This window comes from Carcharhinus amblyrhynchos, chromosome 21, assembly GCF_965287045.1.
Source record: "Carcharhinus amblyrhynchos chromosome 21, sCarAmb.v2.hapA, whole genome shotgun sequence".
Lineage (NCBI taxonomy): Eukaryota > Metazoa > Chordata > Chondrichthyes > Carcharhiniformes > Carcharhinidae > Carcharhinus > Carcharhinus amblyrhynchos.
In genome coordinates, this window is record NC_137344.1 from 16,727,262 (window position 1) to 16,871,440 (window position 144,179).

The window sequence follows — 144,179 nt, forward strand, 5'->3', positions numbered from 1 at the left end:
GACAGATAGCACAGTAAACGGCAAAGCAGTATGGTTAGCTCTTGAGTTTGCACAAAGAAAGATCTTTTGAAGTTCATCTGGCTCACATTACAACTGTTTCAAACAATTAGAGAAGCAAAATTTTAAACCATGTGATATAACTGGTATTTACATGTTAATAGAAGTCTTCCTGTATGGCATTAATACACTAATGAGTGTGAGTTTGGTTAAAAAACATTGAAGAAAAAACAAAGTTTAGGACTTAACTATTTGCGTACTAAACTTTGGCCAGGTGGTGTGAACAGTTCAAATGAGCTGGCTTTTTTTGTATGTTAAATAACTGAGGCAGCATTGTATGTCACTAAGCTTCTGTTACCCATAGAGGCTAGAATAATTAAACCTGTATGTCTGTACACCCTGCTTTTATCTTTCAAATTCCCTGGAACGCCTGATATTCAGGGAGCCTAAATGTACTTCATAGAAAATTCTACAGACAGATCCTAATGGGTTCAGGAGCATCAGAGATTCTGGGAAGAATACAAGTTCCACAAAAATCCAGCCCTGACAACAATGATCCAATCAAATCAAATTCTCATCTCACAATGCATTCAGGAATAATTTGTATTCATGTGTAAGATTTAATTCTTACACCAGCCAGTGAGATTTACAGCCAATTAATTCTTTCGGAAATAGATTCACTGCACTTACATGGGAAGTCATAGCAGCTAATCTGTACACAGCAATGTTCCAGAAGCATCAATGAGATCGATGCCCAGTTAACTTGTGTTGGTTGAAGGGTGAATGCTGGCCAACTACACTGCAAGAACTTTCTACTCTTCTTCCCAAACAAAATGGTCCAGAGGTGCTGAACATTCAATGGAATAAATGAATAGGGCTTTAGTTTAACAGCAAATGCTACATACAGCAGTTCCAACGGTGTAGCCTATTTAAAATACAGCAGTGAAGTATACACTTCCTACATGAAGTCCTGGAGTGGGGCCTCAACCTGTGGCTTCCTGCATCAGATATGAGAGTGCTATGACTAAACCAAGCTATGTAGAGCGTTAATACATGGGAAGTATAAACTTTTTTTTTGTTATGACAGAAACCGTGGGCGGAATTTTCCCATCCCACCCGTCACTGAAATTGTAGCGGGCAGGTCAGGACCATACAAAGGTCCATTGACCTCGGGCAGGATTTTCCCATCTTGGGGCGACTATGATTCAAACTTGATTTTAATTTGACTCGCAAAGTTTGTAGGGCTGTGTTTTTCATGGATGCAAAATCAGAAAAACAAATCCATCCACATCATTGAGAGACCTGAGATTCCTAGTTTGGGTCACGGTCTGTGTGGAGTTGCACGTTCTTCCCGTGTCTGCGTGGGTTTCCTCCGGGCGCTCTGGTTTCCTCCCACATTCTGAAAAATATGCTGGTTAGGCGCATTGACCGTAAAAGGAGCCAAAAAGGACTATGGCCACGAGGGGAATTTCACAATAATTTCAAGGCAGTGTTAATGTAAGCTTAATAAATAACTTTAAACTTCAAACTTTAATTTTCAAAATGAGGCAATGAAAGTAACAGACATTGGGTTGTGCTTTGCTGAATTAAACCTCAATGGATAGATATCCTGATGGTAATCTTCATGCAAAATGCTCCCTCACAGTCTACAGTACACATTACTACAACTCTTGTAATCCCCAAGTCATAATTTAAAAGAAAGATTTCTTTGACCTGACCTTGGTCACTGGGTGCAGAAGCGGTATCTTGTCATTAGTATGCATTACACATTGTGCTAATGAGTCTTCATTTGTTCTCAAGCCTGATCTACCCCATAAATTTCTGAAGGAAAGAACGTAGAACAAAGAGGCCACTGGAACTGCAGCCAGCATTCAACTAACGACATTGACTTTTTCCGCAGTCACGTTAGTGCAAAGTTTTCACCTTCCATCTGTTTTAAAGGGACAGTCCAACTTTATTAATATCCATTTACTTTGAATGCCAGAAGCTGTTTGCCATTTTGAAAATATGCGCACGTAATGCAAGATCTTTCTTTCCTTCTATGCAAAGGTGATTCAATGGAATATGAAAGTTTAAAGCTCATTTATTAGTGTCTCAAGGAGGCTTACATTGACACTTTGATGAAGTTACTGTGAAAATCCACAGGCTGTCACATTCCTACGCTTGTCTAGGTACACTGACAGAGAATTTAGCATGGCCAATGCAACTAACCAATACATCTTTTGGAATATGGGAGGAAACTGGAGCACCCAGAGTAAACCATGTAGAAACGGGGAGAACGTGCAGATAGTGACCCAAGCCAGCAATTGAACCTGGGTCCTTGGCATTGTGAGGCAGCTGTGCTAACCACTGTGCTGCCCATGTATATGTTAAGTTCGAAGAATGCACTCAAAATCTGCAGTGCTTTTTAATATTCTTAAAATGACTTTTCCCAAATATTATTGCATCCTCTACACATCATAATGTCATGCTGATTTGTAAATATTCTCAACAGATCACATCCTCCCCCCAAAAAAACTTATTTTATATCTAAAAATGCAAAGCTAAGACATGGACAGCATGTAAATTGAGAGACAGGACAACATATGTCTCTCCATGTCCTCACTACTGAGTTACAAAGCCACTTAGTGAAGGCCCTAGGGTAGATTATCTTATCTTTCTTGGCTTTGCAGCCACAGTTGCTGCATGTCCAAGAAAGACCACAGAATGATGAGAAAAGTTGGGAAGAAAACTGCAAAGAAAATGTATACATCATTCCATCTGACACTTGTTCTGTCTCTTGATTGGTCATTGAATATTCTTTATACTTTCATTTCAGTGCTGGTGCATTCAGATAACATGTCATCCTTACTCGGCTGACAGCTCTGGTAAAGCAGCCGAATGCTAACTTTGCCAAATTATTCTCACTAATTCTCACTGTTCGCCTGAGAGGGCCAAACAGTCATGACTCTGAAATGCCTCAAAGGCATTAAATACTTAAAGTATTGAACTGAGAGAAACAATAGAGAATCTGAGATAAGAGAAACCCACCTCAAGTATGACACACACTTAATTCTATATTGAATATATTTCCACCGTTTTGCCTTAATGGGGAAAGATGGCTCTTCTGGCCTCTGGCCCTTAATGCATAGCGAGAAAGAATGTACGAAGCTTAGTAACCACCATGGGAAGAATAAAAATTGGATTATAATATTTTATTACATTTCTCTTCCTATTATAGTTGTGCATACCTGCACCACCCTTCGTCAGATAGAAGAATTGGTAAACAGATGAAAATCTTCGCTACCAGGTATAATGGTCCCACCATATGTGTCATAACAATTTCCAAAGCAAAATTATAAAATGCCAATATTTTCATGGAAGATCTTTTCCACAAAATTTACATAAAACTGTCAAAGATGACTGCATCAAAGTTGCCACCAAAGAAATATCAGACCAGCATTTCATTTACGAAATGACTTGATTGTCAGATGATTTCCTGTTAGACTAGTGTCCTCAGAGCCAATGCCGTGTCCCAAATCCAAAACAAATAGTTTATGCATCTGGCATCAGCATATGATTTATAAATATTCTAATCATAACTCTATGCTATGTTATTTATATATTTTTTCTTATCATGAATGAGTGTCTTCTTTTTCCCTGCTGTTGCAAAGACCTTTATTCATTTTCTTTTTCATTCATGGGATGTGGATGTCATTGGCTGGGCCTGCATTTATTGCCCATCCCTAATTGCCCTCCATTTCACAGGGCATTTAAGAATCAATCACATCACTATGAATCTGGAGTTGTATATAGGCCAGGCTAGAACAGGATGGCAAGGGAAAAAAAACAGGCAGGTTTTTACAACAATCGACAATGGTCATTAGGCCGTTTAATTCCAGATTAATATTGAATTCAAATTTCATCATCTACCATGGTGGGATTTGAACGTGGCTCCCCAGAGCATTACCTCAAGTCTCTGGATTACTGATCTGGTGACAATATCACTACACCATTGTCTCCCCGGCATGTGCCAGGGGTCGCGATGCTGAGGTATAGCTACATGGACAGTAGTGAGAAAGGATCTTGGTTCAAAAAATCAGGAAGTAGAATAAATATGGGTGAAGATTAGGAATAAGCAGGATCAGAAAATGCTGACTGGGATTGCTTAGAGGCCCCTTAACGTTAGTTGTACCTTTGGACAGAGCATTAAACAAGGAATAATTGAAGTATTTATCAAAGATAATGCAGTAATTGTGTGAGCCTTTAATTTTCAGATAGGCTGGATCAATTAAATTGGCAAATATGGTTTGGAAATGCGACTGTAGAATAGCTTGTTAGTTTCCTGGAACAACACATTGTGGAACTGAAGAAGAATAATGCTATTTTTGGAATGGCATTGCGCTATGAGGCAGGTGAATTAGAAATCTCAAAATAAATGATTCCCTGGGAAAACCAGTGATTGCAATACAATTGAATTTCATATTAAGTTTGAAAGCAATGTACTCCAGCCCCAATCAATTCTAAATTCTAAATATAGGGGGAACAATATGGCGGGAAAGCCCACATATGATAGTAAAATTTATTAAAATGTATTGAAATGAGGGTTCCGCCCAGTTACATCACTGGTGAGGGAGCGGGGAAATTTTGGAAAATGAGATTCCCCCCAGTGAGAATCTCGTTTTCTGATTCTGGTGAGATTTTGCACAGGCACTGCCATTTCAGGGGCAAATTCCCACCGGTGTGTGCGCAACTTTAGTCTCCACATTCAAGAATATACTTGTTTTGGAGGTGGTGCAGCACAGGTTCACTTGCCTGGTCCCTGGGTTGAGAAGTTTGTTCGATCGTGACAGTCTGCAAATTGGGCCTCTGGAGTTTAGAAGAATGAGAGGCAATCTCATTAAAACATACAGGCTCCTGAAAGGGATTATCGGGTCGACACTGAGAGATTGTTTCCCCTGCTTGGGGAATCTGGTCTCAGGATAAGTACGCCAATTAATTAGCACTGAGATGAGGAGAAATTTCTTCAGTCAAAGAGTTGTGAATCTTTGGAATTCTCTACCCAGGAGTGTTGTGGGTGCTCCATCATTGAATATATTTAAGGCAGAGATAAACAGATTTTTGGTCTCTTGGGAATTAAGGGATATGAGGAGTATACAGGAAAGTGGAGTTAAGGCTGATAATCAATCATGATCACATTGAATGGTGGAGCAGGCCTGAGGGGCCATATGGTCTACTCTTGCTCCTATTTATTATGTTACGTTCCTTTGGGCACCAGTGACCTCCAGGTATCTCACCATGCTTCACACCAGCCCAACCCGCTGCCATAATGTGCTACGGGGAGGATAACTGAGGGCCAAATGGGACTATCATCTCTCATACAATCATAGAATCGTTACAGTGCAGAAGAAGGCCATTTAACCCATCGAGCCTGCACTAGCAACAATTCCACCCAGCCCCCCCCTCATAATCCCACATATTTACCCCACTAATCCCCCGGACACGTGGCCAATCAACTTAGCCCACACATCTTTAGAGTGTGGGAGGAAACCCAAGCAGACAGAGGGAGAATGTGTAACACAGACAGTCACCTGGGTCTGGAATCGAACCTGGGTCCCTGGCACTGTGAGGCAGCAGTGCTAACCATTGTGCCACAATGCCTCTCACTCAGGAGGCAATCCCACTCTCTGGAGCTGCTGGCCAACTTGATTGGGCAGCAAATCCATCAATCTCAGTAGCACCAAGAGCACCTCAGTAGCAGCCAGTGACGCCCATGTCCCACAAATCAATACAAAAAATGTTCTCTCACTGAGGTCATTCAATTCAAGACAGACCTAGTCTGAGTGTCTCCGCCATTCAATGGAATGAGTCATCAAGATTATTTCTAACTAAAAGTGTACAGGTAGCGACATAAGGAAAAAAAGATTTTTTTCCATGGTTTGCACATGGTTTCAGCAGATCACTGACTATTGTTTGGTGCCTCTTAAAAAGGACGAGCCTGGTTCCTATGGTCCATTTTTACATGAAATAGTGCTTCCAGATTTAAATATGTGGACTTTTTTAATAACTCTTTCCTACTGTTATTTTGGCAAGTTAATATAGCAAATATCAAAGGCAATTATCAGTTGCAAGCAGTGTCAGCATTTACACTCCAATCACTGTGCAAGTGAGAATAACATTAATACTGTGCGACTAACTCTGCAGTGTTCCAAACAGTATGAGGTTTTATTGAAGAGTTTGTGTTCAGCACGTAACCATTCAATGGAAAGCATTAGCCCCTCAAAACATTGTAAAAGCTCCCCAAAACTCTCGAATATGCATTCCTATAAATCACCGTTACAAATTACACCTTCTATTTTCACAAAATGCTATTTACGAGCTTTGAAAATGGCAACTGTCCTTGCTGTAGCAGTTGTCCATGTTTTTGCAATCATTCCTGATTACTATCGTAAAAAACGTACTGGGAACTTTGTGAGAAGGTTGCGGTGCAGACTGGAACAGATTAAAAGCTGAAATTGTTGTTGTTTTTATCATTCAATGCAGTCGACAAAAGCACATGAAAGAACACCACTGTAAAATTGGCTTCCGGGTTCTTTGTCTGCTTGTCCATAGCCAATTCACTTGGAGTTTATCCAAGTTAAAAACTCAGAAAACACTTCCAAGTTGCAGTAGCCCTTTTGTTTGGGTTTTCTACTTCAGCTGTGTTTCAGACTCGTAGGAAATTATTAGCGGGTGCTCACAAGAAAGAAAGGACCTTAAAATACAAAACGCATTTCAAAAAGAAACTCACAGGAACCAACTTTTGTGCCTTGAGCTCACACGGAAAATCCATAAACTATTTGTCATCACCACCAGAAAATGCACAAAGTGATCATCTTCCCTCTGCTCCCATTCTGTTGTCTTCCCCCCGCGGTACAGTTCCACAGGCACTGGCTGCCCTCCAGTACGAGGCCCGAATAGCCATTCTTCATGTGTCAGCCCAGACAATCAGTGGCAACAAGGTATCTGACAATGGGAACTAGCACAGCTGAGCCCAGTTCTGTTTTGACCTGGCATCTAAACATACTTTCAGCAGGATAATGATCAGGCGTGGGAATACAGGCTGATCGTTTTGCTATCCAGCCCCTATCTAAAGGGACTGAGGGTTGCTGCGACACTCTTTTCACTGAGGTTCGCCAATGTAGTATCAACAAGAAACGCGGCTGGAGAAATTTGTCTGCTGACTTACTATGATTTTGCGCAGCCAGTCTGCACCATGGACTGCTACCTACTTCGTCTATTCAGCATTCTGGCACCTCCCCCATCCCTCTCCACCCCACTCCCCCTTCAATCCCCAACATGCCAGAAGGAAGCTGATGAAATTTAAATTGAATTAATAAAATACTAAACCTGGAATTGTAAGCAAGTCCATTGTGACCATGAACCATCATCGATTATTGTAAAAACCTGTGGTTCGCTACCACCTCTTAGAATTATACAGTTCAGAAGGAGGCCATTTGGCCCATCGAGTCTGCACCAGCCACAATCCCATCCAGGACCTCTCCCCATAACTCCATGCATTTACCCTAGTTAGTCCCCCTGACACTAAGGGACAATTTAGCGTGGCCAATCTACCTAAGCCACATATTTTTGGACTGTGGGAGGAAACCGGAGCACCCAGAGGAAATCCATGCAGATACAGGGAGAATGTGCAAACTCCACACGGACAGTGACCCAAGCTGGGAATCGAACTCAGGTTCCTGGCACTGTGAGCCAGCAGTGCTCACCACTGTGCCACCGTGCCACCCTTCTTGAGGTAGAGAATCTGCCATCCTAGTCCAGTGAGTCCAGATCAACAGCAATGTAGCTGATCTTCTCGTCCGTCTAAAATGGCCTCATAAGTGACTCAGTTCAAGGGCGATTTGGGATGAGTGATAAATGTTGACCTTGCCAGTGACTCCCACACCCCATGAAAGAATATATGCTTAAAAATGTACAAATGCAAATTTGAACCCATAAGCTTACTGTGCAATCCTTCAGGAGGTGGAGATGTCGGCATTGAACTGGGATAAACACAGTAAGAAGTCTCACAACACCAGGTTAAAGCCCAACAGGTCCACTTACCTGATGAAGGAGCAGCGTACTGAATGGTGGTGGCAAGTGATACAAAATAAACCTGTTGGACTTTAACCTGGTGTTGTGAGACTTCTCACTATCTCGCTATCAATAAGCCATGATCTTACTAAATGGCGGGGCAGGCTCGAAGGGCTAGCTGGCCTACTCCTGCTCCTATTCCTTATGTTCTTATCTTCAAGAAGCCACAACAGTGTTCCTTCAGCCTCCTGTTTGTTGCAGATGGCTGGCTTGTTGGACAGCTCAGTCCCCTTTAAGATTGACACGAGGGGATGAACATCATATCCTGATTGCTGTGCTACTGCACGATTCCACACAGTTCAAAGGGAACTTTGGGCCAGGTGACTACTGAGTGTTAAATCATGAAGGAATTCTTTTTCCAAACATTGAACCATCTCAGTCTGATGGTATAACAGGTTGGATTTCCTGGCCTTTTCCACCAGTGTGATCTTCCAATCCAGCCGACGGTGAGGCACCCCCCCCTCCAACCACCCAGCCCCCCTCCCCCACCACCACCCTTCCCTGCCATGAGTTCCCTATCAGTGGAGGGTGCAAACAACAGGAAAACCTGTTGACAGTGGCGGGACAAGAGGATCCCATCGCTGGCTAATGGCGGGTCACCTCCACTGCTGAAAAATACTCTGGGCTCACGGAAAGTCCTGCACAATCTCTCCAAACACATTTTATGTGGTTTTCAAACATTAGTGCACTCAAGAATGCATTATGACCAAATTCTCTCGATAAAATGCTATCCTCTACAATGTGACCACCATTTCAATTGAAAAAATACATCATTAGCTTATTTGTCCTCTGACCCACAAGAAAACTCTCAAAAACAATAACTAGCCATCTTACTTAAACAAGGACAAGAGCAGCAGATATATGGGAACATCACCATCTGCAAGTTCCCCTCCAAGCCACTCACCAACCTGACTTGGAAATACATCACCGTAGTCACTGAGTCAACATCCTGGAATTCCCTCCCCAATGGCATTGTGGATCAACCCACAGCACGTGGACTGCAGTGATTCAAGAAGGCAGCTCATCACCACCTTCTCCAGAGAATCTAGGGATGGACAATAAATGCTGACCAGCCAGCGATGCCCATGTCCCGCAAAGGAATAAAAAATATGGCGTTAGATTGGAGCCATCAGACTCCAAAGCCTCACTGAATGCAAGCAGCAGAATTCATCATGGTGTAAGGTCAGGATGGGTTCTAACCCCATGCAATAGATTCAAGTTAATTTATTAGTGTCACAAGAAGGCTTACATTAACACTGCAATGAAGTTACTATGAAAATCCCCTAGTCACCACACTCCAGCACCTGTTCGAGTACACTGAGGGAGAATTTAGCATGGCCAATGCACTTAACCTGCGCATCTTTCAGATTGTGGGAGGAAACCAGAGCACCCAAAGGAAACCCATGATGACACAGGGAGAACATGCAGACTCTGCACAGACAGTAACCCAAGTTGGGAATCGTACCTGGGTCTCTGGCACTGTGAGGCAGCAATGCTAACCACTGTGCCATCATGCTGCCTCATCAGATGTAGGGGTTAAAATTGGGCCCCGTGAAGCTCAATGTCAAACACATTCTCAAATGAATACAGATCTGTGGGGAAATGGTCATCATATGAAACATAAGCAGCAACTTTCCTTAGGATGGAATAGTCCTGGGGAATTACGGTTTCACCACACATTCACAGCAACAAAGGGAAAAAGTTGTGCATCCCAGTAGGATTAAGCCTAGTGGCCTCAGAATGAATGATTTTTGTCACTGGCTTAACGAGTACAAGAAACTTCTCGTTTCTGCTAACCCTCAGTGATATGAAACGCAATCCACAATGACATGTTAAAAAAAAAAGTCTCGATGTGGATATTTCGACCAGAAGGGTACCTGACCTGAGGAAAACTCGAGTTCTAACTGCCGCATTTTAATCAGAAGCCCTGGTAATGATTTCTTTGTGCTAGTTTAAATGAAATGACAAGCATGACCTCATTCTGAGGTTGTCTACGACAATTCTATTCTAGGTGAGAGTTTTATTAAAATGTGATGAATACATGCTGAGATATCTGTGTAGCAGACCATAAAATATCCATTTTGGCAGCTTTATGTGTTCACCTTTTATCCCGAATTATACTAATATTACGGCAAATCCATCTCGTAAAACACCCTAAATATAGGAGTTATTTAAGATCACAAAGGATATTGTTGAATATTTAAACCTTCCTTACTCAATTCATTAGTTAATGTCTAGATTGCAAACGCTGATTAATTGACAACCTATTTTGTGATTTTATTTCTTCAGGCAATTAACCGTAAACAACCCAAATAGGGTTAGGTTTCCACAGAACTGTGAACTTCCTACAGTTTCTTCTATGCGGCCAATAAATCAAACTAATAGGCATTGTAAATGGTTGCACGCCTAGTTTGTTTTCAAAGAATTCCCATAGGGTAGAAAGGTTAAAATGTAATTTGGATTGAGAACATATATAAAAATAGGTGTGTGTGTGTGTGTGTGTGTTTGAGCAGTTGCATGAACAAAATAACTTAAAATATCATACTTAAAATAGCGAAATACAAGAGCAGGACTTGGCGTTTAAAATGATTGGTTAACCCCAGGTTTGGTCGAGGAATTTTTACGCTTTATTTTGCCATCTGTTCAGGGAAGATTTTGTCTGGGTGCTGTTTGCAGTGAAGACTGATGTAAATCCATTCCTCATGAATGCCCGGACAATCCTACTCACAGAGGAAGCCTCTACCCTGGCGGAACTGAGCTCTTAAGTTGGCAGTTTTTCGTCAGGCCTCAAAGAGTCGCAGCATGGAAGTGAGACATTCCAAGTCATGAAGAGGAAAAACTGACACTCGCCTTACTCACCGCCGTGTGGACCTCGGGTCAGCCAATCACAGAGTGGAACTGGTGATTCCTGCAGCCAAAACCAAGTTGCCTTCCTGACTGGAAGATGACTGTGCTGGTGTGTGGCCAGCAGAGACTAAAAATGGAAAGCACATTTACAAGCTTGAAACTTGAAATCTGTTCTGACAGTTACACAATCAGTGGAACATATGGAAAAGGCGGTGCATTCCAATTGGTTTCAACCTGTTGCATATTCCTGATACTGTCTGTTCCTGCTCCCCCCCCTCCCTCCCAATGGAATGGTACAGTGGTTAGCACAGCTGCCTCACAGCGCCAGGGGCCTGGGTTCGATTCCTGGATGGGGTCACTGTCTATGTGGAGTCTGTTTGCTCTCCGTACGTCTGCATGGGTTTCCTCTGGGTGCTCTAGTTTGCTCCCACCGTCAGAGAGATGTGCTGGTCAAGTGCATTTGCTATGCTGAATTCCCCCTCAGTGTATCCAAACAGACGCCAGATTGTGGCGACTAGGGTTTTCATAGTAACTTCGTAGAATCCCCACATTGCAGAAGGAGACCATTCAACCCATCGTGTCTGCACCGACCACTATCCCACCCAGGCCTTATTCCTGTAACCCCACAACTTGTTTGCAGTGTTACTGGAAGCCTACTTGTGATACTAATAGATAAACTTTCAACTTAAACCCTACCAGCATAGATGTAGTGCAAGGATAACATATTTCCCAGATAGTTTGATGTCCAGCTCTGAAGTCGCTGCGAATAATTTGAATTGAAGAGAAACAGTGTTGTCTTATGGTTGACCTCAATGTCTTATCATTTATCCAAATGCAAAACATCTTTTGGCAGACAAAGTCCTCTTTGAAAAGTGTTTAACCAGGATTAGCAATCTTCACGTTAACCAAACAAAAGCATTTCTGCAAAGTAAATTTAAATCTACTGTTGTTCATGCTGGTGGGGGAGATGAAATTCATTGATAAGAGTTTCATGCCAGCTTTGTGATCTCACTGAGACGGCCCCAGAAACAAAGGTGTTCATTTCCTACCACCAGATAATGTGTGTCTCTCCCAGTCAGCGTCACCAGCAGCTCAGAACAACCTGTCAGTCTCCGGCTGTGTAGGTTGTTGCACAATTATTGCGCAAGTTTGTTTTTTTTTGTGCGCACAAAAAAGGCGATTTGTATCTAGTCGAATAATGAATGACCCGGGTGCCTAGGGATGTTTTTGGTGTCATCACCAAAGCATCCTGCTGCCTGTAACACCCAACACAACGTACACGTGGCACTTCCCTGACATCATCATGCTACTGACTTTTGAGTGTTGACTGTTCATCTGTGTGTACGTGATAACCGACATGTGATGAGGCACATCCTCACAAGGATCTTGGATCCGTACCTTAAATTCACCGAAACCTCTCCAAAACAGAAAGACAGGAATGAATCAGCTGTCACTTTCTGATTTAATTTTATTAATGGGTTGAATAATTGACTAATTGACCTAAGAGGGGTCAAATATTCAGCCTCAATAAATTTCTATTCATGACAGCACTGCATGTCACAAACAAGCTGTGACACCAAAAAGCACAGCTTCCATTCAGTTCAACGTCACCCTAAAAGTTGGTGCTAAGAATATGACCAGCAACAACTTGTTTCATTCGCGGCTTTGGCCAAAGTGAAGTTTTAGATTCATGATCACAGTCATTACTAACTTGCTTCTGATTCACGTGAAAATCACCTGTTTGTATACCAGTTTTATTCAACAGCAGAAAAAAATTTCCACCCTTAGTTTAAAGACTATTTAGAAAAATGGAGGATACCTGTAATAGTGCAGCTGGTCTCATATGAATCTGCTGCCTTTAATCTAGTCATTATGAAAGAATGAACTGAATCACGGCACTGGAGGTTGTGAGATGCACTCAGTTTGCACCTTTCTGCCTAACTCAAACTTGCAACATCAAGTTACAAGTGGGATGTCAAAGAGGTTTACAGCATGGAAACAGGCCCTTTGGCCCAACTTGTCCATGCCGCTCAATTTTTACCACTAAGCTAGTCCCAATTGCCTGCATTTGGCCCATATCCCACTATGTCATAGTAGAACCTTCCAGAACTAAATAATGTAAGCACCTTTAGATACTTCCATGAGTGGGGAAAATCAGGAAGGAAAAGCATTTCTGACCAGTGTTCTTATTTCCCCATTTTACTCGTCTTAATTTGAAAGTATACAAGACAAGTTGAGAACAATATTCTTTTCCCCATTTTACTGGTGTTCCACTTTAAAGTATACAAGACAAGGATTCTGAATTCCCTATTTACTGTCTTTTTTTCCCTTCTGGGAGGGGAGTAAATTCAGCTTCCACCCAAAAGAGAGGTGGCATAGCTGTCCCAGGCACCCAAAGTTGCTGTTGGATGGCTCGAACTATTTTGAGGTTTGGGGGCTCATTACAGCAGCATTGGTGGGCTGTGGGTGGCAAATGCTACGACATCCAACTGCAGTGGAGTTGGCAGATGAGCTTTGTGGCTTCTCAGCACACTGAGCCTGTAGTGGAGCCCTTCACGGGTTTATGCGGGGTGTGCGAGGGCGTCGAGCTGAGGCTAGCAGCGGGTCACAATCTTTTTGTTGGGCCGGGTGGAGCCCCAAATAAATCTTCCTCAATAAAGTTGGAGCCAGGTTCTCACGTGGACTACCATCCTTCCATCTGTACCTGAAAATTTCAAAAAAAAGTCCCACAATCGGCACAGAAGCTGATTTGTATATTTAAGCAGCTTTTAACAGCAACAGAGTGAACTGCTGTCCCTTACACAGGTTGAATGTTACATCAGGCAGATCTTGGATCTCAATGGGCTAAGAAATGAACAGCCAGCGGTTGAAAATTGTCCCCACATTTTATTTATTTCTTTAACCATAAAACTTGTGCTGTATCATACTGCTATTGTTGGATCCTTTCAATGCTGCTCCAAAATATCATAATATTGAGATTCACAGGAGCATTGCCAGGAACTTTAAATTGATTCTGGAACTGGCAAATGTCTAAACTGGGCCCAATGTTGTGGATTTCTTTTTAAAAGAATCTAAATTTTGGCCCAGTTGTTTCCACTGAAATGGTGTTGCCTACTGGGAGCGGGATATTCTGCCAATTGACTTCACTTTATGTGTGGTGCCATCTTGGTAGCAATGCTGGAAAATTCTAAGCTCATTCCATCTTCTGGGCTTTTCATCACTGGAGCCAAAAGGGTGTAACACGTGCGGTAGATTCCAAATAAAAGCTGACAACTTACTCATGTTTGGTACTGATGACTCATTTCCGTATCAAGTCCCTTTATATGTCTACCAGAAACTGGAAAAGGCCACAACAAATAAAGGCCTGGCCTTCGAGAGAGGAAATACTATTTTGGTGAAGCAGGAGTCGATGCTCATTTCTTTAATTTATCATTGATCTAATGTTTCAGACAGGTCCCCATTATATTTGGGTCACACACTGTAGGGTGTAGGAAAGACCACAAGGTAGGCCTGGAGTGTTGAACAAGAGGCCACTTTATTCAAAGTGCGCACAGCTTCACGATCCGTCCTGGAACTCACCCTACAACCTACACCTTGATTGGAGCTAGGCTCCCCCACCCCAGAGTCACCTGACCCACTTTCTTAAAGGGGCAGCACACATCCTCACCTGCATATCACTGTTAGCATTTCCATGACCTACATCTTTCCATATCCTCATTTCGTGCCTCTTAACCAAACTTCGCACAGTTTCTGACTCAAAGTGGCCAGGTGCAGAAAACACACATTTCAGATGGGGGGGCAATGGCCTAGTGGCATCATCCCTCAATTATCAATCCAGAAATGTAGCCAGGGTTCAAATCCTGCCACAGCAAATGGTGGAATTGGAATTCAATAAAAATATCTGGAATTAAGAATCTACTAAGATCATGAAACCATTCTTGATTGTCGGAAAAACCCATCTGGTTCACTGATATCCTTTAAGGAAGGAAATCTGCTGTTCTTACTTGGTCTGGCCTACATTGTGACTTCAGAGCCACAGCAATGTGGTTGACTTTCAATACTCTTGGGCATCTAGAGATGGGCAATAAATGCTGGCCAGCCAGTGATGCCCATGTCCCACAAATGAATTTAAAAAAATTGATTTTCTTGCAGTAAATACTCAAGGCCCATCCCAAAATCATATTTTATACAGGTTATTTATTTTTTGTACGGATTATTTATCTTTTAGCCGTAAAAAATTGTGCTATATCATACTGTCAATGTTGGATCATTTCAATGATATTCCAAAATATCATAATATTGAGATTCAAAGGAGCATTGCCAGGAACTTTAAATTGATTCTGGAACTGGCAAATGTTTAAACTGGGTCCAATGTTGTGGATTTTTTTTTATGGTGAACAGGCCTGACCAGTTTAATATTCATGATGTTTAAGGATTGTAGATTGGCTGCTTTTGATTACTTGCTGCTCTCTCATTAGAAATGCTTGTTGCCTGTAAGAGGGATCCATTTTTGTCTGTGATTGTGGGATGGACCTTGTAAGATTGGCATCCATTTCTTGGAAATGCAGAAAGATTTAGCCTCGCTGCCTCTCCCAAAGATTTAATTTGTGGGAAGTGGTATTTGATGACTACCTGAGTGTCAGTGAGTCTGAATAATAGTGAGGCAGAATGTGCAGAGGTCCCAAGAATATTTTTTTCCATTTTTTTCCCCAATTATGATAGCTGACTACAAAACCAGATCAAAAGGAAATGTCTTCCAAAACATTAACGTGTCGGTGCCAGGACTCTCATCTCTGTCAGAGGACAGAGAAATGAGTGTGTATTGCAGGCTGACACTTTCGTGCAGTGTTGCACTGTCAGAAGGGTTATCTTTTGGATGAGATGTGGCTGCCCTTGTGGTTGTAACAAGTTGTACTCATCAACAAAGACCAAGTGTGATCTCCTGGTGTCCTGGACATTAGGCATCTCTTGACCAACAACACCACTGAAACAGAAATGAAATCAGAAAATGCTAGAAATACTGAGCAGGTCTGGCAGCATCCGTAGAGAGAGAAAAGGAGGGTGAGATTCTTCGGTTGCGCTGGCCTGAAACCTGAAGATTCCCGCCAGACTTCAGTGGACCTTTATATGGTCCATCCCCTGCCCACTAGAATTTCAGTGGCAGGCAGGATGAGAGAATTCCAGCCATAGTGTTTTAACATTTTTGGAGAAGAATCATACAGACTTGAAATGTTCACTCCGTTTCTTTCTCCACAGATACTGGAAGATCTGTTCCATACTTCCGCCTGATTTTATTTCATATTTCCAGCATCCGCAGCATTATGCTTTTATTAGCAGTTCAGATCTGTGACCTTCCATCAGAAATGTTAATTCTGTTTCTCTGCCCACAGATGCAAAACCTGGTGAATCTTTCCAGCATTTTTTGTTTTTAATTCATATTTCTAGTCCCTGAGTGTTTTGCTGTGGTGTTGCCACTCAAAAGCTTGGCTGGGACTTTTTACACCAATATCTTCTTGAGTGGGTTTGGTGACTGGAGTGGAAAATCCTGCAAGAGGCCCAGATCTTGTTTTACATGATTGTCTCCACCCACCTCCCCCCCCAGCCCTCCCACCCTCTCCCCCGCCTCCCCCCGCCCCCCCAACCAGGAATGTAACAGGAATCCTAACGTTAAATGTCAGGAACTGCATGATCATAAATTTGAATGTAATTATCAGATCTCTACATCTGCTAATCCCTCCTCTATCATATTATCCATTCATGCCGACTTGAATTACAATTGGTGGACAGAGCCGTTGGAGAAATTCGAGTGAGTACGTTGCTCAGGGGGAAAGAGGGTCATGCCCAAGCTGTACCCAGACACTTCCCCTGGCACTACCCAGGCACAGGCTCTGTTGCAGTGCCAGAGGCAGTGCCAGGAGGTCTGAGGGTGGGGCGGGTGGAACAGTGCCAGTGAGGGGTTTTACGGGGGTGGTGTATGTGTGTTCTATTTTCACTTGCATATTTCAGGGTGACCTTTAGAAATGGTACCCCGATCTTTAAATATCAAGTTGCCAGTGGAGTGGGCTCTGCCAGGGTTGTGTTGTGGGACCCATCTCTACAATTTTTCTTGGCTCAGTCCCAAACAATACAGCAGAGAAAGCCACCATTTGAGCCAATGGCTTCAATGCCACTTTTCCCACTGGATGCTACAATCTTCAAAAGAGAAAAGTCTGTCCTTTATGTTTGTGTAAATTTGACTTCCACGTATCTTACATTCCAACACTTCAAAATCATTTCATTGACTATGAAGCACCTTAAGACATCTTAAAGTCATGAAAGACTGTATGAAAATGCAAGTTCCATCCTTCCTTTCCCTTTAACATGATTAATTGTACCAACTCAACTAAAATAGCCCATTCCTTTATTGAATAGTTTTTAAGCTTTCAGAAGCGCTTCTATCAGCCCGCTGTATGTTGGCTTGAACGGTGTAAATGGTGAATTGCCTGTTTATTTTCTCATCCATCCCAAGACCTCACACAATCTACAGCTCTTCCATCACATCCTGTGAATACCCATGATTCACCAGGACAAATATTCAGGTTATAAGTCATAATGGAAAGATATCTGACTCATACTTGCCAATGGCACAAATATGGTGCCCTATTATAACATCTAGGATACATTTTAGGTTGGCCACATGACAGCTGCCAATACCCTCTTGTAGTTCAGGACATGCATCCATGTGGTTATGCTAGGCAGCCACATCACTTGATTCAATGGGAAAGATGGATGAAAGTGCTGAATGCATTAGTCGCCCATCTGATACATTTCTTAGAAGCTGCTATTGCATTGCCAGCTGGGAAGGAACCACAGGAATAACAGCTGAGGGAGGTGCTGATCTCGACAACCACTAGGAATGACATTCCCTGTATTATAAATTGGCCCTGGATGCAGACAGAAAAGCTGGGCAAATGGCTCAGGGCTAATCCAGGGAAAATGCAGAAACACACCTGTGCCAAAGTTTGCAATGGCATGAGTTATCCAATTAATTCCACTCCCCTGATTGTTACCATAGCCTTGTTATGTTTTCTGCCCTTCAAACATTACTTGAATTCTCTATTATTGAATCTGCTTCAACCACTCTTTTGGACAGTTCATTCCTGATGACAATCACTCACACAACAATAAAGCTGCATTGTAGCACAGTGATTAGCACTGCTGCCTCACTGCGCCAGGGACCCAGGTTCGATTCCCATATTGGGTCACTGCAGAGTCTGCACATTCTCCCTGTGTCTACATGGGTTTCCTCTGGGTGTTCTAGACCTGCTGGTTAGGTGCATTGGTCATGCTGAATCCTCCGTCAGTGTACCAGAACAGGCACCAGAGTGTAGTGACTGAAGGATTTTCACGGTAACTTTGGTGCAGTGTTAATGTAAGTCTACTTGTGACACTAATAAATAAACTTTAAAAACTTGTTTGCTGCTTTCCCTGGCATGCATTTTAATGAATCACAATGACTGTGAAATATTTCATTTGATATACTTTCAAAAAAATAGTTAAAATGGTCCTCTAACATTTCTCAGACAAACAACAAGAATAAAAATTTCTAATGAGTAACGCTGTACAAGAAAGGTTCCCCGAATATAAATTGATGTAAATATAAATGAATATAAATGTTGTTGATGGTGATTACGGCCACAATTTAATGCACCCAGACAACTGATGATTATCCTAACACATTCCTGGCTTGATTGTGCTAAGCGCTGGACAGCTCAGGAAGTGAATGTACCAAGTCTCTGCCCTGGCTTTGTAACCTGAGTGAGAGGACCAACCTGGTAAAGCTTCTGGTTAATGGTGAACCCCAGGATGTTGATGATGGGGGACTTGATGATGATGGTATGGTGGAAGGTTAAGGAAAAACAGTTGGCTTTTTTTGCTGAAGGTTGCCACTGCCTGGTACCCAAATAGTCCAAGTGTTAGCTGACACTTGTTAATACCAGTATCTCCAGATGCATGTGAATAAATGACAATTAATTGTATAAGTGAGAAATTTAAAGAGTTTAATCATTTACTATGCAACCCCCCCGCCATAGGTTTTCACCGTACGGACATATGCTCCTCATGAAAACAAAACCCTTGCACATTTCTAATGAGTTGGGGGGGCTGTTGGCAGCAGGGGGAGGTGGGGAGGGGGGTGGGGTGGAAGTAGTTGGGGATGCAGTAGGCCTGTGCTTTGATTACAGTCATCAAACATCTTCACACGCAGTTCATGCACAAACTTTTGTCACTGCAACATCTTAGTAGAGCCAACTAGACCCTATAGACCCTATCAATAGGTTCACAGTACCCACGGTGATTCTTTTGCAGTATTCAGACAAATTGCTGAAGAATCATAGAATCCTTACAGTACAGAAGGAGGCCATTTAGCCCATCAAGTCTGTACCAACCACAATCCCACCCAACCCTTATTCCCATAACCCTCTTTACCCTACCACTAGGGTCAATTTAGTATGGCCTTTCCATCTAACCATCACATATTTGGACATTGGGAGGAAACCCACGCAGACAAGGGGAGAATGTGCATTCCCTGTATTATAAGTTGGCCCTAGATGCAGACAGAAAAGCTGGGCAAATGGCTCAGGGCTAATCCAGGGAAGATGCAGAAACACACCTGTGCACTCCACACAGTTACATGAGTACAGAGTCAAACCCAGGTCCCTGGCACTGTGAGGCAGCAGTGCTAACCACTGTGCCACCGTGCCACTCCTAAGGACACATACGTTTTTTTCATTTGCTACAATAGTGGCAGAAGGATATGAATTGTTCATCTGGAGGTGGGTCTCCACCTTCTTATGACTCACCCATCTAATCCTGCGCTGTTGGAAGACATGTAAGTAGTACCCTCGTAAACTGCCAAAAAATCTCGGCAGACTTTAATTAATCGCGATGGAAAAGAAAACCACACTGAAGTGATTTACGGCTAACAACTGGCAACTGCATTTTGACTAAAAACTCCAGAGCTACATGTTGCAAATCATTTCTAGACAGGTCTGGGCAATTGTCATTGATTTCATTTCATCACACCCCGCCTTAGGGAGAGCATAAAAGGACGGGTAGAGACAGAATTCAAAACTGCTTAGGAAAGAGCAGGAGAACGAAAGGCAGGGGAAATAGCAAGAACTTTCACCTGCATTAGTAATGTTTCTGGCAAAAATATTTAAATATCTCTTAAATGTATTAATGCTATCGTCAGTGGCATTACCACACCTTACTTTTTTGTGTGACCAGGAGAATGAGAAGCTAAATGTCTAACTTAATCGAGAAGCATTAGCCCTTTTCAATGGCAATTGTAACGAATATGATTGAGCAGTCTGTAAGGAAGGATTTTAGATACATTTTCAGCCCATTTGTTTCAGGCCAGCCTTTCAAACACTTGATTCCAACTACAACTTCCAACAAATATAAACTAACGAAGACTGGCAAAAAAGACAGCATTCCCCCATGCGGGGCAAAATCCAGAAAAGAAATTGCATCCAGCGTGAAGATTAATGTGCTGTGAATTGGGAATGATGTGAGTTGCGTACATGATTTTCAGGTTGATTGCAAGGAGTACATTTTTCTTGTGCAGGAATATAGTTACAAGATCCCTGTCCAAATTTTACTTGAAGAGTGGTCCTTGACCTGAAATGTTAGCTCTGTTTCTCTCTCTCCACAGGTGCTGCCGGACCTGCTGCGTCTTTCCAGCAATTCCTGCTTTTATTTCAGATTTCCAGCGTTTTGCTTTTGTTTATGAGCCGAGGTGTACAGATACACCAGAATGATAAGACAGTGTGCTTGCCAGTGACTCACACTTCCTAGCGGTGATAGATTTACAGTAAATCAAACTGCATTCGGAGGACGAGTACTGAAAGGGCAATCCCTGTAGTCCCATTACTGGCTAGTCTCTGGCTCCAGTAACCCTCCGGCCTGCTTCTGGGAGGCCACCTCCTATGATGATGAGCTGGCAGCCTCCACACGTGACCAGGGTGGTGGGCTGTGTGGGGGGGATGGGGGCGGGGGGCACGGTGAGCTCTGTTGGCAGGAAAATGCCAGTCACAACATTGCCTTTAGGCCGAGCCACAAATGCCCTAACTGGCTGCCAGCCTCCTTGGAATGAGCCACTAACGCTGGTGCCCACCTGCCCTGCAAATTCCCACAAGTGGAGGAACGGGTCGGGGGAGCTGCACTGGTGGTTCTTCCCCCGCATTCTTCTGCCCCCCCGTCCCATCTGCAACCACGGGCAGAATTCCCCCAAAACATTTCTAAGTTTTGCCCTCACCTCCCCCCCAATCCCCCAGCGGGAAAACTGATGAGATTCCCGCTGGGTGCTTTAGTGCAGTTCAAGTTGGCAACTCACCGATATTTTCAGAGGCCGGAATTCTCCGGCCATCCACGACCCGCTTCTGCTGCCAGCAAGAACTGAGAATGTAGCACTCGATCAAACCTCCATTCACTGCAGCGGGACAGGAGAATCCCTGCCGGCGCTAACTGCTTCTCCCCCACAATTCTCAAAATCTGGTGCAATTTACACATGAGCAGGCAAGGCCAGAGAATCATGCACCACACAGTGGGACAGGCAGTATTCAACACATTAGTCACTCTTGTTGTTTCATGAACATTTTCAGTAGGTTCTCCTTTGCTTTTAGATTTCCCACATTGACAGGGTGTTTCACTTTCGTATTGAGGGAGGCCTGATGGATCATGCCTGATGGCATTCAGCTCCGACTCTCACCAGCTTTTACAGATGCACCATAGAAAGCATTCTTTCTGGTTGTACCACAGCTTGGTATGACTCCTGCTCTCTCACAAAGTCGTGAATGTAGCCCAATCCATCACACAACCAGCCTCCCATCCATTGACTCTGTCTACATTTCCCATTGCCTTGGAAAAGCAGCCAGCATAATTAAGGATCCCACGCACCCCAAACATTCTCTTTCCCGCCTTATTCCGTTGGGAAAAACGTACAAATGTCTGAGGTCACGTACCAACCAACTCAAGAACAGCTTCTCCCCTGCTGCCATCAGATTTTTGAATGGACTCACCTCACACTAAATTGATCTTTCCCTACACCCTAGCTATGACTATAACACTATGTTATGCGCTCTTTCTCTATGAACGGTATGCTTTGTCTGTATAGCCTGCAAGAAATAATACTTTTCACTGTATACAAATACATGTGACAATAATAAATCAAATCATAATCAGTCATTGACTGGATTGGATTTGTCTTGCATTTTGTGGATGGGTCACACATGGACACTTTTTCATTTTGCTGGGAAAATGCCAGAGTTGGAGATGCACTGAAACGGCTTGGCTGGGAGCAAGATGAGTTCTGGAACACAAGTCTTCATTACCACAGCTGGGATGTTGTTGAGCTTGTATATAGGCTTTGGATATCATGTGCAATGAATTGAATTGGCTGAAAACTGGCTTCTGAGATGCTGGAGACATCAGGAGGAGTACAGTATGTGTCAATTACTGAGTATTTCTGGCAGAAAGTGATTTCAAAGAGTTTAGATTAGTCTTTTGCACACGTACTGGGCTCCCACATCACTGAGAGTGGGGATATTCGTGGAGCCTTCTTCTTCTATTCATTACTTAATAATCCACAATCATTCATAATCACATGAAAGCAAGTTATCTCCAATTGCAATGGGACCTTGATCAATTCGGCCAGTGGGTTGATGAATGGCAGATGGAGTTTAATTTAGACAAATGCAAGGTGATGCATTTTGGTAGATTGAACCAGGACAGGACTTACTCAGTTAATGGTAGGGCATTGGGAAGAGTTACAGAACAATGAGATCTAGGGTACATGTTCATAGCTCCTTGAAAGTGGAGTCACAGGTGGACAGAGTGGTGAAGAAGGCATTCTGAATGCTTGGTTTCATTGGTCAGAACATTGAATACAGGACTTGGGACGTCTTGTCGAAGTTGTACAAGACAGTAGTAAGGTAAACTTGGAATACCGTGTGCAGTTCTGGTCACCCTATTATAGAAAGGATATTATTAAACTAGGAAGAGTGCAAGAAAAGATTTACCAGGATTTGATGGTTTGAGGTTTAAGGAGAGGCTGGATAATCTAGGATCTTTTTTCTCTGGAGTGTAGGAGGTTGAAGGGTGACCTTATAGGGGTTTATAAAATAATGCAGGGCATAGATCAGCTAGATAGTCAATATCTTTTCCCAAAGTTAGTGGAGTTTGAAACTAAAGGGCTTAGGTTTAAGAGAGGAGAGAGATACAAAAATGTCCAGCGGGGCAATTTTCTCATACAGAGGGTGGTAAGTGTCTAGAACAAGCTGCCAGAGGTAGTAGTAGAGGCAGGTACAATGTTGTTTTTTAAAAAGCATTTAGATAGTTACATGGGTAAGATGGGTATAGAGGGATATGGGCCAAATGCAGGCAATTGGGATTAGATTAGGGTTTTAAAAAAAGGGCAGCATGGACAAGTTGGGCCGAAGGGCCTGTTACAATGCTGTAAACCTCTATAACTCTATGACTCTATGTGGTAGGACTGCAGAGCTTTAATCTAATCCACAGTTATGGAGTCTTTTGGCTCTACATCATTTGCTTGGCATACAATCTTGTGTTGTAGCTTCACCAGGTCGGAACTTCATTTTTAGACATTCCTCATTTTGCTCTTGGCACACTCACCCTCCACTCCTCATTGAAATAGTTTAGTTTAATTTATTTATTAGTGTCATAAGTAGGCTTACATTAACACTGCAATGAGGTTACTGTGAAAATCCCCCGTCGCCACATTCCAGCACCTGTTCGGGTACACTGAGGGAGAATTTAGCATGGCCAATGCACCTTACCAGCATGCCTTTCGAATAGGGTTGGGCCCTTGCTTTTATGGTTATGATCGAGTAAAAAAATTGCTGGACCTTGAGGTGTTGCTAATGTCCCACAGCATACGCATTTCTAGTTTTCAGATCTGTTCAGATCTGTCCTGAACATATCTCATTTATCACAGTGTTAGTGCCATACATCACAATGGAGGGTTCCCTCTGTTATGACACAGAAGTTAATCCCCTTTACCTCACTTCATAATCTGGTAAAGTGTTTGGGAAGGTGTTAACTATTCCATATTAATGTTTAGAGGTTCATTAATGTAAAAATCTGACACTCGCTTGAAGTGAATAATTAACAAATTATTTTATTTTAAACCAAACAGGAACTTTAAACCAGTAACATTTTAATTAAAAGAAAGTTCGATTGAAATGCTGTTCCAAAGAAACACAAGGAAAATTCATTACCAAAACAATAATAATAGAATTTTAGTCACTCTCAAAGAAAATATAGACCAGGTCTGATAACTTTTGGAAGTTTTGGAGTTCTTTTGTTGATGTCGACTGTCTGTAAGCGCTATCGATTTGGTCCTTTTTGCTGGTTAGAGGATGAGTTATCTTAAGACCTATCTGAGGCAGACAGAGTTAAGGACTAACTGCTCCAGTTGATCTAACTGCCCATTCCTGCCTTTAGCTGCTTCAGTTAAGCTGGCCCTGGGCACCTGACTCTAGAGATGTTCTGAACTGGCAGGGAACTGATCTTGTTCTGGTTGAACACCTGGCTCAACTTCTGGCTCAATTGAATTCAAGGCAGTTGAGTTGCCCTTTGATAATCTTTATGACTTATCCACATTCCTATAGTTGGATTGGCCTGAGGATGCCAACAACAGCAAATTCAAATCTGACAGTTTCCCTTCAGCTGAGTGTTTTCTTTAAATTCATAGGCTGTTAGCTGAGTGTCTTCTTCTGAACTCATAGGCTAACAAATGCAAAAACCTGCAGAGCCAGTTACCAAGGTAACCCAATTGTCTGGTCCTCGAAACAAATGGTGCAACTTAGAGTCTGTGTGTACTCTGCATTTTAAACATCTCAGCATTGAACAAGATCAGCTTTTAAAGGGACAGACATGAAACCACCTTTTAAAGGGACCACACATTGTTGTTTCCCCTCCAGTATTTTACATTCTTTGCAGACATTCTGTACATCTTTATAAACTCAACTTCAGAACACAACACTATGCCTCCACACAGACTGTCCAATGGTCATTTCAATGAACGCTGGGTTAGATGGATGCATCAGTGACAGGAGACTGGTGAGGATGAGTTCAAGTATGTATTTCTGTTCAATTTCTCACCGCTTGCCAAAAGTCTGGATTGGAAGCTTTGTCTTCCAGGAATGGTCATCTCGGTCAGTAGTGACGCCATGAGGCCAAACATGGTGGAGTACATTCTGTGCCTTGCTACTCAGTGCACCTTCCAAGGGGTGTTCAACATGGAACAGTACTGATCTATAAGGTAAGGGAGAGCAGTAGCTGATGATTGTTATGTATTTACTTAGCAAAGTATGTTGCAAGGAGAATCACAAAGTAGGCCTCATGCCTCGTAACTTAAACACTGTGAAACTCTTTATTACAGGTGTGCACTGTCCCACAGTCAGATCCTAGACTGCTTAACCAGGTTCCGCACTGGGAGGAGATAACCCCACCTCAGGTATCACATGATTCACTCTCTTAAAGGGGCAATATATATTCCAAACCCCCAACATACCTATCCCAGTAATTAGCAAGACGTTAATTTGATACAATGCCATGAAACATCTGGAGTGGGACAACAGCATCATCTGCAAAGTCAGGAATGCACAATTGCTCCTTTTGCCTTCTCATGATTATTTGGCTAAAAAATGGAATGCTTACTTTTCACTGCTGACAACAGGGCCCATTGCAGAAGCTGAGGAGATTTCTCAGCCTGCCTTGGCAAGTTTCCCCGCAGTGGATGCAGCAAGCCATCCATTGACTTTGGTGGGATTGGAAGTCAGTGGGCATTCTTTGAATGGAAGAAAGTGACACCTCACCATCCTCAAAATTAAGGCCTGGTGTCTCAGTCCTGGGAACTAAGACTCATTGTTGGGAACCAAGAGAGAACTTTTATCCTACAACTGGTGTCAACTTCAGAATGCCATTGATCTTAGACATCTGCACCTGATACACTGGATCACATGGTTAGTAAAAATCAGGAAGTTGGGTGTCACTACACACAAGTTGAAACATCTTGCCTGCTTTTCCTTCACTGATTTAGCGTAAAAAACAGGTGGCCTAGATGTAATCTGCTAATCTCCCAATTTCCTGATATTCACTGCACGTTGATAATGCAGTGCATTTATGCAAGTAGATCGCCGCTTGGATGTAAAAAAAAAGTAAAGTTTTGATCGTCCAGCAATGGACCCGCCAATTTAACATGGACAGGACATCACGGAAAATAGAATCATAGAATCCCTACAGTGCAGATTAAGGCAATTCAGAATAAAGTGATTCTGCACTGGCTCTGAACAGAGTACCCCACCTAGGCCCTCCCTTCTGCCCAATCCCTGTAACCCCACACAATTATCCTGCTGATCTCCCTAAACTATACATCTTTGGACATTAAGGAGCAATTCAACATGGCCAGAGCATTTAACCTGCACATCTTTGGACTGTGGGAGGAAACCAGAGCACCCAGAGGAAACCCAAGCATACATGGGGACAGTGTGCAGACTCCACACAAAGAGTGATCCAGAATTGAACCTGGGTCCCTGGTGCTGTGAGACAGCAGCGCTAACCACTATGCTGCCCTAAAAAGTGAACAATTCGGCCAAAAGCTTACTGTACTTGCTGTCTAAATATCTCCTATTGTGGCAATGGGTTGTTTATCAGCACTAAGTGCTGCTTTTAAGATAGAGATCCATTTCTTAAATGTATGCAAGGTAACTAACTAGTCCTAATTTACTGTGCTGCTTAGTCCCTAAGATTGGAGATACCTGACAAAGCTATCTATTTGGACCGTATCATGCGTAGCCTTTGACAAGCTGCAATTTGCATGTGCTGTTTGCTACTGACTGCAAAGGTGTCTATTACAGCAAACAGTAGGAATTACTGGACCATGAACCGAAGATATGAAAGTATGTAAGAATTTTCCAAGTCTGTTAATCTAACTCACGTATGGGCAGCTTCGAATGGATTATATTTACTGCAGGAGAATGTTTAGCTGTGGTCACCATTTATTTGCAGTGGATTCCAAAGTATTTAAAAAACAAGTAACTGCACGAAATGAACACAGCTCATCGTAAAGTTGTTATTGTTCCCCAAAGTCTTCTTCATTAATTATTTACAACCTTGCTTTAGAATCAGCGAAGCGCCGACATGTTTTAAGACCGAAAAAAGAGACAGGCTTCAGTGAAAAAAAAGCAACTTTTCACATTGCCTGAGGTAAGATTTGCAAGAATGTAGACCATAATACTTCATCTCATATTCCCTAAAGCTCTTGTCGCCCAGTTGTTGACATGACGACGTTTATATAAGCTTGTCCTCCCTATGAACTGCGGTCTTGAACTTCACAAAGAAGCTCATCTCTTTCTGGGACAGGTAATTGTTATGAGGACAACTGCTGTTTTGTTCAGGTGAAAAATGATCTCTTTGGCTACAGGAAGTTTTTTTTTGAAAAGAGGAATTAAAACCACAAAAAAAAGCCCTCAAGGAAAAATAAGACGGCACCTCCACGTCTGAGTGTTAATGTCAACCTAGTGAAAGATTCTAGGGCGATAGCATTCCGGCTTGTTCCGCAGAAAAAACCTATTCAGAAGTCAAGGTGATCTTTCCCCATGGTTCAGTTAGTGAACATACCTTCTTAGCTGGGAGCTGAGTGATACAGAGCAGAGAGGTTTCAGATTCATTGCTGATTATGTGCTGAACTCACTGATCAGTCATGGTAGCAGTATTCATGCTAAAATTAGCCAAGGCATCAAACGTGTGAGAATGGGTGCTTAAAATATGAAAGAGATAAGTTTGTGCTCCTGGCCAGGGGCCCCGTGATTCTTGCAGATTATTCGATTTAGCCTGTAAGACATGGAGGGCTGTCACGCATATACACAGAACATCGCAGGGACATGTCAGAGTCATAGGACAGAATTTTCCTATCCTGCCCACCACGGGAATTGTAGCAGGCGGAGGGGAACGGGGATGGTGGACAAAGCAAAAGTCCATTGACCTCGTACAGGACTTTTGTGTCTTGGGTGACAGCAGCCAGAAAACCCGCCTGTAGAGTCATGGAGCAGTACAACACGAAAACAGGCCCTTCAACCAACTGGTCCATGCCAACCATGGTGCTTTCTCAGCTAGTCCCAATTGTCTGTGTTTGGCCTATATCTCTCTAACCCTTTCCCATCCATGTAATTATTCAAATACTTCTTTAATGTGGCTACTGAACCTGCCTCAACCACTTTCTCCGGCAGCTCATTCCATATATGCATCACACTCTATGTGAAAAAGTTGTCCCTCGGGTCTCCTTTAAATCTTTACCCTCTCACCTTAAGCTTATGCCCTGTCATTGTCAAATCCCCTTCCCTGGGAAAAATACTATGTGTGTTCATCCTATCTATGCCCCTCATGATTTTATAGACTTCAATAAGGTCACCCCTCATTCTCCTAAGTTCCAAGGAATAAAGACCTAGCCTGGCTAACCTCTCCCTATAACTCAGGCCCACTAGTCCTGGCAATATCCTCATAAATCTTCTTTGCACTCTTCCAGTTTATCAATGTTGACAAAACAGTGCAGAACAGATGAACATGCAGAGATATCCCATTGATGAGCTCACAACGATGTACCTCAGTTTGATGGGTCTAACTTAAAGGAGCTTACACAAACCTGATTCTATCGTCAGCTCCGCGGATTACTGAAGTGTAGTCTGCAAAGTCCTCTATTCAGCCCTCTACTTGAAATCTCCACCAAATTCTGACAAAGACACGGCAAACCTAGAATTAAAACAAAATACACATTATCGTTTGCATATCAATAATTATAGCATAAAGGTGAATTGGTTAATGCCAAACTTTAACTGTTGTTTAATTGGCAAAACATAAAAATAATTAAGATATGAAAATGAATGAAATGTGACTGTTTGGCTTCAACAAATACCAAATCATGTTGAGCCAGTAATGATTAGTGAATTCTTATGGATTAATCAGAGAGTATCATATACTTTTTGATTTGATTTGATTTATTATTGTCACAAGTATTAATACACAGTGAAACAGTATTGTTTTTTGCACACTATACAGGCAAAGTATACTGTTCATAGAGGAGGAAAGGCGAGAGTGCAGAATGTAGTGGTCCAGTCATAGCTAGGGTGTAGAGAAAGATCAATTTAGTGCGAGGTGGGGTCCATCCAAAAATCTGATGGCAGCAGGGGAGAAACTGTTCTTGAGTCGGTTAGAACATGATCTCAGACTTTTGTATCCTTTTCCCGATGGAAGAAGGTGGAAGAGAGAATGTCTGGGTTGCATGGGGTCCTTGATTACGCAGCTGAGTGGGAAGTATAAACAGAGTCAGTGGACGGGAGGTTGTTTTGCTTGATGGACTGGGCTTCATTCACAACACTTTGTAGTTTCTTGCTTCTTCCCTGCTGTCATCAGAATTTTGAATGGACCTATCATATATTAATTTGATTTTTCTAGACCCTAGCTATGACTGTATTACTACATCCTGCACCCTTTCCTTTCCTTCTCTCTTATGTACTCTATGTACGGTATGCTTTGTTTGTATAATACACAAGAAACAATACTTTTCACTGTATCCAATGCATGTGACGATAATAAATCAAATCAAATAAAAAAGAAAGTGATATTTTCTGTGGTCTTGGACAGAGCAGGAGTCATACCAAGCTGTGATACACCCAGAAAGGATGCTTTCTATGGTGCACCTTGGCTTTGACTTTTAATTTACAGTATGGAGTGGTTGAGTTGTGACCTCAGATTTTTATTTCCTTTGTGACTACGTCATTTGCCTTATAACTAGACCTTGCTTGAACTTTCCAAACTGAATCTTAGCACTGTCATTTCAAACCACACACAGAAAAGAAAATCTGCTGATTATCCATTCTGATGAGTTAAGATCTGTATAAACATGCTGATCTTTTTGGTATATGTGAGTTATTTTGTCTTCCTGTCAGAGAAGATAGTCTGTATTTTTTTGCAGAAATGTTCAGCATAGCCTATTGATTATCCACTTGTACAGCCACATTCCCTTCATTGAGAGACTGAGATGAAGGGCGTCATCAAGATTGAAAAAACTAAAAAGATGAGATACGGAATAAAGGATTAGCTAATCACACCATGCTTTGGTTTTAAAAACCTGAAGATAGGAGGGAAGTAAGAAATTCTATGGCTTTAATGTCCACAGTAGAACTTAGTTGAGGGTAGGGGACTGGAATAATGTGAAGAGCATGTATTCCTCTGCTTGGAACTTGTGCCAAGAATCACCAGAATATATATTTTATTTTACCATGAAAATTCAACATTTTCTGAAGAAGCATGACCCCAAGATATACCATCAATGTTCTGTCTTCAACATTTGTATTTCTCTCTTCAAACTTCCACATTGTTCTACAAAGAGGAGAGTGGCAGGAGATGGCAGAATAGTAAAATAGGAGGGATTATTATTTAAAAGGCGAAAAGCTGTAGCATGCTACGGTGCAGAGGGACCTGGGGGTCCTTGTGCATGAGTCACAAAAACCCAATCTGCAGATGCAGCAGGTGATCAAGAAGACGAATGGAATGCTGGCCTTTATAGCGAGGGGGATAGAATATAAAAGCAGAGAGGTCTTGCTGCAACTGTACAGGGTACTGGTGAGGCTGCAGCTGGAGTACTGTGTGCAGTTTTGGTGGCCGCACTTGCAGAAGGATATATTGGCCTTGGAGGGAGTGCAGAGAAGGTTCACTAGGCTGATACCGGAGATGAGGGGGTTGGACTATGAAGAGAGACTAAATAGACTAGGTCTGTACTCGTTGGAGTTTAGAAGGATGAGGGGAGATCTTATAGAGACATATAAGATAATGAAAGAGATGGATAGGGTAGAGGTAGAGAGATTCTTCCCACTTAGAAAGGATAGCAGGACTAGAGGGCACAGCCTCAAGATAAGGGGTGGGAGGGTGCAGTTTAGATCAGAGTTGAGGAGGAACTTCTTCAATCAAAGGGTGGTGAATCTCTGGAATTCTTTGCCCGTTGAAGTGGTGGAGGCTACCTCGCTAAATATATTTAAGTCACGGGTAGATAGGTTTTTGATAGACAAGGGAATTAAGGGTTATGGGAAGAAAGCAGGAAAGTGGAACTGATCCACTTCAGACCAGCCATGATCTTATCGAATGGTGGGACAGGCTCGAAGGGCTAGATGGCCTACTCCTGCTCCTATTTCTTATGTTCTTATGTTCAAGGAGAACCTGGGAATGGCACTTGGGAATGGAGGTTTATAAAATTGTCAACCTTAACTGTGGGATGGGGAAAGAACATGCCATCCTTAACTGGGAGAGTGGGGGAGAGTGGGAGGGTGGGGGGTGTGGGGCGTAGATTATGAGCGCGAACTGCAGAGAGACAATGGATGCCATTTCAACTGGAATGCAAAGAGGGCAAACTTGCAGCGGAAGAAGAATAGTGTCAACTTGAATAGAGTGATGGACAAAACGAGTTAAACGGAGAGAAGAGTATGAGTTTGAATTGAAAAGGCAGAGGAAGAATGCTAACTTGACTGATCAGTGTAAGAATGCTGGGTTAAATGAAAAAGTGGTCCGAGACAGAAAACAGCATCATGTAGGATGAACTAAGAGGGTTTAGGGCAGGGTGAGGGGGAGTGTCTATGTGAAGGGATGGGAATTGGATGAAGTATGTGTTAAATCTGGAGGCATTAAAATACATAAATTGTCAGCTGGGGAATGGGGCTGATAGAGAAAGTTCCTTTTTTTTATTTATTCATGAGACATGTGCTTTGCTGGCTGGCTAGCATTTACTGCCCATCCTTAGTTGCCTGAGGACAATTGAGAGCCAACCACATTGCTGTAGCTCTAGACTCATGTAGACCAGACCAGGTAAGGCTGGCAGATTTCCTTCCCTAAAGGGACATTAGCGAACCAAATGGGTTTTTCTGACAATTGGCATTAGTTTCATGGTCATCAGTAGATTCTTAATTCCACATTTTTTTTTAAATTCAAATTCCGCCATCTACTGTGGCAGGATTCAAACCCAGGTCCCTAGAATATAAGTTGAGTTTCTGGGTCAATAGCCCAGCAATAATACCACTAGGTCATCACCTCCCCTTACCGGTGAGTTTATTCTTCAAGGAAGTTGAAAATTCAAATGTCACTGCATTTTCAGGTTTTGTTTTAGATTAAAAATCTGTCAAACACATAAAAATGACTCAAAATGCAATGTTTCAATGTATAAAATCAAAACTGTCCAGAGTAGCACCTGGGCCACTTGGAAATGCACCAGTTTGGTGATTGCAACATTGATATTTCTCCCTTCAGGCTTTGAATCACAATTATATTTTGCACCCGCTACAAGTGAAGGAATGTTTATAACTACTGTCCAGCTCGAGTTACAAGACTGTGTAACTATTTGTTTTCACATGCCACCGGGTTATAATCCGGGTTGCCCTTGAGTGGTCAGCTTCTGGGGAGCTGTTTCAGTCATTTCTTTTTGATGCTTTCAGCTCATCTTTGCTGGTTTTCCAGGGTGCCGTGTGTGCATAACTTTCAAGACGAGGAGTGATTTAGGAATTAACAGCAAGCTTATCATTTGGACCACTGATTAATAATTAGAGTGGGCTATTTTCAATCCCCATGTTGCACAGTAAAGTCTTTACAAATCTTCTCAAATGCTTTTCATTGTCTTGGCTCCCTAATGCGAATCTCTTTATATTTACCAGTCACAATTCATCTCCAGACCATTCCAGACAAGTGATATTTGATACAAGCATAGAATTCCAGTACACTAAAAGACTTCCCATTCATCTCTTTTGTTTCGGATTTGTGATCCAAGCGTAGCTCTGGAGGACAAAATGCTCATCCAAGCACAAAATGATTCCCAACTGTCCAGTTTTCCATGCTCAGATCACTAAATACACTCAGCATGTCGCCAGATCTCACTTAGACACAATGGAATATTTTCCAAGTTTGTTCATTTTGTGCAAACTGTATGTTTCTGTTCTGCCTTTCCTGTCTTTCTTTAAATAAATCCAAAATGCCAAATGATCGAATTAAAAGGAAAAGTTAACCACAGTTAGCTGCACATTTCTTTGTTTGAAGAACTTTTGGGTCTGTTAACGTGAGTTAATGTTGGAATGCTATTCCATTTGAGGCAACACTAAGCATTTTCAATTCAGAAACTTTAAATATGTGTCAGATACAAGGTAAAACCTATTGTGGTCCAAATATCCATCTTTCATTCCCACACCGTCCTCTGCCACTTAATGCCAAATTGCTCTTTTTAAAATTGAACATCCTCCAAACCTGTGTTTTTATTTCCAACTGCAATTAAGCTACTACCTCATACATGGAAAGCCAACAGCATAAAGGAGAAAAAAAAATCTTACACTGGACTGGGATAAGCAAATCACATCCGTCAATTTCTGTCAAACAGGCAACTACATAGATAAAGGCTACGCATGCAAGAAGTGCGATTTATGTTTCACAAGTTGGCTGCAAGTGAGAAATTTTAATCCCCACCTCCTCCCATCATCAGGCAGGAATGGGGTGTCAGTTTGGTTCAGTTGGCTGGATGACTGGTTCATGACGCAGAGTGATGCCAACTGCCTGTGTTCAATTCCCATACCAGCTGAGGTTATTCATGAAGATCCCGCCTTCTCAGCCTTACCCCTCGCCTAAGGTGTGATGATCCTCAGGTTAAATCACCACCAATCACCTCTCCCCCTCAAAGGGAAGAGTAGCTTATGGTCATCTGGGACTAAAGCGACTTTGCCTTTCTTTTTTAAACCGAGCATGATCTTTCCTCTCCTCCCTCAGGAAATTTCCAAAATTCCACCAAAATGAAGATCTGCATGTAGTGCACCCTGGAAGTGGTCGAGTCAGGCAGAGATCACACTGCCTGGATATAGTGTACCTCCCAACAATCTCAGGTGTCATCTCAATTCAGTTTTGCCTGGCATGTATTCCCTGCCACCGTGCTGCCCAATTCCCAAATGTGACAAAGGCTGAGAAACAGATGAAGTTCACATTTAGTCTTTACTACAACTTTTGCTGCCATTTACTTTTAAGCTGACAAATCGCTTTGGATGAGAACTTTGAGCCAGCTACTGGACCTTTAAAAAATGTATCAGTGCTGTTTTGTCTGTAGAACATAGAACATAGAACATAGAACATAGAACATTACAGCGCAGAACAGGCCCTTCGGCCCACGATGTTGCGCCGACCAGTTACAAAAACAATGACCCACTAGCCTATACCAATCCCTTTTCGTCCATAACCTATCCAGAGATCTCTTAAACGCCCCCAAACTAGACGCATTTACAACTGCAGCAGGCAGGGCATTCCAATCCCTCACCACCCGCTGGGTAAAGAACCTACCCCTGACATCCGTCCTGTAGCTACCCCCCCTTAAAAGCCATCTCTGCTGTTGCTGCAGCAGAATAATTGATCTTAATTGATATAATGTTTCTTTTATCTGGAGTAATACAGGATGGTTGGTTTAATGTTTTCCCCTAGGATTTTACAGAGTGGGATTTGATTAGGTTGCTTGGCAAGTAAGGTCATGTGACTGAATGGAGCTAAGCTTACACAAAAAAAATCAAATCAGTTGCTGTCTGAATCTGAAAAGAGCAGAAATAATTCTGTGTGTCTCTGAAGTCTGGAGACTGGAATCTGCCAGAAACCTTATCTGAAAGCCTTCTTGATGGTATATCCTTTTCTGGAAATTGTTGCATAGAAGTCAGAAGGCGGATATCATTCTGTGTCTGTCCAGGGGTGTTAAAAAGCTAGAAATCTAGCATCCATGTAACATATCTGCCTTTGATGCTAACTGGTTCTCAAGAAGGGATTTAAATCTATGGGGATATTGCTTAAACTGGAACATTCAAGATGGATGGTTGTTAAGAATTATACCTTGTTGTGTTTAAGTATTTTAATTGGTAAAAGTTATGCAAGTTCTTTTTGTTATATTCTAACTGCGTTCTCAAATAAAGTTTGTTCTAATAAAAGCTTCCTAGTGGTTTAATAGAATCACACATGGAGCGAGTGGCCTTATTCTGCTCCTATGTCTTATGATCTTATGAAACACTTAATGCTCAGCCATATGCCAAAATCAAAAGGAAAAATTAGGTTTGAGGATAACTTCATAACAAACCTTGGAGTTTCTGATCTGGTCCTTTACACTTGCAACAACCACATTAAGATTAACTAACAGGGCAAGGCCAAGATGCAATGGCAGCTTAATATAGCTACAGAAATGGCCCCGTATCCCTAAATTGCTTGCAGTCACCAGCTTTGTGTTTACATTCTATCATTCTCAGCGCAGATTTTTCCGGGAATTAGAAGTCATAATTTAGAAACATAAACTTGTCAAAGGCTGTGTGAACTTGATCATATTGTGCATTGTCTCTTTAAATTACCAAACAAAAGGTGTAACCACTTGGCTCTCAGCAGATAATTCAATAAGCAAATTAGCCAGAAGGGAGTCACTTAATCCTGGGAAACGCCTTTATCATGTTGCTAAGGGAGTGTGACCAATCAGAGGTTTAAGGAAATAGTTCAATGTACACTACGTTCCTTAAGGAAGATTAAACTTTGATAAAGTTACCCATTGCCTGTCAGTCTGGGTTTATTCTATAAAGTACACATAACTCCTAAAGTTCCAGGTTTGAAAAGTGGCACCGTGGTTAGCACTGCTACCTCATAATGCCAGGGAACCGGGTTCAATTCTCGGTTTGGGTCACTGTCTGTGCGGAGTTTTCACATTTTCCCCATGTCTGCATGGGTTTCCTCCAAGTACTCCGGTTTCTTCCCACAGTCCGAAAGACCTGCTTGTTAGGTGCATTGGCCATGCTAAATTCTCCCTCAGTATACCCAAACAGGCACCAGAGTGTGGCGGCTAGGGGATTGTCACAGTAACTTCATTGCACTGTTAATGTAAGCCGACTTGTGACACTAATAAATAAACTTTATCCAGTGAGTTAGACTTCCACAGCCCAACTCAGATAGATTACTGTGTAGTTGAATAGTTAGGTGACATCCAGCATGTAATGCTAACAGTTAAAGCTTATCTCTGAGAAACAGGGAATATCATTAATAAACTGACCAAAATTAATAATATAATCTAATTTTGCAAGTTGTATGACAAACGAGGAAAGCTCTGTATAGCCAGCTGGTGAAGGAGGAGAGTGGAACGCAACTTGTACTCAGTTTATTCACAAAGTGAGGCCTTACAGATCTAGCTAACTCAACAATCCATCATCGGAGTCAACGAGTATCTCTTCACATTCTACTGAAGTAAACTAAAAGCAAATTAGCCAATCAACTGAATAAGAACCCCTATAATGCAAATTGTAACTAAAACAAAACTAGAAAGGGAACTTAGTAAATTAACTTAAAATTAATTCCTGGGCTGAATCCAGCCTCTGGAGTGCCCATCAGTTACAGAGGATCACAAGCGTATCAATGGACATCACAGCCGGAATTCTTCGGTTGTTCACGTCGATGGGATTCTCTGGAGCTGCCGGCAGTGCACTCCCTCCCCTGCAGGTTTCCCTCCAGTGTGGGGTGACGTCAATGGGAATTCTCATTGGGACCAGAGAATCCCGCCACTAGCAAACAATGTGCCACCTCCCAGGTTCAATTCCTGGTTTGGGTGACTTTGTGGAGTTTGCACGTGCTCCCCGTGTCTGCATAGTTTTCCTTCTGTGCTCCGGTTTCCTCCCACACTCCAAAGATGTGTGGGTTCAGGTGGATTGGCCGTGCTAAATTGCTCCTTAGTCTCAGTGGGACTTGCTGGGGTAAATACATGGGTTTATGGGGATAGGGTCTAGGTGGGATTGTAGTTGGGGCAGACTCGATGGGCTGAATGACCTCCTTCTGCACAGTAAGAATCTATGATTCTCTCTCCACAGATGCTGTCAGATCCGCTGGGTTTTTCCAGAATTTTTTGTTTTTCTTACTGGATTATATGACTCAGCCACTATATTGAGAACATATATAGTAAACCAAAGAACCTTGATAGCCATTTATTCACTGTGCCCATAGACTCATCATAATAAGTAAAAGATGTAATTATTAGCATTCTTAAATTTACAAAGTGCAGCATGTTAATTGTATAAATTAACATTAAATGTATACAGATGGGGGACACCCATTGGATGATTACCTGTGCATATATGAAGACACCCTTTGTTAGATTCTGCTTTCTGTTCCTTTTCTTTGCTTACATCCATGCCCAAACTTCCTTGGCGAGGAGGCATCAAAGGGGGCGAGATTCTTCAACTACTCAGCTGCTTGTTCACATCAGCAGAAACACAGTCCTGCCAGAGCAAAATGTTTCATCTGGACTTTACACATGGTTGACTGTTAGTTGAATATAAACTGTACATTCTGCTTTAACCTTGCAAAAATAATTGGGTTTCTTTACTTAATAGTGAGATTTGCAAAAATAATAATTTTGTATTTATATAGTGCTTTTCATAAGCTCTGGACATCTCAAAGTGCTTTACGGACAATGAGGTACTTTTTGAAATGTATGTTAGGATATAGGGAAGTTGGCAGTTAATCTGCACTCAACAAACTCCCAAACAATGTGATAAAGAGCAAATAATTTGTTTTTGTGATGTTGATTGAGGGATAAATATTGGCCATTGGCGGGATAACTCCCCTGCTCTTGAAGATGGTTTTTGATTCAATTTAGTTTGATTTGATTCATTATTGTCAGATGTATTGGTGTACAGTGCAAAATATTATATCTTGCACGTTATACAAAGCATACTATTCATACAGTACATTGGGGAGGAGGAAAGGAGAGGGAGCAGAATGTAGTGTTACAGTCATAGCTAGGGTACAGAGAAAGATCAACTTAATATGAGGTAGAAAGATCAGCTTAAATGAGGGAGGTCCATTCAAAAGTCTGATGGCAGCAGAGAAGAAGCTGTTTTTGAGTCGGTTGGTACATGATCTCAGACTTTTGTATCTTTTTCCTGGCAGAAGAAGGTAGAGGAGAGTATGTCTGGAGTGTGTGAGGTCCTTAGTGTCATGTGATTGTTATATCCACCCCCTCATCGTGAAAAAACCGCACTTCTGACTGTGCAATGCCCCCTCAGCGCTGTACTGGAGTGTTAGTGTTAATTCGTTGCTTAAGACCTAAAGTGGGACTTCAGGCTAAAGCCTTGTAATTCAGAGGTGAACGTGCTACTGAATGAGGCCCAGCTGACACCGTGACAGAAAAGGGAACTTTTTCCTACTTTTTAAACCAGATTTTCCAGCTTAGACATAACAGGAGCCAGAGGAACAGGGAGTTCTCCCTTTTATTACCACAACATGCATCAAAGTTTCCCATCGGAGGCTGAAATCAGGAGGCAGGCCCAAACTTGCATAGCATTCCTGCCTGTGTTGGCAGCCTGGAGAGAAGCGGAATTTGCATGGGAGCGGAATCTTAAACACTTGAGAGACAGGTTTGCTGCCCAACTAGTCATTGGGAGGCTGAGAATAGAGGCGGGGCACCAGGAAAATGGGCCACAATCCGGCCTGAATTGACATCCATTGCCGTGCTGCCTGAACGGGATGTAAAATAAAATTAGGGGATCCCTATCTTCAACAGCCAGGGCAAATTCGCCAAAAATCCTTAGAAGCACCTTCCAAATCCATGGCCACTTCCATCCAGAAGGACCAGGGCAGCAAATACACGGGAACACCATCACCTTCAAGTTCCTCTCCAAATCACTCATCATCCTGACTTGGAAACATATCTCCGTTCCTTTGCAGTTGCTGAGTCAAAATTCTGGAATTCCCTCTCTAATGGCATTGCGGGTCAACCCACAGCACGTGGACTGCAGTGATTCAAAAAGGCAGCTCACCACCACCTTCTCAAGGGCAATTAAGGATGGGCAATAAATGCTGGTCAGTCAGCAATGCCCATGCCCCATGAATGAATTAAAAAGAATGGTGGGCTAGGACTTGGAATAGGGTAGGGAAAGGTTGTTTCTAAAACATTTCCTTGTTGATTTGTTGTCCCCATGTCTGCACTCCCACTTTATTTCCAGCAGTTAAGTCTGTTTCAGAACTGGCGCCCCGCGTCCTGCCAGGATGCGGTTGATCTGCTTCTGAGAATACCCAAAGGCCACTGACCCACCCCATCTCGGAAAGTTGAAAGGCGAGCTCTTAGTGAGTTCCCCAATAACCTCAACACGCCCAGTGTGAAAGATGACTTCACATTCCTGACTCCACCCCTACTCTCTATAGCCCATCCTTGGGATAGTAAGCAAAGTTTCAAGTTGATTTATTAGTGTCACAAGTAGGCTTACATTGACACTGCAATGAAGTTACTGTGAAAATCCACTAGTCACCACACTCCAGCACCTGTCTGGGTATACTGGGGGAGAATTTCGCATGGCCGATGCAGCTAACCAGCATGTCTTTTGGACTGTAGGAGGAAACCAGAGCACTCGGAGAAAATGCACACAGACATGGGGACGAGCGTGCAAACTCCTCACAAACAGTTGCCCAAGCCAGGAATTGAACCCGGATCCCTGGCACTGTGAGGCAGCAATGCTAATCACTGTGCCACCGTACCATCAAAGGTGGCAGACTGGCATGCAGCAACGTTTTGCACCAACCCACCTCCACTCCAGCCCAATTCAGCACAGGAAAATCTGGCCTTATGTGTCTAAATCCATCCTGTGGGTGTAGAATTTCTGTTGCAATTCTTCTAAGATCATCAGTATTATTTCATCCTCATGTCCGTTCTGAGTGGAATTGCCAAACACTCCAACGGCCAAGAAAAACTTTATACTGTAGTCACGTCCGGGGAGAAGTAATTCCGAAAAGTCCAAACTCAGTTCCAGTTTAATTGTGAGATCTTAGTTACGCAGTTTCCCAGCCACAAGCCACCCAGAACATTTAATTGTGGCCTGAAGAAATGTTTTCTCAGTGACCTTTTTGCTTTGCTTCTCACTGATGCTTGGCATAAGTAAAATACAACCCTACCAAAGTTTGGCGGATCAATTGTATGAACAAGCAATAAAGGCGGATGGAATGCTTGCCTTTGTTGGTCAGGGCATTGAGTACAAGAGTCATCAGGGGACATGTTTAGTTAGACCTAAAACTTCGGTTAGGTCGCACCTAAGAGTATTGCGTTCAATTTTGGCCACTACATTACAGGAAGGATGTGGAGGCTTTGGAGAAGAGGTTTACCAGGAGGCTGCCTGGATTAGAGGGTATGAGTTATAAGGAAAGGCTGAACAAACAAGGGTTGTTTTCTCTGGAGCAGCGGAGGCCGACAAAAGTCTATAAACTTATGAGGACCCATTGGTTAGGTTAACAGTCAGAACCTTTTCCTCAGAGTTGAAATTTCCAATACACTTAACGGGAGAGGGGGAAAGTTCAAAGGAGATGTGAGGGGCAAGTTTTTTGAACTCGGAGAGTGGTAGCTCCCTGGGACGCGCTGCCGGGGTGGTGGTGGAGGCAGATGCGATAGGGGTGTTTAAGGGACTTTTAGACAAGCACATGGATATGCAAGGAATAGAGGTAATGGACTAAGGGCAGGCTGAAGGGATTAGTTTAATTTGGCACCATGTTCACAAAACACCATGGGCCAAAAGGCCTGTTCCTGTGCAGTACTGTTCTGTGTTCTATGTTAAAAGCCATGGCTTGGAAATCGGATAGCGCAGCCCCGCTCTGTCTCTTTGGATGATAATTGGGTACAGCAGAATCCATCATAGCATCCAGGTGCTTGTCATTTGCTGAAAGTGTGCTACCTGCCATGCTGGCTAGGGCATCCTGTAGATCTACAAGGCACCCACCTAGAACTGATGCCCCATCCATTGCTATGCAAATCAGTGTTCTAATCCCTCTTTCTGGCCCCTCTGTTAAATTGTTTCTCATTTAAACAGCAGCCAAACCAAGTGGCCCTTAAAAGAGATCTCTGGAGGCTGCCAACCAAAATGGTACCTCTAGAGTTTCCTCCTCGGCTTAAAGCTGGAACCAGGAAGAGCTGGACTTGCTGCCCCTACCGCCCCCCCCCCCCCCCCCACCCCTCCCAGGCACTCCCCACACCCACACCCACCCCATATTAAAACCTTGGACCTTTGTGAGCCAACACTTGCTCCATCTCATCTCACCCCTTACACTCCCTCAACCGAGCTCGCCAAATTTACACAGCCTCTACAACAGACAAGCTGTTCCTTACCAGACTGATTCCTGGGATAGCGGGACTGACGTGCAAGGAGGGATTGACTAGGTTAGGATTGTTTTCGCTGGAGTTCAGATGTATGAAGGGGGGCTCCCATCGAAATTTATAAAATTCTAACAGGGCTAGACAGGGTAGATGCAAGGAGGATGTTCCCGATGGTGGGAGCGTCCAGAACCAGGAGTCACAATCTGAGGATTCAGGGTAGACCATTTAGGATGGAGATGAGGAGACATTTCTTCACCCAAAGCGTGGCGAGCCTACGGAATTCATTGCGACAGAAGTAATTGATGCCAAAACATTGAATGTGTTCAAGAGGTGGCTAGATATAGCATCTGGGGCAAATGAGATCAAAGGTTATGGGAAGAAAGCAGGATTAGGCTATTGGGTTGGATGATCAGCTATGATCACAATGAATGGCACAGCAGGCTCAAAGGGCCAAATGGCCTCCTCCTGCTCCAATCTTCTATTTTTCCAGGACTCCCTTGCAGCTCTCTAATATTACCTTAAAGGGTCTGACTGACCAATATACTTTGGCTCTGCAACTGGCCTCATGAATCTTGTGGATCATGCCCATGTCTCAGACATGTTCCAATTTCTAAGCCTACGTCATTGAATTTGTGGGTATGAGGAATTTTGTATCAAATTATTAGATCGCCTGTTTAACAGAAGAACGTTTTTAAAATACAGGTTAAAGCATCTGTTAAAGTAGCAAAGTAGATTCATACAAGTATGTTAAATATTTGTTCATTCCTGAAACACAGGACCATTTCTAGCCTCATCAGTTTATTTTGAGAGCCGGGAACCTGTCACTGTGCGAGGCAGTTTGATATAATGTCCAGAACTATTTATCATCATTATGTCCTCTCCCTGCCTTGAAGAGGTTTTCACAGGAGCACAAAGCTGATAAGGTCACATCTCTAACTTGCAATCTAAAAATGATCTGAGCAGCAAATGCTGTCACCTCAAGCTGAGCAATCAATCAGTTAAATGAGACAGGACTTGGTGAAGAAATCTATTCAATTTTAGCAAGATACAAGAGCTAGCTTTGACAAGGACAACGTGTATATCAGTGTACTTCATCTGGGTATTTTCACAAGCATTTCAGTTCTGGATTCTGACAACACCATCAATTATTTCACTTTTATATGTTTTACATGTAAATCCAAACTCAAAGTCACATAATGCAATGATAATGGAGTCACTGACTAATTATCCTAGTAAATTTAAAGTTTATTCATTAGTGTCACGAGTAGGCTAACATTTACACTGCAATGAAGTTACCATGAAAATCCTTAGTCGCCACACTCCAGTACACTGAGGGAGAATTTAGCATGGCCAATGGACTTGAATTAGCACATCTTTCAGATGATGAGAGGAAACCAGAGCACCCATAGGAAACCCATGCAGAGATGGGGAGAACATGCAGACTCTGCACAGACAGTGAACCAAGCTGGGAATTGAACTTGGATCCCAGGCACTGTGAAGCAGCAGTGCTAACCACTGTGCCAAAGAGCCATCCTTTTGTTAGCCTACAACAGGCCCAGAGAAGAGGCACAGAATCCCTGAGATGGAAGGTCTGGAGAACCATAGCTCCAAAGTCACTTATTGCTCCAAAGCTTGTGATGTTTACGTCAGGTCTCAAATCATGCATTTACTATAAGCTAATGCTAATATTATTGGTTTTGCTCCTGGCTGCTTCAGCTGTTTCCCTGGGGATTTACCACTTGCTGAGTGAAATATTTCTGCAAATTGGTATTGATCCTCTGATTGTTGTTTTCCAGACAAATGAAACAGCTAGATCATGGTCTAGACTATAGTGCCTACTGAAGATTGAAAACAGCAATCAGAACCATATTCTCAACCTGCTTTTTTCCAGTGAGTGTATGCCTCATTTAAGCAATTGCTCTTCATAATTCAATCTTCCATCTCCGGTAGCTTATTTCAGGATTTCTTTTGTACCTTTTGGTACTTTATTCCCAATCAAAAATCCAATTTGGTTTAATCAAAGTCCCCACAAGAGAGGTAAAACAGATCCAAGCTGAGGAGACAGGACATATATCCCATCTTGGACTCGATCAAACAGGATGCAAGCTGACAGGATGAGGCATTGCACCCCTTCCGTGCTTGATCTGACCTTCATCTTAGCCTGGAGGCCAAAATGGCTTTAAAAAATTGCTTCAGGTGAAGCCTCAGTGTAACCTCATTGGCCGAGACCAATTGCAAGACCAGATACTATACTTGAGTTTAGCAAAAGGCCAAGAAGTTTCTTTAAGGATTCTTCTGGTGGCTGCCTTTTACACCATGACAACCAGAACAGTATGCAGTAGCCACTGAGAAAGAGGAAGGTTTGTATTGCTACTTTGCCTGACTATTGACCTTTTACAAACCAACATCATTTTTAAATTCATCCTAACAGTGATTCGTTTTACTTGCTGCCATTTTATCATCAGTCAGTGCTCCTAAATTGTTTACATTTTCCACGCACATCAGTATCTTTCCAACAAGTGACAGTCCCTTCCCGGTCTTGTGAAATGAAGAGCTTTGCATTGCCCTACACTGAATTTCATCTGCCACCTCTTTGCCCAATTCCCAAATATTCCAGTTGATGACAACACCATAACCATCATCTTCTGAGCTCCACTGATTAACTCATTACAAGTCCACTGTCAAATATCTAAATTAGATTCTGCCACCTTCATTTTAAATATGATCTGTCCCAAAGGCCAAACAGCATCTGTGGTGACAGAAACAACAGTGTTTCAAGTTGAGTACATAGAACATAGAACATAGAACATTACAGCGCAGAACAGGCCCTTCGGCCCACGATGTTGCGCCGACCAGTTACAAAAACAATGACCCACTAGCCTATACCAATCCCTTTTCGTCCATAAACCTATCCAGAGATCTCTTAAACGCCCCCAAACTAGACGCATTTACAACTGCAGCAGGCAGGGCATTCCAATCCCTCACCACCCGCTGGGTAAAGAACCTACCCCTGACATCCGTCCTGTAGCTACCCCCCCTTAATTTAAAGCCATGCCCCCTCGTGCTAGCTTTCTCCATCCGAGGAAAAAGGCTATCACTATCCACCCTATCTAAACCTCTAATCATCTTATATGTTTCAATAAGATCCCCTCTTAGCCGCCTTCTTTCCAACGAAAACAACCCTAAATCCCTCAGTCTCTCCTCATAGGACCTCCCCACCATACCAGGCAACATCCTAGTAAACCTCCTCTGCACCCTCTCCAACGCCTCCACATCCTTCTTGTAATGCGGGGACCAGAACTGCACACAGTACTCCAAGTGCGGCCGCACTAGAGTAGTGTACAGTTGCAACATTACACTGCGACTCCTAAATTCAATCCCCCTACCAATAAACGCCAAGACACCGTACGCCTTCTTAACAACCTTATCTACTTGATTCCCAACTTTCAGGGATCTATGTACACACACACCTAGATCCCTCTGTTCATCCACACTATTCAAAGTCCTCCCGTTAGCCCTATACTCGACACATCTGTTGCTCCTACCAAAGTACCTTCCATTACGAGTGGCACAGTGGTTAGCACTGCTGCCTCACAGTGCCAGGGACCCAGGTTCGACTCCCAACTTGGGTCAGTGTCTGTGCGGAGTCTGCATGACCTCCCTGTGCCTGTGTGGGTTTCCTCCCACAGTCCGAAAGATGTGCTGGTTAGGTGCATTGGCTATACTGGATTCTCCCTCAGTGTACCCGAACAGGTGCCAGAGTGTGGCAACTAGGTTATTTTCACAGAAACTTCATTGCAGTGTTAATGTAAGCCTCAATGTGACACTAATAAATAAACTTTAACTCATTAGAAGCATTCTGAAAAGTTATCAACCCAAAATGTTAGCCTGGCCTGCTGACAATTAAAAGAAGTCTCATAACACCAGATTAAAGTCCAACAGGTTTATTTGGTAGCACAAGTTTTCAGAGTGTCGCTCCTTCTTCAGGTGAGTGAGGAGTTGTGTTCGCAAACAGGGCATATATACACACAAATTCAATTTACAAGATAATGGTTAAAATGCGAGTCTTAACAGGTAAGGTAAAGGTACAGACAATGTGAGTGGAGAGAGGGTTAAGCACAGGTTGAAGAGATGTGTATCATCTCCAGCCAGGACAGTTAGTGAGATTTTCAAATCCAGGCAAGTCGTGGAGGTTACAAATAGTGTGACATGAACCCAAGATCCCGGTTGATGCCGTCCTCATGTGTGTGGAACTTGGCTATCAGTTTCCACATCACTGCTGATTATTTCCAGCATTTTCTCCTTTTATTACAGATTTTCAGAGTCTACAGTAGTTGGCTTTTGTACTAAAGTATGTCACAGCCATTGGCTCTATAAAACACACACACTCAAAGAAAGCCAGTCAGATAGATCAACAAAGCTTCCATTTCATTAACCCTTATTGGTTACCTTTTATGATTTTATTCTTATCCAGATTCTCCACTTTCTTACCTTAAATGAGTATTTCCATAACTTTGCCCACATTGAACATTAATCTCACTGACTTAGTTTCCTTGGTCACTTTTGGTACTTTAAAACAATAAAGTACAATATCTGGCTTCCTTCAGTCCCCAATCTCCAAGTTAGTGCTCAGTGACATTTGTAAGATTTTTTTTACCAGAATTCCAGCAATCACCTCTTTCATTTCCCAGAGGATTCTCAGGTGCACCTTCTCCAGTCCCTGAGATTCATTTACCTTAAGGCTACACAGCTGATCAGCAACCACACTGGTAGTAATGTGAATGATGTTACAACTTAGCTCTGCAACAGTGGAGTTCCCTTTCCAGACAGAATAAATTGGCTGTTTAATCCTTGGTGAAGTCTGAAGCAAAAAACTGACTGAACAGGTTTGTGGTCTGTGTCACATCAGCTGTCATCCCCTCACCAATCCCACTTTCAACCATTCCACCCCTTCCTCATTTTCCTTAACAGGCCAGAAAAAAGAAAGCTTTTATTATTATCCTTCACTTCTCATTCCTTGTTCATTTTTAGATTTTTCTTTTCCATTTTCACGCCCTTGATCAGCTTAGTTTATTTAGTTTAGTTTCTTGTATTAGTGTCGCAAGAAGGCTCACAATAACACTGCAATTAAGTTGCTGTGAAAATCTCCTAGTCACTACACTCTGGGGCCTGTATGGGTACATTGAGGGAGAATTTAGCATGGCCAATGCACTTAATCAGCACGTCTTTCGACTGTTGGAGGAAACTGAAGTACTCAGAGGAAACCCACGCAGACACGGGGAGAACATGCAGACCCTGGACATGCAGTGACTCAAGCCGGGCATCGAACCTGAGATCCTGGTGCTGTGAGGCAGCAGTGCTAACTACTGTATCAATGTGGTTTTTTATGACTCCAGGCATCCTTTTGGTATTCAATCAGTCTTAATTTTGCGCCATTTCCTTTCATGGCCTTAGGCCTTTTATCCCCCTTTATCATATGTTGCATGGTAGTCCCATTCAATTGGGTCTCCTTGAAGCAGTTCTATAACTCCTTCACTCTTTTAACCAAATTCAAACCTTCCCAACAAATTTTGATAGGATTTCCCCAACTCATAAATTTCATGCTCTGGAAAGTTGGCTGCGTTGTTCGAGTGGCACAGCCAGTATTGGGTTAAATTGGGCAAGGTGAGGCAGTGAGAAATTTGCCTTCACAATGCGGGCCTCAAAAAAATATTGCCAATATGAAGCCTGCTTTTCCTTCATTACCTTCCAAGGGAATCGCAGGAGGAATTGACTCAAATCATTCTGACTTAACCAACGAAAAGAACTAGGCAAATCAAAACATTTTCACTGGCTATCTAAGTAGCAAGATGTGCTTGTATTTGGATACACAGATGCATGCTTCAGCATCTCCTACTCAATATGACCATCTGATATTAGAACATAGAACACTACACCACAAACAGGCCCTTCGGCCCACGAGTTGCGCCGATCACATCAACACCTACCAATCTATAGACCTATCTATAACCCCCAATCCCATTAAAACCCATATACTCATCCAGAAGTCTTTTAAAAGACCCCAGTGAGTTCGCCTCCACCACCACTGATGGCAGCCGATTCCATTCACTCACCACCCTCTGAGTGAAAAACTTACCCCTAACATCACTTCTGTACTTTCCTCCCCGCACCTTAAATCTGTGTCCTCTCGTAGCGACCATTTCAACCCGGGGAAATAGCCTCTGAGAGTCCACCCTATCTATTCCTCTCAACATTTTATAAACTTCTATCAGGTCGCCTCTCAACCTTCGTCTCTCCAGGGAGAAGAGTCCCAGCTCCCTCAACCTAACTTCATAAGGCATGCCTCCCAGTCCAGGCAACATCCTTGTAAATCTCCTCTGTTTGACCCAGGTTTGATTCCTGGCTTGGGTGACTGTCTGTATGGAGTTTGCACGTTCTCTGCGTGGGTTTTCTCCAGATGTTCTGGTTTCTTCTGATGCTCCAAAGATGCACGGGTTACGTTGATTGACCATGCTAAATTCCCCAATAGAGCCAGGGGTATCAGTAGGTGAATGATACTTCAACTTGTGAAACGTGTGTGAGATTCAGTTCAAACTATTTGCCACTTTGATGGGACACAATTAAGTCTTTTTGCTGTCAGCCTAGACACGGATTGTTTTACGGTAGTTTGCAAAGACCACACAAATTCACCTTCTTTCAATTATACTTCCTGACAGATTTACACATAGGTATGACCTATTAGAATATCTGTGTTCACTGAGAATGACAAAGTTATCCTTGTTTTTACTGCCGGGTCAAAACTTGATGGTTTCAATATCTCTTGACTTGACATTCACCTATTTATCGTCTCACGTGTTATTTTACATTTGAATTGTTCTGTCTTACAGCTGATAAAAGCATTTAAGAACAGATCAAAATGTCTTTTAATTAATTGGTTTTCAGTGGTATAAAGAAACAGGAGTTATGTTACTAACAAGAAGCTCGAATTGGGCGGCGTGGTGGCACAGTGGTTAGCACTGCTGCCTCGCAGCGCCAGGGACCCGGGTTTGATTCCTGGCTTGGGTGACTGTCTGTATGGAGTTTGCACGTTCTCTGCGTGGGTTTTCTCCAGGTGTTCTGGTTTCTTCTGACGCTCCAAAGATGCACGGGTTACGTTGATTGACCGTGCTAAATTCCCCAACAGAGCCAGGGGTATCAGTAGGGTAAAATACGTGGGTTTACAGGATAGGGCCTGGGTGGGATTGTTGTCAGTGCAGACTCAATGGGCCGAATGGCCTCCTTTTGTACTGTAGAGATTCTATGAATCGTTTTGTTAAATTCTGAAACTGTTCAGCACAAAAGGTTTCTATTAATTGAACTGCCTCTTGCCTTTTGAGAAGACAGAGCTTAGCTTCTAGTGTTCAAACAGGAAGTCAGTCAGGCAGGCAATGTGCGGTGGTGATACTGGTGGAGAATTAGAATTAGCAGGGAAAAAAAACCCCGAGGCAGAAGAAAACCGAACAGAATTGACAGGCCGCAGCATATCCTGCATCAAGCATTTATTAATAATTACAGTTTACTGCAAGTGTCATTTTAAAAAAATGTGCTGACAGGAAAATGTGCTAAGTATTTTAAACATCTACATGCCCCAACTGTAATCTGTTAATTGTAAATTGATTGCCTTACTGATACGATACAAAAGCTATTTGAGAATATGTACAATGGTAACGGCAGATACCGTATTAGTTGCCTTAGCCTGATCCCTCAAACAGGGAAATTTGTCAGATCAAAGCAAACACATTAAAAATAGACTCACTTATCTTCAAGAATGTGATTTGTCATTGTCAGAGATGCTCTGCTGAAGATGGGCTGGCATTTAGAGTCTCCAATATCTCAGTCGTACTATATTCATGCTGAAGCCAGGGGGTTTTACACTGATGCAAAGTGAGTATTACCTCTTGGCTGAGAGGCCTCCCCACGCATGCTAAGACAAGGAGCTCGAAGCCTCCTTCCAGGTGGTATTTTCATATCACTTCTACCTCACATTTGCTGCCATTCAACATGGCATGTCGAGAATTTTAAAACCTAATTTTCATCTTGTTTACAGACAGCAGAAATCTTCTGACATTAGAGTCTAATGGGCAGACACACACACACATGCACACACACACACACACTCACACACACACAGTCACACACACTCACTCTCACACACACACACACACACACACAGTCACACACAGTCACACACACACTCACACTCACACATACACACACACACTCTCACACACACACACACTCACACATAGACACTCACACATACACACACACATTCACACACACATTCACACACACACACACACATTTTCACACGTGCACACACTTACACATATGCATGTGCACACACACACACATATGCGCACATGCACGCGCACACGCACACATGTGTGCACACGCACACACAGACACACACATGCGCACACGTACACACAGACACACACATTTTCACACACACACACTCACACTCTCACATCCTCACACATGCACACACACTCACACACACACACGCACACACACACTCTCTCACACACACACACACTCTCACACGCACACACACTCTCAAACACACACACACATGCATACACACACTCTCACTCGTACACACGCATACACAATCTTACACACATCCACACACACACTCTCACTCATACACACACACATATGCACACACACACACGTAACTCTCACACACAAACACACACACTCTCGCACACACACACTGCAGCAAAGTGACCTTATAGAATCATATTGCACAGAAGAGGGCCTTCGGCCCATCGAGTCCACGCCACATGTTAGAAACACCTGAACTCCCAACTAGTCCCATCTGCCAGCAATAGAATCATGGAATTGGCCACATCCAGCACTGGTCTGAATGATATCAATTTAATCATTAAGAAACCTGTTTGAATTTCAACAAATATCAAGGTCCAGAAATTGTAAAAATGAGTTTCTTCGCTTTAGATAGAAGAGTTTTTAAGCAGGATCCCAATGCATTCAGTAAATATGCTGCGCCACAGCGAGAGGACAGAATGTCAGGAAACCCTGTGTAAAACAGGAGCTTGGTTATGTGGAAATTCAATTAGCCTTTAAAATGTCAGCTCTGGCTGAGGGCAGCAGCAGCAAACTGGTTTTGCATGTACAAGTGAGAGGCCTTATCCATTTTAGACCTCCATCAGAGATTGGACTGCAGTGAAGGGAGCTCAAATTTTCCACCCAGAAAAGGTCATTGCTCCGCTGCAAAAAACTTCAACTAAAGTGAATGGATACACGTACTAGCACATGCGCTCACACAAACACACACACACACACACAGTTTTAGTATGTTAAGACTTGCATTCCAATCATTATCTTGCAATTGAGTTTGTGTCTGTATATTCCGTGTTTGTGAAAGAAATCCTGCACTCACCTTATGAAGGAGCAGCACTCCAAAAGCTCGTGCTACCAAATAAACCTGTTGGATTTAACCTGGTGTTATGAGACTACTTTGAGTGACTTAAGGGCATCCCAACCTCAAGCAACACATAACATTTGTGAAGAAGGCTATGGAACTTCTTTTTAATATGCGGGTATCGCTGGCTAGACCAGCATTTTTACTGCCCATCCCTAATTGCCCTTGAGAAGATGGCAGTGAGCTACCTTCCGGAACAACTGCAATCTTTGTAGTGTAGGTACAAACACAGTGGTGTTAGACAGATGAAAGGAACTTGTTAGGAGGTGAGGAACTTACAGGAAGGCATACTTATGTTGGCGACTGAACACCTATATTGTGGCTGTGCCATTACTGTGAAACACATCCAAATTAGGAGACAATTCAACCCCTTGAGCCTGCTCTGCTATTCAGACAGATCATGACTAACCTGATTGTGGCCCGTGTGGCTGCGTTTCCACTTCCCTGCCTATCCCCCCATTACCCTTCGACTCCCTTGTTCGTCAAGAATTTATCTACCTCTGCCTTAAAAAGATTCAATGACCCTGCTTTGACTCTCTCTGGGGAAGAAAGTTCCACATACTCACAACCTTCTGAGAGAAAAAAGTTCTTCTCATCTCCATCTTAAATAGAAGGCACTTTACTTTTAAATATCCCCTAATTCTAATCTTTCTGACAAGGGGAAACAACTTTTCAGCATGCACTCTGTTAAGTCCCTTTAGAATCTTATATATTTTAATCAAATCCCTCTCGTTCTTTTAAACTCCAATAGATGCAAGGCCAACATCTCCTCTTAAGAAATCCTCCCCTCACCCCTTCCCAGCAATTAGCCAAGTGAAACCTTTGTTGAACTACTTCTAAAGCAATTATATCCTTCCTTAAACAAGGAAATCAACACTGTACGTAGTACTCCAAAATGTGGTCTCACCAATGTCCTGTGCAACAGTAGCAAAACATTCCTACTTTGATACTCCATTCCCCTTGCAATGAACAGCACTCCATTTTCCTTCCTAATCACTTGTTGTGCCTGCATACTAAAATTTTGTGATTCATGTACTCGGACACCCATATCCCTCCACGCCACAGAGTTCTTCAATCTCTCCTCATTTAGATAATGTGCTGCTTTTTGTTATGGTTCAAGTTAGAAACTTCAAAGTGTTCTATGGAGCCCACCTGGATCATAAGTTTTGTATCTTGAATTGGCAAGGAAAAGCATATGTTTCACTTCAGATATGATTCAAGTGATCCACTAGGGAGCTTTTCTCAAACAAAGTTTATTTAAGAATATAGTTTGTATGTATAGTTCGAAAATTAGCAAGAGCTTTTATCAATTACAAACAAGAAACAATCATGTTATTTTATAACCCTTAACAAAGATCTCTACAATGTTCCAATCAAACCAATCCCAGAGACAAAAACATGTATCAGCTGCATTAGCCATGCTAAGTTCTCCCTCAGTATACCCAAACAGGCACTGGAGGAGTGTGGCAATAAGGGGATTTTCACAGTGAGTCGATTGCAGTATTGATGTCAGCCTACTTGTGACACTGATAAATAAACTTAAACTTCCTTGTGAATTGCAGTGATGAAGAGGAAGATGAGGAGGATGAAGTGGAAGTAAAAAATTATGAATTTGGACAAAAGCCTCACTCATGGTTTCCTGCAGTGACCTCTGACCTATTTTCCTCTGCTCCAGTTCCTTCAAGCTCATGCATTATGTTACTCACTTCAACAACCACAAATCTCAGTGCGGATAGTTTTAAGAACATAAGAACATAAGAAATAGGAGCAGGAGTAGGCCAACTAGCCCTTTGAGCCTGCCCCGCCATTCAATAAGATCATGGCTGATCTGTCGTGGCTCAGTTCCACATTCCCGCCCTCTCCCCATAACCCTTAATCCCCTCTCTTATCAAAAACCCATCAACCCCCTTCTTAAAAATATTTAGCGAGGTAGCCTCCACCACTTCAACAGGCAGAGAATTCCAGAGATTCACCACCCTTTAAGTGAAGAAGTTCCTCCTCAACTCCGCTCTAAACCGCCCCCCCTTTATCTTGAGGCTGTGCCCCCTAGTCCTACTATCCTTTCTGAGCGGGAAGAGTCTCTCCACCTCTATCCTATCCATCCCATTCATCGTCTTATACGTCTCAATGATACCCATGGGGGAGACCGGGCCACTTTGGAAGTGCTGCTTATACATTCAAAGATGTGCCACATTTGAAGACAAGTCTATGGAGAAGATGACAATAGCTTTGGAGTGATGGGATTCAGAACTCATGGTTACTCACTCAATGAAAAAGATGCTTAAGGGACATCAGCCCTACATACAATGTCTCAGGTGTGTGCCTAAAAATGTGTGGCAGCTAACAAGTGTGATTTCAGCAAAATCTGAGGAACTTTCTTAGTGTAGCCATCAATGGAACTGCATCAGTGGAATCATCTTAGGATCCTCACTGAAGCAGCAGCCAGTGGTCGGTGTCTCCACCTCAAAATAAGCAGAGACTGCAGCACTGATAGTGACAAGGAAGATAATACACAAGGCAGAGTTGTTTCCACCCAATGCAGTGGGTATTCTGCTCTCTAAGGATCTGCTAGCCAGCATCAGATTGGCTATTCTGCTTATCACTGGGAACACAAATCCAAGGCCCAGTAAAGTTATACTGATGGGAGCTGACCTGCCCAGTACTGCCATCTCTGAGGAGCAACACAACATACTACCCCAGGAACCCCACAATTGTCTCATGCTGTCAAATGCAATGAATAAAGTCCATGAAGCCCACATAGCTATAATACCACAAGAAAACGACTGCAAAAGGTTTGTTTTCATCTGTGAAAATCTTAACTGAGACTTTCCCTGGTCTACAGCATCACAAACTCCTCACAAACACGACAGACTCAGTGGCTCCTTACAATGACTCAGACATGAAATTGAGTCTAAGTCACCCTGAGTGTAAACGCAGGAACCTGGTGCTGCAGTGCCACTGGCTCTCATTATATTTTATGGGCAGATTATGGGAAGGGTCAAAAAGCTTAAGGCGATTTAGGGGGATCAACTTCTGGGTGGAAACCCAATGCAAACAGCTTCAGCCCCATTTTGCTGCCAAAAAAAGTTATTTGGCCCAATTGTATGTTGAAATTACACTGAAAGTGGTATGAAATCTCTAGGCCCAGGTCTTGTGTTACATTGTTACACCCTATGCCTGAAGCAAGCATCGATGACTATGACTGCACTCATTCAGAATCATACCTGAAGACTAACCTAAACACATTAAAAGGAATGTAGTGATGATAAGGGTGTTGGTTTTACAGTTCAGGTGATCACATGGATTAAAAAAAACCTATTGCATTTGCACAGCCCCTTTCATGGCTTTAGGTCATACCAAAGCAGCATACAACCGCTTAACTATAGTCACTTTTGTAATCTAATGCAAGAGTAGAAAATGTGACAGCTAACACACATGCACATACAAACAGAAGTAGCACCACACGCAGCAATAAGATTATGGCCAGTAATCTATCTGAGTGATGTTGACTGAAGAAGAAATATTGGCCACAATACTAAGGAGGACTCCACTGTTCTTTCTCAAGGAATGTTTTATGTACACCTGAGAGGTGTACAGACAGATCTTGGTTTAATGTCTCATTTGAAAGGCAGCATCTCAGATAGTGCAGCACTCCCACACTATAGTATCAACCCAGAATGTATGAAATGAGACTTGAACTTACAAATTCTGGAACAGATGCCAAGCCTTTTGCTAACTGAAACAAATTAAATCTTATTGATGTCATATTTGCATCTTTTGCACTGGCTTTAAACACTGTCCATACTGGATCCTGCAATCTGTAGCCTTATCCCTCATGCTTTCTTCTTAATTTATCAAACCTGTCTTCCTGCTTCACGCTGACATCTTACCCCAATGCATCTTCATTCTTCCCTTTGCTTTCTTAATGAGAATCAATTTTAACAAGTACCCATTGAAGTTACAGACATTTTAGCTGAAGGCAAAAAAAAAGATAACAGTGCTGCTGTAAAACCAAAGCTATCAAGCCTCATTAATTTGGGTTTAAAAATGTGAGCCCTTTCAATGCATCTCAACCTTGAAAAGAAACATACTTCTGAATGATTAATATCTGTCCCATTCTTCTGGATCTTGAGCACTTTGGGTATCCTGAGGTCATGGTAGATACTATGGGTCAATAACCAGAGGACACAGATTTCAGATAATTTGCAAAGGAACATGTGCACACCAAATTGTCAAGATCTGGAATGCACTGCCTGAAAGAGTGGTGGAAGTTGTTTTAATCGTAACTTCCAAGAGGAAATTAGATATAAACATGAAAAGAAAACATTTGCAAGTCTCTTGGAAATGAACAGGTGGGTCGGGCTAATAGAATAGCTCTTGAAAAGAGCTGGATGGGCTGAATGGCTTCCCTCTCTGCTGCAAGGTTCCATTATCCTGGAAATGCAAGTTTCTTTCCTGTTCTATAACACTAACATTTCCCCAGTGTTAACAACCCTGCTTCCAAAAGCACCCCAAACACCTCTGCGCATATCATGTCTTGCACTAAAGTCCAATTATTGACTTCTGCTTTTGCTGACCTTAACAGGCTTTTACATAAGAACATAAGAAGTAGGAGCAGGAGTAGGCCATCTAAGCCCTTCGAGCCTGCCCCGCCATTCAATAAGATCATGGCTGATCTGAAGTGGATCAGTTCCACTTTCCCGCTTTCTCCCCATAACCCTTAATTCCCTTGTCTGTCAAAAACCTATCTGCCCATGACTTAAATATATTTAGCGAGGTAGCCTCCACCACTTCAACTGGCAGAGAATTCCAGAGATTCACCACCCTTTGAGTGAAAAAGTTCCTCCTCAACTCTGTTCTAAACTGCACCCCCCGCCCTTTTCTTGAGGCTGTGCCCTCTAGTCCTGCTGTCCTTTCTGAGCGGGAAGAATCTTTCTACCTCTACCCTATCCATCCCTTTCATTATCTTATACGTCTCAATAAGATCTCCCCTCATCCTTCTAAACTCCAACGAGTACAAACCTAGTCTATTTAGTCTCTCTTCATAGTCCAACTCCCTCATCTCCGGTATCAGCCTAGTGAACCTCCTCTGCACTCCCTCCAAGGCCAAAATATCCTTCCGCAAGTGCGGCGACCAAAACTGCACACAGTACTCCAGCTGCGGCCTCACTAGTACCCTGTACAGTTGCAGCAAGACCTCCCTGCTTTTATATTCTATCCCCCTCGCTATAAAGGCCAGCATTCCATTCACCTTCTTGATCACCTGCTGCACCTGCAGACTGAGTTTTAGCGACTCATGCACAAGGACCCCCAGGTCCCTCTGCACCGTAGCATGCTGCAGCTTTTCACCCTTTAAATAGTAATCCCTCCTATTATTATTTCTGCCGAAGTGGATAACCTCACACTTGCTAACATTGTACTCCGTCTGCCAGGTCCTCGCTCAGCATATCTAGATCCCTCTGCAGACTTTCCACACCCTCCGCACAATTTGCTTTTCCACTCATCTTTGCGTCATCAGCAAATTTCGTTACCCTACACTCAGCTCCCTCCTCCAGATCATCTACATAAATGGTGCTGCCACTTTACTGAAACAGGTACAAAACATTGTCAGGAAATGGCGTTCTCTCTGAGTGTCACTATGTAGCACAATCACTTTTCATCCTTGCTACCTCTGTACTGCCATTTCCAAAGTTTATCAAAATTTTAGTTCCCCAAGACCTAAATGCAGGACTTTCTTTTCTTCAACTTGCCCTTGGCTTTACTCTAGTATGTTGCCCTCGAGCACCACATTCAAAGGCCCCACTCCAAACATTGCATCCTTTAAGTCCAACATCTCTCCCTTCACCCTATGGTTGGGTATCCTTCAACCGCCTGGATTATACAATCTGGAATTCCCTCACTAATCCCTCCTACTCCTTTGGGCTCCTTCAAACTCCACAGAACCTCACTTTTCAACCAAGCTTTACATTACCTCCTCTAATCTCTCCCTTATCAACTCTGTGTTCATTCTTGTGAAGCTCCGAAGGAGGTTTTTTTGTGTTAAATACACAATATAAATGAAGATTGTTACTGATCGAAGCAAACAATTACATATTTCTAATCTGAAAATAGTATTTAATCACTGCAACATGATAGTGAATGAAGTTTAATTGAGTACACCCAACAAGCAGAGAAATGGAGACATCTGATTTTAGCTGTGTGAGGCGCTATATAGTTTCATACAATCTTATAGTACTGACGAGTCAACAGAGGAGTTAAGGTGCAGCATATATAGTTTAGGCCTACACTGTACCGGACAATTAATAGTAGACATGCTGGGAAGGATTTGACGGCCTTGCTTGTCCCAAAACTCTAAAATCCCGCCTGAGAACAATGGACCTTTCCATTGTCTGCCCCTTACCGGCTCCAATTCCCGGGGCAGGCAGGATGGTAAAATTCCGGCCGCTATCTTCACAGCAATGATGGTGGCCTTCTTTGTGAATTGGCTCCAGTCTCAACTACTATTTGAGATATTACTTGGAGTTTGTTGTTGTTGCCACTGAGGCAATAATGGACAGTTTTTCATTACTACTGAGATGAGGACAAATTGACATTCCAAATGCACGTCATTTGAATGTATCGATGAAATTTCAGTAATCAGTATTTGACCAAAGTGCTCACTTCAATTTCAAATGCAGAGACTCACCCCAAGGCTGGAAATTCCTGCCTGAAGTCAGCAGACATTTGCATGGTCTGCTCTGCCTGTTACGATTCCCGTGGTGGGCGAGATGGGAAAATTCCACCCTAAGTAGCCAGTCAACTGAAGGGTGTTAACCTACAAGAGACAGTTCAGTTGGCACCATAACATAAAAGAGTAAAAGAGTTATAACGAAGGTTTTGTGCACTCCAATGTGTTGTTTGTTTGCTATATTAAGAAAGCTGTCATACTTTAACACAGAAGCATAATACCAAGGATGCAGGAAATCTGAAATCAGAGAAACAAAAATTGCTCTTGGGGTTAAATGAACCTAAGGATACGGCAGGGAAATGCGGGAACAGGTTATTGAGTTGGATGATCTGCATTCACTGTCTAGTTAATGATGGTGGGCAGATTTCTGAGGCTGCAGAGCCAATTAGGACAGGTAGATTTTGGGGCACCAACTAGACACGCTAACCTCCAAATGTATGGTTGGTCCTGCCTTCAAACCTGCCTCCACAGGACCAGAAGGATTCCAGCCTTAGTAATAGTTTTATGTCACTTTAGTGATTGTTTTGTTCATTGAGAGTTTGCTTGAGAATATGCAAACTCATTCCATTTTTGGTGCGATAAATTGACTTTTTTTAATTGCCATTCTGGGTTTGGATTCAAGAAATGAAGGATCTACAAACCGTGCGTCACTCAGATTCTGTCAGGAATATACCATATGAAAATAAACATCAAATATAATTTCATATTTGAGATTTATCTTCATATGCTGTAATTGCTGACAGAATCTGAGTGAGGCATGGTTTGTGGAGCCCTGCTGGTGACACATTGATTAGCACTACTGCCTCACAGCCCCAGGGACGGGGGTTCGATTCCCGGCTCGGGTCATTGTCTGTGTGGAGCCTGCATGTTGTCTCCGTGTCTGTGTGGGTTTCCTCCGGGTGCTGCGGTTTCCTCCCACAGTCCAAAAGTCTTTGGTAGTGGTTAGGTGCATTGGCCGTGCTAAATTTTCCCTCAGCGTATCTGAACAGGTGCCAGACCATGGCAACGAGGGGATTTTCACAGCAACACTAATAAATTTAAAACTTAATTTCACATTGGAACTGAGTACTTAAATAATAGCTTTCCAATTCATATGCTCAAGGAATAGAATAATTAATTTTATAGCCTTTGGTCAACTGGTCTAGTAGTCAAAATTCCTAAACAACGTCACATTCCTTTTGACAGTTTTTGAGTTGACATTTCTATTCGCCTCTCAATCTGGCAAACTCCGGTGAAACACTGCAATTATATGTTGGCAAGGATGTCATTTCAAAGCCCACAAGCTACAGACAACGTGCAAAAGAGAAGGCATGCACCAAGATTGTTTACATAAATGATTAAAGTCAACGCCATGCCAGCATAAATGATCTTGGGAAATCATTGTCAATATTGCCCCACATTTAACATGCATAAATGAAAGACAAAGATATCCTCAACATCTGACCCAAACAATAAACTGAGACTTCACTGCTGGGACCTGTGGGAGATAAGTTTATGCTGAGGCTGCCCTAATGTAAAGCTGCAAAGGTTCAATGCACAGAACACCTGGATCACAGCATCATCGCCATGGTTACTATCACCCCCTCCTTCCCAGCATGCCTGCCAAGCTTATCTCATCAGCTCGGATCGAGACCATTTCCCCCTCAGGTAATGCTGAAGCGAGTCAGTCAAGGCAAGCCGAGGCAGATTAATGCAGTGTCGCTGATTTGTGTTATCCCTGTGAAAAAATTTGCGCTGATCCCACGAGCAGATTAGACGGGAATTCTGTCCTATCGACATGATCTAGAAAAGTACATCCTGATTTCATAATATGAGATTGTTGTGTGCAGAGGTTCAGGAGGTCATGTTCCAGCAACTGCCCATCCGTATTCATATTCTGAATACACAATTTTATATTCTAAATACACACATTCAATGCCTTTCAGACATATTCTTTTACAAGAATAATGCATTTCCTGCTTTACTGAAATGGAAATTACAGGTAGATTTTGTTTCACAAATCAGAGCTCTTGATGTTAAGCTAACTAATTCTTTTAACCATTCACACTTCTCAGCCACTGATCTCTTAGTTAGTAAGTAGGAGTATATATAGGTGAAAGGTCCTGGTTTAAGACGAGCTGGAGGGATTTTTTTTAAATTCTAATCTGATCTCACTCAGGGAATTAGTTTCACAGTTATATCCTTTTGCATAATTTTCTTTTCTACTATTCACTTCTTCTCCCTTTCCTCCCCAGAATTCTGTAGTCACTTTTCCCCAGTTCATGCCCAGAACTTTCTCAGAATTTCTCCAGTGAAGTTGCTGGTGCTGCCAATTTACTGAAACAGGTACTAATCATTGTCAGGAAATGGCGTTCTCTGTGAGTGTCACTATGTAGCACAATCATTTTTCATCCTTGCTACCTCTCTACTGCCATTTCCAAAGTTTATCAACCCACCCTCCTCCTCCTCTGCTCTCTAGCTCAGAAGTGCTCTCTTGATTGGTCCATTGTTAGCTAACCATCTCCATCAATAGGTTATCTTCTCAGCCCCACCGCCTTTGGTATCGCCAATGACCTATCCAGCATCCCTTGCTCTTCCTCATCTACATGTTTCCCCTTTGTCTAGAGCTGGGGGTAGATGGGGAGGAGTTTGTAAAATGTGTGTTGGAAGGGTCCCTGGAGCAGCACGTAACTAGCCCGACTAGGGAGGGGGCTATACTGGATTTAGTGTTGGGTAGTGAGCCGGGGCAGGTGGTTGAGGTTGAGGTAGGCAAACATGTGGCTAACAGTGACCACAAGTCTGTCTACTTTAGGATAAAAATGGAAAGGGATGAGTGCCGTCCGAAGGGGAGGGTGCTGAACTGGGGGAAGGCGAGCTATAGCCGGATTAGGAGGAGCTGAAGGACACTGATTGGGAGGGATTGTTAGCTGGCAAGTCCACGGTTGGTAAGTGGGAGGCTTTCAAGGGCAAACTGATAATGTTGCAGGAAAGGCGTGTGCCGGCAAAGAGGAAGGATGGGAAAGGCAGGATTAGAGAGCCGTGGATTACAGGGGGTATCAAAGACTTGGTCAGGAAGAAGAGGGAGGTATATGTTAGGTCGAAACAACTGGGAACGGAGAGTGCGCTGGAGGAATATAGAGAGAGTAGGAGGGAGCTTAAAAGGGGAGTTAGAAGGGTGAAAAGAGGGCATGAAATGGCTTTGGCTGATAGGATTAAGGAAAATCCAAAGGCATTTTACTCTTATATTAGGAGCAAGAGAGTGGTTAGAGGGAAAATTGGTCCTCTTATGGACAAAGGAGGGGAGCTATGCATCGAGTCTGAGGGAATGGGGGAGATCCTGAATGAATACTTTGCGTCGGTATTCACGAAGGAGAGGGGTTTGGTGTCATATAATGTCTTGGAGGGAGCTGCAGATCAGTGGAAGGAAATATCCATTACGATGGAGGAAGTGCTAAGGTTTTTAGGTAGCATAAAAATAGATAAAGCTCTGGGGCCTGATGGTATTTATCCCAGGCTGCTTAGGGAGGTGAAAGATGAAATTGCTGGGCCTCTGACGCAAATCTTTGTCTCTTCCTTGGACACAGGTGAGATCCCAGAGGACTGGAGGGTAGCTAATGTGGTACCGCTGTTTAAAAAGGGGACCAGTGAGTTTGACATTGGTGGTAGGAAAATTATTGGAAAAAATTCTTAGGGATTGGATGTATGAGCATTTGGAGCGTTGCAATCTGATTAGGGATACGCAACATGGCTTTGTTAGGGGGAGGTCTTGCCTTACGAATCTGGTAGAATTTTTTGAGGAGGTGACAAAAACGGTTGACGATGGGCGAGCCGTTGATGTCATCAATATGGATTTCAATAAGGCGTTTGACAAAGTCCCTCACAGTAGGCTGGTAGAAAAGGTTAAAGCGCATGGGATACAAGGACAGGTAGTTAGGTGGATTGAAAACTGGCTGGACAATAGGAGACCGAGAGTAGTAGTGGAAGGGTCCTTTTCTGGCTGGAGGTCAGTCACCAGTGGTGTGCTGCAGGGCTCAGTACTGGGACCTCTCCTCTTTGTAGTATATATAAACGACTTGGAAGAGGGCGTATGTGGTGTGATCAGCAAGTTTGCAGATGACACCAAGATGGCAGAATTGGCAGATACTGAGGAAGACTGTGAGGTGACACAGCAGGATGTAGATAGGTTGGTATATTGGGCAGATAGATGGCAGATGGAATTTAATCCTGACAAATGCGAGGTGATGCATTTTGGAAGGAATAATGCAGGGAGGAGTTACATGATAAAAGGTAGACCGATTAAGACTATAGAAATACAGAGGGACCTGGGAGTGGAGGTGCACAAGTCTCTGAAGGTGTCAACACAGGTAGAGAAGGTTGTGAAGAAAGCTTACGGAATGCTAGCCTTTATAGGAAGGGGTATAGAGTATAAGAGCTGCCGTCTAATGCTTCAGTTGTACAGAACGTTGGTTAGGCCGCATTTGGAGTACTGCGTCCAGTTCTGGTCACCTTACTACCGGAAGGACGTGGAGACCCTGGAGAGGGTGCAAAGGAGGTTTACCAGGATGTTGCCTGGCATGGAAGGACTGAGTTACGAGGAAAGGTTGGAGAAACTGGGGCTCTTCTCCTTAGAAAGACGGAGATTAAGGGGGGATCTGATAGAGGTGTATAAAATAATGAAGGGAATAGATAGAGTCAACAGTGGTAGGCTTTTCCCTAGATTGGGGATAATTACGAGAGGTCACAATCTAAGGGTGAGGGGGGAGAAGTATAATTTGGATACTAGAGGAAGGTTTTTCACGCAGAGGGTCGTGGGGGTATGGAACGTGCTATCAAGTAAGGTGGTGGAGGCAGGCACGTTGGACTTGTTTAAGGTTTACTTAGATAGACACATGAGCGAAACAGGGATGGAGGGTTATAGTAGACGGTATTAAAAAGGGTCAGAGCCTCGGGACGACACTGGAAATGTAGTGTTACATGCTAATGTTTTGTCTCTTTTAATCCACAGGTGTCGGTCCACCTTGTTGTCAAACAAGGGGCATGCACACGGTGGTCATGCGTGGGCTGCTCTTGGAGGTTTCGAGAGTGGCCTAGTACTTCGTGTCGTTGTGTGTGCTTAATCCTGGACCAGCAGACGGGCACCACAACAGCTCAGCGACTATCACTGCTAGCTGTGCAGATGCATGGATTTGGGCCTGTGTCTGTGGGAGTTTGCGCATTCTCCCTGTGGTTGCGTGGGTTTCCTCCGGGTGCTCCGGTTTCCTCCCACACCCCAAAGATGTGCTCTTAGGCTGATTAGTGTACCAAATTGACCCTACACTATTCTCCCCTGAATCTGGCTACATTAGGGGTACCATTCACATACACACGGGGCAGGGTAGGTGTAGGAAAATGCTTTGTTGAAATGGCAGTGCGGGCTCGTTGGGCCGAAGGGCCTGTTTCCCGTGCTGGGTTGTTGTTTGTTCTTTTGTTGTACACTGGGTGGGGTTTTCCAGCCGCACTCTGCTCAAAGCTGGAAAATCACGCCCGAGGTCAAAGGACCTTTGTAGCGTCCATGTTTTGCCTGCTACAATTCCCATGGCAAACGGGACAGTAAAATTCCACACATGGGGTGAGATTTTAACTTAACCAGAACACATCCACTTGCGCAGTTAAAATTGGACCCATGAAGTTAGCTCCCCTACATCTGTTGACAACATCCAGCTCTACCTTCCTCCGAGAGCCCACCACTATTTAACCATGATTTGGATGGATTGCTAATTCCTCCAGTCAAACCTGCCACAAACTCTGTACTCTCCATCAAACTCAATCCCTTCCCCATGCCACTGTCTCAAGTTGAAGCCAATTGTTCACAATTTCTGTGCTGTCTTGAACCACAGGTTCAGATTCCTTCCCTATATCCTCTCTGTTATGAAGAGAACCTAGTTCAACACCCATTTAACCCCTTATGTCGGCCCATCTGTTGCTGAAGATGTCTTTCATAGTCGAGTCACCTTTTGACCTGTTCTAATGGCCTCCTTGCCTGCATTTGCGGTGCAGGCTCGTTGGGCCGTAGGGCCTGTTTCCAGTGCTGGGTTGTTCTTTGTTCCAATATCCATTAACTTGAGCTCATCCAACGTTCTATAAACCTAGGCTAATTTTCTATCCTGCGCCAAGCCCAGCTCACCCACCTTTCCTATCATGACTGACCTTCATTGGATCCCAACTGGTCAAAGCTGAGTGAAAATCATCATCCTCGTGTTAAAAGCCTTTATGGACTCAGCCCTAGCTATTTCTGTAACCTCAAGCAGCACTCCAACTCCCCAGTACTCTCTGATCTTCTGATTCTGGCCTTTGGTGGCTCACAACCCCCCCTTCGTTTACATACGCAGAATTCTAGCACCTTGCCAGCCATGGAATCGGAGCGAGCGAGGGACAGGCAACAGAAATGTCCATTGGCCTCAGGCGGGAATTTCTGGTCTCGCTTGAGCAAGGCCATAAAATCCCACCCATTGTCTTCAGAGACTTAGGGGAGACAGTGACATAATCGTATTGTCACTGGACTAACAATCCAGAGACCAAGGGTAATGCTTTGGGGACCTGCTTTTATTTTCTCCCTCTTACTTTTCTCCCTACCGGTTGTTACGTGTTCGAGGTTTTCCTTTCTCATGAACATCTCTTAATTAATTAACACATACACGCCCACACATTCCCACTCCCTGTGCCACCTTTCAGCAACATAATATATCACTTGCTTTAAAAAAAAAGCCTGCTGCAACGCCAACAATGAAAATGTAGCTTGAAAGTACTCAGGACTGCCGGCAATATTCCAAAGAATTCAGAAAAGGTTAAGAAGGGGAATAGAGAGGACGGTCTTGGTGCAGTGTTGTGTCCATGGGTACGTGGGCTGGATGCTCCTGGTGTGAGTCCTACTCCAGGACCTGATGGCGGTGGAAGGTGTGTCTGTAATGGGGCCAAACAAGTTAACCATTAACTTGTAATTCTTTCCAATACACTTATAGTAGTGGTAAGATTTGATGAGTCTCCTAATCAGCCATAATTGATGCAGAGTTGTACCCTATAAACTTTGGCCACTGCTAACCACTTGGCAACCTGTTCCAAGAGGAACTAGCTACAGAAACAGACATAAACATGTTCTTTGCCTGCTTCATTTGTCAATAGACATGAGAACCTTCTAGTCTAAGGCCCAAGTCTTCCAAGATTCAAAGCCTATGGAAGACCTGATACACACTTGGGTGCTGTAATTATCTGGGAAGTTTAAACTTCCAGTGGGCTCACTTGTGTTGCCCGAAACGATATGCTGTTACATGAATGTCTCTCTGATCTCCAGTGTCGGAAACTAGATACACTAGATTGATTAAATTTCATTTAGGGGATGTGGACGTCGCTGGTTAGGCCAACATTTGTTGCCCATCCCTAATTGCCCTTGAGGAGGTGGTAGTGAGCTACCTTCTTGAACTGCTGTAGTCCATGGTGTGTTCCCACCATAACCTGTCTTAGCGGGCCAAGTTTCAGCTCATGAAAGCTGCTCCAGTGATGGTCATCCTATGTACTACAGGAGAAGGAAAGTCGAAGGGATATTGTCAGAATGTCCACAAAATCCCCCTGTTTGAATTGGAATGCAACTGACTGAATTCAAAATGTTTCATATGGAGCTATGGTTTCTTGGTTCAGCCGTGTCTGAACAAGACAAGCAAACAATAAAACTTTCATCTGGAATCGGAAATTAAGCTCTGCACAGTCTGAATATGTCAGGATTAATGGAAGGATCACACAAGATGTGGGCAACATTGGAAGACCATTCACAATCAGGTTGATCTTGTGTATTCATTGGCTAGAGCTCGTGTCATTCCAACAATAGCCTACAGAATCCAGAGACCACTTTGTCAGTGGATGCAGGAAATGGGTACGTACTGTGATTTTCAAATGCATAGAACAAGCAGATAGAATTGTTTTATGGATGATTGCATCCACTCGCATGGTAGCATTCCAGAAAGGTTTCCAAATGATCCAAATCACATATCATTGAAGGGATACTCAAGGATAGACATAAGTATGAAATGATCCTCACAGATTGGCAAAGAGAATAGATCTTAAGGACAAGCCCAATTGTTGATACAAAACACAGAAACTTAGGAAGACATGTGGAAGATGTGGACTTCAGCATGTTCCAAGAAAATGCCAAGCTTTCCAGCAATTCTGCAAGTCATTCAGCAGGAAGGACTATTGGCAGTGCATTAGAGCAAAGACTGATCCAAATATGCCACATACAATGCATATCTTCAAGCACTAAGAATGACCACCCAGTGTCCCATCAGAAACATATACATAAGATGATAGACAAACTAGAATTTGATAACATTGTGCAAGACAAGACAAGCATAGCGAGCACTTGTTTCGAACCAACAATCTCATAGAAAACGTAAATGCTGTCACACCATCCAAACTGTTTGCCAAAATTCAAACCATCAGCCCTTAGGAGGTTGGTACTTATTCTTTTCTGGCCAAGATTGACACAGGAAATACTATGAAACAAAAATAGATGGTGTATAATGCACTTCAGATGAACTTTTCCAAACAAAAATCTGACCAAATACAATAAGTCAGGAGGGAAAATGAAGCGGAAATCAGAATGGCAAAGACAGAATTTGAGAATAGAATGGTAATTAGCATAAAAGGTAACAAAAATCTTCCACTGGCATGTAAATATTAAGCAGATAATAAGAAAGAGATGTGGCCTAATAGACACAAAGAAGATGATAAATGTTTCGAGACTCAGGGCAAAAGCTAGAATATTTAATGAGCGAGCACTTTGTTACTAAGGAAGGGGAATCTGACAAAGTATCAGTGAAAACGGTAAATTTAAAGGATAGAGAGAACATTGATGGGCAGGATACACTGGAAAGGCTGGCTATGCTTACAGCAGATAAATTGCCTGGTTCACATGGCTTGCATCTCCCATCCAGGTTGCTAAGGGAAGTTGGGGTGGAGATAGTAGAAAGATTATGGTGTCCGAGGATTGGAAAGCAACAAGTATGATATATTATTCAAGAACAAATGCAAGGGCATTCCAAGTAATGACAGGTTGGTCAGTTTAACGTTAATGGTGGGTGAAGTTTTAGGAACAAAGATGATTAACAAGCGCTTGGAGAGGTTTCAGCTATTTAAGATGAGGCAGCATGGATTGGTAAAAGGCCGATTGTGTTTGATTCATCTAATTGAATTGTTTGGTGAAGTAACAAATAAGATTGATGAAGGGAGCACAATGGATGCCATCTGAATGATTTTATGAAAATGTTCAGATTTAAACGTTTATTTATTACTGTCACAAGTAAGGCTTACATTAACACTGCAATGAAGTTACTGTGAAACTCCCCTGGTCGCCACACACTGGTGCCTGTTTGGGTACTCAGGAGAATTTAGCATGGCCAATGCACCCAACCAGCTGTGGTAGGAAACCAGAGCACCCAGAAAACCCACACAGACACAGGGAGAATGTGCAGACTCCACACAGACAGTGACCCAAGCCAGGAATTGAATCCGCGTCCTTGGCGCTGTGAAGCAGCAGTGCTAACCATTGTACCATCATGCCACCCTAAAGACCGGTGACCACCAGTAGATTGACGAATGAAGGTTTATTAAGGTTAGTAATTCTTCACAGAAGGTGAGGTAAAGGCTACCATACTCCACGATGATAGATTCCTAATTAGCAAGGGAGACCTGCACTCAGCCCCAGGATTCGTGTGCTCCAGCCCAATTGGCCAAACAGGTCACTGACCCTCCATGATCTCACCCCCTAAAAGCTCAGGCCATCACACCTTCAGAACAAAACAACAGAATTATAGTTAAACTTGAATCATGTGGCCATAAAATTATAATGTAGGGTTTCCAGACCAATACAGTATGAATAATTCCCTGAAACACTCACCATTGTACTCTCTTTCCTTTGAATCTGTTACCGCAACAAAAACCTTTAACATTACTCACTTGGAGCAAGATTGAATATTGCAACAAGAACTGTAAAACAAGTAACCTCATTATCATGACAAACCTCAGCTCTCAGATGATGAGATTCCAGCTTTTAGTCCTCAGGCAAAATGAAAATGACTGGACTTTAATACACAGAAACAATAAAACATTAAAAACTACAGTGGGTGGAAGTAAGCATGGCATTCATTTGGACCATGGCTTTTGGGATCCTGTTGACGCTCAAAGATAGATTACTCCCATCTGTGCCAGGACTTAATGGATCACTTCATTATTTTGTACTAGATCAGATTAACATTGCTATAAATAGACTATCAACGAAGCAGTTTATTCAATAAAACTGCAGGGGACATTTCCTGCAATTTTATATTCATTCTCCACAGCTAGGACATTCTTGGAAAATCAATCCTGTTTTAAAATTTATTTATTCGTATCACAAGTGGGTTTACATTAACACTCCAATGAAGTTATTGTGAAAATCCCCTACTTGCCATACCCCTATGCCTGTTCAGGTACACTGAGGAAGAATTTAGCATGGCCAAGAACCTGATCAGCATGTCTTTTGGACTGTGGGAGGAAACTGGAGCACCCAGAGGAAAGCCACACAGATATGGAGAGACAGTGATTCAAGCCAGGAATCGAACCCAAGTCCCTGGCTCTGGGAGGCAGCAGTTCTAACCACTGTGCCCAGTAACCATGGCTACAAACTGTCGCACTTGTAGATAAGCTCAAATTGAAGAGTGTGAGGTGAATGGGATGAGTTGAGCAGGTGGCAACCACGTCTTTTAGTCATTTTTTTTTAAGCCACTGCTTTTACAACTGTCACAACTAACTTAGTTCATATGTTCACCTCCCGTGTTATTGTTATAATGTAACCAATCTTAACATGCTGTGAGGGTCAGCTGACCCGGTAGACAATGTAACCAGTGGCAAATTTGTGTGGTGATCAGCTGACCCAGAATGGGGATTGTGGGCAGTATTTGTAGCCCAGAGCTTGGCCCAAGTAATGAAGTTTCTTTATTAAACCTTTCCTTTGATTTACTTTGTGAAGTTAATTTATTGCTTGCAACTGGAGTATCTTGACTGCCGAATGAACAACCTATTCCATACCTTATAGACTAGAGAGCTTCCGGACAAAATCCCTGCTCTCCACTGAGATAATATTCACGGATTTTTCTCTTTGCAGCATTTTGGAAATCAGCATTGTCTGGGCTGAGTGAAGCAGAAAACAGGACAGAGACTAATTTTCCAAGAATTACGTACAAATGTGGGTAGAAAGCTGGTTAGCAGATAGGAAACAAAGTGTTGCATGTATGGGTATTTTTTTCAATTGGTCGGCAGTGACTCATGAGGTACCACAGGGACCTGTACTAGGACCCCAACTGTTCACATTATATATTAATGATTTGGAAGCAGAAACAAAATGTATTACCTCCAGGTTTTCAGATGATACAAAGTTGGGTGGGAGGGTGAGCTGTGAGGATGAAGCAGAGATGCTTCAGCATGATTTGGACAGGTTGAGTGAGTGGGCATATCATGACACATGCAGTATAATGTGGATATATAGGAGGTTATCTTCTTTGGTAGCAATAATAGGAAGGCAGATTATTATTTGAATTAGTGTAAATTGAGAGACGTGGATATTCAGCGAGACTTTGATGTCCTTGTGCACCAGCTGTTGAAAGTAAACAGGTAAAGCAGGCAGTAAAGAAGGCAAATGGTATGTTGGCCTTAATAACAAGAGGATTTGAGTATATGAGGAAGGGTGTTTTACTGCAATTGTATAGGGCATTGGTGAGACCATACCTGGAGTATTGTGTGCAGTTTTGGTGTCCTTATCTGAGGAAGGATGTCCTTGCTAGAGGGAGTGCAGCTCAGGAAGATTTACCAACTGATTCCTGGAATGGCAGGTCTGTCATATGAGGAGAGACCAAGTCAGTTGGGATTATATTCATTGTTGGTTTAGGAGAGTGAGAGGGAATTTCATAGAAACTTATAAAATTCTAACAGGATTAGACAGCATAGATTCAGAAAGAATGTTCCCAGTGGTGGGGGAGTCCAGAACTGGGGGTCATATTTGTGGATAAGAGGCAAAACCTTTCGGACCTGAGGTGAAGAGAAATGTTTTCATCCAGAGAGTGGTGAATCTGTGGAATTCTCTACCATAGAAAGTAGTTGAGGCCAAAACGTTGTGTGATTTCAAGAAGAAATGAGATGTAGCTCTTGGGGATAAGGGGATCAGGATATTGAATTTGATGATCATCCATGATCAAAATGAATGGCGGAGCAAGCTTGAAGGCCATACGGCCTACTCCTGCCTTTCTATGCTTCTATGAACATATAAAACTAGGGACAGAAGTAGGCCATTTGGCCCCTCAAGCCTGCTCCATCATTCAACAAGATCACAGTTGGTCTCTTTGTGTTTTGTGTTCTACATTCCAATCTACCTCTGATATCCTTTGATTCTCTTTACAACAAAAACAACTCTGCCTTGAAAACATTCAGTGATCCTGCTTCCAATCTCTTCTGAGGTGGAGAGTACCAAAGTCACACCACACTCAGAGAAAAAGTTTCTCCTCATCTCTGTCCTAAAAGAGTGACTCCTAATTTTAAATCAATGCCCTCTAGTTCTGGACTCACCCACAAGGGGCAAAAAAAATCTTTTTCATGTCCACTCTGTCAATTTCCCTAACTTCCATGTCTTGTGAAGAAACCCTGAAATAGCTTTGATGCAACATGAAAGATAAAGGAGTCTGATTGGTGTTTGTAACATTGGCTCCCAAACCACCAGCCCAGTCTGCACCCTGATCCAGAACAAGTTGAAGATCTCAGGGCCTCATGGTACCACAAGACCAGCTGTTTAGACTGGCAACTGCAATTTGTCTCCCTGATATTTTGGCAGAAAGGCAGGCAGAGAGAGGATGGTGAGTAATGCAGCACCAGGTGCACACCCTGGCTTTGGATGGGAAAACCAGTTGATCCCAACATCTGACCTGCATTGCTAGAAGACAATAAGGCAGATTCCTACATAAGTGTCTATACCAAACTGCCCTTGTTTGCACTGACACTTCAAACTGCATCCGCAGCCCCCTAACACCCAACCCTGATCTCCGTCTTGAGATCTATCTGAAGGAGGCCCACGTGTAGACCTCAAGAGAAGACATCAAAGGCTCAAATGTGCAATGCACCCATGGTTAATTATATGGTTAACACTCATTTTACCCAGGATGAACAACCTTTTGGAGCATTAAGCCAGATTTTTCAGGAAAAGGTAAAAAAAGATTCAATTCTTATAGCCAAAGGCAAAAGTGTAAACATAGAGTCAGTTTTATCCAATGAATGAGTCAGCTTCGCACAATAAAGGAGCCATTGGTTCTCCTACCAGCAACATTACTCAGGCCGTATCCAAAGGCAAGTTATTTTCTTTTAATCATTGCATAGGACAATGTTTTGGCTTCACTATATTGCTGGTTTGCCCTTCTATTGGTTTGCCTTTGATGAACAAGGAACCCGATAAAGGTAAAGAATTAATTAAGGTTAAAGGACAGATAGGACAGCTCCACATGAACTAGTTTGAAAAATATACACGGGTATTTGCATTTCACACACACAAGTTGTCCTGAGGTGGAAAAACATTGACTGAAGCAGCAAATCCGCACTCAAACTCTTCCACCTTTAACCTCCGAATGGCAGTTTAGGATTTGTAGGTGGTAAAGTATGACAGGTCTGGACTGGGTGAGACAGGCAGGTGAGGAGGTCAAACAGTGCTGTCAGGGACAAGAGGAAATCATTCATTTTAGGATTATATTAACTGATGATTCATTGCTATGACACGCTCTGGGGATATTTGCTCACAACGTTTGCTAATTGCACTGCCTCGAGACATTGGATGTAAAACTTTGTCACTTTTGTTAGCTCTCTACCTATCAAAAGCAAAATTTTACATCTGTTTAGTTAAACTACCTTGTCATCATTGAGCATCATAAAATGCAAAACGAGATGCTTCACTGAAAGCTTTGTGTGGCTTTGATTCAAATACATCACAAAGCACAAATCTGAAAATCTAGTATTTGAAAGCGCTTGGAGCAAACAGGGTAGTAGAAAACTGGCATAAAGTCTTGGGGATGGAGATGTTTAAGGTGCGAGGGCCAAGATTTGAAGGATATGTCCGAGGCAGACTTTTTTACACAGAGATTTGTGGGTGCTAGGAACTCGTTGCTGGGGAGGTAGTGGAAGCGGATATGGTAGTGACTTTTAAGGGGCGTCTTGACAAGTACATGAATAGGATGGGAATAGAGGGATATAGTCCCCTTAAGGGTAGGGGGTTTTAGTTAAGTCAGGCAGCATGGTCAATGTAGACTTGGAGAGCCAAAGGGCCTGTTCTGCGCTGTAATTTTTTTGCTCCTTGTTCTTTGTATGTGTTCAGGATGAGACCCCGACTGGGAGCCATAAAAGATAGAGGAGACTCAGGCACATTCTACTTACTTACATAGCTCATTTAACACCAAAATTCTGCGATCTTTTACCACACAATTTATCGTGCCTGGTTCTGCAGGGCTCTGGCTGCAAATAGGGAGAAAATTCAAGGCCTACAGTTCAGTGTCAGCGCAGAGCCAAAATTTATTTGCCTTGATTCCAAACTTGTAGTGACATTGTACCTTTAGTGAACCTTATAAGAGTGGGCGTGCCTTCCTTCAGTTATATCGCTGTGCTCACTGAACTTTTTGAATGCTGGTTGCTGTTCTCAACTTTCAAAATATTAAAGGTTTCACCTTACCTTCTTTGAGCTAAGTGTATAAACCAGTTAAAAACTCCAGGACAGAAAATCTTTCACAGTATTGGCAAAGGTGCAGTGGAGTGGGCTTGAGTGACCCTGCTCCTGTCCCTGCCAGAGAATCGGAGGTCAGAGCATAGTCATGTCATTTATGTGTCATTGCCAGATACCTGGACCAATATGAGTGCAACAACCAACCCCATCCCTCCCACAGATGATTGGAAATATAGTCAAGTAAACGTGTCAGCCAGTGCCTTCACCACTCCAATCATTAACAGCTGACCAATTGTCCTTCCAGAAAAGGTGATCTAAAGGTCTTTATACCAATATTGTGACATGGGGTTGGGTTCAAAGGATCATACAATCCCTACAGTGGAAAAGGAGGCCATTCAGCCCATCAAGTCTTCACCAATTCTCTGACAGAGTATCTTACCCTCTCCCCTTCCCTATCCCTGTAACCATGCACATTTACCATGGCTAATCCATCTAAGCTAGCTATCTTGGGACACTAAGGGGCAAATTAGCATGGCCAATCCACCTAACCTGAGTATCTTTGGACTGTAGGAGGAAACTGGAGCAACTGAAGGAAATCCACACAGACATGAGGAGAACGTGCAAGCTCCACTCAGAGGCTGGAATCGAATCTGGGCCCTGGCGCTGTGAGGCAGCAGTGCTAGCCATCGTGCCACCATGCTGACCCTTGAAACCTAGGCCTGGATCTTTTTGTTGGCTCCACTTCCACTCCTCTGCTAATTAAGTTCATTACATGCATTTTGACGCTGGGCCTGAGAAAATCCCAGTGTCGTTATTTGCTCTCCTTAGCCCAGTCCCACTCTTATCTTAGGATATAATATTTTGGGGTGGGTGTTGGTGGTGAGATGGAAATTCTGACTACGCCAGGATCAGCAACAAAATTGAGTAGAAACCTGGAGTCTCCAGGTCATACTGCAATCCCCATTTCAGGCAGATCCCTGGGCTTGGCTTGCATTCCAGGATTGTCTTCGGGCTGCAGAACTCTGTCCACCCTGCTTGCCTGATTCAGAGTCAGCTGAGTTCAGGCGACGGGCAACATGATTTCTTAACTGGAAACAATCAGTTACTCGTCTTAACCAGAAGATCCAGAAGATTAAATGACAGACAAATGTTGTGCTTCTGGGTTAGTTGTACTTGGTGTCAGAATGCACAAACTGTACGTGTGTGGGGAAAGGTTAAAGTGTAGTTCTATCAACAAAGTAAACATGTGAGCTCATGGATTCGAAGTTAAGGTTGTTGTGAAGGCTTGAACCTGCCCTGTTGAGAGATAAATTGAACAGATTAACTATCTGGTTACCAGTTCTGCAAGGTGAAAGTATAGGGTTTAAAATTGGGTGCCAGGGCATGTCGTGCACTGAGCACCATACAAGAGCCAGAACTTGGCAAAGGAGCTGGATCTGCCTGGGTTCCGCTCCAAAGAAATTACAATGCGAAGAGGAGAGGACAATTTTTCCACCATCATCCATGTTGATGCAGCATTCCTGGGAGACTTGCCAGGTTACTCCATGAATTACTCGGCTTCATAAGGCTGAGGGGGACCTGAGCAGGGTGTACAAACGTATGAGGTACGTAGGCAAGGGTAGATAGGAAGGAGTCCTTAGTAGAGGGGTCAATAATCAGGCACATTGATTTAAGGCAATGGGCAAGAGATTTAGAGGAGATTTCAGGAGAAACTTTCTCACCCAGGTGGTGATGGGAATATTGAACTCACTATCTGAAAGGGTGGTAGATGTGAGCACTCACAACATTTAAGAAGTATTTTGATGAACACTTGACATGCCTTAGCATACAAGGCTATAGACCAAGTGCTGGATAATGGAACTAGAATAGATAAGTGCTTGCTAGCTGGTGCAGTCACGATGGGCTGGAGGGCCTCTTTCTCTGCTGTAAAAGTCTATGACTCTCTGACTCTATAAAGAATCCACACCACCCAGCAGCTGAAAGGTGAGTGTAAAGCTTCAGGATTTACCCAAGTTAACGGTATATATCTTGAAAGGAACCATTGACTTAATTGTGAAAAAAACAATTTGGACCGCCTTGACCCTGAGTCCCACTAATGCAGCAGTGTGGGTGTCTTCAGAATCCACCTGTGAATAAAGGGAGGTTCGGCTAAAGCATCCTCACAGGGGCTGACAATGAAATCAGTTCAGGATTTAGGCGATTGTTTGCAGTTTTTGTCTTGGGGAGGGGAGCTGGAAGTTTTGCCCTATACGTTCACATCAGTGGAACAAGCCCTTGGATTCTCAGACATACTACAGTAGACTACTCTACAATAGCCAGACATCAACTCTGCTACAGTCTCACTCCAGGGCAGTCAGATATTTAAGGAAAAATAATAAAATTATAGGAACTACATGTGGATGAAGCAGGGCATTAGTGCGATCTGTCCAAGAAGGGGAAAAAGGAGAGCCAGTATGAACTGGGGAGAGAATGGCAGCATATTCCAGGAGGAGAGTTCCTATATTAACAAAGGTGAAAGGAGGGAAGAATTGTACTAGCACGAGTTGGAGGGTGTGTTAGAGAAAAGGTCCAGCATCAACTTGAATCTGCTTGCATATACTTTTAGGTAAAAGCATCAGACTGAATGAATGGAAGGGAATGAAGGAGGGAGAGAAGATTCATGTCTAGGAAAATGGGGTGGGAGAGGGGGGAAGGCACACCTAAATCATCAGATTTAACAAAAGAGACCATTTCCACAGGAGCCACAAAACTCTGCAGAACAAACAGAAAAAAAATTCCAATTTTTACCACCCTCTTCAATTCAGATACAAAAGTCTGAGGCCATCTACCAACCGACTCAAGAACAGTTTCTTCTCCGCTGCCATCAGACTTTTGAATGGACCTATCTTGCATTAAGTTGATCTTTCTCTACACCCTAGCTATGACTGTAACACTACATTCTGAACTCTCTCCTTTTCTTCTCAATGAACAGTGTGCTTTGTCTGTATAGCATACAAGAAACAATAATTTTCACTGTGTACTAATACACGTGACAATAATAAATCAAACCAAAATATTGCGCTAACAGTGGATCTGTGGGTGCATTTGCAGCTTACATTATGACTAGCCCATACCCCTCTCCCCTCTCTGTACAACTTCCAGCAGTAAAAAGTCTGACAACACCAGGTTTTAGTCCAACCGATTTATTTGATAGTAAACTCACTAGCTTTCGAGGGGTTTCCCTCTTCTTCAGGTGAATGGAGAGTTCTGGCCTCAGACAGAGCATATAAAGCACAGACAGTTTACAGATTACTGATTAACCTGGTGTTGTCAGACTTTTTACTGTGTTTACCCCAGTCCAACGCCGGCATATCCACATCACAACTTCCCGCAGCCAGGCCACATTCAGGACTGTTTCTGAATTGTTTTCTAGATTGGTCTATGTGCATGTTGCCTCCATCACTAAGATTAAGGAAATTCTTCCTATTTATTGGCTTTATTGAAAAGTCAGGATGATGTCAAGTAATCATAAATCATTGTAGGATTGCATTTCACTTTTACAGGGCTGCATGAGCTTGATTTAAGTAAGATGGAAGCAATCTGTCTTTTACTTAGAAAACATGACATCTTAAATACATTTATTACCTATACACTAAAACTATAGGGTATGTCTAACAGTTCAGTACTTCGGATTTGAGGCCTGCTATGGTATAAGCAAAACACTATCAAAGCCAGAAAAAAAATGAAGCCAAGTAAAAAGTGCAAAATCAATGGTAAAAATCTGATTTTTACTACACACAAACTATATACCGCTGTCACCCAAGCTGTAGCCAAGTTGCTTAATTTAAGAGAGCTTCCTTTGTAGGTCTTGCAACTAATAAACGTGCCCAGCCAATCTTGATTTTTAAAGTAAAGAATACAGAATGCAAGCCGCATAAGATGCCTGAAACAAACAGGGAGCTTATTCCCTTTGAGCCATGGATATTGCAACAACCAAATCTCAACAGCACCCAGAAAAACAGGGTCATAGAGTCATAGAGGTTCACAGCATGGAAATAGGCCCTCTGGCCCAACTTGTCCATGCTACCCCTTTTTTAAAGACTAAGCTAGTCCCAATTGCCTGTGTTTGGTCCATATCCATTTACACTTACCTGATCCATGTATCTGTCTAAATGATTTTTAAAAGACAAAATTGTACCCGCCTCTACTATTACTTCTGGCAACTTGCTCCAGACACTCACCATTCTCTGTGTCAAAAAATTGCCCCCTGCACCCTTTTGTATCTCTTCCCTATCAGCTTAAACACATGCTCTCTAGTTTTCGGGAAACTAGTTTGGGAAAAGATATTGACTCGCTGATGTATGCCCTGCATTATTTTATAGACCCCAAAAAGATCACCCCTAAGCCTCCGATGTTCCACAGAAAAAAGTCCCATTCTATCCAGCCTCTCCTTATAACTCGAACCATCCTAGTAAATCTTTGCTGCACCCTTTCTAGTTTAATAATATCCTTTCTAGAATAGGGTGACCAGAATTGTACACAGTATTCCAATGTGGTCTTACCAATGTTTTGTACAACTTCAACAAGTCATCGCAACTCCTGTATTCAATATTCTGATTAATGAAACCAAGCATGCAAAATGCCTCCTTCACCACTCTGTCCACTTGTGATTCCACTTTCAAGGAGCTATGAATCTGTACCCCTAGATCTCTTTGTTCTGTAACTCTCCCCAGCTCCCAACCTTTAACTGAGTAAGTCCTGCCCTGGTTCGATTGATCAAAATGCGTCACCTGGCATTTATCTAAATTAAACTCCAGGCCCAATTTTACCATTTTCATTCTAAGTGCTGAATCTGAGCGCAATTCAGATCTGACTTGGAAATCTGCTCTCAGGCACCCCCATACGCACTGAGCCTGAAAAAAAACGCGAGTATGAATCACGCCCGAAACAATCGAAACTTTGAACTGCGCACGCACAGTCAGAAAAAAATTTGAAAAACACGCATTGCTCCCGGGCCGCGAAAAGCAGATAAAGTCGCGCTAATGGGCTCATGCCTGACTTTACCAAGTTTTCGCGCCCAAAAATAAGCACAACACAACGGTAAAATTGGGCCCTCTATCTGCCATTCATCAGCTCACTAGCCCAATTAATCCCATTGCAATCCTCCATAATCTTCTTCACTGTCCACAATGCACCAATCTTGGTGTCATCTGCAAACTAAATTCTCATCCAAATCATTAATATAAATGACAAATAATAGTGGACCCAGCACCAATCCCTGAGGCACACCACTGATCACAGACCTCCAGTTTGAAAAACAACTCTCTATAACTACTTTCTGTCTTCTGTCATCAAGCCAATTTTGGGTATAAAACCCTGAAGGATGGAGGTAATATTTAATGTTAATCCTCAGTAAGGGGTGAGATAAAGCTACAAGGCCTAATCGGCATGCTTTCCAAAGAGGACACCTTCTCTCACTGCCCCGGGGATAACCACTAACCCCTCTGGCAATTCCTGGAGGCTAAGTCAGAAAGCAAGAAAATGAGGGGACTTGCCTGATCATGCCCACCCTCCCCATTGTAATATACATGAGGAAGTACAGAAGGGAGAGGCTAGGTGCTTTCCTAGTTGGGGCATGGGGAAGCTTACAGGTGGGATTCTCCAATCCTGTCCACAACCACCCCACTAAAAGTGATGATGGAGAATTTGGCAATCAGCCAAGACGCCATTAACTGCAGCAGCACTGGGGAATCCCAGTTGCGGACAAGGTCAGAGGTTTTCGGTGCCCGGGTTTAGAACTGATGAGATAGTTGTAGGCTTCAGTGTCCCATTTTCCTCGCTGTTTTCACCACCATCCAAACTGATTTGGGGTAGGAGAGTGGAAGACAACCCAGGCCTCTTTCTGGAATAGATTAGAGTGTAATCCAAAATGAGTACTTGGCCTGCCTAGTTCTTGTTTTAAGTTTGTTAATCACTGTGCATCACTTTAGATTTTGCCAATCCAAGTTCCAAGTCTCATTAAGTTGCAAGTTCACGTTTGTGCATGCACTGTATGCAGGAATTCAGGTCTTTCATTCAATCTGTCAGTCAAGTTTCAATTCCTCAAGATGTTTTCCACGTTAACCCATAAGTGTCTTTCTTTACAACTTCCGTTTGCAGTAACTGCACTTTTGCAAATCTTTGCCACTGAAATTTGAAACAGTTCTGAAAAAAGAAACATTTGATCCAAATGCTATGGACAAGTTCTTGCAGTGAAAGCAAACTAACTTGTGCCCGTACAATGCAAAGATGTTGAAAACAATGGCTGTACACTGTCAAGACTTGCACAGAAGCAAAAGCCACAGCAAAATCATAAGAACCTCGTCATGTCTTTGAGAAATGTCCCAAACCATCTCACAGACGATAGATGACTTTAAAGTGGAGTTGAAGGGCGTAACGTTGCTGTGTTGGCAACCTAGCAGCCATTTTGAACACTACGGGTAACACGAGCAACAATGAGATTACCAACCAGTCAATATATTTCTTTGCTGACCAGGAAGAACATTGCCCTTGACCCCGGAAGAACTCATTATTCTTCTTGAGTATGCCACGAGATCTGTAACATCCATATGAACGACTGGAATAAGCAAAATGGTGCTTCAATGGCATCTCTAACCATGTTGCATTCCCCAAGACTTTGAAATTTAAACTCACTGACTCAGAGCGGAATGTCCGACCAATTGAACTAAGCTGATAAGAGATTTGAGCAGTTCAAATTTCCATTAATTTATCTGTAGAATGTTACAGCCAAAAGAACAGCAAACTAGCTTTTGACTTTTTTTTGTGGGTTATGAACATCTGGGAGTTATTTGCTGACCGGCCAGCATTTATTTCCCATCCCTAGATGCCCTTGAGAAGGTGGTGGTGAACTGCCTTCTTGAAACGCTGCAGTCTGTGTGCTGTGGATTGACCCACAATGCCGTTAGGGAGGGAATTCCAGGACGTTGACCCAGTGTCTGTGAAGGAAGGGTGATATATTTCCAAATCAGGATGATAAGTGACTTGGATGGGAACTTGCAGGGAGTGATATGCCCATGTATCTGTCACCCTTGTCCTTCTAGATGGAAGTGGTTGTGGATTTGGAAGGTGCTGTCTAAGGATTTTGGTAAATTGCTGCAGTGCATCTTATAGATCGTACACATTGCTGCTACTGGGTGTCGCTGGTGGAGGGATTGACTGCTTGTAGATGAGGTGCCAATCAAGCAAACTGCTTTGTCCTGGATGGTGTCAAGTTCTTGAGTCTTGCTGGAGCTGCACCCATCCAGGTAAGTGGGGAGCATTCCATTACACTCCTGACTTGTGCCTTGTAGACGGTGGATATGGGGAGTCAGGAGGTGAGTTTTCTGCCACAGTATTCCTAGCTTCTGATCTGCTCTTGTAGCCACTGTGTTTATGTGGTGAGTCCACATTATCCAACTTACACTGAAACATAGAAATGAGAAGCAGGAGTAGGCCATTCGGCCCTTCATTTTGATCATGGCTGACCACCACATTTACCCAATTGCCCCCATATTACTTGATCCCTTTATAGTCCAGAGAGCTATATCTAATTTCTCCTTAAAATCAGACCATGTTTTCCCAAATCTGTTGGGAAGGTTACAGGAAATATGCCATATCATTGAAGTCAGTCATTCCATTAGCAAAAATGCAGTAGGGTCTCATTTATATGCAAATATTCTAGAAAGATATTAGTCCCATCATCAGACATCTTGAGCGGCGTCCTTGTTTTCTCTCTTCTCGGAGATAATGTGGGATACAGCCAAAATTCCATTCCGGATGTGGGTAACCACAGGCCTTTGTGAAGCAGCTTTGAAATGCAGGCCACAGTAGAACTAGAAAAGTATGCCAGGGCAGCCTTGATTCGAAAGTCCTCAATAAAAAGGGAAAGAGAAAGAAAACACCAGAATGTCATAGTGATGAATTCAGCTCCTGAAAAAAGAACGCCAAAGCAGTTGAAATGATCTCACTTCCTAAACTTGCCGACATGTTCATATCATTCCCTTGAAAACAGGGTCAAGGGATGTAAGGTTCTCTTGAATTCTTCTCTATTTTATTATTTATTATGCAACGACACTTTACCTTCTTGTTGCAAAACTTTCGTGGAGCTAAAGATATCCATAGTCCGTAACAGCCGACCTCCCTGGTAGTGTATCTGGACACATACACAGACACAGACGCAGACGTACACACACAGCAGTCTGTTTCTTACTGTTTCTTCTCAACAACTTTACAAATACTAACCTATCCCTTGAGCCTGATAGCATCCCAAACTGCAGCTGAAGAAGTAACAGCACCAGGTTTTTAATCAGGGAAGTTTGCCATGAACTGCTCTCCATGTTATTAGAAGAAGTTGGTTACTGACATTTATTTCAATCTAATTTACATTGCCATGTCCTCTTTCCCAGTGCAATGAGCTGCACACAACAAGCAAGTCATCAAGAATAGTCATAGAATCCCCACAGTGCGAAAGGAAGCCATTTGGCCCATTGATTCTTCACAGAGTCTCCAACAGAACATCTTACCCATCCCCTATCCCCATAACCATGTATTTACCTCACTAATTCCCCTAACCCCCACATCTTCCGACACTAAGGGGCAATTTAGCATGGCCAATCAACCTTGATCTGCTCTTTGGGATACTATCAGACTCAAGGGACAGGTTAGTATTTGTAATGATCTTGAGAAGAGACAGTAAAGAAACCAACTGCTGCATATGCTGGTAAAACATGGATTCCTTTATTATCCTTTTAGACTCTCTCTGCTGGTATATGTGTCTTGTAGCCTTAGGTGGACAAAATGCACATTGCAATTTTCAGTACACTATAGTATTAAGATAGGTCTGTATGAGGTATGGCTTGAATAATAAATAATTGTGGGAGGAAACCAGAGCCCAGAGGAAACCCATGTAGACAGGGGGAGAATGTGCAAAGTCCACACAGTCACCCAAGGCCACTTGGAGTTGTGAGACAGCAGTGCTAACCACTGTGCCACCCTAAAAAGAACAGTCACAGCACAATTCAGGAGCAGAATAGGTGCAAAGGGTATTGTTCTCACTTTCAATTCGGTAGCAGAGAAAAATCTGAATTACGGATTTAAAACTTCAGCTTTACAGTCACTTAAATGAAATAATGACTGAGACATTCAAGCATGAATCCATGGATTCCATGGGATGGATTCACCAGCCCTTCCCACCAACAGGACCTTATGGTCCAACCAAAGGCGACGACACCCAGTGGCAGGTTCCCCGGTGATAGGATGGGCGAGCAGCACAAGACACCACAGATATCAGCAGGACTGGAAGATAGTGCTGACAGCCACTAGTGGGCAACTCCAAAGCTGTGAGGGGGCTGGAAAATCTTGTCCGCATGCATTTGTGGGAATTTTGATTATTGATTTTCAAGGTTTTCAAATGTTAAAAATAAAGTATCATTTCACACAACAAAATAGTTCAGAATACCAGCTGCTGAAAAAGTTTCATACAAGTTTATTACTAAAAGAAAAAGAATGACCTGGGACCAAAGCAACATAATATTTATAACATTTAGATACTTCATTAGTGCTCGACAAACAAGCATCCTACAATCTTAACCCTGGGGTGATAGGGATTTCCAAATAAGTCAAGCATACAATCCCAGATCATGCACTTGATGTGGGTGGTAGTACTACCCTGTGGCTGTCATTGCACCCAAGGCCTACTACTTGACTTAGCCAAGAAAGCCCCGATTAGGTACAGTTTTTTTTCAAATACAATTAGTGGTAAGACTCATCATGAACTCAGTCATTGGTACATGTTTTTGCTCCACATATGAGGCATTCTGCGTGACTGTGACTGTTGAAAGTTCACATCAGGGAAAAGCTGATTAAAGCATGATCTCTCCTCACGGGAACTATGTGGCAGAGTGTGTGTCCTAAAGCACTGTCTCTTCACCTCAAACTCTACAGACTCCGCTTCCCAGCTCCCCCCACCCCACCCCCCCCACCCCCCGCCTCTTCCCCGCCCCAAGCTGAAGTGAATCCATGGAAGACGAGGTTTAAGAAAGCTCTAATTGGCATATAGCAGTCAGCAAACTGACCTCCAGCTACACAAATGACATGTCAGGCATTCTGATAAAGTACATATTAGAGGAAGGAACAAGATCAAAGGTTGTGTCTTAATTCACAACAATCTAGGAATAAATGAAACAGCTTCAATTTTCTTTTGATCATAAGGTAATCTAACTCCTCCCACAAACATAGAACTCACCTGGGAGTAAACTAAAACTGTGATCCTTGCCAAGATTCATCTAACATTTTATGACTTCTGAGCATTATTTGAACTTCAATGGTTAGATTTACAACCCCCTCACACCTCCATTGATGGTATTTAATAAATTATCTAATAAATTACAAACCAGGGAGTTTTCTTTTAAACAAATAATGCCCTGGGGATTTCAGCATCACGAGATGTCCATTCACAACAAAAAGTTACTGGCAGCGCCAGATCTGTAGAAATATATAGCATGAGATGGCAGGTTCCACATTGTTACAAGGTTTGATTTGCAGTTGTTTGCAAGTGTGTAGAATGCTGTGTGTCTGTGAGCTCCTATCCTGGTATCCTCCCAAGTCAGAAATTGTACATAAATAAAATCCTCCGCATTACAATTCTCCAAACTGATCCCTCACTACCATCGCAGTGAGTCAGCCCACCCCTGACAACTGGCAAAAGGTTAGCAGATATAATAAGGCAGGATGTGTTCTTCTGAGGTTAAGATTCAACGCAGGTGCTAATACCTCATCAGCGCACTTGGGTTTAAACGAAGGGCAATCCTGTGGTGCCGAGAGATTTAAGTCAGTTTTAATTACGCAAAGAAGTGCCACTCATGCAACTCCTTATTTCCCCTTTCTTCAACTCCCCGCTGCCTGAGGAAGGCAGCCTCACGGCTTTCAATAGCTTCTCTGGCAGTATGTTAGCATAGCATCAAATCTAGTTTACACGACAACTTTGATTGTAAAAGGTTTTTCAGCAAAAGGAATCCCATTACTTGAGACTTAGAACATAGAAAACCTACAGCACAAACAGGACCTTCGGCCCACTAGTTGCGCCAAGTTATTTTTGACTTCTTGAAATTTAATATAATTAACATAATTTCATATAATGCTAGATATTTCTACAGATCTGGTGCTGCCACTAACCTTTTGTTGTGAATGGAGATCTCATGATGCTGAAATTCCCAAGGCATTATTTGTCTAAAAGAAAACTCCCTGGTTTGTAATTTATTAGATAATTTATTAAATACCATTTAATAACTTGTTCAAAGTGTTCAGATACAAACGCAGCTTAAGAAATAAGAATTAAAAAAAACCAAAATCCTGCAGAAAATGCATAACTAGTTCATTGACATCTTAATGTACGTTGAAAATAAGGTCGCAACTGAAAGATACATTTACCATTCTCTTTCAGACACTGAATGACTTGTACTTTTTGTGCCCTCCTAAAAGTAACTGTTCTCCCGGATGGAAAACAGTTGCAAGATAAACTTTGTAAGTACTTTCCACGTACTTCTACCCTTGTAAGTAGCTGTGAATCTCTACGAGGAGAAAGGATTGTATTGCATAGGTGCATACATACACATGCCTCTTCTTTGTTCATTAGATTTCGTAATTGTAAGACATGACTTCCTCCAATCATGTGATTCAGGTCAACTCAACACATGTTCATACAGTGTAGGTAGATTTTCAGAAACGCACAAGAAACAGAGTGCACCAACAGCAATATATGTAGTCTCCCCAAGCTTTGGAATTCAGACACCCCTTATCGCCCAACAAGAACTCAACAGACACATTTTCGATCAGTAACCACTGTTTACATTGCTATTTTTCAGGAGAATGACCGACGGCCAGTGTGTGACACATAATTTCTCACACCCTGTGGTCGCACACTCACCTCTGAATCACTGGATTATGGGTTCAAGACCCTTCAAGGTTTGGAGCAAAAACAAATCAAGACTGACAGTCCAGTGCAGTACTGAGGGAGTGCTGCGCTGTCAGAGGTGACAGCTTTTGGATGAGATGTACCTACCCCGCATGGATTGGTATGGTTCAAGAAGTCAATGCATCACCACTTTCTCAAGGACAATCAAAAGGGCCACTAAATGCTGGCCTAGTCAGCGATGCCCACATCCCACAAATGAATTTTAAAAAAATGAGGCCCCATCAGCTTGAAAAAGTGGATACAAATGATCCCAAGGCAATATTCCAAAGAGCAGCAAAGGCTTTATCTACAATGTCCTGGCCAATATTTTTCCATCAATCAACATCACAAAAAGCAAATTATCCAGTCATTATCACATTGCTGTTTGGGGGAGTTTGCTGAGTGCAAATGGGCTGCCATGTCTCCTACATTACAAGAGTCACTACACTTCAAAAAAGCACTTTGAGATATCTGGTGGTCCTGAAAAGCATGACATAAAAGTTTCCATTTTTAATTTCACAGTGAGTGCTGCATTTTGGTACACATTCTCTGTCGGCACTGACTGCATTGCTCCATGGAGAGTTGAAATGGACGCAATGGACTGGATGGCCTCCTTCTGCGCTGTAAATGACTCCATGACTGGCTTGCATGTGACACAGCTCCCATTGTCCAAAATTTCACTGTATAACTCATACCACTCAAGTATGAATTCCTACTGCCTGATTCATCATACTGTAGAGCTCAGGTAACGACTTGAACTACACATGTTATTTATTCTTTCATGGGATGTGGGCATTGCTGGCAAGCTCATTTGTTGCCCATCCTTAATTGCCCTTGAATTGAACATTTTAGAAGTTGGTTAAGAGATATCACCACCACATTACTGTGGGTCTGGTGTCATATATAGACCAGGCTGGGTAAGTGATGTCAGATTTCCTTCCCAAAAAGATATTAGTGATATAAAGTGGGTCTCAGTAACGGTGACTATAAAACCATTATTGAAGTTGTAGGAACCCACCTGGTTCACTAATATATTTCAGGGAAGGAAATCTGCCTTCCTTTTCTGGTCTAACCTATATGTGCCTCCAGATCTACAATAATGTCATTGACTCTTAAATGCTCTCTGAAATCGCCTAGCAAGCCACTCAGTTCAAGGCCATTTAGAAATAGGCAACAAATGCTGACCTTGCCAGCAACTACCACACCCCATCAAATAATAATATAAAGGGTTTCTATCTTGGCCTTATATTCCAGATTTATTAATTGAATTTAAATGACACCACCTACCATGGTGGGATTTGAACTCATATCCCCAGAGCATTAGCCTGGTCTTACTAGATTGCTAATCCAGTGATATTACCATTATGCAGCCATCTTCTCCCTAGATCCCAGAATATACTGCTTCACACCTTACCAATGGCAATTTTTAACATTATTTATTAGTGTCATAAGTAGGCTTACATCAACATTGCAGTGAAGTTACTGTGAAATTCCCCAAGATACCACATTCCAGCACCTGTTCAGGTACACTGAAGGAGAATTTAGCATGGCCAATGCAACTAACCAGCACGTCTTTCAGACTGCAGGAGTTAACCAGAACACCTGGAGGAAACCCACGCAGACATGGGGAGAACATGCAGACTCCTCACAAGCAGTGACCCAATCGAACCCAGTTCCCTGGCACTCTGAGACAGCAGTGCTAACCACTGTGCCACCATGCCGCCCCAAATGATTACCAAAATTAATGGCCAAATCTTATAGATTATAAACATGGTCGAACAATGATGCCAATGATTATAATGCTTGGTGTCACTATCAGCTATCAATCATGTATTTTATCACATAAATAGTGGTTCATAGGTTAAGATAGTTGTGTGTTTACTTGGAAGGAATCTTAAACAGCAGCGTACGGCCACCCATTACGGTGCTTGGTTATTGTTCACTGCAACTCAACAATGAGCTAAAATATATAGCTGCACTCATGCCACTAAAATAACATGGGCCAATGTCCAGAGTTATGAGCTAGGATTGCACATGCTAGATATATATTTGTACTTCACAAAAAATTATGGAGAATTACTGAAATTACAAAAAGTGCACTTGCAACAATAGTTTGCAATTATTGAAAGCGATATTGCACCTACATTTGCCCCGACAGGCCAGTCCTTTCAACAGGAAATTTTTGTACTCAGTTACCATCACCACATCTGAGGCCACACCCAGCACCACAAATTTTAAAAAAAAGAGTTATAATCCTTAGTGGCAGTTGCATATGTGATTAGTTTCATCAAATCTCAACTGGGCTGGTATGCAGAAGAAAAAATGTCAAGATGGTTTGCCTGCAAGCTGACACACCTCATGCTGAGAGAATACAAAACCAAATTATTAAGAATGATAATTCAATATCAAACCAGAGACAAGAGCGATGCTCGACACTACTACTGACAATTGTGCCCAAGGACAAACAATACTGCTCAAGATCTGAAAGGGAGAAAGACATGCATGACAATGTAGAAAAGTAGCAAAAATAGCTGCTCACAAGCGTGATAAATAGCCAACAATTCCAAAACTTCTCGAAATATAACTCTTAAGACACTTAAGGCAAAGAGGCAGATAGAAAGTCCAGTGAGTTTCCTATAAGATAAGCTGAACTTATGCTCAATTCTGAACAGGGTTAGCTTAAAGTGCACAAAACTACAGGTTACAGCAGTGGTTAAAGTCAAGCTTATTTACAGTGGTTTTGAATGCTTAAGGCATGAGATTTACTTTCCAGCACTCACAGCATGGCATACCTACAGTCAGAACATTCCTTTTTTGACACTCTTCGGTGCATTCTCCAAAAGCTTTGATGCCCATTGTAATTCTATCTTCGTAGCCAAGAATTTCTCTCAGAAAGTTGGATATTTTTCTAATATGAAACATAGACAGTTTGAGAAGCTTCAACACAATTTCTCTGAGTCAATTCCTAAGGCCCCCAATCTGTGTGAACTGAAACCCTTCACAACACACACCTACATTAGCTCCAAACCGGCTGTGCATCCTTCATCCATAAGACAGAGCTGGTTCAATACCACAACGGCCCTCACCCCAGATCCAATAGCAGCACAGTGGCACAGTGCCAGGGATCTGGGTTTAATTCCCAGCTTGGGTCACTGTCTGTACAGAATCTGCACATTTGTTCCATGACTGCATGAGTTTCCTCCGGATGTTCCGGTTTCCTCCCACAGTCCGAAAGACATGCTGGTTAGATGCATTGGCCACGCTAAATTCTCCCTCAGCGTACCTGAACAGGTGCTGGAGTTTCGGGGATTTTCACAGTAACTTCATTGCAGTGTTAATGTAACCCTACTTGTGATGCTAATAAATAAAGAAAATATGTGGGATTATAAAAAGAATAAAGTTGAGTCAATAACATTCCAGCAAAGACAAAAGCAAACTACTGCGGATGCTGGAATCTGAAACAAAAACAGAAAATGCTGGAAAATCTCAGCAGGTCCGACAGTATCTGTGAAGAGAGAACAGAGCCAATGTTTCAAATCTAAATGACCCTTCAAAGGATCACCTAGACTTGAAATGTTAGTTCTATTGTCTCCTCACAGATGCTGTCAGGCCTGCTGAGATTTTCCAGCATTTTTTGTTAACTTTCAAACAACACCTTAGGCGGGGGTTCTCATGGAGGGACACACCCAAACATTAACCTATCTTTTCCCATTTTATTTGCAGATCATCCTGACAAGCATTTTCTGCTTTCAAAATGTTAAAATACACATGATTCAACTTGGTCATTTTACTCATTGTCATTGACGTTATCATTCCTGTGAAATGCTGGCAGGCTGACACATGTGCCAAAAACCTATGACTACGTCCTCAGCTGGGATTCTCTGGTGCTGCTGCTGCGGGTGGAGTTTTGGCTGAGTGCCAAATTCTGCATTCTCGCTGGCGGTGGGAAAGTACCTGATTGGAGAATCTAACCCAAGGATTGAAATACGGAAGTTTACTAGCAGCTGGCATGCCTGTCATGAGCTCATTCCAACTACATTGAACCCAACAGGAACAAGGGCCACAGGTGTTAGAAAGTCAGGCTTACATTTCTTGCACCGGCCAATTTGAATGAGCCATAACAGAGTTTCCCAAATTATACTCTTTTCTTGGCAGGAAAAAAGGAAGAGGAGGACCAAAGGTACATATAGACAGTGAAAAAGAAAATGGTGGAGCACCATCATTTCCACGTCCAACTTCCACAATCCATTCTATTTTTCATTCAGAGAATCATAGAATACCTACAGTGCAGATGGAGGCTATTTGCCCCATCAAGCCTGCACCAGCAACCATCCCACCCAAATCCTATCCCCATAACACCACACATTTACCCTGCCAATCACCCCCAACACTAAGGGACAATCTAGAATGACCAATCTATCTAACCTGCACATCTCTGCACTGTGGGAGGAAGCCGGAGCACCCGGAGGAAACCCACCGCCGACACGAGGAGAATGTGCAAACTTCACAGTCACCTGAGGAAAGAATTGAACCCAGGTTCCTGGTGCTGTGAGGCAGTAGTGCTAACCACTGTGCCAGCGTGCTGCTCAAACAGAACTTCCTGTTCTTGTAGCCTGTCAAAGAACCTAAACCCATTGAATTGAAGTTACTGTCTTTTCAGCTCTGAACTGGTCTAAATCCATCATGAATTACTCGAACAAAAATCTCCTTTCCATGCAGCCTCGCAATCGATCTGTCATTTTGGCATAGTAAAGGACAGTCCACAATGATTTAGGGTTAACTAAAATACTTTGAGAAAGCAACAAAGAGGGGATTCTGTCCACATTTAAACTGTGGTTCTTCTGACCTAAGAACACTTGACATTGGCATTGGACATAAAACATAGAAAATGTTCTCCTCTCCACTGTCAGCCATTATTTTAATGAGCACATCAACTCATCAGCAAAAACACAATGACAAAACAAAATGAGATCAGATACTTAGCTGCTGTTAGAGCAAATATAACCAATGAGTTATTCTGATTGGGTAAGGGAAAGAGAGCTGGCAGATAATTAATTATATTTGGTAGGAATGATATAAGTATTAATCTGTGCATAATATCAATAATGACAACTGATTCCTTTCCCAGGACATTGCCCGTGGGTAGTCTGAAGCAAGTTTATGATGCTTAGTTCCAAACACCTCCTGACTCCTTAATTCCTTTGGTCAAGTATTCTTGAAGGAAGTGGTCTATGTAGGAACGTTGTGAGGTTATTCAGAGATTAATTATTGTTGTGATTGGAAGTTTTTTAGATTGTGGTTGTCCTCTTGGGGAGAAGGCAGGTTATCTCAAAATCGAAGAAAAACAGCAAGAAATAACTTGTTTCTTCCTCTTTTGCTGCATGACTTTTTAAAAAATATGTTCTGATGTGAATTGTTAGTGTTTTGTATGAAGAAGAACATCTGAAGTGTGATGAACTTGCCTCAAAATATTTACACAGGAGAGAAACATGAGGGGAGTGTTTAAATGGGAGACATGCCTTTTGGCTGAAAATTGCAAACAATAGGCTTCAAAAGTCTGACACTTCCCCATTAAGTGGGTGTGGAAGATGCGTAAGAATTTTGTAGCGATCTAACTTTAATGTTCTCACCTCCTTCCTAAGTTGCTTTGATGTATGTGGCACCTCAAGCGATCCATAGACACAATGTCCAAGATAATCTTGCTCACATCACCCAGTTTTGAAAGTTTCTTTGGGTGGGAGAGGAGAAGAAATGGGTTAAGGACATAATCTGGTCACATCTGGAAGCTAAATGGAAATAAATGGAAGGCAAAGTCACCATAGTCCCAGATGACCATCGGCTGCTCTCCCTTTTGAGGAGGAGAACTGACTGATGGTGATTTAACCTGAGGATCACCACACTTCCAGTGAGAGCCAGAGTTAAGGATAACCTTGAGAATAATCTCAGCTGGTGTGAGAATTGAACCCACACTTGGCATTGGTCTGCATCACAAACCAACTAACCGACTACCCTCTGTTCATGCTGAAATACACCATTTTTTTTATTCATTCATGGGACATGGGCATCGCTAGATGGCCAGCTTTTATTGCCCGTAGCTAGGTGCCCTTGAAACTGGCTTGCCAGGCCATTCGTGAGGGCAGTTGAGAGTCAACCATATTGCTGTGGCTCTGGAGTTGCACGTAGGCCAGACCAAGTAAGGACGACAAATTTCCTTCCCTAGAGGACACCAGTGAACCAGATGGGTTTTTTGACAATCAACAATGGTTTTATGGTCATCTGTAGATTCTTAATTCCAGATTTAAGAAAAATTCAGATTTCACCATCTGCCATGCGGGGGTCCCCAAAATTAGTTGAGTTTCTGGATATTAATAGTCAAGTGATAATACCATGAGGCCGTTGCCTCCCCTATAATGAGTGGTATAACGATGCACTTTTCACAGACTTCATTAGTGGACACAAAAGGTTAATAAGAATTGTTAATAAGAATTGCACATTGAGTCCCAATTGGTTGTACAGATCATGTGACCTATACTCTGCTGTGTTGCCCCTAAAGGAACAATCTGCACAAACGGAATATAAAATTTCCTTTTGCTGACAGTTGTAGGGTTCCTAAATGAAATAGCTTTGGGCAATTTCAACCCAGTTTCTGTGGTGCACCAATCCCCAACATTAAACTGCTAACATTTTGGCACTAATTGACAGCTTCTCAGCAAAGGTGAGAAGTGAAAATGTCACATTGTTGATTGAAGATATTGCCGTTGGTGTTCCTACTATTCTGTCTGCCAAGTAAGAATACCAACAAAGTTTTCTTCCATGAAGAAACATTTCTGAACTATAATTATGTGAAATTATCTTAGCAGCAACTTTAATCATGAGAACATTCATGGGAACAGGACGTGTTCTCACCTCAGAATCAGACAGAAAAAAGCACAGATTTAGACATGTCCTTCTCCTTGTACCCTGACAACCTGCATGTACTCCTTTAATTTTGATAATTGGCTGCTGAAGTCTTGAGATCTCAATTGCAAGAATAGATTGCAGATGCAATCTCATAGTTTGTAATTAAGTACATAATGGAAATTTTGAAAGCCTCGAACTGCCTAAGGATGTAGTGATACTGAGCATGCCACAATGTGCTTCATAAACTCCCTACTGTGCAGAACGAGGCCATTCGGGCCATTGAGTTTGGCAACAATCCTACCCCCATAACTCTACCTATTTATCCTTCTAATTCCCCTGATACTAAGGGTAAATTTAGCATGACCAATCAACCTAACCTGCACATCTTGGGATGCTAAGGGGCAATTTAGCATGGCCAAAAGTCTCCAAGCAAGAATCAACCAAGATACCAAGTGGCATTTACTCACCAATAACCTGCTCACAGATGGTCAGTTTACATTCCACCAGGACACTTAGCTTCAGGACTTATTCCAGCTGTAGTGAAAACGTGGACAAAAGAGCTGAACTCCAGAGGTGAGCAAGAGTGATTGCCCTTGACAGCAGGGCTGCTTGTGACTGGGTGTGGCATTAAGAAGCCCTAATAAAATTGGAGTCAATGGGAATCAGGGGAAAAACTTTCTCCTGGCTGGTCATATTTGGATCAAAGGAAAATGGTTTTTCTTATTGGAAGCCAAACATCTTAAAGCCAAGATACCAGTTTAGCAATTTTTCAGTTAGAATTCTATGCCCAACTTTTTTTGATCTTCTCATCCACATAAGATCAGAAGTGGTAACATTTGCTGATGATTAATAATTAGTTCCATTTACAGGTCCTTAGGTATTGGAACAGTCTGTGTCCATTTGTAGCAAAATCTGGACAACGTTTAGGCTTGGGCTGATGGGTGACAAGCAACACTTGTGCCACACGGGTGGTGGGAAATGATCAGCTCTGTGTTGATATGCACCTGCATTGCATTCTAATGTGGAGGTGCTTAGCAGACCAAGGGTTAATGTGGGACTGAATGGTGGCACCATCCACAGTGTGATATCTCTGGTCACATGGTCAGAGAACAGTCTAGAAAAAACTCTTAAGATGGCACAGTGGCTAGTACTGTTGCCTCACAGCACCAGGGACGCGGGTTCAATTCCAGACTCGGGTCACCGTTTGTGTGGACTTTGCATGTTCTCCCTGTGTCTGCATGGGTTTCCTCCAGGTGCTCCTGTTTCCTCCCACAGTCCAAAGACATGTAGATTAGATTGGTTGGCCATGCTAAATTGACCCTAACAACAGGGGGACTAGCTAAGGTAAATATGTGGGGTTACGAGAATAGGGCTTGGGTGGGATTGTGGTCAGTGCAGACTCGATGGGTTGAATGGCCTCCGTTTGCACTGTAGGGATTCTATGCTTCTTAGAAGCATACCCCCAAGGTGACTAACACCATACAAGGCCATATTTGGGACTGTAAATAGTTAAAGCCTACCAATATGAGTACTTAGGTTCAAACACAGAACCACAAGATCTCATTAATGAGTCATCACCACTGAAACATAAAGAACTCATAACAGGACAAGCTCCAAAAAGAGAGTCTAACCACTTCCCCTTGATATTTAACAACATTGTCAAATCCCTTATCATCAATATCCTGGGGGTTATCATTGACCAGAAATTTAACTAACCCAGCCATATAAATACCGTGGCTACAAGACCAGGTCAGAGGCTGGGAATTCTACAGCATGTGATTCACCTCCTGACTGTCCAAGGCCTATCCACCATTTGAAGGGTACAAGTCAGGACTGTGTTGGGATATTAGCTCTTTGTCTGGATGAGTGCAGCTCTAGCAACAACCAGGCAGCCAGAACAAAGCAACTATTTGATCAGCATCCCATCAACCATCTTAAACATTCATTTCCTCTCCAACATTAAGCAATTTGATTGCAGTGTGTACCAACTACAAGACGCACACCAACTGGCCAATGTTTCTTTGACAGCACCTCGCTAACCTGACATCTCTACCACCTAGTAAGACAAAGGCCACATATGCATGGGAACATTACCTCAGGTTTGATTTGATTTGATTTGATTTATTATTGTCACATGTATTAGTATACAATGAAAAGTATTTTTTCTTGCATGCAATACAGACAAAGCGTACCATTCATAGAGAAGGACAGGAGAGAGTGCAGAATGTAGAGTCATAGCTAGGGTGTAGAGGAAGATCAACTTAATGTGAGGTAGGTCCATTCAAAAATCTGATAGCAGCAGGGAGGAAGCTGTTCTTGAGTCAGTCGGTACATGATCTCAGACTTCTGTTTTTTTCTCCTAATGGAAGAAGGTGCAAGAGAGTATGTCTGGGATGCGTGGGATCCTTGATTATGCCAATTGCTTTTCCGAGGCAGCAGGAAGTATAGACAGGGTCAATGGATGGGAGGCTGGTTTGATTGATGAATTGGGCTTAATTCACGACTCTTTGTAGTTTCTTGCGGTCTTGGGCAGAGCAGGAGCCATACCAAACTGTGATATAACCAGAAAGAATACTTTCTATGGCAGATCTGTAGAAGTTGGTGAGAGTTGTAGCTGACATGCCAAATTTCCTTAGTCTCCTCAAAAAATAGAGGCATTGGTGGATTTTCTTAACAATATTAACTTTATCTTAAGTAGTTGTTAAGTTCCTCTTGAAGTCATACAGCACCCAACATATTGCCCTCGCTGCTTCAAATATCCTGGTACTCCCTCCCTGACAGTACTGTGGGTGTACTTACACTACATGGTTGACATTGGTGTAAGTACATCATCAAGGCGGCAGCTCACTTTTTCAGGGCAATTAAAGTTGGCAAGAAGTCTTTGCCAGTAACATACACATCCCATGAATGAATAAATAGAGAAAATGAACAGTGCAGAATCAATGTTTGTTTATTCTGCTAGTATCTACTAAACTAATATTTTTGTATTCATTGTTTCATAGAATCATACAGTGCAGAAGGAGGCCATTCAGCACCAATCACAATCTAACCCAGACCCTATCCCCATAACACCATGCATTTACTCTAGCTAGTCCCCCTGAGTCTAAGAGGCAATTTAGCATGGTCAATCCGCCTAACCCACACATCTTTGGACTATGGGAGGAAACTTGATCACCCAGAGGAAACCCATGCAGACATGGAGAGAACATGCAAACTCCACACAGACAGTGACCTGAGGTAGGAATCGAACACGGGTCCCTGGCCCTGTGAGGCAGCAATGCTAACCATTGTGCCATCACGCCACCCCTAAAGTGCACAGGATGAACAAGTTATACTGCCACTCAGTTCTTTTGCATACTTTTAAGAGTGCTTTGATTGGCAAGGTGGGAGATGTGAGTGTCCATGAGCGCTTTCCATCCAAGGACAGTGCAGAATTCCCAGATCAGATCACCCTGACTCTCTTGCCACTATACTGAAATAGCTCTAATAAGTCTCAAATAGCATCCTATGTGAATGTGACAAAGGTAAACAATCCTTCCTCATCCTTCTTAGCATCTCAACAGTCTTTGACATGGCTGATCCTTCTCCAATATCTCTCCACTGTTATATAGTCAGGTGAGATTGCTCTCACCTGGTTCCATTGTTATATATCCAGTTGAAACCAGACAGTCATCTGCAATGACTCCTATTCCCATTCCATTTCCTCTGATGTATCCTTGGCCTCCTCCTATTTCTCAGTTACATGCTGCCCCTCAACCAAAAAACAGTCAGTTTTCACCTGAATGCTGATGTGGATGGCATGGTGGCACAGTGTTTATCACTGCTGTCTCACAGCTCCATGGACCCAGGTTCAATGCCAGCCTTGGGTCACTGTCTTGACATCACTAAGATTGCTTGTTTCCAGTCCTGTGATGTTGCCTGACTCTGCTTGGTTCATCTGCTGGTGAAACTGTCATCCATGCTATCGTTACTGTTAAATCCTTTACAACTGAGGAATTCTTTACAACGGCACGAAAATTCACTCCACAGATGGGCATCAGGGAACACAGGTATTTACTGCAGTCTTATTCGCTCCACACTCCAAATGACAACTGCCCTCTCAGAGCAGTCACTGAGCAGATCACTACACACCCAGAGTCATCTGATCCATTCCCTTAAAGGGGTTATGTCCCAACATACAAAACAGTTACCTCGAGATTTAATTATTCTGATGATGTCTCTGTAAAACTAAGGTCATCCAAAACACTGCTGCCCTTGTCCTAACTCATGGTAAAGTCTTATTAACCCATTATCCCTGCACTTGCTGATCTGCTTTGGCTCCTGACTGGACAGCACCTCAGTTTTTAAATAATCTTGCTTGTTGTCAAATGCTTCCATCGCCTCACCCCTGCCTAAACCTCTCTGCCATTGTTCCTCTATTTCTCCATCATAATGTTCCTTGAAACCTAGCTGCGAGCAAACATTTTTTCTCACATGTCCCAATATCTTTTGCGGCTTAATTTATGAACTTTTGTTTGATAACACTGTGAAGTGCCTAAAGGGGATCTTTTCTGACATTAAAAGTGCTCCTAGTTGCTGTTGTTTTTGTTGTCCTTTCTTCTTGTTGCTCCTTTCTTTATTTCCTGCTGCAGACTCTGGGTCTCTTCCATTTCCTCCAGTAACATAGTATTTTTCCAAAGTTTCCAATGACCAAAATGCAACATGACCACCAGCAGGTGCAAACTCTAATAAAATGGCAGCCAGGACGATCCAATAACCGTAGAAAAATTCGAAGAACGCTGTGCAGTATGCTTGTAGCTCCCATGGGTGCAGATTGGGCAATCTTACAATTCAGTTGGCCTCTTCCAGTTCCTTGGCATAAAATCCTCACAAAATAATGAGAATCCTTGCTGTGATGAGGACATTAAACTAAACTTGATGCTTAAAACAGGGGTCCAGATGGTAGGCTGGAAAGCCAGGGCAACCGCACCTCAACCATCTGCGGGGCCCACAGCTGCCTCTTAAAGGGGTCAGCTAATTAATTGATTGCTGTCAGGGAGGGTTATCCCTTTAAAGAATGGTGGCCTGCCTCCCCCCCAGAAGCTCCTGGCCAACCAATTGGGGTAGGAGAGGGGGAGGTGGGATGCAACAGAATGAGCAGTGCCAGAAGTAATAGTCACTGCTGGGAATGCAGCTAGACAATGAGGATGCCATGGAAGAATGCCCATGCTTTCAACTAGAGTGGGACTGAAAATACTGCTGTCAGTCAGGTATGCGCTAGTAAGGTAGCAGACAAACGGGGAAAGGGGAGGGGAGGGTTGTGCACTAAATAGTGCCCAATTGTGAGGCCACTCCCGAGCTACAGGCTACGAGGGCTAACTTGGCAGATTCCCCAGGAAAGCACACCCCACTGCTGTTAAAACACTGGCAGTGGTGGGAAGAGGTCGTTACGTGATTCGATTAACATAGGAAGGTGGACCTGCAACTTCACCACTGCTGCCCAAAATGGCACAGTGCCGGATAAACAATGGGCAGTCCACACCCCCCCGACCTGCAGGCTCAACGGGCCAAATGGCTTTCTCCTGCTCCGAGTTTCAACATTTCCCTCGCTATTTTACGTCCATCTCACTGTTCCAACCCACTGACTATCAGCACTGGTCCATGAGATGTCAGGGCACATGATTCAGAATTAAAGGCCAAATTCAATACAGTAAAATCATTGGCCTAGAAAGCGAATCACGCTCAAAACCCAGCAACTAACCCTGGAGGCAGTAAGACTGGGAGATGTTCAAACTGTGCAGGATCATTCGGATAGTCTGGGGCCCAGGGGGAGAGGGAAGTCAGGAGAGGTGGAGTCAAGCAGTGACCAGCAGCATTGCATGGACTTTCTGTGAAACCGGAAGGAGTAATCCTTGATTCTTCTGAGTCCACAATGAAGCAAGTAAAAAAAAATCAAACTTAACTTTCCCTGGCAGTCTCCATTGATCCTTGCTAAGACAACATTTCACTGCCAGGTGCCTGTTTCAGGTACAGGCATTAGGGGTGCCCATGGTGAGTATTTAGGGTGATGGCAGGGCATGCAAATCTAGTGTGGATTGGGCAATGCCATCAACTGATATACTGGACCCATATCTGTCCATTTCATACCTGTGCACTGAACACTACCCAATGCAATTTCCAGGCCATTATATCCAGTCACTGCTTCTGTCAAAGATATTTAGAATGACAAAATCCTATCAAAAATACAATGCTTTCCCAATACTGGTCGCAGAAGTTTCTTTTCCTCTCCGGGTGTAGTTATATGTCTTCTCAATGTTAAAAAACAATCCTGTATTTATATAGCACTTTAAATGCACAGTGGTTCGCACTGTTGCTTCACAGCACGAGGGACCTGGGTTCGAATCCCGGCTTGGGTCGCTGTCTCTATGGAGTCTTTACATTCTCTGTGTCTGCGTGGGTTTCCTCCGGGTGCTCCGGTTTCCTCCCACATTCCGAAAGACGTGCTGGTTAAATACATTGGCCGTGCTAAATTCTCCCTCAGTGTACTCGAGCAGGCGCCAGAGTGTGGCGACTAAGGGATTTTCACAGTAACTTCATTGGAGTTTTAATGTAAGCTGACTTGTGACACTATCAAATAAACTTTAAATGCAGTAAAATGGCACAAAGCGCTTCAACAAGACACAATTAGATAACAACAAAGAGAACAAACATTAGGACAGGTGACCAAAAGCTTTGTCAAAGAGGTAGATTTTAAAGTCTGAGTTAAAGAGGGAGTAAGAGGTGGAGAGGCTAATGGAGGGAATTTTAAATACAAGTTACATTCAAACCTCTTCAAAAGTCTTAGGACCAGGTGAGAATACAGTCTGAAATTGTTTTTTGCAAATTCTGCAGATTTCTGCTTGGCAAAATGTATCCTGGTGATTAGTTTCAAACATGCTGTAGTCAGACTGCAGCTGACAATGCTGCCCCTGCCCATGTGGCTGAATGGCAGCTTCGAAATTACAAAACTGTCAGCAATTAAACGCCGAGTTGATTTCCCATTTAAGCCAACCTCGGAGAAAATAGAAAATGTCATACAAAAGAAACGAAATATTGCAGCTCTAAATCCTGAATCTCAAAAACCTAATCACAAGAACTTGTGCTGTTTACTTCTGGCCCTTCTTGGACAGAATGGTGGCACAGCGGTTAGCACTGCTGCTTCACAATGCCAAGAACCCGGATTCAATTCCAGCCTTGGGTCACTGTGCGGAGTCTGCATGTTCTCCTCGTGTCTACATGGGTTTTCTCTGAGTGCTCCAGCTTCCTCCCACAGTCCAAAGATGTGCAGGTTTGGTTGATTGGCAAAGCTAAATTGCTTCTTTGTGTCAGGGGGATTAATATGGCAAATATGTGGAGTTACTGGGATAGAATCTGGGTAGGATTGTTGTCAGTGTAGGCTCGATGAGCCAAATGTTCTCCTTCTGCATAGTAGGAATTCTACAAAAATGAAGATTTGTAAAATGTGTATTTATTGATTTCTAAAATGACCAGTACTCACCGAGTGAAACTGTTAAATTTATCTTGGAGTTGTTTGGGGGCAGCACGGTTGCACAGTGGTTAGCACTGCTGCTACACAGCGCCAAGGAGCCGGGTTTGATTCCCGGCTTGGGTCACTATCTGTGTGGAGTTTGCACGTTCTCCCCATGTCTACATGGGCTCCCTCTGGGTGCTGCGGTTTCCTCCCATTGACCCGAACAGGTGCCGCAGTGTGGCGACTAGGGGAATTTCATAGTAACTTCATTGCAATGTTAGTGTAAGCCTTATTTGTGACTAATAAATAAACTTTACTTTAATCCTCAATTTGATGGCATGCACACATACTAAGCCAACATAAACCTTTAAAAGAGATCTCACCTACTCATCCTGCCTTTCCTATGTTTTACTTTGCTAGGTCAGCCTGTAATCACAGTGTCTAGAACATTTGCAAACCTACAAACCAAGATTATCCTCGAGGGCAATGTTTGCGACATGCTGATACTGCAGAACAGATGTATCCTGGGTTGTACATTTCCTTATCAAACAGGTTGCAGTGAGAATATTTTCTAACTCACAGACTCCCACTTCATTTTCTTTTCCCCCATGCTTAACCAGAGAGGGAAATAAAAACTTGGCAGATAGTTCACAAGAACAATAAGATATCTATTTCATCGTGCAATTCAAAATATAATAGAATGTGATTAAGTTCTTAAATCACACAAAAAATTATTTGAAATTTGTGACAGAATGGGAGGGATTGGAAATCCAAGGAGACTGCACCTACTTTTTATTAAACTATTATCTAGAGTTACTAATAAGCAGCTTGTAGTTCAAATTACTAGATCACAAACGAAGTCAGGATACTGCTGATTCAGGTTAGTTCCGATAATGATCATCCTGCTTCGGTTTCCCTGGATATATTTCAAGTAGGTTATACACAAACAAAGCTCCTATTCAGATGAAATCCCTGACTCTTAATTATTCTAATCATTGCTCATAAAATCTGTGGTCTCTTATTACACAGTTTAGGAGCAAAACTCTTTAATACCGGTAATGTGTTTGATAATATCAATTACCGTGGAGAGGCACTAATAATGCATAGTTATCTTTATATCTTGCTGTTTATCTACAATGTATACACAGCCGTAACTTAGAATGACTTGTAGCTACAAGGATCTATTAATATATCGAGAGAGGTGGATAGATGAGCATGTAGAGCTTCAACTAGATAGTTAGATAAATAAATAGATAGATTAGATGAGATTAGATTTCAACCTATATGGTGAAAAGGAACTGGGACAAGAATCTAAAGATGCGAACATCGCATTAGACACTGGCAGACAGTGCATTTCAAGGTCCAAAGGTTTGTCTCTTGTGCTGTAGACCAGATTACTCCTGCAATTAGAATGGCAAAATCCACAGAAAGTTTCTCCACAGGTAAATTAGCCGCAGTGGTTTTTAAATGCTAAATATAATCAGCATATTTTCAACAATGATTAAAGGAACGCCATGCTTTGCCTGACTGGTGAATAATGCAGAGTCAGCTTACATTGCTCTCAAGCAAGTATCAGCAATAGAACAATAATTAAAGTACTGCACGGCCAACCGGTGAAACAGATTGAAGTGGAATTCCATTATAATCCTTTAGGGCAAGTCCAAATTTTATTATAAATCAACTAATCACTTCATAAAAAGATTGTCATACACTGTTTCACATGAAAGTCCTTTGACTCCACGAAAGTACTTCAATATAGCCATCGTTCAGAGAGTGAACTGTGTTATTGAATGTATTAACGGCTACTTATTGTAGATGTAAATAGTGGCACATTAAAGTATAAATGATCAGACGTTAGACGGAATTCTCTCAAAATATTTCTAATGCCGAAAGCCTCTGACCTTATCTGCAGCTGGTACTGCTGCAGTGAATAGAGTTTTGGCTAGAGTCCCTACAGTACAGAAGAAGACCATTCAGCCCATTGCGCAGAATTTTACCGACATCCGCCCAAACTTCATACGATCCCACCCGAGGCCAATGGGGAATGCTGTTCTCCAAGCCTCGCCTGTCCCCAGAACCGGGATGGGCATGCAGGTACAATTCCGGCCATTGAGTCTGTGCCGACCACCCAGGTCCTATTCCCATTACCCCACACATTTATCCTGTTGACATTAGAGTCAATTTATCATGGCCAATCAACCTAACCTGCATATCTTTGGACTGTGGGAGGAAACACACGCCGACACGGAGAGAATGTGCAAACTCCACACAGACAGTCACCCAAGGTCAGAATTGAACCTGCGACCCTGGTACTGTGAGGCAGCAATGCCAGAATGCCAACATCTCCATTCTCATTTGCACTGGGGCAGGCACTAACAAGATTGGAGAATTCTGTCCTTAGTGTTGGCCCCAGCGGGTAAACCAGTGAGATTCCTGTTGGGAGTCGGTGCACTTCGCAATTCAATCACACTTGGAAACTTTTTTGGAGTCTGGTTAGATTCTCACTGAGTTCTCCCATCCTTAGAATTTTTTTGGAATGGGAACCTAAAGATGCCGGCAAGACTGGGTCCTTGGAGATCAGGACACCATTTTTAAAGGGTGCCTCAATCCCCAGACAATACACCACCCATATTCTCAGGCTAAGTACGGCCCCTCACTTGCTGGTATCAGCACTCCCCGCTAGTGAATGACACCCCACTATGGGGTCAGCCAAGGTCTCTGCTTTATGCACCACTTCCCCATTCCCTCTGGCTCCAAGCCATTCCTTCAGTGCTGCCAACCTGGCACCCTGGCAGCACCAACCTCACAGCACCAACCTGGAGGTTCCAGTAGTGATTGACTCCGGGTTCCCGCTGCACCCGAGAGCAGGGAGAATGCAGCTTCAAACACATTGGGCAAGATTCTCTGGCTTCCCCGCAGCATTTTTCTTGGCAGCAGAAGGTGGCACACCATTCACTGGAGGTGGGACCTTCTGGTCTCACCGCTGTCAATGGGAATTATCATTGAAGTCACCCCACACTGCCTGGAAACCCATGGCAGGGGGTGCGCCACCGATGGGACCTGCATGAGCAGCCAGAGTATTCCAGCCAGCATATTTAAATTAGATTTAAACATGTTTATCTGGCTCTGTCACGCTAGGTGTGAATCAAGTTATGTTGGGGTGCAGGAGCTGGGATAAGCCCAACGGGGGTTTTCCTTGGCACTATACATGCTATGACCCCTCTCCTGTGGTTTGCCAGCTCCAGCATGATATGTGAATGAGTGTGCGGGACTGGAAAATCTTCCCATCCACTCAGCTGATGCACTGCTCAACAAAAAGCAAAGGATCTTTTTGTCAAACAGTTTCTGTGGTTAATCCATTGACGCTGTCTATACTTCCTGCTGCCTTGGAAAGCAACCAGCATAATCAAGGACCCCACGTATCCCAGTCATATTCGCTTCCACCCTCTTCCGTTGAGGAAAAAATACAAAAGTCTGAAGTCACATACCAACCGACTCAAGAACCACTTCTTCCCTGCTGCTGTCAGACTTTTGAATGGACCTACTTCGCATTAAGTTGATCTTTCTCTACACCCTAGCTATGACTGTAACACTATATTCTGCACACTCTCCTTTCCTCCTCTATGGTATGCTTTGTATTGCATGCAAGAAACAATACTTCGTGTACTAATACGTGTGACAATAATAAATCAAATCAAATCAAAATGAGAAAATAAATGGGAGGACAGGAGGGAAAACTTTTGTTCCTAGTTCCATGATCCTTCCAGCACATGAAGGTGACACAGAAATGGCAGCCAAAACACTCCAAGGAAATGAGGGAACAAAGAATAAATTAAAAAGTGATAAATTACTTTTGAAATGCACTTCTTATCAACAGGCAGAAAGATAGCAAAGCAACACAAGCAAAGTGTCATGCTATATTCCAGCTGATTACATTAATATTATGAAGTGACAGTTTAGCATGTGACAGAAAAACATCAAAGCCATCAATGAAATGGTTGAAAAGAGATGCTAAAGAGGGGAAGAATAGTCAAGAACCAGAAAAACAAAAACAGCAAAGAACAAACATAAGAGAAGATTATTGTAAATAAACCACAAGATACCAGAGAATGCAAAATAGGATGAGATTGAGAGAAGCAACATGAAAGAAAGCAACTATTCAGAAATAAACTAAACATTTACATCTATTTTTGCTGCATTCACTCAAACATACAAATTAGGGATAGGCCATTGGGCCCCTTGAGATTGCTCTGCCGTTTCATAAGATGATGCTTGATCAGATACTTTCCTGTCCATCCCCTATAACCATCAACTCCCTTGTCAGCCAATAATCTATCTAACTCAGCCTTAAAAATACTCAATGATCCTACCTCCACTGTTCTTTGTGGAATAGTGTTCAGACTGACAATCCTCAGAGAAAAATCATTCTCCTCATCTATTTAAATGGGAGGCCTCTTATTTTTTAAACTGTGCCCCCTAGTTCTAGACTCTCTCATAAGGGAAATCATCCTTTCGGCATCTTCCCTGTCAGGTCTGCTCATTACATGTTTCAATAAGATCATGTCTCATTCTTCTAAATTCCAAAGGGAACAAGGCCCAGTCATTGTCAGCAAAACCCAGCTGTCAGTCGAGTGAACCTTCTCTGAGCTGCTTCGCATGCAATCATATTATTTCTTAGAGAAGAGTGCTCCCGATCTGGTCTCTTCAACAATCTGTACAACTCTACTATTATTGTCCAGCCCCTTGCAATAAAAGCCAACATTCTGTTTGCCTCCCTAATTGCTTGCTATACATGCATAGTAATTTTTTTGTGATTCATGCACTAGTGAAAGTATGTTTTTTGAAAAAGCATTAGAAACAGCTAAAGAATTTATATTAATGAGTCATTTTGTGTACATGTAGAAATACAATGTAAAAACAAGCACGAGAAATAGGAATTGCACGCAAGAGATAGCAGTACTAATGTGAGAAACAATTAAGTTGCAAATTTAATTTACTGTATCTTGTACAGAGATATTAATTGCATTCTGCAGATTGTTGCTGTCTTTTCCCCCCGCATTCCCATATTGGAAAAAAAGGCTGGTGTAAATTACCACTGCTTAAGATCATGATGGTTAATTTTCTTGAGAATAATTCTGAAACAATAGTACGTGCTGGGGATTTCGTACTCTGTTACAGTTGTATAAATTCCTTCACTCTTCTGAGGTTACAAACACTTGCAGGGTGTAATCTAATCTGAATTAGTCACTGCACAAAATAGCTACAGTAGATTTACAAAGTTACTGATCAGTGGCAACAACTACTCACCTGAATACTTGAATCATTCCTCTGTTTTCTTCTGCGAGCAAGGTTTTAAAGAGGGGATGACCACAAATGTTAGGCTGTGGGGAACAGAGAGTGCAAGTGTCTGAGTTTGAGTTTGTTTATTAGTGTCACAAGTAGGCTTACATTAACAATGCAGTGAAGTTACTGTGAAAATCCCTGGTTGCCACACTGTGGCACCAATTCAGATACACTGAGAGAGAATTTAGCCTGGCCAATGCGCCTAACCAGCAGGTCTTTTGGACTGGAACACTCGGAGGAAACCCACGCAGATGGGGAGGAGAGTGTGCAGACTCCGCTCAGAGAGTGACCCAAGCCGGGAATCAAACCTGGGTCCCTGATGCTGTGAGGCAGCAGTGCTAACCATTGTGCCAATGTGCCACCCTTTATGCAGCTTCCATGATGTTGATGGGAGCTTGGAACAATGCCACACAGAAAAGTTTACAAACTGGGAGCAACGTCCCTGTTTTGACACGTTCCTATATTTAGCTTGAAATTCAATTGGCCACAAATGTATCATTCATATTTAGAACAAAGTTCCAATTCCACCATTTTTTTGTGTGTGTTTTTATTCCAATTCAATCAAATCACGTCCAGTTCAGAGTCTCAACAAGTTGAGACATTCCTGATCTAAGCTGACAAGACAGGACTCTCACCTCCTGTCCTGGGCTTGATCTACATGATCCAAGCTGATTGGAGTAGGCATAGCTCCTCCTCCAAGGCTTGATCTGATTTGCATCTTAGACAAAAGATCGAGATGCCACTTTTAAAAATTACTTCAAATGAAGCTAAAATGTAACCTAATGACTTCAACCAAGCACAGCATGTAGATACTACACTTGATCTTTCCTGTGTTCCAGTAATCACTCAATAAAACAATACCTTTTTTCTTACTGCACTTCTTGATCTTTGCAAATTACTGAATGACAGTTTAGAAACAAGTAAAAGCCTTAGCTTTGCTTGAGATTTTCAGAAATCAGAAATATTTTACCCTCCAAAGGTTTACATTGCGAGTCAAAATTAACTTAAGCAAAAATTGGCTATTAACTGACCCCATTCCCAGGATTTCTGATTTTCAGGAATGTCTTTTAGGATGTGGGCTGGTTGGGGTCAAAAGGCCACAGCCCTGCACTCCCAGCTGGGCTGGTTCCATTGTGGGGATAGGTAGGTCCTGGTCCTCTGAAATCTTCATTAAGCCTTTCAAACAGTCATGATTCACAACACTTCAGAGGTGTTATGTGCCATGGTCTGCACAAGGGGACATTTTGAAAGGGAAGTTTACTAAGTTGTCCTAAAGCTCTTCATGCCAAGGTATGGCCCTTCACCCACCCTCCCCCTCCATGATGACTCATGATCCATGCCAAGCTATGGCATTCCCATGCCCATTTACCCACTACACACTGTTTAGAATCAATGAACTCTGTCATGACAATAAAATGTGTCTGGGCTCTCATCCAAGAATATGTGATGAGGTTTGGCTGAGAGCCCAGAAATCCATTAGAGCACTGAAGCATCTGAGCCCCAAAAATTCTAGCCCTCTGATCTCTTCAGTCAATTATACAGTCTTTATCACACAAAATAAAGATATTTCAAGTGTTAGGAGTTTTGACTACTGATACTTCTAAGAGTCAGGTGCTTGACATTTTTATTGGCCTGTCATTAAAAAGGATTTGTTTTAAAGAGAGGAGAAAGTTATTAATGAACTGTTTCTTAATAAAGTTATATACTATGGTCATGGTAGGGTTCATTGGTTCTATACAGTCTACAGTGAGTGAAAGGGCATGGTAGAGCCATATCTTGATGAAGGGGGCAGGAGGGGTCATAAGATTGGATGGAGAGCATGAATCTACATAGAGATTATGTGGGGAGACGGGGTGAGGAGGTTTGAGGGGTGAAAGCCAACGGTGTTTATTCTTACATTATAATTGGGATGATGCCCCACAGCAAAGAGTGGGGCTTTCAAACATCCTGCCCCTGCCCCCAGAAGCCCCTGTGCTGCCTCTGCCTCTGAACTATTCCTAGGGTCTACTGCAGCCTGCTTCTGCCCCACACCCCTACCTCTGCAATGAAAATGTCGTCCTTCTTAGCATTTCCCCCAAAGAGGAAGGTTGGGGAAAGCAATGAATGGTGCCTGCATGGGAGAATGACTTTCTTTCCACACAGTGTGACCAAAAACTAGATAAAAGATAGGGCGGCAAAGTGGCTCAAGGACGGCATGGTGGCACTATCTCACAGTGCCAGGGACATGGGTTTGATTCCCGGCTTGGGTCACTGTCTGTGTGGAGTTTGCACATTCTCCCAGTGTCTGTGTGGGTTTCCTCTGGGTGCTCCAGTTCCCTCCCATAGTCCAAAAGATGTGCTGGTTTGGAGTATTGGCCATGTTAAATTCTCCCTCAGTGTAGCCAAACAGGTGCCAGCGTGTGACAATGAGGGGATTTTCGCAGTAACTTCATTGCAGTGTTAATTTAAACCTACTTGTGACTAATAAATAAGCTTTACTTTTACTTTACTTTGAAATGATCTGGAATGGCTGTTCAGAGCAGTCATGATGTGGAGATGCCGCTGTTGGACCGGGGTAAAACAGAAAGAAATCCCACAACACCAGCTTAAAGTCCAACAAGTTTATTTGTAGCAAATGCCGCAAGCTTTTGGAACAGTCTGTCCCTTCGTCAGATGGCTGGTGTCGTGGGATTTCTTTCAGTTCAGAGCAGAACATGAGACTCATTTAAGAAGCAGCTAGAGAGTGAAATGGCAAGTTGGGAATGCATGTATTTTTGAAGGTGAAGGTAGGAGTATCGCAGTGATTAGCACTGCTGCCTCACAGCACCAGGGATCCGGGTTCAATTCCCGTCTTGGGTCACTGTCTGTGCGGAGTCTGCATGTTCTCCCCATATCTGCGTGGGTTTCTTCCGGGTGCTCCAGTTTCCTCCCACAGTTTGGAAGACATGCTGGTTAGGTACATTGACCTGAACAGGCGCCGGAGTGTGTCGAGTAGGGGAATTTCACAATAACTTCATTGCAGTGTTAATGTAAGCCTTACTGATAAACAAACTTTAATTTAAACGGGTATCCTTCATCCAAAACTATATTGTGATCTTGTAATTGCATGTATCTTCAAATGCCAGTATGTTAACATCAAAATAGTATCCAGATAGCTTAGATTTGATTATCTAGGCAAATAGAATCCAAAATACACATAATTCATATGCACCTCTAGGTTCTCCACCATCACAATAATAAACCACTGTTTTTGTGAACAGAGTATGTAATATGATACAATACAGAAGTTAGAGTACACAGGCTCTTAGGATCAAAGAGTGGAATGGTGGGCTATTTTTGTCTGTTCATCGACTGTGAATGAAAATCTAGCCCTCGGAGGGAAGGAATGTTGTTAGAATTTACAAGTATAAACTGATGGATGCCATAATACTCCATTCATCTGGTTCTGTTCATTGGAGGTTACATATGACACAAAATAAACACAATAAGAGGGGCCGCAACATATATATGGTTAAGATGTCGGTCAGAAAGGGAATGAGATGCTTCTGTTTATCACTTCTCCAGCTTAATTAGCACCAACTGTAAAGGTCACATAGAGTTCTCCCAAGCCCCTATCTTTGATGGAAGGCACAGTGGGAAAATGTGGCAGAAGGGCCAGAAATCAGTTTCATGCCAGCGTGAGTCTACAATGGAATTTCCTGCTGGTGCCTGCCATGGTGGATTGCAAAACCCCCAGAGGGCAGCATGAATCTCATTCATATCCCATTAATGAGATGCAGATGAAGGACTGACCACAATGCCAGCAGGAAGCCACGCTGACATGGAATCACATTCAGAACAACATGGTATGCAGATGTCGGGACCCATCAGAACAATGTACGGATCTGCCTCTGGGGTTCTGGATGGAGACCACCTGCAACCCTGGAAGCTGGAATGCCACAGCAGTGGGCATCTGCAGATGGACCTTCCAGATTAGGTGTCCTGGAACAGATCTATCTTCCAGCCTTAGAACATTCCTGGAGATCCATCTGCTTTCTCAGGAGATCCACCGCCTAGGCTCAGAATGCTCCTGGAGATCTATCTTCATTTTCAGGCAGACCACCTTCCTTCTTCAATGGCGGGTCAGCGACGTTGGACAACTTTTCAATACGATACAATGGTGGACCACATGCAATCCAGGTCTGCTTGTCACTGATTATGGTAAAGCACCCGAGTGTATAATTAATGTGACCAAGGCCACAAGAGTTGCCACAGTGGGAAACACTCCACATTCCCAAACCTGTCACGTCATTAGTCTCAAAATAGGAGAATTCCACCCAATATATTCAGACAGATACCACAGAGTCACAAGTGAAGCCAGAATCTTGCAAATAAGTTGGAGGGCTTGAAACTCACATCAAAGGAATCTGTTTGAATAATACAAATATCATTTCTGATGCCTTCTATGAAAGTTGAAAAACAAAGAAGAGGAAAGAAGCCATAGCACAAGATGAAAAAGGAGATGACCATGTTTTTGCTACTGCCCTTGTTTCTCAATCAGGGCGACGTAATCAAAACTTTACTTCATAAGATATAGAAGCAGAATTAGGCCATTTGGCCCATCAAATCTGCTCTGCCATTCAATCATGGCTGATATGCTCCTTATCTCCATTTTCCTGCCTCCCTCTCCATTACCTTTCAACTCATTACCAATGAAATATCTGTCCAACTCCTCCTTAAATTTACTCACTGCCCCAACATCCACCGCACTTTGGGGTAACGAATTCCACAGATACACAACCCTTTGGGAGAAGTAGTTTCTCCTCAACTCTGTTTTAAATCTGCTACTCCTTCTCCTAAGACTATGACCTGTTGACCTAAAATACTCCACAAGAGGAAGTCTCCGCCTATTACTGACTTCCAGTCTGAGACTCACTTGCACGTTTTGCTTGCACAGTCGTGTATTTCATGCTGAGTGGTGAGTGAGGAGGCAGGGTGGGACAGGCCAGAAAAGTTCAAAGGAATCGCAATTGTGTCAAAAACAAACTGCAGATTTCTAAGATTCTAGATAGGTTCTTAACCTGAGATGGAAGCATTATTCACACAGACCTTTGCAATATTCCACCAGGTTCTGCAGGCAAGAGTGCAGCTTTCCATCAAGGACAGACTTGCTGCTGATACTTGTTCATCAATGGAGACATTGCATAGTTTAAATTGTATTCTTTATAATTAATTATAATTTATTGACAGGATCTGTTCAAATGGATTTGACTGAACACAATTTAGAAACTGCTTTCTTCTGCATCATGCACAACCATCCATTTTTGATGTTTGTTCAATGTCAAACTGGAGTCTGTGGTTTAGCCAAACCCATATAGTCAATTGATAGCAGTAAATGTAAATAAATGCTACAATATTTACACCACAATATCTCAGTGACTATCGAGAAACAGGACAGCTTCTATCAGGAAACGGTTAGTTCAAAGCTTCTTTGGAATTGAATTAAATAAATAATGCGTGCGAACGCAGATTTGCTTTTCTGTGTGCACTGATCAAGGGGTGAAATGTCAAAGCTGAGAAGTCAAAGGAGCTTCGATTTGAGGTGTAGATTTGAAAGCCCTTTGGAAACCTATCTGGTCAACACAGATCACAGTTACCAATTACGTGCAAAATATGATCATTTCTGCAAATAAGTGCCTGAAATTTCCACAGACAGCATATCAAAGTATCTCATTAGAAGAAATTTGCCATATTCGAATCTATTATCTCATACAGACCCAGGATTTGGAACAGGAGTTAGGCCATTCAGACCCTCGAGCCTGCTCTGTCATTCGATAAGACCATGGCTCATCTGATTGTGGCCTCAACACATTACCACCTACACCCTACCCAGTAAGAGCCTCAGAATATTACAATATATGTGAATTAATGTAAATGAGCTGTTCACAAGGTGGCTATGGACAATTCTGTCCAGTTTTGTGTTGTCAGAAACTTAGAAATGTTACACTTCATTCCCTTATTCGGAGTCATGATTATATATTTTGAACAGCTGGAGCCCAAGCATCAATAGAAACATAGAAACTAGAAGCAGGAGTAGGCCATTAGGCCCTTCAAGCCTGCTCTGCCATTCATTTTGATCATGGTTGATGATCAAATTCAATAACCTGATTCCCCCTTTCCCCCCATATCCCTTGATCACTTTAGCCCCAAGAACTATATCTAATTTCTTCTTGAAATCAGACAACGTTTTGGCCTCAATTACTTTCTGTAGTAGTGAATTCCGCACGTTTACCACTCTCTAGATGAATTTCTCCTCACCTCAATTCTAAAAAGTTTATCCCTTATCCTCAATCAATGACTCCTATTTCTGGACTCCCCCACCATTTGGAACATTCTTTCTGAATCTGCCCTGCCTAAACCTGTTAGAATTTTATAAGTTTCTATGAGATCCTCTCTCACTCTTCAAAACTTCAGTGAATATAATCCTAACAGACTCAGTCTCTCCTCATAAGACAGATCTGCCAACCCAGTAATCAGGCTGGTAAATCTTCATTGAACTCCCGCTATAGCAAGGACAACCTTTCTGACATAAGGACACCAAAACTGCAATTCCAGGTGTGGCCTCATTAATGCCCAATACAATTGCAATAAAATACCCTTATTCCTATACTCAAATTGTTTTGCTATTAAAGCCAACATCATTTGCCTTCTTTACTACCTGCTGTTAACTGCACACTTACTTTTAGTGACTGATGCACAAGGACACCAAGGTCCCACTGAGTATGCACCTGTCTCAATTTACACCCATTCAAGTAATAATCTGTCTTCCTATTATTGCTACCAAAGTAAATAATCTCACATTTACCCACATTATGCTGTATCTTCCCACATGTTCAGCCTGTCCAAATCATGTTGAAGCATCTCTGCATCCTCCTTATAGCTTATCCTCCCACCCAACTTTGTATCATCTGCAAATTTGGAGATAATACATTCAGTTCCCTGCTCAAAATCATTAATATATTATGAATAGTTGGGGGCTTAGCACTGATCCTTGTGGAACCCACAGTGGACCACTTTTGTACCACACTAGACACTGCCTGCCATTCAGAAAAAGATCCATTTATTCCCAAGCTCTGTTTCCTGTCTGTCACCAATTTTCCATCCATGTCACTACATTAGCCCCTATCCTATGTGCTTTAATTTTGCCTACTATGAGGGACCTTATCAAAAGCCTTCTGAAAATCCAAATACACATCCATTGGTTCTCCCTATCTATTCTACTAGTTACATCCTCAAAAAACTCCAGTAGATTTGTTAAGCACAATCTGTCTTTCATAAATCCTGCTGGCTTTGTCCTATCCTGTAAATGCTTTCCAATTGCTCTGTTATCACATCTTTAGTAATAAACTCTTCCCCACTACTGATGTCAGACTAACTGGTCTGCAATTATAACTTTTTTCTCTCCCTCCCTTGTTAAATAGTGGTGTTACATTTGGAACCCTTCAAACTGTAGGAACTGCTCCAGAGTTTATAAAATTTTGGAAGATGACCACCAATGCATCCAATACTTTCAGTGCCATTTCCTTTAATACTGTGGGATGTAGATTATCCAGCCTTGCTGATTTGTCAGCCTTTAACTCCATTATAAAAAACAACGGGAACAAAAATCAAGCAGTGTGGAGAATGACAATTTCAGAGGGAAAAAACACAATGCCTAAGCTTCATCCAACTGCAGAAAAATCAGTTAAAACAAACTAAAACGACTTGCAAATGTCAATTTCTGTTCTGGAGAAGCGAAAAGAAATCAGGATGGCATTATCATTGAATAGATTGCAGCAATCTTTAACAGCTCTGCTCAATGCTGAGAACTAATCCAAGGGTTCCAGATATCAGAAACATTTACATTACATTTTATCTTTCCATCCAAACTCCTTGCACTTGTAAAGAAGCTTGCACAAAATTAATGTACAAAGTGTTTGGAAGTAATATATGGAGAAATACACAATTTATTTATCAATATATACACATCACGAATTTCCATTTACCTCTATTTTTAAAGATGTTATCTGTGCTATCAGTTTCTAGTTGAATAGCAAGTGTGCATAAAGCTAAGCAGCTGTATTGAGCCCCATTTCTGCCCCACACATAATATTCCTGTTCTGCTCTATTTATGACAGAGGGCACAGAATCGCTATCAAGGGGTCATCATCGTCTACAGCCACAGAAGGGTATCAATCAATGGAGATCTCAATCTGCTGCCGAATTACAGGTAAATAACTGAAAAATCTGCAGGGTCTGCCTGGAGATATCTCCAGCTTCTGGAAAATCCTGCATCAGCAAACAAAGGGACGCACTAGCCTTAAGAAGTAATGCTTGTACCCTTAATGGTTCACACTGCTGCCTCACAGTGGCATGACTGGCTGTCTATGAAGAGTTTGCACATTCTCCCCATGTCTGTGTGGGTTTCCTCTAGATGCTCTGGTTTCCTCCCACAGTCCAAAAGTGTGCAGGCTAGGTGGATTGGCTATGTTAAGTTGTCCCTTTTTGTCCAAAGATGTATAGGTTAGAGGGATTAGCTGGGCCAATATATTGGGTTATGAGGATAGGGTGGGGTCGGCCTGGGTAAGCTGGTCTGTCAGAAGATCAATGTGGATCTGATGGACCTAATGGCCTCTTTCTGGTCTGTAGGGATACTATGATTCTATCCCCAAGTTTGTAGAGGAGGATCGGATCCTACTGAGTCGGGCTTGAAATAAGGGCTATGCCAGCATGTGATGTGGCAACACTAATCGGGGTTGGAACATTCCTGATGTTCCTTATTTGTGCCAAAGTCATAAATAGATTTATAAAAGAGTGGACTTATAATTTTGCTATTAATAGGGCTGGGGGCAAGCCTTCCCCTACGGTGAGGCTGCAGAACATCATACAGTTTCATGCAGGCACTCCCAGTATCCATGGCATAAACTCAAGTGTGTATTTAATGAGAGTGTACAGTATCACATTATGCATTTAGACAAAGTGCAGGCACATCCATATCTTGGTTTCTGATTTCACATCACTTTGGTTTGGTACCGAAATCCGGAGCAGTCATGGCAGGGTTAAACGCCCTTTTGATGTATTCTTTCCATCGCTGCATCTCCTCTCCTTCTGAACCCGAACAATCTGATTAGCCAGTTTTTGCAAAAACATTGCAGACTTTGCCACTGAAACAGCGGCTGAAAGAAGCCGCAGCATGAAATTCCTGAAAAATTAAAAGTACTGCATCATCGTGTGTGTTTTCTTTTGGACAATATCGGTTTTTGTCCCGAGGCATTCACCAGCCGTATAATCAGACCTGCATGTTTGATAGCTTATACAAAGAAATCCAGGCCACGTGATGCTGAATAAGAGCAGGTATGTCTGTATAAGGCTGATTGTTAAGAAAGCCCCATCGGCATGGCCTTTGTTGAGGCTTGGCCTTGTATTAAGGCCATGCAAGCTGGCTCACATACTTGCTGGCTCCAAGCCTGTGCACAGCCATCTTGAGGTGCTGTGTGCCAAAACTGATGTCAACTTCTCATATCCCCTAAAACCATCTATCAACAGTAGTAATATCTGTTAACCTGTCACTGCTCTATTCCTCTGTGAATGGCTTCTCAGACGCAAAACCTCCAAAAATGTTTTCAGCAGGATAATTACGTTGTGTAAACTATAAATGCGGGGGATTAGTGACTACAAAACAGCCTTTGTTTGCGAAGACTCTTATAAATTAACCCTTCCTATAAGTTTTACTTCCCATTCTAGTTCTCACACCCAAAAAGTAACTTTATATGCGAGCTGTGTCTTTTTTAAGAAACAGCCACTCAGAATTCGAAAGTGTTTCAAGTTTAATTGAGAAAAGATTATTTTTAAAGACAGGGATTCATTATTTCACACACAATTTACATTTGCACATGTTGCACACATGAAGAATTGCTACATGTATAATGTAACCATTTTATTGGAATCAGTTTTGGGTGGTTCACAAGGGTCCATTAACAAATCCTTGTCACCCTTCAGAAGCTGTATCAAGATGACACGCAATTTATTATGAGAATGTTGATGTATGTAATCAGTTGCAAGTATCATTATCTTCCATATCACTAAAACTTTTTACATTATTGTTATCTTCAGTAAATAAATTGTCCTTGCTTGTCCTATTTGTTTATTTTCAAAGTTTATTTATTTATTCATTGCAAGTAAGTTTACCTTACTGGGGCGACACGGTGTCACAGTGGTTAACACTGCTGCCTCACAGCACCAGGAATGTAGGTTCAAATCCTGGCTTGGATCACTGTCTGTGCAGAGTCTGCACATTCTCCTTGTGTTTGCGTGGGTTTTATCCAGGTGCTCCAGTTTTCTCCCAGAGTCTGACAGACGTGCTAACGTTAGGTGCATTGACCATGCTACATTCTTCCTGAGCAGGCTTTGGAGTGTGGCAACTAGGGGAATTTTACAGTAATTTCTTTGCAGTGTTAATGTAAACCTACTTGTAACACTAATGAAGTGTCACAAGTAGGCTTACATTAACACCACAATGAAGTTATTGTGAAAATCCCCCAGTCACCACGCTTCAGCACCTGTTCAGATACACTGAGGGAGAATTTAGCATGACCAATGCATCTAACTGGCACACCTTTTGGACTGTGGGAGGGAACTGGAGTACCTGGAGGAAACCCGCCCAAACATAGGAGGAATGTGCAGAGTCCGCACAGGCAGCGACCCAAGCCAGGAATCGACACATCAGTGGTCTCTGGAGGAGTTGAATGGTCTCACCTTCTGGGTGACAAAGTCTATCTTCTGCAGCAATTGTGCCTCCTGAGAGCATTACACAAAATAACATTTGAGACAATGAAAACAGCCACGTCTTCTCCCAAGTCAAGTTTGTCTAATGATAAGAAAACAAATAAGACCGGGAAAGGAAACAAAGTGTAAGATGTTAAAAGTAAAAGCCTCTTGTACAAAAGGAGAAATTTGGTTTTTCCCCCTAGAGCAGGAAGCTCCACCCTACTGAGGTAAGGCATTCTTCCAGCTGCCCAGTTGAACGGTAATGAAACACAGCACATATGTCTAGCAGATTCTAGTGTCATCCTATGAAAAAATGAAAAGCAAGTATTATAACGGCTACAACATCAGATTATTCCTTCCGCTTTAACATGCTTATCCAACAATCTGGAATCCAAATGTAATCAATCCCAGATATCTTAACAGAGGAGTTCAGTTTGAGTATAAATTAAAATATGGTAAAAACTGTACAGTGCCCTGGTCAAACCGCACCTTGAACACTGGTTGAGAAATTGGCTATAGCCCATTTCCTGTCACAAGTTACGCAGTCTGCTTGGAACAGGTGCCAGAATGCTCTGAGCCCATCCCAACTTGGGCCTTAGCCCTCTTCCTAGTAATTTCAGGGACACTAAATAAAAGTCCAGAGCGATCTTGCTGCAGACCAACTCGAAGAAAGGGTATACTGGCACTGGAGAGGGTACAGAGGAGATTCACTAGATTGATTCCAGAGTTCAGAGGGTTGGCTAATGAAGAAAGACTGAAGCAATACTCACTGGAATTTAGAAAAATGAAGGGGGATTTTATAGAAAAGTATAAGACTAAGAAGGGAATAGATAAGATAGAAGCAAGGAAGTTGTTTCCACTGGCGAGTGAAACTAGAACTACAGGGCATGGCCTTAAAATAAAGGGGAGCAGATTTAGGACTGAGTTGGAGAGGAACTTCTTCACACAAAGTGTTGTGAATCTGTGGAATTTCCCTGCCCAGTGGAGCAGTTGGGGCTACCTCATTGAATGTTCTTAAGGCAAGGATAAATTTTTGAACATAAAATAAATTAAGGGCAGGCTGGAAAATGGAGCTGAGTTCACAGAATGATCAGCCATGATCTTATTGAATAGCAGAGCAGGCTCGAGAGGTCAGATAGCCTACTCCTGCTCCTACTTCTTATGTTGTGTTCTTATGAAGCATATGACACACCAATAGGTAGGCCCTGGTGAAGAATACAATATACTGCACAGGTTATTCTGGAGTTGAAACGTCACAGGACTCAGGAGGAGGAATAAGTTCTTTTTACTAATTTGCAGGACACAGGTATCACTGGCTGGTCAGCATTTATTGCCCATCCCTAATCATCCTTGAAAAGGTAATGGTGAGCTAGCTGCCTTGAATCACTGCAGGTCACGTGCTGTGGGTTGACCCACAGTGCTGTTAGAGAGGGAATTCCAGGATTTTGACCAGTGACTATGAAGGAATGGCAATATGCTTCCAAGTGGGCTGCTTTGTCTTGGTTGGCGAAAGGAAAATTAAAAATATATTTGTGCAAATACACATCAACACTTCACTTCCAAGCAGACTTGTGGAGGCAAAATCCTTAGAGTCATTCAAGAGTCAGTTACCTAATGAGTAGCAGAGAATGTAGGCCTTTGCTTTGGATTTACATTCCATCAGGATGAGTTAAGATGTGTCAAATATCCTCCCTCATCTGTATCTGTAATCTTGTGGTTGTGTCAGCTCATTTTGGCTGCCTTTTTCCCTCCCCCACTTTCCCACTGTTAGGTTCCAGGCTTAAGCTTTTATGCATTAGGGCTGGACTCTTCCAATCATCCAATTTGCATCTGAATCAGCAGTGGCAACAAGCCAGCATTAAAATGCAATAAATATCAGCTTCCTTGTTTCCAGAATCATGATTCCTACTTTCACCGAGACCACAACTATCCACCAACACTTGTTAATAGTTAATTGTAGCAAGAGACTTTTTTTTTGGAACATAGGCATTCAGACAACAATTACTTCTGTGGGTCCTATTTTAGTAGAAAAATCATTTTCAACTGGTAGCACAGGACTCATGGTTCAGGACTGTTCATATGTGAACACTACAGCGCAGGCTGTATACTTCTTTACACAATTACTATCAATTAACTGTCAGAATGGTTGCAACCCATTTATATTTCGCACTTTGTCCTGTGCGTACATATCAACTGGAATCCTGCATTGGGTGCAGTTAGAACCATCCTATCTTACAGCAGGTTACTCCGCAGGGAGGCTCTCATCTGTTGTGTCATGACAATGCTTATGCACAAGTGATATTTGATGCTAATTACAGTACATAGATGATTCCCTTGGTTACGAGGAGCAACATCAAAGATGCTGGCATTGTTGTTGTACTTATGTCAATGTATTAGCACAACACATAACTCCAACTTTTATTCTGTACCTGCTTCCAAAGGGAGCCAATTGCCCCTTCTGTGGCCTTGTGGAGTCTGTGGACCATGTCTACGTTTCGTGTCTTAGGTTGCACTCCCTCTTTGTTTTCCTGAAGAACCTTTCATTGATGTTTTGTTTGCACTTCAGTCCCACGCTCCTGATCTACGGATACCTGGTGCGGAGAGGGGAGGGTTGGGATGGCAACCTCCTCGTGAACCTGCTCCTGGGCCTGGTGAAATGTGCCATTTACAGGTCCAGGCAGCGGGCGATCGAGGGGGCCATCCATCCCGACTGACTGCCCCTCTACCGCGGCTACGTTCGCAGCCAGGTGTCTCTGGAGAGGGAGCATGCGGTGTCCACGGGTGCAGTTGACACCTTCCGTGCCTGTTGGGCACCGCAGGGGTTGCATTATTGACCCTAATAATCACATTTTAATTTGACATTTTTTAAGGTTCCTTTGTACTTTGTTTTTGTACGGACTGTTCCCCTTCATTCTGGGGAGCTGCCCTTTTTTACTTTGTCCTAATTTAGTTTGAGTTTGTTTATTTGGTTTGACCTCAAAAGACTCCAAAGGGAGCCAATTATCTCAGTTGGTTAATTTATTAGTGTCTGGTTAAGAATAATGCCATCTGGATGGGTTTTGATTCCTGTTCCAGAATAAGTAGACTTGGGACCTGCCTCCCGCCCAAGAGAATAGCAAGCCACCAACTGGCAAAAACTGCCAAGAAAACAACTCAGAATGAAGCATTGACAGACAATGAGCCAAGGACCTTTGGACAGGCCACACTGGACATGATCTGCTTCCATATCAGTTTCATTTCAGATTGAGATTAATCAACTTCAGTGTTGTTTTGCAACACAGAGTAATACCTGTGTAGTCTAAATTTGGCCAATGAATTCCATTGGAATGTCAGTCATTGAGGAGGCACTGAGTGACAGCACCATATTCAGGAACTAAAACACTCAATGCTTTTGATTTCTTCCACATTATAATTAGGTTAGAGGGTGTTCTGTGGCTAACCATAGAATCTCCACAGTGCAGAAGGAGGTCATGTGGCCCATCGAGCCTGCACTGACTCGCCAACGACATTCCCTTTCCTCGTAACATCATGTGTTTACCCCGCTATTCCTCCTGATCTACACATCTTGGAATAATTTAGCATGACCAGTCCACCTAACCTGCATATCTTTGGACTGTGGAAGCAAACTGGAGCACTTGGAGGTAACCCATGCAGACTTAGAGAGAATGTGCAAACCCCACACAGACAGTGACCCAAGCTGGAACTGAACCCAGGTCTCTGGCACTGTGAGGCCAACCACTGTGCCACTGTGCCATTCCACCCCATGGAACAATGAGAGGGCTGTAATTCATCAACTGTGTCATGCCAGGTGTCTAATTTGTCCACCCATGGATGGGATGGGGCCAGAGCAGATCCATGGGATGAATGGGAAATAATTAATACTCTAGGTTCACCACAGAAAGAATTTCTAAGTTTGTATCCATGATAATTCAGCTCCCTCGAATTAAAGCTTAGTTGATATCATTATCCTGTACTACTTAAACAAGAATCATCTAAAAAAAAAGCAAAACAAAAATAAAACAAAAATATTAGCACTTCATTATGACTTGATATTTTTTAAAGAGAACATAATGTCTTACCTTAACCTTCAAAATGCAATCTAATAGTCGTATCAGACCATAAAACAGATGGACGTATATCAGAACCCCTCCAGGATAGAAGATAAATACATACAGTAAGAAGTACACATTTCTGATTTGATTCGATTTATTATTGTCACATGTATTAGTATACAATGAAAAGTATTGTTTCTTGCATGCTATAGAAACAAGGCAAGAAAGAAAGGAGAGGGTGCAGAATGTAGTGTTACAGTCATAGCTAGGCTGCAGAGAAAAATCAACTTAACATAAGATAGGTCCATTCAAAAGTCAGATGGCAGCAGGGAAGAGTCTGTTGGTACATGACCTCAGACTTTTGTATCTTTTTCCCAAGGAAGAAGAGTCTATCAAATTAAGTTTTTTTTTGGTGGGGGTGGAGGGGAATAAAAGATCCTAATAAATATTGTTATTCTTTATTTCAAAAAAATGTGACTGAGCTGAAAGAAAAATTCCGAAGCCACATTTGCTTCAAATGATCAGGTTGCATCTTGTAGCAGAAATATATGCACACGCAGGCTAGAAAGCATAATTAATTAGAAAGCATCTTGTTTTCCACATTCTGCTGCTTCTGGAGTACGCATTATAAATAAGGGATATTTAGGCTTTGGGCCCAGAACAAAATGCCTCCGTTCCCAACGTCTCTATTGCAACCACTCTTTTTTTGCTACTCAACTTCCTATTGTGACAAAATGCTAATAAAGCACGTCAACACTGCCAATGGCCAAGCACTCATCTGAAAGTATTTGTTAGGCATAATGATGGCAAACTCTCCTGAGTCCATCAGGATGCGGTTTCCACAGGCTGCCCTCCCCGGCCCCTGCTTCAAGTTGTATTGATGTAGTTAATTACTGTTGAATAGCACTCCAGATTCCCATGGTTGTCAGCGTACCTCTGCCTGCCCTCCCCTCGGCTTTGTTCGAGGGGATTAGTGATTGTCCCCAGGCCGAAGCTGGGGGTGGCGGTGGGGAGGGGGGTGGTTTACAGGCTTTCATAACTGACTCATCACGGCCCTTCCTTTCTCAGCTGCTTTTTGTTTAATTTTACGTGCCACAAAGCGATAAAATCATACAGTGTCTTCAGCATCCCAATCTCCTGTTACCTTTCCCTGTGTGTCGCTCACAGTCAGATGCCAATTCTGAAGCTGTTGTAGAGCTTGAGGAGCAGGTTGGATTGTAAATATCTGTAAGTGAGACATACTGTATCTGCCACTTAATTTAACAAGCCACCGCACTGCAGAACTTAAAGACAAAGGAAGTTTCTCGAATCATTTTTATATCGGCATATAAATTCAACATGTTCATTTATATAAGCTGCTGGTTTGCATAAAATGTTGGGGTTTTTTGGTTTAATTCCAAACTCACCTATTTGTTTAATTCATAGCTCTATTTCTAGTCTTATATCATCTGCGAGATCCATAAAGCTGACACACGGAATGACAGAATGCATTGGATTGTCGGATGAAATAACAAAAAAAATGCAGGAATAAAATGCCTCACTGCTTCATTCTTTTGTACAATTGTAATGAATTCTTAGAAACAGCAGACACAATACAGAAATGCCAACATTTGTATCAAGCATTTGGAAGTGAGACTTTCCCTGATTCTTCATTCATTCCAATGAAGATAATGGGGGGGAGTTTAACTGTCTCACCCGCCACAGGACTCATAGCGGGCTGGGGAGGTTGGAGGGGGACGCGAACCATGCAAGGTCCATTGACCTCGAGCGGGATTTTCCGGTTTTGGGGCGAGCGTGGCCAGAAAACCCTGTCCAATGGCCAGAATTCTCCGGCCGTTCACGCCAGTGGGATTTTCTGGTCCCACTGCAGTGAACAGAGATTTGGCTGGGCTCCAAGTTCTCCATCCTCACTTGCAGCAGCAAGTGGGGCGGTGAACAGCCAGAGAATTCCAGCCAATATAATTGCATAACCTGCCTAATTTCATATTGGCCCCCAGTCCGGAATGGCTTTGTGATTAAAGAAGAGGTTTTAAAGTTTAAAAGTTTCTTTATTAGTGTCACAAGCAGGCTTGCATTAACATTGCAATGAAGTTACTGTGAAAATCCCCCAGTCGCCACACTCCAGCACCTGTTCAGGTACACTGGGGGAGAATTTAGCATGGCCAATGCACCTAATCAGCACATCTTTCAGACTGTGGGACAAAACCGGAGTACCCAAAGGAAACACTCACAGACATGGCACAGACAGTGAACAAGCGGGAATCAAACCCTAGTGCTGGGAGGCAGCAGTGCTAACCACAATTAATAAACAAAATTGCTACCTATCCCCACTTTGTGTTTCTCAGTCAATACAATATCATCAATGTAAACTCCTATTCAAGTGGTCAGATCAAAATTCCACATCTGTGTTGATGCCCACAGATAAAAGTAAAAGTTTTACATTTCATTGCATTAGTGGTGAAAATAAAGTGCGCTAAAGGCAAATATTACCATCTTAGTATTTGAAAATGGATGAGCCGGTCTATTACTTTGGTAAAACCCAACTAAACAATGAACTTAAAGTGTCAAAAGGAGTTTCTGAGAATATTTTTTGTGAGCTATTATAATTTTTCAAACTGATGTACATCTGAAATAATTTAAACTCGGCGTCATATGTACTTTTTTTCGCTCTTATTTTATAATCTTTTGTAATGTAAGTGCAATAGACTGACCATTTTATCATTCTTGTTACTCTGCCAATGTTATCATCACCCCAAACTATTTATTTTTGCCTTGGATAATAGCCGACTACCTGTTATACATTTGGGTTGTTGTCGTGTTGTTGGTTGGCCACTTTAAGAGCGCAATCATGTGATCATAGAGTCCCTACAGTGCAGAAGGAGGCCATTTGGACCTTTGAGTCTGTACCCACTCTCTGACAGAGCATCCAACCCAGGCCCTATTCCCATAACTCCAAATATTTACCCTGCTAAACCCCCCAACCCACGAATCTTTGGGCACTAAAGGGCAGTTGAGCATGGTCAATCAACCTAACCTGCACATCTTTGGAGTGTGGGAAGAAACAGGGGCTCCTGGGCAGACATGAGGAGAACATATAAACTCCACATAGACAGTTATCAATGCCAAAACTGAATCTGGCATTGAGGGCCAGCAGTTCCAACCAATGTGCCTCCATGCTGCCCATGCTGTAAAGTTGCTATAATCCCAGGTGATCATAGGCCGTGACTGGTGGTGAATTTACCTGAGGATCACAATACCTCAAGCAAGAGGCAAGGTTGAGTAGGCAAGACCTTAGCTGGTGCAGGTCACCATTGAGTACTTTGCAGGCTTTGCCTTAGTTGAAATCCAGCCCTTGTACAGTGAGCAGCTCTTAATAACCCTGCTTGTTGTTTCAACAAAACCCACTCATAGCAATTCCTTTTGTGACTTATCGACATCTAAGCAGCAAACATAACATCACCAAAGCGGTCATTTCTGATTTGAATGTATAAACAGTGATCATTGGCAGACTATTTGACTACGACAGACTCACAGTCAAGCCTGATCCTATTCAGAGCCCTCACCCACAATCATGCAATTTCAGATGGGAGTCTCCATGGTGATCAGGGTCAGGAAGTCCAACTGATTTTCCCTTCGCTAACCAAGGGATATGGAAGCTAACTTAGCCAGTGCTAAGGCTGAATAACTTTTTTCCTCAAGATGGCACCGGAATGAGGTGACTTTTTGCAAGCTGTGCCCAGCATACATTCTAATTCTAACTTTTACTCTTGTTTTATGCTTCTAAAACTTCATTCTAATTGTTTTAAACTTTCTAACCATCCTTTAATTCAATCTCTCTGTGATGTAACACTACCTTCTGCACTCTTTCCTTTCCTTTTCTATGAATGATGTCCTAGTGACGTTATCCATTATTAATTCAGAAACTCAGCTCCTGTTCTGGGGACCTGGGTTTGAATCCTGCAATGGCAGGTGGAGGAATTTGAGTTTTAAAAATCTGGAATTAAGAATCTGCTGTTGACCATGAAACCATTGTCAATTGTTCGAAAAACTCAACTGGTTCACTAATGTCCTTTAGGGAAGAAAATCTGCCATCCTTATTTGGTCTGGCCTACATGTGACTCCAGAACCACAGCAATGTGGTTGACTCTCAACCACCTCCAAGGGCAACTAGGGATAGACAATAAACGCTGGCCAGCCGGTGACACCCATATCCCACAAATGAATAATAAAGAAACAGTATGCTTTGTCGGTATAGTGCACAATAATAAATCAAATCAAATCAAAAATTCATAATAATTTGAGCAAGAATCAAACCTGTGACTTTGTTCACAAGCTACATCCACCCAATGATTAGGGTAGCAGGCTAAACATATGAACTTCCATTTTGAGAAAATGTCAAGGTAGGTGCCAGGAATGGCTGAATGCCAAGGCCCAAACAATTCCACAATGGACTCAGGCGACTTCGCCAATTTTGCAAGGTCAACCCAGCTTTGAATAATTAGCAAAAGGTTCCACCTCAACTTTGACCACTTGCCAACACAGGGCCTAATAGGTGATGTACAAAATCTGCTCAGCATTTCAAGTTTAAAGGCAAGTGTACAATTAAAGGTAGAATGCATTTTTTTCAGCCTTTATAAAACTTCAGACATAATTTTTAATATTTGTTGGTCTTTTCCATGACTTTTAAAAGAGCTACAATCAAAAAACACAACATCGAGGCAGATATAATGGATTTGTACAACACACACTATCCACAAGTTGGCAAAAGATGGGTACAAAGATAGTGGCATTGTTTGGCACTTTAGAGTGTTCCCTTCAGAAGGGAATTGTGCATCTGATTTATCATAGAATCACAGAATCCCTACTGTGCAGAAGGAGGCCATTTGGCCTATCGAGTCTGCATGCACCACAATCCCACCTTGTAACCCTGTGAGTTTACCTTTCTCGGCCCACTGACACTAAGGGCCAATTTGGCATGGCCAATCAACTTAACCAACACATCTTTGGACTGTGGGAGGAAACTGGAGAACGCAGAGGAAACCCATGCAGACACTGAGAGAATGCCAGAGTCCTATGAAAAAGGCAATTGTTTTAAAGCCCTTCATTTTCAATATATCTGAGATAAAAGGGATTGAAAATGATTTCCATTGGAGTGACTTGTCTGACAGTTTTAGCAAAACAAATGATTGAGTTGAGCAACTTTGACATTAAAGTTACTCTGGGATGTGCAAGAACTTTGGCTGTGGAATTAAGTAAGTGGATTACTGCAAATGATTGCTGGACTATGTCTATAATCTTATCTATCGTCTAGTCACCAATAATATGAGAGTACAGAAAATAATATTTGGGCAGATGTTGTTTGCCTGCTCATTAATGATTTCTGGGTAGTGAATAACCAGGCTGCTTTCTAACTGAAGATTTTAAGCGAGCATACTATGAATCTGCGAGTTATTTGACACACATATCCTGCAGGTGTTTGGAAAAGACTACATATCTCCAATAATTGCTGGGTGATAGGGAATTACAAGGTGGTTAGTTATTATAGATTTATACACATTATGTTTCACTACTTATGCACCTCTCACAGATCTAAGTATTGATCCTTCAATTATAAGGTATTTTGTTTACAGTGAGACAGTTGATTATTTCAAAACCTTTTTTATAATGCAATATTCCGCCTGGAAAGTGAATTCAGCACTCAAAGGATTAAATTGACTGTGTGACCCTCCCCTGCAACAGCAGGAAAGCATGATACAAAATATTTTTGTGTCTTTGGTTGCAGCTTTATCAATCCTACATTGCAGAAAGAGGCCATTCAGCCCATCGAGTCTGCACTGACGACAATCTCACCCAGGCCCTATCTCCATAACCCCATTCATTTACCCTAGCTAGTCCTCCTGATACTAAGAGGCAAATTTAGCATGGCCAATCCACTTAACCTGCACATCTTTGGACTGTGGGAGGAAATTGAAGCACCCAGAGGAAACCCATGCAGACATGGGGAGAATGTACACACTCCACATTGACAGCGACCCAAGCCAGGAATCGAACCTGGGTTCCTGGCATTGTGAGGCAGCAGTGCTAACACTGTGCCATCGTGCTGCTCTTATAAACTTATAAATACTTTACACACAAACGGGAACAACTGAAAGTAGCTCTAATTTGTACATAACAGTACATTCAACACTGACTCTGAAAATGCATGGGCCATGATCCTAATTAGATGCATTGATCATGCTAAATTCTCCCTCAGTGTACCTGAACAGGCTCCAGAGTGTGGCGGCTAGAGGATTTTTTACAGTGGCTTCATTGTAGTGTTAATGTAAGCCTACTTGTGACACTAATAAATACATTTTAAACTAGTTGTCTGCTGAGATTGCATTCTGATTCTCTGCAGTACTGATACCTACAAGAGTGAGCATTGTTAGGGTGAAGCTACCTGGCATGCATGGGCTAGCGGCACCCACAATGCATTGGCTTCATGTGGGACAGTCACCTCACACATGCTGCCAGAAACTCTGGTACTCTGGGACTTCCACAAGTTTGTTGCCTGAGATCAACACCTTGGGTAATATTAAATAAAGGAACAATGCACATACCTCATCTTTGGGCATTCAGACCATTCTCCTGGGTGATCCACTTGCGTCTTTCTGAGACCGATCTGCCTCATCTCACTTTGCAATCAAGAGTGGGGAGGTGGAAATGCCCAATCCTCCCACTTACACTCACTCTGTAAGAGCAAAGACTTTACCCTTTACAAGCTTTAAAGGGAATTCCAAACTAAGGATGGGATCTGACACATCCAGATCTAGACTTTCTGCTGAGCCCGGGTTTCAGCAAAACAACCCTGGAGAATTTAGCTCCAAAGACTTTACTGTGAATGTGAATCATTTTCAGTTTTGCAAGCTTGTGTTAGGGCACAACAGATGCCCAAAGTAAAAGTTACTCAGGCAAGAGTAGCTGGTATCAAAAGCTTGTAATCACAATATACATTATTGATAGATTCCAACAGGAGGTCTTCATTTGCTATGTAAATCTGTGCAATGATATATTACAATGGTGAATCAAAATAGGTAATATTGATCTGCGCACGATTGCATTTTGCACTGAGTTTTCAGATTAATTCTTAGACAAGTACATTACACTATATTTTAAATCTTCATTCTGAAGTTTTACTGCCATTTATTGTTAAAGGAGATGGCAAGTCAATGAGAAGATCAATGTGATTAACATGATCATATGACCCATATCCATTCTATCAGCCTTCTGGCAAAAGCAATTCCAGTTCAATACATTTGCCCTGCTGCCCTATTGAGACCTATGTAACCATAAGGCATCCCTGAAAAGGTCAAACATCCCCATCAATTCACGCAAGCCCCTAGCCTGTGACCAACTAAAGTAGAGAAGGTTCATTCGGCTCAGCAGCAAATGCATTGACAGACACCATCAGTGAAGCACAAAGTTGAAGTGTCAGAGGGAGTGTGCAAACATCCAAACAACTCACCTACCCAACCTTTCAAACACCACCTTCCCCACATGTGGTAGAGTCTGCCGATCACGTGTTGCACTTGCCAGCCATCTCGGAACCCGTTAAACTGGAGTGGAGGCAAGCCATCCTCATTGACAGCCACAGCCCCATCCATGCTGCCAACACCCACGCCCTTTCCAAGTGGATATGCTAGATCCCATGATAAAGAGTTAAGGGGCTGCCTAAGACAGAAGAGCAAGTGTATCCTGCTTTTCTACATAAACTGTAAAGTGGGAACTTCAAGGAGGTGGAAGCCAAAAGGTTTCATTAGGAAAATGCTTGCTCTTAATCACTAGTGTCAGCTGTTGCTCTGTGGTAGGCCTCTTGTCTCTGAGTCAGAAAGTTATGAGTTCAAGTTGAACTCCAGAGAATGGCACTCAACCAAAATGGGCATTCTTCATTAGTCGTGATGGAGAATTGCAGTGGGTCCATCCAGATGGGATGTAAACTGAGAGCCAGTTTGTCCTTCTAGGCGGACATGCTGGATTCCTTGACACTATTTTGCTGAAGAACTGAGTAATTCTCCCTGGTGTCCAGGTAATATCTATTCTTCCACAAACATCACTGAAAAAACTAATTACCGGGTGATTATCTCATTGCTGTTTATGGGACCTGGCTAAGTGCAAGTTGTTGCATTTCCCCCATTAAAATGTCACGCAAATGGGAGCAAAAGTAGGCTATTTGGCCCCTTGAGTCTGCTCTGCCACTTCATAAGATCATACAATCATAGAATCCCTACAGTGCAGAAGGAGGCCGTTCAGCACATCGAGGCTACATCAACTATAATTGTATGCAAGCCCTATCCCTGTAATCCATGAGTTTACATTGCTCAAATTCCTGACACTAAGGGGCAATTTAGCATGGCCAATCCACCTAACCAGCACATCTTTTGGACTGTGGGAGGAAATCAGAGCACCCAAAGGAATCCCACACAGACATGGGGCAAATGTGCAAACTCTGCACAGACGGTGACTCAAGAACCAAGACCGGAATTGAACCCGGGTCCCTGGTGCTGTGAGGCAGCAGTGCAAATTACTGTGCCACCATGTCGCCAATGGTTGCTCTGTTTGTAATTCACATTCCACATTCCCATCTACCCCTGGCAACCTTTTATGTCCTTGCCTAACAAGAATCTATCTACCTCTGCGTTAGAAATATTTAATGACTTTGCCTTCTGAGGCTGTGAGTTCCAAAATTGTACAACCCTCTGAGAGGGTTCAGAAGTATTTCATTGGTTTCAAAATGCTTGTGAGATGGCTTACTATTTATGTTTTGCTACTTATTAAATTTCTTCTAAGGAACGCAGAAACAGAATGAGGGCCAGAATCTTTTGCCCCCATGGGAGGCGAGAAAGGAGATGGGTGGGCCTGAGAATTTGGTGGGTTGGTAGAGAACTGACACTGATGCCTTCCTGCCACCACTGGGAATGAGTTCTGGGTTAGAAGGCCCAAGTTGACCTTCCTGGCCCACCTCCATATAAGTCCCTTAAATAGCCAATTAACAACCACTTAAGGGCCTCTTCTTGCCTTTGCTGTGATCTTCGCAGCTCCAAGCGGGCCTGTTGACATGAGTCCTGCGCAATGCTGGAGGGTGGTCTCTCAATCTGTGCTAATCTGTGCATTATCAAGGACATGGGTCAGAGAAGTGGCCTCTGACTCCCAGCTGCTTGCCTGTCACTGTCCACTTAACCACCCCATGGGCAGATGTGACAAACATCAGCACAGGTGTTTCGCCGCTTTCTCAAGCAGTGAACACACTGAGTGGAAGATTTCACTCCAGGCCTTTCAACCCGTCAAGCCTGTTCCACCACTCAACCACATCACGGCTGATGTGTACATCAATTCCGTTTATCTACTTTGGATCCATGCTGGTAGGGAGGGCCAGAAAATCCCTCCCTGACTTTAATCCTATTGTGGAAGGCGCTATACAAATGCAAGTTTTTTTTTCTTTTTCTGTTCTTTTAGTGGTCAACTTGTCTTTATTTTCCTCTCAATATCAAATGAACATTTTAACAATATTTGGCAGAAATCTGAGGAAAAAAATCAGAAATGATGATTGTTTGTATAAAGGACTAGAAGGCTGCCAGTTTCAGAATGTGGCGTGTGCACACCTTTCCTCTGAATATATACCACAGTGACATCCATCGTGAACATATACCACAGTGACATTCATAATGAACCTATACCCATACACCATAATGTTAGCCATAGTGAACATATACTACAACAACAGCCATAGTGAACAAAAACCACAACATCAGCGAACATATATCACAGCGTCATCTACAGTGAACATATACCACAACATCAGCCACAGTGAGCATATATCACAATATCATCCATCATGAACATATACCACAATATCATCCATGGTGAACATATACCACAACGTTGTCCATAGTGAACATATACCACACGTCATAGATAGTCAGAAGCTTTTTTCCTAGGATGGAAGAGTCAATTACTAAGGGGCATAGGTTTAAGGTGTGAGGGGCAAGGTTGAAAGGAGATGTACGAGGCAAGTTTTTTATACAGAGGGTGATGGGTGCCGGGAACTCACTGCCGAGAGAGGTAGTGGAAGCGGATACGATAGTGAGTTTTAAGGGGCATCTGGACAAATACATGAATAGGATGGGAATAGAGGAATATGGTCCCTGGAAGGGTAGGTGGTTTTAGTTCAGTCGGGTAGCATAGTTGGTACAGGCTTGGAGGGCCAAAGGGTCTGTTCCTGTGCTGTAATTTTCTTTGTTCTTTGTCATCCATAGTGAACATATACCACAACATCATTCATAGTCATGAAATAATACTTCAGTTTCCATATGATTTTGTGACTTGACTGAGCCTGAATACTTAAAATAAAGCCGATGAGAAAGTTTAGATGAAGAACACTATTCCTATTTCAGTTCTGCAATCTTTTACTAAGCTCCCTCCAAGCTCCCTCCAACTGATCAGTCTCAGTTATGTACAAAGATCGGCATCAAGAGGTGACAATGCTTGAGAATACTTCTTCATTACCTGCACTAATTTAAATCAATTCTGCATTTCAGCTTACTGTTCAAATGTAACCACTGCCTTCCAAGTGTTAAAATATGAATTGTTTCCAAGGCTCTGTCTGCAATGACCTACATCTGAGGTAGGTACATTTTTGCTCATAAGTTTGGCATTTATATCCTTTTTCATTCTGCAGAAGAGAATAAAAGTGTCGGTTAAAAAAAATCTTTTGTGATATTTTGGAACTTGTAGAATGCATTAAGCAGCCCAGGGTCTAAATAACAGTCACATAATGGAAGCTACATCAGGGCTGGGGCGCATAATGAAAGTGACTTTGGTTTTTTGTTTGACAAAACTTCCCAACAAATTTTATTTGACAGCTATATAGCTGAACGAATTGAATAGGTCGCAGCTGAGAAAAGGCCGAAAAAATATGATTTGAATTCTAATTCCTGTCATACGCTAGACAAAGTTATTATGAAACACAAAGAAAAGTAGCCTAGGGAGTGTAAATCCCCCAACAAGATTCATCTAATTAATTCAGGAGAAAATTAATTACCACAGGATTTTCAAACAGAGCGGATTAAATGACCGCCCATCCCCCCATTACTAGGCAAATAAGCTGCCATTCCTATGGACGGAGAGCCTGATCACTCACCATTGGCATGGCAACAAAGCATCCTATGGAAAGGACAACAGAGGGGGCAGGGATGATGTCATGTGCCCAGCTTCCTCTGGTACTCTGCTGCCAGTTCCATAAACTTCAGAGTAATTTTTAATAAGAACCTAATCTAATTGGAAATAGGGCATAACTTTGCTTTACACTCACGGTGCGAAAATTGCAAAAGTTTTGATTTAAGGAAGTTCAGGCAAAGACATAGCAAAGCAACAGGCCTTAAATATACTTGTAATTCAATGTTTAGAAGCTGCAGTGATGCTAAACCCACATGGTTTACTTACAAGTTTATTAAGTTGACCTTTCATATTGTATGTCTCATATTAAGTTGATCTTTCTCTGCACGCCAGCTTTGACTGTGACGTTACATTCTGCTCCCTCTTCTTTCCTTCTCTATGAGTTTTTGTTATTAGTATCACAAGTAGGCTTACATTAACACTGCAATGAAGTTACTATGAAAATCCCTTAGTCGCCACACTCTGGCGCCTGTTTGGGTACACTGAGCAAGAATTTAGCATGGCTCAATGCACATCGAACCAGCACATCATTCGGATTGTGGGAGGAAACCAGAGCACCCAGAGGAAACCCACGTGGACATGGGGAGAACATGCAGACTCCACACAGACAGTGACCCAAGCTGGGAATTAAACCAGGGTCCCTGGCGCAGTGAGGCAGCAGTGCTAACCACTGTGCCACTGTTTGTTTTGTCTGTTTAGTGTCAAGAAACAATACTTTGCACTATATACGAATATATGGGACAATAATAAATCAAATCAAATCAAAATTTTGGAGTAACAGCATAAAAATGAATATACTTAATATTTAATTCAGCACCGTTACCCTAATGCAAGAAACTTGCAGATGACAAAGAAACTTGACAGTGCCTGTTAACAGTTCCAGCTCAGTACAGGGGCCATAGAGGCTAGCTGGGCAATTCTCTATGACACAGCACACAATAGTGGATTGCTCTCAATAACACACAAGATACTAATCCAATCATAAACCATGACAGCAAAGCTTGATTTGTTGCCCATCAACACCAGATTACAGGTTACTATTCAAAAGATTATCGGTTATTTTATTATATGCAAGTTTTCATTTGAATTCTTTTTCTTGCCTTTTTGTTTGTGTACTTTCAGTGCATCACTAAAGGCATCAGATTTGTGCCCTGGAGCTGACAGTATTATCAGCTTATTTTTCAGTGTGATTTGCAGAGCTATTCAATATCCTGTGTCGGGATAATTTGGTGGGGCAAAATATCCTGCCGCAAACCCTGCAAATTTATCACCTAGAACACTTCCGGGACTTGATGGTTTGAGTTATCAGGAGAGGCTGGATAAACTGGGACTTCTTTCCCTGGAGCGTAGGAGGTTTAGGGGTAATCTTATAGTGGTCTATAAAATAATGAGGGGCACAGATCAGCTAGATAGTCAATATCCTTTCCCAAAGGTAGGGGAGTCTAAAAGTAGAGGGTAAAAGCAAATTACTGTGGATGCTGGAATCTGAAACCAAAAGAGGAAATGCTGGAAAACCTCAGCAGGTCTGGCAGCATCTGTGGGAGAGAAAAGAGCTGTTTTGAGTCCAGATGACCCATTGTCAAAGCTAAAAGGCATAGAAAATGGGAGATATTTATACTCTAGGGTGAGGGAATGAAAGATGAGTCATAATCAGAAAAACAAAGGAAAAGACCGTTAATGGAGAGAATAGAAGGTGTGAATGGCACCAAATGGCAGAGAAGCTGAAATCAGAGGGTAAACTGTGACAGATGAAGATGTGGAGGGAAGGAGGAGATGGGTGCGAGAGAGGTAAAGTTGAGGCAATGGGGGAAGGGAGAAGCAAAGTGGGAGAAAAGGTAAGAAGGGGGGGAATAAAATAGGGAAAGAGTGGGGAGAGGGAAAATAAAGAAAGACAATAACAAAATCATATGTAGAAAACAATTAGAAATTAAAACTAGAGGGCATAGGTTTATAGTCAGAGGGAAGAGATAAAAAAGGGTCCAGGGGGACAATTTTTTCACTCAGAGGGTGCTGAGTGTCTGGAATAAGCTGCCAGAGTTAGTAGTAGAAGCAAGTACAATTTAGTCTTTTAAAAAACATTTAGACAGTTACATGGGTAAACGAGTTTAGAGGAATATGGCCAAATGTGGGCAGTTGGGACTAGTTTAGTGGTTAAAAAAAAGGGCAGCATGGACAAGTTGGGCCAAAAGGGCCTGTTTTCCATGCTGTAAACCTTGACTTGATACACCATCTGAACGCTGTAATTTTTTAATGAAAACCTCCAGAATGGCAGCCTGGAGTGTCTGCTTGGTTATACTGTTTATTTCAGATTAACTCAACCGAAATCAGTGCAAAAGGTTACACACCTTCGAGTGAAAATTATATTAAGCACAACTCAAGGTTCTGTTCTGTTTTAGGCCAATTTCTAACAACATCACACAAGAAGGAGGCCTGGCAGAAATTTAGTTAAGCCCCCAGATTGAGGTAGCCATCATTAGGAGTTTTCACAAAGTGCGTGCCTTAAGTAGACCTTCGATCACCTTGAGTGCTCAGGAGTTCTGGACCAGACACTGTGACGACAACACTTCTTTTGTGACAAACTCTTTTTTAGCTTTATTAATTATTAATATGTGCTTGGCTTTCAATTGTTCCCTGGAACGGTCCAGCGAATCACTCAGCTGTATCAATCAGGCAGCTTACCATTATCTTCTCAGGGGCAACTCAAGATAGGAAATAAATGCTGGTCAGCCAGCGATGCATGCCCATGTCCCACGAATGAATGAAAGAAACTATAGAGGGCACAGTTTCAAAATAAGTTGTCTCACCTTTAAGACGGAGATGAGCAGGGATTCCTTCCCTCCAAATGTCATTAGGATTTGGAATTCTCTACCTCAGAGAGCAGTGAAAATTGGGCTACTGAATATCTTCAAGGCTGAGTTATACAGTCTGGTAGCACAGTGGTTAGTACTGCTGCTTCACAGTACCAGGGGTCTGGGTTCGATTCCCAGCTTTGGCTACTGTCTGTGTTGGAGTTTGCACGTTCTCTTTGTGGGTTTCCTCCCACGTGCTGGTAAGGTGCATTGACCCAAACAGGACAGGGGAATTTCACAGTAACTTCATTGCAGTGTTAATGTAAGCCTTACTTGTGGCTAATAAATAAACTTTATCTTGACCTATAAGGGAGTGAAGGATTATGGAGGCACACACAAAAGTGGAGTCAAGGTCACAATTAGCTTTGCCGTGACCTTACTGAATGTCAGAGCAGGGCCAAATGGCCTACTCCTGCTCCTATTTCTTATGTTCTTATGCAAACTGCACCAAGTTACCATTCCTAAATGTATCAAGAAAGTATTTTTAAAAAACGAAACAGTTATTTAAATTTACCTGATAAATTGCTGCTCGATGGCATTGGTTCATGATAGATTTTGAATTTAGCAATATGCAAATTGAGTGGAAACTTGAGAGGGAAAGGAACATTTCTTCAAACAAGTGCACTTTTGGACGCAACATAATTTTCACCCCGATTGCTGATTGCAGCAAAACCAGAAACATGAAGACACTTCTCTGAGTAGGTCTGAGATCCCTCGCTGCAACAAAACCCTCGCATTAGATCAAATCAAATGGGGGTGGAGACATGAAGACTCTGCCTTTGATTATAATGAAGGCAACAATTTTGTGGAATTGCTTCTGTTTTCAAAGACGTGCGGCCATTATAATTTCATCAAACTGTCAGATGTCATCAAAAACCAGAAGAAGGATCCTTGAATTATTTATAATGACCATCTGATTGGATTGCTGCCTTGAAATCATTCCTTGGCACCTGATCTTATTTTGTGATATAACATTTCACTTTTATTTTATGGCATTGCCCTCATTGTGCACATGGGGCTGTCAATGAGAATGAATGCAATAGAATTAATAAATTATTTAGGAATAAACTGCACTTAATCATACAGAAGTTCTTTATCCAGCATATATTATTAACCTTTTTGAGATGAGCATAGAGAAATAAAGCAATGTAATTGTCCATTAATTCATCTCACAAAACCATCAATCATGTTATCGAGAAAGAAAGAACTTGCATTTTGCCCCTTATTCCTCCATGGGATGTCGGCATCATTAGCAAAACCTGCATTTGTTGTCCATTCCTAATTGCCTGAGGCGAGGTGAGTGTGACAGTCCTTCACATCAAGGCCGCATGTGACATCAAGGAGCCCTAACAAAACTGGAATCAATGGGGGCAAACTCTCTGCATGTTGGAGTCATACCTTTCACACTGGAAGATGGTTGTGGTTGTGGAGGGTCAGTCATCTCAGCTCCACGACAACTCTGCCAGGGTCCCTCAGGGGAGTGTCCTAGGCCCAACCATTTTCAGCTGCTTCATCCATGACCTTCCCTCCATCATAATGGGCAGCACGGTAGCACAGTGGTTAGCACTACTGCTTCATAGCTCCAGGAACCTGGGTTTGATTCCCAGCTTGGGTCACTGTCTTATGGAGTTTGCACATTCTCCTCGTGTCTGCATGGGTTTCCTCCAGGTGCTCCGGTTTCCTCCCACAGTCCAAAATTGTGCGGGTTAGGTTGATTGGCCAAGCTAAAAATTGCCCCTTAGTGTCCTGAGATGCGTAGGGTAGAGGGATTAGCGGGTAAATATGTAGGGATATGGGGTGGGGCCTGGGTGGGATTGTGGTCAGTGCAGATTCGATGGGCCAAATGGCTTCTTTCTGCAGTGTAGGGTTTCTATGTTTCTATTAGGTCAGAAGTAGGGATGTTCACCAATGATTGCACAATGTTCAGCACCATTCGCAACTCCTCAGATACTGAAGCAGTCCATGTTCAAATACAATAAGATCTGGATAATATCCAGGCCTGGGCTGACAAAAGGCAAGTAACATTCGCACCACACAAATGCCAGGCAATGACCACCACCAATAAGAGAAACTCTAACCACCACCCCTTGACATTCAATGGTGTAACCATCACTGAATCCCCCACTGTCAACATCTTTGGGGTTACTGTTGTTCAGAAACTCAGTGAGACTCGCCACATAAACAGAATGGCTACAAGAACTCAGTGGCTCAAATCCCACTCCAGGCACTTAAGCAGATCACAAAGGTTCACAACCTTACTACTGAAAGAGAGAGATAATAGAAAACTACAGAGGTGATCTCTATCAGGTGAGAATCCACCTGGTCAGGGAACTTAAAGCATCCCAAGGCATGACAATATCTGAAGATTCTCCTGGTTCTTAAGCCAACATCTAAAATAAATGCTCTGGTCATTGTTGTTTGCAGAGTCTTGTACATAGAATTGGCCACCCTGTTTCTTACATTACAAATTGTGGTTGCATAGTTATTTGGGCTGTTATAAAATTACATAATAAAAGTGCAAGTCCTTCTCTCAGTTGAAATTTTCTGAAGTTTCACCTGTGGTATCTGGTCCACCACAGCTCTCTGATTATTGCACTCATGATCTGTATTCATGATAAGCAATGGGAAAGGGCTTAGAAAATCTTTCATAGCTATCTTAATGAAACTCTCAAGACACTGTATATTAACCTAGACTAACCAGGGGGCATAACACATTATTTTAATTGACTTTATGGTCACAGCTGAGATCGGAGCATTCCAGCCAGGGTATTACAAAGTTAAATTCAATAGTTTCATTCCTGGCTCCAGTTTGCATCACCATGCAATATATTTCAATTAATGATAGCACACTGACACAGTGGTTAGCTCTGTTGCCTCACAGGACCAGGGACCCGGGTTCAATTCCGGCCTTGGGTGACTGTGTGGAGTTTGCACATTCTCCCCTTGTCTGCATGAGTTTTCTTCGGGTGCTCCAGTTTCCTCCCACAGTCCAAAGATGTGCAGGTTAGATGGATTGGCCATGCTAAATTGTCCCTTGGTGTCCAAAGATGTGTAGGTTAAGGGATTTGCAGGGTAACTACTTGGAGTTATAGGAATAGGGCCTGGGTGAGATGCTCTGTCAGGGAGTTGGCGCAGACTCAATGGGCTAAATGGCCTCCTTCTACACTGTAGGGATTCTATGATCTTATGGAAAGTCCTCTACTACACAAATAGCTTTCATCAGTTTTGAGTAGAGAAATTTAGAAATGGAAAAAAAAGTTTTTTAAAAAGTTTGTTAGTCACGAGTAGGCTTACATTCACACTGCAATGAAGTTATTGTGAAAATCCCCTAGTCACAACACTCCAGCACCTGCTCGGGTACACTGAGAGAGAGAGTTTAGCAAGGCCAATTCACCTAATCTGGACTGTGGGAGGAAACGGAACACCTGGAGAAAACCCATGCAGACAAGAGGAGAATATGCAAGCTCCACACAGACAGTGACTCAAGCTGAGAATTGAATCCAGGTGCTTAGTGCTGTGAGGCAACAGTGCTAACCACTGTGCCACCGTGCCCACCCAGGGGCAGCTACATATCTTTGTTGTCGCCATTCCTTAAACTTCCAATCCAGGCTGTCTGCGCCGGGAGCAGGGCAGACAGGGAATTTCCACTCATAAGTTCATTCCACAGCGATCAAGTCAGAAATTAATTCAAAGTTTCCCTCGAGCATTCCCAACTGCAATCCAGCCTCCCCATCCTGATGCCACCCTGGTCTCCATCACGGAAAACTCTCTCCAGTTCATACATCAAGCCCACTTTCAAGATGTTTCAAGATGTGTGTATTATTTTACAGACATTGTTGAATGGATATAACACCATTTCTGGCCAAAAGGTATTACCATGATACAATATGTTTCTTCACAAACCAGGGAGATACTGAAACTGTGATCTCATATTTTAAACCACAAGAACAAATAAGCTTTTATATTTTGAAACCCACAGAGGTAGAAACATTTGTTCATTCCAGCAGTGATTTTTCACAAGATTTATGACACATTGGAGCTACTATTCATCTGAAAAATGTTTCTCACCTTGTGTTTAAATTGTCTAACCCTCACCCTACCTGTTTATGTACATACTTAGATCTTTAAGTAACACCTTGGATTGTTATTGAGTGGGGACTGATCTTAATTTCTAATTGTTTTGATTGCTCAGAGTCTGTCATTGTAGTGGTCTGGTTCTTAGCTAAAAGCAAATTACTACAGATGATGGAATCTGAAATAAAAACGTAAAATGCTGATTTGATTTGATTTGATTTATTACTGTCACATGTATTAAAATACAGTGAAAAATATTGTTTCTTGCATGCTATGCAGACAAAGCATACTGTTCACAGAGAAGGAAAGGAGAGAGTGCAGAATGTGGTGTTAAAGTCATAGCTCGGATGAAGAGAAAGATCAACTTAATGCAAGGTAAGGCCATTCAAAAGTCTGACAGTAGCAGAGAAGAAGCTGTTCTTCAGTTGGTTGGTACGTGACCTAAGACATTTGTATCCTTCTCCCGACGGAAGAAGGTGGAAGAGAGAGTGTCCAGGGTGTGTGGCGTCCTTAATTTGCCGGCTGCTTTGCCGAGGCAGCGGGAAGTGTAGAGAGAGTCAATGGGAGGCTGGTTTGCCTGATGGATTGGGCTACAGTCACAACTTTTTGTAGTTCCTTGCGATCTTGGGCCGAGCAGGGGCTATGTGATACAACCAGAAAGAATGTATTTTGTGGTGCATCTGTAAAAATTGCTCTTGAAATGTTGGCTCTATTCTCTCCCCACAGATGCTGTCAGAGCTGCTGTGAGTTTCCAGCATTTTCTGGCTTAGCTATTGGGACTGTTGAAATTGGCCTATCCCGTTCTGGGTGGGGGATGTGTGCGTTTATCTGGTGACCATGATGATGAAAGTATTGACCAATATTTGCCAAATAAGCTTCAGTTTAGACAAATATTTTAAAGGTGTTTGGAGTGGAGCATTAGCAGTTAACTGGGGGAGGAGGAAAGTACAGGTTTTGCAAATCAGTGCTATAAATAACCACTTATATATATTCAGAAACCATTTCCACAACACACACAATGACAGGTTTTACGATGGAGTCAACTTCCTAATTGTTTTACCAGTCAGAGAAACTGTGCCTTCAGGAGATCTCCCGATGCATTAAATTTACATTTAGAAAAAACGTATACACATGCACAGCTCAGTGCATCTTTTGACTTCAGACCTATTTAAGTTAGCTTGTAGGGATCTGTGCTCCAGAAAGTAGGGGCAAAGGTGATTTTTGTTCATGTGCGTTTTCACAGTTAAAGCACACAAGACACAAATAACCATGAGATTGCTTATTCCAAACCTCAGCTTTGCCATTGCAGAATCTAAACGGATCAGCTTAGCAGCTCATTGTTCAGAGACTCTACAATCCAGGCCAGTGGAAGTGTAAGGCTTTGCATCTCTGAGAGACATGCATATACAATGACCTTTATAGAATTATACAATCCCTACAGTGCAGAAGGAGGCCATTCAGCCCAGCAAGTTTGCGCTGACCAAAATCCCATCCAGATCCTACCCTCGTAAGCCCATATATTTACCCTGCTAATCCCCCTGATCAACCTAACCAGCACATCTTTCAGACTGTGGGAGGAAAGTGGAGCACCTGGAGAAAACTCAGGCAAATACAGGGAGAATGTGTAGACTCTCCACAGACAGTGGACCGAGGCCAGAATTGAAACCGGGTCCCTGGCACAGTGAAGCAGCACTTTCAGTGTAGAAAAGAATCGCTCGGTGTTTCCCAGATGCCGAGAGACAGTGGCAGCTTCTGGGGATCAAGACAGTTCCCGTATATGTTGTGTCATTTTAAGATTGGTTTTGAAGAGATTGAGGAGTGGGCAGCCAGTGAAGGGGTACAGGGATAGGTTTTCGAGGTGAAGGTCCAAAGAGTAGCAGCAAGTCACACGTTGAGGAAAATTCCGCTTGGAATGATGTGGGTTGGATTGTCCCATCTCGTCTGCAGCTGGGATTCTCCAGTCCTGCTGCAGTGAACAGAGATTTGGCTGAGCGCCAAATTCTCCATTCTGACTGGAAACGGCGGTGGGGTGTGAACAGCTGGAGAATTCCGGCTACAATGTCTGAAAGCAGCACATGCATACCCCCATGAATACTCCTAGGAATAAGTCTTGGGTCACTGCCAGGAAGAGGGGCAAAAAGCAGTTGGGGGGACAATCCCCTGGGGCTGTTCCCCTCCAAAATAGGTTCTCGGTCCTGGAGGCTACAGTTGAGGAGAAATCAACTGGGGATAGCCAAAGGGAGCAGGTCTCTGGGGGTGAGCCTATTGGCAAGCCTCAGGTGGTTAGGGGTAAGAGATTGGGCCTCGTGATTGGGGACTCCACAGTTATGGGGACGGATAGGAGAGTTGGAGGTAAGGGTAGGGACTCTGGGCTGGTGTGTTGCCTACCAGGGGCTGGGGTCCAGGATGTATCGGACAGAGTATTCAGGACTCTTAGGGGAGAGGGAGATCAACCCCAAGTTATAGTTCATGTGGGGACACATGACATAGGGAGATTAAGGGAAGGGGATATTAAGCAAAGATTTATGGAGTTGGGGTGGAAACTAAAGGCGAAGTCAGAAAGAGTAGTTATATCTGGACTCTTGCCTGTGCCACGGGATAGTTTAGAGAGGAATAGGGAGAGGGAAAGTTTGAACTCGTGGCTGAGGGGATGGTGCAGGAGGGAGGGGTTCAGGTACTTGAGCAATTGGGGCTCATTCTGGGGAAGGTGGGACCTCTATAAGAGGGATGGTCTACACCTGAACCAGAGGGGAATCAATATCCTGGGGGGTAAATTTGCAAAAGCGATGCAGGAAGGTTTAAACTGATTCGGAGGGGGGGAGGGATAGTGAGGAAAGGGGGTGAAAGTGAGGGGGGCATAGTTGGGGAATGCAAGGCACGGCATAGTGGGGGTGGGGCGGAGCAGGGTTTGAAATGCGTGTACTTTAATGCGAGGAGTATTCGCAATAAAGTGGATGAACTTGCAGCGTGGATCAGTACCTGGGACTTTGATGTTGTGGCCATTTCTGAGACATGGATAGAGCAGGGTCAGGAATGGATGTTGCAGGTTCCGGGGTACAAATGCTTTAGTCGGAGTAGAGAAGAAGGTAGAAGGGGGGGTGGGGTAGCATTGCTAGTCAAGGACTGTATCACAGTGTCGGAGAGAAAGTTTGATGAGGACTTGTCAGTTGAGGTAGTATGGGCGGAGATTAGAAATAGGAGAGGAGAGGTCACCCTGTTGGGAGTCTTTTATAGACTTCCTAAAAGTTCTAGAGAGGTTGAGGAAAGGATTGCGGAGACAATCCTGGTTAGGAGTGAAAGTAATAGGGTAATTGTTATGGGGGACTTTAACTTTACGAATATTGATTGGAGTTGCTATAGTTCTAGCTCGCTAGAGGGGTCAGTGTTTGTACAAAGCGTGCAGGAAGGTTTTTTGTCTCAGTATGTAGACAGGCCAACTAGAGGTGAGGCTATATTGGATTTGGTGCTGGGAAATGAGCCAGACCAGGTGCTAGACTTGGAAGTTGGTGTGCATTTTGGTGATAGTGACCACAATTCGGTTACGTTCACCTTAGTGATGGGAAGAGATAGGCATGAACCTCGGGTCAGCAATTTTAGCTGGGGTAAGGGCGATTATGAGGCTATCAGGAGTGAATTAGGAAGCATGGATTGGAGTAGGGGATTACAGGGACTGGGAACGTCTGAAATGTGGAGTTTTTTCAAGGAGCAGCTACTGCGAGTCCTTGATAGGTATGTCCCTGTCAGGCATGGTGGATTTGGTAGATCTAGGGAACCGTGGTGCACTAAAAGAGTTGAGTCGATGGTTAAAAAGAAAAAGGAGGCTTATGTTCGGATGAGATTGGAGGGCTCAGATAGTGCACTAGAAAGCTTTAGATTGGCTAGGAGGGAGTTGAAGAGTGAGTTGAGAAGGGCTAAAAGAGGACATGAGAAGACTTTGGCTGATAGGATTAAGGAGAATCCTAAGGCGTTCTATAAGTATGTCAAGAACAGAAGGTTGGTCAGGGCAAGATTAGGGCCAGTTACAGACAGCAAGGGGAAGTTGTGTGTGGAACCGGAGGAGATTGGAGAAGTATTGAACCAATATTTCTCTTCGGTGTTCACGCAGGGGGACATGAATATAGCTGAGGAGGACATTGGGTTGCAGGGGTGTAAAATAGACAGTATTACGGTTGATAAAGAGGATGTGCTGGAAATTCTTGAGGGGCTGAAAATAGATAAGTCCCCTGGTCCGGATGGGATCTACCCTAGGATTCTCTGGGAGGCTAGAGAGGTGATTGCAGAGCCTCTGGCTCAGATCTTCAGGTCGTCATTGGTCTCTGGTGTAGTCCCGGAGGATTGGAGGATAGCGAATGTTGTCCCATTGTTTAAGAAGGGGAACAGAGACTTTGCCGGGAATTATAGACCGGTGAGTCTTACTTCTGTTGTGGGCAAGGTTTTAGAAAAAATTATTAGGGATAGGATTTATAGTTATTTGGAGTGTAATGAATTGATTAGAAATAGTCAGCATGGTTTTGTAGCAGGTAGGTCGTGCCTTACTAACCTTATTGAGTTTTTTGAGAAGGTGACCAAAGAGGTGGATGGGGGTAAGGCAGTTGACGTGGTATACATGGATTTTAGTAAGGCGTTCGATAAGGTTCACCATGGTAGGCTTCTGCAGAAAATGCAGATGTATGGGATTGTGGGTAATCTAGGAAGTTGGATCAGGAATTGGCTATCAGATAGGAGACAGAGGGTGGTGGTGGATGGTAAATATTCATCATGGAGTGCAGTTACGAGTGGTGTGCCTCAGGGATCTGTTTTGGGGCCACTGTTGTTTGTAATTTTTATTAATGATCTGGATGAGGGTATAGTTGGGTGGATTAGTAAATTTGCTGATGACACCAAAGTTGGAGGTGTGGTAGATTGTGAGGAAGGGTGTCATAGTCTGCAGGGAGACTTAGATAGGTTGCAGAGCTGGGCCGAGAGGTGGCGGATGGAATTTAATGCGGAGAAGTGTGAGGTAATTCACTTTGGTAGGAGCAACAGATGTGTCGAGTATAGGGCTAACGGGAGGACTTTGAATAGTGTGGATGAACAGAGGGATCTAGGTGTGTGTGTACATAGATCCCTGAAAGTTGGGAATCAAGTAGATAAGGTTGTCAAGAAGGCGTACGGTGTCTTGGCGTTTATTGGTAGGGGGATTGAATTTAGGAGTCGCAGTGTAATGTTGCAACTGTACACTACTCTAGTGCGGCCGCACTTGGAGTACTGTGTGCAGTTCTGGTCCCCGCATTACAAGAAGGATGTGGAGGCGTTGGAGAGGGTGCAGAGGAGGTTTACTAGGATGTTGCCTGGTATGGTGGGGAGGTCCTATGAGGAGAGACTGAGGGATCTAGGGTTGTTTTCGTTGGAAAGAAGGCGGCTAAGAGGGGATCTTATTGAAACATATAAGATGATTAGAGGTTTAGATAGGGTGGATAGTGATAGCCTTTTTCCTCGGATGGAGAAAGCTAGCACGAGGGGGCATGGCTTTAAATTAAGGGGGGGTAGCTACAGGACGGATGTCAGGGGTAGGTTCTTTACCCAGCGGGTGGTGAGGGATTGGAATGCCCTGCCTGCTGCAGTTGTAAATGCGTCTAGTTTGGGGGCGTTTAAGAGATCTCTGGATAGGTTTATGGACGAAAAGGGATTGGTATAGGCTAGTGGGTCATTGTTTTTGTAACTGGTCGGCGCAACATCGTGGGCCGAAGGGCCTGTTCTGCGCTGTAATGTTCTATGTTCTATGTTCTATAAGACCTGGAACTCCACTTTATACTGTGGTCTTAAAGTGCTTGGAATGGTATAACCCGTTATATGATTCTAAACGGTAACCTTTTTGTCACAAACAGTACATACTTTTATCATGTATTGCCTCCACCCATATTTTAGTCGACCAGAATGTTTAATCTTGAATTTTCTAAGGCTGCTATGTCTCCAGTGTCCCCTTTCATAGACCTTACCCATTTGTAAGTAAATAGTTCAGATTGCTTGTGGGTGGCACAGTGGATCTGAAGGAACCATTGCTTGTTATATGGGAACAATTTTTTAAAGAAAGTCCTTTAAATGGGACGTAGCTAACAAGATCATTGCCGGTGCATATTTTTTAAGCCATGCTGAGGCTGTGGGGATTGTTCCACACCTGCTGGCTTGACTTACTGTCTAAAAGAATTTAGAATGAGGTTTAACAACATACTTCACCTCCGTGAATTCAGCTAGACTTTGCATTTCTTTTTGCAGTGGGAAATAAAAGGACAAGGACGAGCTGGCTTGTCATGTATGGGGGGGGGGGGTACTTTGGGCACTAGCTGTTGGCAAGGCAACCAGCATCCTATGGGAAGGAAAACAGGGTTGGGGGGGGTGGTGGTGACAGGAATGATGTCATCCCCTGAGCAGGGGAACCAATCAGTCACAGGGAAAATGATGTCACCGTGTGCAGAGCTTGGGCATTCACATCTATAGAAATGTACTGAATTCAAGTGGTGGAGAGGTCACTTGGTTCTGTGTGTGAAATCTCGACTGCATTGATTACATGCTAATAGTTGTGACCGGAGGCAACCCCATAAAGTTGTCAGCAACTTCCCCCTCCCAACCCACCACCCCTGCCCCCCCTCCCCTCCCCCTGTTTACAATACAATGACTTCTTTTGGGCAGATTTATATTTAATCCTTCCAAACTTCTGAATGAAATGTCAAAAAGCCGCCCTCACAAAAGCCCAGTGCAGTGCGATGCAGTAGCTACGTTACCAGTCTGCTGTTTGGATCCTATTATTTCCCAGGCACAGAAGAAAACAAAGCCCCCTGCCAGCATCATATTTTGTACAAAGTGCCACAATATTGTGCCAAGCCTTCTTGACACTGATGAATCTGCAGAATTAGTTTGTAAAGGATGTGACAATGTTGCTTCCTCTCACACTTTTTTTGAACCACACGTGGGAAACAAACAATCCCTGCATGGTGGGTGGGGGGTGGTGGCGGTTGAACGTGATTTGGGGGGGGCGGTGTGGGAGTGGGGGTGGTGGTTGGGAGGAGGTGATGTGGCAGTGGATAGAAATGTATCTGAAAGACGTGCTTAGAAAGCTAGGGTCTCATTTGCTTTGTAGTTATTCACTGCTTCAGAACAAGAGAAAAATATTTGCAACAAATCAAGATGTTCTTTTCCCCCAGTTTTCTCGTAGGCGTTGACTTATGCAGGAGCTCAGTTCCACATGGTCCAGAACCTCACACAATAGATCATTCTTGGGCTATGAGTACTGACAAGCTATTCCACAACAGAGGCCAGTGCTAAACATGTAAAGTTGCTTACTATCCAGAAGACAGCAATCCGGAGCAGAGGTTTAGCTGCCTTTCCCCATCCTTTGCCTGGGATGCTAGAATAAATGGTTGCCCCTTACTGTTCC